Here is a 131,469-nt window from a genome sequence, read left to right on the forward strand (position 1 = left end):
AGAAATGTAGTTTTTTTGTTCTGGTGTAAAACAAAGAAAAAAAAAGAAAAAAAAAAAAAAAAAAAAAAAAAAAAAATATATATATATATATATATATATATATATATATATATATATATATATATATATATATATATATATATATATATATATATACATATATATACATATATACATATATATACATATATATATATATATATATATACATATATATATATATATATATATATATATATATATATATATATATATATATATATATATATATATATAAAATAAATAAATAAAGATTGTAGGTTCTAATTTCCCTAAAAAGCAAATGCAAAAAGCTTACCTTAACACACAATCTTGTCTTTCAGCTTCAAAACAACCAACTCAAACAGGAATCCAAGTACAGAAACATGAATGGATTTAGATAAATGAACATTACACATACAGAAAAACACCAAAGACAGACTTTTTGATATCTACATGTACATATTTTATATTGTTATATATCTAACACAATTATATTGCCTACCGGTTATTCTATTTATATACTTATGGTGTTCATACCACTCTGTTCATACTGTATTATACTGAGATAAATACAACAGAACATGGCAAACATCCCACTTTTGAATCTATGACTGCCATAAAACTTTGTAAAAAGAGTCTCTATCAATCAAACAATCAGTCAATCAATCTATCTATCTATCTATGTATATATATATATACACACACATATATATACACATATAAACATATATATACACACACACATATATATACTTTATCTCATCAAAAATAATACAAAACAAATACACACACAAAAGAAATCACACTGGACTAAACCACACCCATGCAGTATATACTATACAACTTAAACATCTTATTTACATGCACTAATTGTACAGTTAATTCTGTATACTGCTCTAAAGCTATTCCACATTTGACGTTGTACTGCGCTTTTACTGCTTACCTGGCACTATTGGGTAATTCCCAAATTGAATTTCATCATCTTAGTATTTGTACTCTGTGCCATAACAATAATGTTGAAGCTAATCTGATCAAATCAAAGGCAAAATATCTTTGAGACGTTCCAAGTTATACTGCACAATTTGATGAAGTCTCCACTCCTCACTGCACCTTATTAATACCGTCTAGTTCAAGGTTGTACCTTGTGTACCAAGATTTCTGTTCTGAATAATACATTTAAAGCACCATTTAATAAAGTTTTAGTTTTTTTAAAAATTGGATATCTGTGGTTGTTTACAGCATGGACATATTTTAGTCACCGTAAACCAATATTGCTTGTTTTGTTTAGGACATTATTTGCTTGCCCCATCTTAGAATGTCAGATAGACTACCAATTAAAAGTTTGGACACACCTTCTCATTCAATGCTCTTTATTTATTTGTAGTATTTTCTACCTTGTAGATTAATACTGAAGATTAACACTTTTTTTGTTTACAACATGATTCCATATGTGTTCTTTAATAGTTGCGATGTCTTCAGTATTAATCCACAATGTATAAATAATTAAATAAAAACCACTGAATGGGAAGGTGTGTCCAAACTTTTGACTGGTAATGTATGTTACACCATACATGTGAATTAATGCGACAAAATGGCCTTCACATTGTGTTTGAGAAAGGGCAGCTTATGACTCATGCACAGATGAAATAAATTATCTTTACTTGTTGGATGACTCACAACACAGGTTAAATACATGCATATGCATACACACAGAGGTAACTATGTCATAAAATGAAAGATGCAGTGCAGTATAAAAACTATGCTGTTATTACTTCATGTACCCTTTATAGACAGGTGTAAAAATGTAAAATGCATTTACATTTTTGGCATTGATTCTATTTACCAGTAAAAAACTAGTTATACTATTAAAAAGTCCTTTGTAAGTTGTCTTACTATAAATAGATCAAGATGTAAGAAATACTATGTAATAATTATAACGGATTTAAAATAATAAAATGCTGAAAACAGAAAATGAATTTCAGTTCTCCAGCATTTAAGCAGATAATACAACAACGTTTAAAAGCTTGCTCTGCTTCGTAGGTGGCTTTCTTTTCCAGCTAACACAGTCTTTAACTCAGAGGCTCAGACATTGCTGATAACAAATCAAGGACACATTCTATTAAAACTGTAGAAGAGAACATTTGTGTAAAAAATATGCTAGAACTTTAGAGCCACAGTATAGAAGACAGCCATGATAGTTTGCAAGAAATATTCTCCTGTAGGTTCAAGTCTGGGTAAACGTCCTCAACTTTCAAGTAAAGGACATTTACAACTTAAGTAGTGAGATAATTATACAGTGCATGATTCCATGTTACCAGACTAGGAGGTCAGGGGATTGGCAAAATCTATGTAGTTTCAAGTGGATTCTTTGCTGAGTTCATTGTTACTCTGTGGTTATGGAGTTATTATTTTCCTTGCCGATGTTCTGTCGTTGTGCTTGCATGCTGTATGCCCAAGCTCTGTCCACACCTTGTCCTTCAATCCTGCAGGGTTTCCAATCAGGGAGAGGGAAACGACCAGCTACCACTAAAGCATCATCAGGAAGCTCAGCCTGCAACTTCTCCTGCAATAATGAAAGCTAGAAACACAAGAGAAACACAAGAGTACAATAAAGAATGCAGTACCTATCCACAACAAAGCAAATGGCTGCAAATGCATCTAACAGATTCTTCCTCGATTGTGTTTGCAGCTCTATAAAATCTAAAAACTGTAGTTAGTCCATCATTTTCATTTAAAAAAAAAAAACAAAAAAAAAAACGTTCCAGTCACTTGGCATAGAGTATTGCATGAGCCAAACTGATTGATTTTCATACATTCTTTCTTGTTATTAGTATGTTGATGTGAATGGGAGAGAGAAAGTCTGTGTGTCCATGTGTGCCTACGGCAGAATTAATGGCCACAGGTGTGTTTACCTCCACCTATGGGAGACCTGAGAGTCTAACTCCACCTGGCTGAGGAAGTTGGAAGTGGAGCCCAAGGGGGAAGGCTTAAGAACCAGCTGCCAGAGCATCTGGGTGTGGCTGAGGAAGGCAAACAGTTTTTGGCCATGTGGCTGCATCAAGGAACTAGGCCTTCTTAAAGAATCTTTAGTTTAAAGCTTTTTAATTTTTTTCTACTTATCTGTAATTCAACCACAGTAAATGCAATAAATGGTCATTGAAACTGATTGGATCCACTTCTACTCATCTTTTATCTGCCTGTGTCAAGACTAAATCTAACTCGGCCATCAGTAGTAGTCAAGCAGCAGACGAAAGGCGTTTGCTGAAATTGCTACTACAAGTATTAAAAACAATTTGGAAGCAAGCCTGTATTTCTGTTAATAAAAATGCTCTGACTAGAAGAACATTTAGATATCAAATTACTTTTAAAAATAATGTTCACCATCAATGTGATTAAAACTGCTGCATAATAGCAACCTTCTGGTATCCCGACAGAAACAAACTTTCTGTAATACCAGCAAGTGAGCCACCAAACTTCATCTCATAAGGCTTTGAATGAGCTCACTTTATTTTTTCTCTATTTCAGTTCAGTTCAATTCAATTTTATTTATATAGCACCAATTACAGGTCAAATTGTCTCAAGACGCTTTACAGAACCCATATGCCTGAATATTTCTGCATTATTATATGTTAATTAACACTTCATAGTTATATGTCCATTATACTACTCACCACACTGGGAGCCAAAAATACTGTAATATTCTTGCATTTTGTCAAGTCGACCTATGGTGAGATACAAAGCAGGACGTGAATAAGTCTGTAGCTTCTGTTGCAATTCTCTTATAAATAACACAGATAACATTATGTTTTTTGGCATCTCAATGGTTTATGTATTATGCACACACATAAACAAGAATAAAGTGAAGCAAGACCACGAAGAAAAGCATATGTGTATTATTTTTAAGGATGTTTTGTCAGTTAACACCTGTATTTGCTAATAAACTCTTGTCAGCAGTTTAGATGGATAAGTAGCGGTCTGTGTCATTCTTGGTAATTTTTTTTCTTTCCTGAGGGGAGGCGCATTTCCATTCAAACTATAATGATGTTGCAGTGACATAATATTGGCTGTTGCTCTAACTTTTGTGTAGCAGCTGTGGAAATCTGAACAGGAGGGCTACTAATGCCATAACACAAGTGACAAACCTTCCACAGATCTTCTCGACGGTATGACACTTTTTCATGGTGGCCTGCTCTCCATGCATGAAAGCGGGCCAGCTGAACTAGCCAGGGGTTGAGCTCATAACCAACAGCAGGACTGAAACCACGCTGATGGGCCTCCAAGACCTAAAGGGATAAAGTTAGCCACAACCAAAACCTGTTACTAATCAGTGCAAAGAAAAGGAACCCGTATATCTTATGTGCCACAACATTATGACCACTGACAGGTGAAGTGAATAACATTGATCATCTTGTTATAATGCATTGTTCTGCTGGGAAATCTTGAGTCCTGACATTTATGTGGATGTTTGACATACCACCCACCTAAACACTGCAGATCAAGCAAACCCCCAACCTCCCACAGCAACACTAGTCCTTGATGCCAGTTTCCACCCTCACCAGGACAATGCACCCAGACACACCACAAAAACTGCTCAGGAGCTGCCCAGGGAACATGACAGAGCTGAGGCGTTCACCCGGGTTCCACACTCCACAAATCCAAATCTTATTGAGAATCTGTGGGATGTCCCAGGATAAGCCTGATCTAGGTAGGTCCCACCCTACAACCTACAGGACCCACAGAATTCACTGCCACCATCCCCAGAGGTCCTGTGTCCAAGCCCCACTGGGCCAGAGGAGTTTTAGCAGCATAAAGGGGACCAAGACAACATTAGGCAGGTGGTCATAATGTTATGCCCGATCGGTTTATACCTACAATGCGACCATCACCAGATCCCAAATCCACCAGGCCCCCCTTTCGACCTCTCAGCAGCGTCATCACATTTTGTACCTGAGCTTTGCTGGCAGGAATGTAGGGGACCTGAAAGCAATATTAATGAGATAAAGAGTGTTGTTTCCCAAGCCTGAGGACCTAGATTGAAAAGCACTTCTACATAAATATGTATTCAAAATGTTAAGAAGAATATAGACCACACCTGCAGCCTCAAAGGGACTTTTCTGAAGCCTGGCTGGAGGATTCCCACCCACATAGCATATACAGCAAGTCCAGTACCAGCTCCGATCTGAGCAACACCCCAACCTCCAATGGGCCTGGTCTTGAGTTCAGCAAAGACCTCTTCGGGTGCATCATCATCATCCATTTCTGCATGAAATGTGTAGCGTCATGTCTAAGTAAACAGATTTTTTGAGAATATACTAAAACTCACTAAGAAAACATGAAAAATTTCTTTTGTTGTAACTAACAATATATTCTGGGAGAGAGGGATTTGGGATTCCCAGTATGCACACAGTTTAGCAGATTTGCTAAGAGACTAAAGGCTTGAACTAATTTTATTTCTGCCTACTGTATGTCGTCCAATCTCTGCTTTGTTAGATTGGCCTTATTTTTGCTCTGTTTACAATCATTTTGACACTCAAGATAGCCAATGACACAAACATATCTTGGCCGTTCACCATTAATTTTTATTTTCTTAGAAATATGCAAGTTAGTACAATTGATCAACGATTTGATGGGAATCTGCTTAGACACAAACAAATAATAATAATAAACAATACAAAAGCACATCAATGGAGACAACTTTAGATAATGTAAAATGTATATTTCTGTCCCCAGTCTTGAGAAGGTCTCACATGGCTATTCATTTAATGGTGATATTTTACTAACCATAAGACATTTGACCACAAATTAGCAATTTTGTTTTAGAGATTAACACGATAAAATGACAAAGACATACTCTGAAAATGTTTTATTAAGTTATCTTTGATACCGACTCCACATTAAATATATTTTCTTAGTTAAATACCCGTGACAGACGTTTGCTTGCAGCAGGGTCACATTTACGCCGGTTTGACTTTGCATCCGGCTACGATCTCTTGCTGAGAATAAATACCGACAGAGTAATTGAGAAATTTTTTTTTATCCAAACATAACGCTGCAGTAGATGAAAACCCCAGCAGTTGAGGTAATATTTAAGTAATTAACAAGAAATACAATACTGACCTGAACGAATGCGACCGGACTTATTACCCCACCGGACCGGTCCGTCTGCAAAATATTCCGTATACCCAAAATAACGAGCGGTTCCGCATCCGCGGACATGCTTTCCATTTAAAACTTCTTATGTAGAAAAAAAGTGGATTTTTAATGAGGTTATTTTTATGCAAGCGGATCAAAAGTATACAAAGACACATATTTTGAAACGAATATTTATTTCTATTCAAAGGCTGACACTTTAATAGGCTCAAGTTTGCTGCTGTTGTCTGGTCCCTGTAACTGCTGCCCTGTCATTATTTGCCTGTACAGAGCATACAAAATAAACATGGAAAGAAGCTTAACATTACTCTCCATATTTTGTAACCCAAACACCTGCTTTAGTATGCACTCAGTTTATCAAAATATATTTTTTTGTAAGAAAAAAAAAAGGTTTTACACATGTTTAGTATCAAAACAGAAACAATTAAAGAAAAGTATTGTCCATATTCAAGTTGTCTCTGTATACTTGCGAGAGGAACTGTGGCCGTCAGTCGCTGTCGGCATCATCACTGATAATCCCCCGTAGGTTTGCCCATTCTGTTACTTTTCTGTGTGTATTTTGTTCCAGATCACTATCAGAGCCAGAATTCAGAGAGCGCTGATAAACCGAGGATGGAGGGTCTTGGTGTTGTTGCCACGGTTGTCTGCGTTTAGGTCGACCTGAGAGAGAGGTATCCATATTAGAGCTAATTTCAAAAGATAATAAATACTACTGGACAAATTAATTCAATATTATGGACGTAGCTGCAACAATAACATTTACAATAAGTACACTGCCAGGTCATAAAGCTACAAGTAAAGTTGCATTCAGACATTCTTTGTTAAGGATGTTGGACCAGTTTCCCATGTGAGAGCCAGTATATGTCGAAATTCATGCAGTTATTATTAATGATTTAACAGTCTTTAAACTGCAACTAAAACCATGCAAAGGTTACGGATATTCACAATAAACAAGCAAAAAAAAAATAATTTTCAAAGTTATAGTACTTGTAGTACAAGTGAATTTTATGAAATTATTTAAAAATGGTTTCGACTATACATCCTCCATACAAGACTCTCTAATCACAACAAACAATACCACAGTATACACCAATCAGCCACAACATTATGGCCACTGACAGGTGAAGTGAATAAAATTGATCAAATTGATACTTTGGAGTATTCTGCTGGAAAACCTTGGAGTATGGCATCCATGTTGATGAGACTTAGACATCCAAATAAATGTCCCAGAACAAGCACACTCTGTCACTGGCCTAGCCCCGCAGGAAAATGTACCCCACCACATTGCAAAAACGTCAAATAATCAGGAACATGTTGAGGAACATGACAATCGCCCAAGACGTTCATTTGACCTCCAAATTTCCTAGACTCCATTTTGATCAAGCATCAACAGGATGCAGTGGAACAGGTTTGATTCACAGAGGCCCCAATGCACAACCCAGATTACCCAAAGGATCCACTGCCAACATCCTGGTGCCAGACACCCATAGGACACCCTGAGAGGTCCTCTTGTCCAGGCTCAATGGTTCAGAGCATTTTTGACCACCTAAGAGGGACCAACACGGTACTAGGCAGGTGGTCACAATGATATGCCTGATCAGTGTACGTGTTTAAAACATCAATTTCACAAAGATTCTTCGCAAGTCAGATTCATGATTACACAAAATGTCGTTTGTTGTTTTAGGTAATTGTAATTTTTCTAAGATCTTCTCATGTGACATCCCTTTCACACCTATAAACAGTTCAGCAGCGCTTCTCTGAATCTTCTCAAATTTTCTACATATTTTAATTCATGAAGAACACAGTGGCTGTGCAAACTACACAAAACTACAAAAACCCAAGAAAAAAGAAATAGTTACCCTGTGTGGTAATGATGTTGTTGATATCAAGTTCAGCTATTTCTTGAGCTTCCTCTCTGTTCATTCGGACCTTTTTGCATTTCTCAACAGATGGCTGACCTGCGTGAAGAAAGAACGACGTTATTACTTGAACACATGGTCATCAGAGTTCATCAGTTTGTGAGTTGTGAAAAAAAAACTGTAAACACATATTCAAGAGTAAAATGGCAGTTCAATTTTGATATTTTTTGGTAAATTTCGCCTTTTGGAACAGACACTGCCGAGTGGTTTTCTGAACATCACAAATATTCATTCTATTTACCACTTGAATACAATTGAATCGAAAATCGATTTCGAAACACTCAATGATGGACATATGTGAAACTTCAAATAAAAAAAAATAAGGCGAGAATGTGTGGTACAGGAAAAGGTGAATGTATTCCTACTGACCATGGACGCCAAGATCTTCAAGCTCCTTCTTCAAAACAGCCACCATTGAGTGAATGGAACGGCAGCCATCAAGGAGCTTCTTGTAATTCCTCCGCACACCACAGAGAGAAATGTAACGTTTGAGCCTGACAACTGCTCTGTTGTTCGTCTGCAGAATAAAGGCACAGACAGAAAATGTCAGGCAATATTTATTCAATATTTCGCCCCTACAATTACCTAATATACACATACTTTCACATTTCAAAACTTGTTTTTGCTTTTCTACAATTCTTCAACTTTGTCTCTTGAATCAGCTCATTGCATTGAAGGCAATCAAATTAATTCAGCTACATCTTTACTCAGTTTAAAAGTCAGGATAAAGAGCTGGACATGTAAAGATTCCAAATAATGCAGCAACTCCTTCAAATCTTTTAAAGACTATAAACTGAACGAGTCAGTTTCACATCTCTCCAGTGCATCATGTGATGCATAAATGGCTTTTACGGGTGTGACCATATTTAAATTAAAGCTAATTTAAACTTTATTTCAGATTGCATGACCAAAATAAAAACAACAGCACCATTACAAATATCAGATAACTTAATAAAATTTAACACAGCTTGATTATTCTGATTCAGACTCACAGCATCACCCATAAACCAGGCATGGCAACAGCAAATTTTGATTTCAGCTGAAAATGTTCGGTATACAATCTTCAGGGGGGGTCCAGGGGGGCGCAGCCCCCCCTTGAGCCGAGAGGTTTTCAGTAAAATAGAGGTGATTTAGAATGAAAAACATGCATAGAATTACAGAAGACTAGATTGTAATGAATAAGTTAATTTAATGAAAAGTTAACTTACTTTTTCTTCAATATTGTCTCACTGCATTTAGTCCTACAATTTTTACAGTTCTATAGGTCTTTTAACACTATTTACACTGGAGTTCTACACTGGTCACAAAGTCACTTCTAATGTCACAGTTTCCTCTATGGAGTCAGCTGTGTCAGTTTTTTTTTTTTTACATTTCCAGAACACTCTAAACACTATCAGGGATTCAGTTTGCCCTGAGTCATGAGTCAAATACCCAATGTTTTGTTAAACGACTCAAATATTTTACTTATAGTGAGTACTTCTGACTCATGGCTTGAGAAATCAAAATGATTATTTTAAAGCAAACTGACCCACTCTGATAATATTTGACTCAAGGTTTCAAACTGTCATGTTTTCACCTTTACTGTCACTTTTCTCTCAAGCCAATTCCATCGGAACTTGTTTTTGACACTTTTATCTATTTCTAGCACTGATGACTCTTGATCTTTTGATAAAAACCTCATGATTCCACCAAATACGATCCCAATAGCTCAAAATTCCAACACGAACATGCCGCCATGAATTGTAACAAAAGAATGCATCGAGCAATTTGATTGGTCCAATCGTTGGCAGCTAACCAATTTCGACCAATCGCAAGGCCTTTTACAATGCAGCAGGAGCTAGACTGGTTCTCTTCGTCTGTTACGCTGCGGGAGAAACGCCGAGCGCTTCTCAAAAACCGGGAGCAAGAGTAACAAAAACATACCTCACCCCCCCTAAAATTTTCTCTACGGATTTGGACGATTCACAGAAATGATCAATTTGAAAATTAAAACGGCAGATTTCTGCGGAACGGCGGAAAATTGCCATGCCTGATAAACTCACCTTTTGATCTTTGGCGTTCTCATCTTTGTTCACAGTTTTTTTCTTCTTCATCGTCATCTTCTTCTTCTCCTCCTCATCTTGTGCATTTTCTTTCCCACCATCCTGCTCATCATCCAAAGAAGGAAGTGATGATGAATCTGAGTCTGTGTCATTGTTCTTCTTTTCCACTGAGGCTTTTTCCTCTGTTTGACACAACAGTAGGCCATATTAAGTCAGATAAACAATCGTAACAGTTTAAACAAGAAAAGCACTCGGAGAGCGCAGTACTCTGCCAAGGCTGTTCATTCCCCTATATGCCATTGTCAAAAATGCAGTATTTTTTTTTTTTTTTTTTTTTTAAGAAATGCAGCATTTGTTCATTAGTTATTATTAGAAATTACGGCAACATAGAATGTGGTCATTTAACATAGATGTACCCACAAACAAAATGACTGTGCTGAGCACAGGCGAGTGTTATGCATGTGTACGTTATGTAAGTAGTCCCGATAAGTCCGCAGCAGTCGATTTGTAGTACGATCACAATCATGTGGCTGCCAGCAGGTAGCTGACGTAGTGTTCACTTGTAGTCAGAGCTACAGTGACGCAGTGCTGCTATCTTGCAATGATAAGAGAAATCTTTAACAAATCAGTGGATCCAGACAAAAATCTGTGGATCCAGACTAAAAGCCGCATCACTGCCAAAATCTAATCACTTGGTCCTTGTGTTATTTCTGACCTTCCCTGAAAATTTCATCCAAATCCGTTATTCCATGTTTTGAGTAATGTTGCAAACAGTCAGATAAACCAACGCCAATCATCACATAACTCTGAAGTGTTCCTTGGTGGAGTAATAAGATTATGAATTAATAAATACATGTTATATGGAAGTACAAAGTTTGTATGGTCACCTTTGTCATTGTCATCAATTTTGTCACTTCTTTCTGACTTGCTGTCCGAGTCAGTGTCATTCTCTTCATCACTCTGTGGGGTTTTCTTTTCTTCACTTGTCTTGCTGCTTCTTGTCTTTCCATTCTTTGTAGTGTTTTCTTTCTTTTTCATCATTTCCTTTGGGCTGTCACCACCTTTTTTTCCTGACTTAGTATCTTCTTCTTCATCTAAAGAGTCGTCACTGTTTATCTGCCGTTTACGTTTTCCGTTTGTCTTTGGCTGTGATTTCTCCATCTCTTGCTCTGCATCGTCAGACTGACTTTGTTCTTCATCATCACTTTGTTCACTTCCTGTTTTGCAGTCCTCTTTCTCCTCTGATTCTGTCATTAACCACACAGACACAAAAGAGATTAAATTTCATGGTTTCCAAAGGGATTTAGCTCGCATCAAAGGAAAATCACCAGCATCAAAATAGTAAGAATTGAGAATAAAAAATCAATTCCATTTTAAACCAGTTTTGTTAATTGTGATTTGCTCAAAATAATATACATTTTTCTTCATGAAGTATTCAAATAACAGGAAATGCATAGATTTCTGTTAAATAAGGCAAGACATAGTAATTGTCTTTACTGTAATTAGACTGATCATGTGTGCTGTCATGCAGAGCTAAATCCCAAAGGCTCATTCTGATCCAGGAAAAAAAAACTACTTCTTAGTTCCAGCTAGTCAAAAATTATGATTTCTTGAAATTTCTTATGACAATGGATGGAATAATCTGTGGGTTTTTGATGACACCAACCATCAATAGTTCAAAAAGACATTGACACACTGTCTAATTGTCCATTAATTTGCATTTTTAGGTCTGATGAATGTCTAGCACAGAAATGTTGCGCACAAATGTATTTTAAAGAATCAGACAGTGTGGTGGAGTCTTTTTGAAACTGAAAACCTAAAACCATTTTTAAACTGAGCAACAGCAAAGTAGAATATATTATAGATTATTACATATACAGACAACTAAACACATTTCAAACGGTCGTCATAAACTACCTGATGATGAGCTTGAATGACTGACTCGGGATTTTTTTGCTCTTGATTCAACTTCTTTCTCACTTTCCTCTTCATCATTTTCCTTTTCTCTCTTTCTTTTTTTCTGGGTTTTCTTGGTCTCCAACTCACTTCCACTGCCGTCATTGTCCTAGTAGGAAAATTGATGATGATATTAATAACTACAACACCAAAAATGCTTAAACGATATCATGAACTGTACATACAGTATGGTATAAGTTATATGGGAAAAGTCAAATACCTGCATTTTTAGTAGTTCTTCTTGAACCACCTGTTTCATGAAATTCCTTGCTTCTGGACTTAGAGACTCACATCCTACATGTGCCAGGTATCGCTTTTTTAAAATTCCTAAGGTCAGTGTGCTGGAAAAAACCCAATACAAATGTTACATTAATGAGTGTAAATGAGGAGGTAGAGGCATAATCAACCTTTGGATTTTTTAATACACCGACAAACATCTGTACTAACTGACAAATACAATTATACACAGTATAACCCGCAGCGAAATGTAAGCGAGCATCCGTTCCAGACCGAAACAACAACAACAACTATAATAATAATAAAAAGAAGAAGAATGAATAAAAACACACAAGCAAAATAAATAAGTCAATCACAGTGTCAAATAGTGTAATATATATATATATGTGTGTGTGTGTGTGTCTTTATTTTCATGTCATGCACGCAAGCGTGCCCAACCCTCATGTGTTTACAAGACGCCAATATACTAGCATAGCAGCAATACATCCAAAACACACATTATTCTGCTGCTCAGTTCTCAAACTAAATATGTTGCCTTCTATCACAGGCCTGGCAAAGAAATTCTGCCCCAAAAAAGGTTCCCCTTCTAATACATAACTCAAACTTTTTATGGCCATCCAACCAAAGGAAATCAAAATAAACAGAGGACATCTTACTGAAAAGTGCCTCCTTGATATCTTTGTATACAGCACAGTAAAACATGAAACTAACTTCATTCTCAACTTCACCTCAATTACACAGGAGCATGAAAATTAAGTGATTCATTTGCAGTCACTAGATTTAAATCTACTGTCCAACACCATCATCAAAAGACTAATATAATAGGGAATATCCACCTCTCTAGGAGTTTTCCAGAATCAGTGTTGTTCTGGAGGCCTGTAATGCCTGAACACCTTATCAAGACTCTTGTCACCTATCAGTACTATAGAGATCTAAGTATGAAATCCAAGTGCAATAGTTGGTTATTGCGGAAAAATGTCTAACTACAAATAGTATAAGAAACAAGATTAGAACTTTAACTTTTCTCACATCCTCCTTGTTTATTTATGAAACTGTTACACCACATACAGCTGCTGATCTTAAATCAGTCACCTCAAACGCTTCATACTGTTGCACAACAAAACAAATTATGTTGGAATATGAAACTGTCATCTTAAAGGAAGTTAAGCACATTTTTTTTTAATCTAATAAGTCATACACACGACTTCTGCATGCAGGTGTATGAGAAATATTTAGCAAAAAATTATTATTTCAGCACAGTATATTTAAATGTATCTTGAATTACAAATGTTAACATTGATTATCAGCTGTCATTGTGTTTCTTGTAGTCCAACACCTTACTAAGTCACTTTTAATTTGTCACCGGTCTTTAGGTATTTTGGTGTAATTTTTTTTTTCCAACTTCAAGAGGAGGAGGAAAACAAACTTTTAACTGATTAGAAATACTGAAGCAAAAGCTAGCCAGTTAAACTTCTTTAATTCAGCTTCCTAACCAAAATGTTGGCACTCTACAACACAAAGAAACCACTTCTCACCAGCAGTAATCGCTTAAAACTGATTACGTTTTTTTTTTTTTGTTTTTTTTTTTGTTTTTTTTTTTAATGGCGGCGCTTCTTGGCAGCAGTCTCTGGAGTAATGTTTAATTGCTGACAAAGCTTGCCCTTCTAGTTTGACCAGCTAACTTAAACAGCGACACAAACATTGTTAAAGTGAGTTGTAAATGGGACTTTAAAGAAGCAGTGTGACTACTAAATATGCAACATTTACATTATGTGAATATTCAAGTTAGCTATGAATTTTAAAGTTGTATGTCACGGTGAGTTTAGTAGCTAACTGCCTCCAGTCCTGCTGCATATGAAGTTAGCAAAACTCACACAACCAAACACAGACCTCTGTTCTTGTTCTAAACACAAAGAAGATCCGATTAAACACTTTCTGAAAACGGTACCTGAGGTCTGTCTCTTGGCGGAGTTGACTGCACACGAACCTTCGGATGTTTGCTGTCTCCTCTGATACCATCATTATTTCACTGTGCGCTGTTTCTGTTTGACGGCGGATTCCCGTGTCGTGCGTAATGACGCAACACCAGGCCACGCCCCCTAACAATACTGACTACTGAAGCCTTAAAGGGCCAAGACTGCAGACCACATACTGTAGTTGCTGAATAATAATAATGATAATAATTATAAAAAAAAAAATAATAATAATAATAATAATAATAATAATAATAATAATAATAATAATAATAATAATAATAATAATAATTATTATTATTATTATTATTATTATTATTATTATTATTATTATTATTATTACTAGTAGTAGTAGTAGTAGTAGTAGTAGTAGTAGTATTGTTATTATTATTATTATTACTGTTATTGTTACTTGGAATTTTAATATTACTTCCAGATTTGATTCAACAGAATAAACACACATTTTAAACTATATGTTATAGGTCACAAAAACCAAAGATTTTGTTAAGCGCAATAATTTTTACTTGCCAAATCTTTTTTATGCCCCCCAAAAATATCATATACCTTCAAAATAAACATTTAATTTTATTCAATTCAGTTCAATTTTATTTATATAGTGCCAATTACAATCAAATTGTCTCGAGACGCTTTACAGAACCCATATGCCTGACCCCCAGAGCAAGCCAAAAGGCGACAGTGGCAAGGAAAACACCCTTTTAACAAGGAAAAAAACCTCGAGCAGAACCCGGCTCTAATGTGGGGGGACCCATCTGCTGCTGGCCGGGCGGGTTGAGAGGGACAGAAGAGGTAGAAAGGTAGAGATAGAGGGATAGAGGTAGAGGGATAGAGGTAGAGGTAGAAAGGTAGAGATAGAGGTAGAGGGGCAGAGGGATAGAGGTAGAGGGTTACAGGTAGAGGGTTAAAGGTAGAGGTAGAGGGATAGAGATAGAGAGGTAGGGGGGACACAAGGACCATAAAACACACAGTTTGATACATGCATGATAAGACAGATGATACATGCAAAGTGCAACTGACCTGGAAACTAATTATAGTTTACTGCTATGGTGTACGGCTCTGGCATTAAATATACTACAGTACAGTAAGGGCAATGCAGAGTAGATTGGTAGAAATGGGCAGCTGGAAGCAGTGGGCTGGAGGAAGGTCAGCAGCAGCATCCCACAGATGGAGATTAGGCCAGTTGGTGGGAGAACAACCACACATCTGAAGCATCCAGCTCTGGGACCAGGGACACTCGGAGAAAGGACACAGGGAGAAACAGAGTGAGTGTAATGCAATAATGGTATATACAGTAAATACATAGGTTGTTAGAGAAGGGCTCAGTGCATCAAGAGAGGTTCCCCAGCAGCCTAGGCCTATAGCAGCATAACTAGGGGCAGAACTAAGGGACGTCAAGAGGGGAAGTCAGTTGTGCAAATGAAAACACCAGCTCACCCCGTCAGGGTTTCCCAGTCAGCCCTAACTATAAGCTTTGTCAAAAAGGAAGGTTTTAAGCCTGGTCTTAAAAATAGAGAAGATGTCCGCCTCCCGAACACAAACTGGGAGCTGGTTCCACAGGAGAGGCGCCTGATAACTGAAGGCTCTGCCTCCCATTCTACTTTTAGAGATTCTAGGAACAACAAGTAAGCCTGCAGTCTGAGAGTGAAGAGTTCTGCTAGGATAATATGGTACTATCAGGTCTTTAAGATATGATGGAGATTGGTTAAGAGCTTTATATGTCAGAAGAAGGATTTTGAATTCTATTCTAGATTTAACAGGAAGCCAATGAAGAGAAACCAGTATAGGAGAAATATGATCTCTCTTGCTAACTCCTGTTAGTACTCTGGCTGCAGCATTTTGGATCAGCTGTAGATGTTTCAGAGAGCTTTTGGGACAACCTGATAATAAGGAATTACAGTGGTCAAGCCTAGAAGTAACAAATACATGGACTAGTTTTTCTGCATCACTCTGAGACAGGATGTTCCTGATTTTCACAATATTTCTCAGGTGGAAAAAGGAAGTCCTACAGATTTGTTTTATGTGTGAGTTAAAGGACATGTCCTGGTCAAAGATAACGCCGAGGTTCCTCAAAGTAGTACTGGAGGCCAGTGTAATGCCATCCAGAGTAACTATATGCTTTGAAAGCAATTTTCTAAGATGTTTGGGGCCAAATACAATGACTTCAGTCTTGTCTGAATTTAGTTGTAGGAAATTATAGGTCATCCAGGTCTTTATTTCCTTAAGACAATCTTGTAGTCTAGCTAGCTGATTAGTTTCATTTGGCGTCATAGATAAATACAACTGAGTGTCGTCAGCGTAACAATGGAAATTAATACAGTGCTTCCTAATAATACTGCCTAAGGGAAGCATGTATAATGTGAACAGTATTGGTCCTAAGACAGAACCCTGAGGAACTCCATGATTAACCCTAGTATGCTCAGAAGAGTCATTGTTGACATGCACAAACTGGAACCTGTCTGATAAGTAGGATTTAAACCAGTCCAGTGCTGTCCCTTTAATGCCAATACAATGTTCTAGTCGCTGTAATAAAAGTTTGTGGTCGATTGTATCGAATGCTGCACTAAGGTCCAACAGAATAAGTATAGAGACCAGTCCATTATCTGACGCTATGAGAAGGTCATTGGTAACTTTCACCAGAGCTGTTTCTGTGCTATGATGCACTCTGAAGCCTGACTGAAACTCTTCAAACAAGCTATTCCTTTGTAAATGTTACCATAATTGATTTGCAACTGTTCTTTCCAGAATTTTAGAGAGAAATGGGAGGTTGGAAATTGGTCTATAGTTGGCTAAAACATCTGGATCTAGAGTGGGCTTTTTAAGTAAAGGTTTGATTACAGCAACCTTAAAAGCCTGTGGTACATAACCTGTTACTAGAGAGAGATTAATCAGATCTAACATTGAGGAATTATTTAAAGGTAAAGCCTCCTTGAACAGTCTAGTTGGGATAGAATCTAAAAGACATGTTGATGGTTTGGATGTAGAAACTATTGAAATGAGTTCAGAGAGATGTATGGGGGTGAAAAATTCTAAATATCCATCTGGTCTTACAGCCAATTCTAAAGTATCTGTAATCGATGATACATCTGTGACATTTGCAGGAAGGGCCAGATTAATTTTTTCTCTAATCGTAATAATTTTATTTGTAAAGAAGCTCATGAAGTTGTTACTGCTCAAAGCTAAAGGAATACAAGTTTCAACAGAGCTCTGACTCTTTGTCAGCCTGGCTACAGTGCTGAAGAGAAACCTGGGGTTGTTCTTGTTTTCCTCTATTAAAGATGAATAATATGTTGTCCTGGCATTACGAAGAGCTTTTTTATAAATTACTAGACTATTTTTCCAAGCTACATAAACTTCCTCTAAGTTAGTGGAGTACCACTTCCTTTCCAGCTTTCGGGACGCCTGCTTTAAAGTCCGCAGCTGGGAATTATACCAAGGAGCAGGTCCTCTCTGAGATAGAACTTTCTTTTTTACAGGTGCAACACTATCAAGTGTTGTACGCAGTGAGGCTGCAGCATTATTAACAATATAATCCACTTCTGTGGGGGTAGTATTATAATATTTCCCTTCCATTATATCAGTAAGTGGTGCTGGACTAAATAGAGAGGGTATTATTTCCTTAAATTTAGTCACCGAATTGTCAGACAGACATCTACTGTAATGATATTTATTCTTAACTCCTATACAATCTATTGTTGTAAATTGAAATGTTACCATAAAATGGTCAGAAAGAAGAGGGTTCCAGGGAAATACTGTTAACTGTTTGATTTCTATGCCATAAGTCAGAACGAGGTCAAGGGTATGATTAAAACTATGAGTTGGTTTATTTACATGTTGAGAAAACCCAATTGAGTCTAATATTGAATTAAAAGCAGTTGTAAGGCTGTCACTGTCCACGTCAACATGAATGTTAAAGTCACCCACAATAATGACTTTATCTGAGCTGAGCACTAAATCAGATAAAAAGTCTGAGAATTGTGATAAAATGGTATCCAATTTAACATTTACTCACCTTTTAATGCTTCAGCTATGATGAACACTGTTAGATCACTTCTTAAAAAGCATTTTTCTAGGTTTGCTTTTATCTATTCGTATTTATGTTGTCTATTTCTATTTAATTTTTTAATCTATTTTTATAGTCTAATTGTTTTTTAAAAACTTTATTAACTTCATTGTTTTTTTTTCCCCCAATGTATGTATTATACTTATTTACAACTACTACAATTATTATCACTTTTAGCCTTGTGTTAATGATTTTACCATCTGTTTTTCTTTTATTCCATTTTTTCTTTCCTGTATTATTTTGTCCAATATTGTTGTACTACATTATATTGAAAATCTTTTACCATGTTTGGACTGATCAGCCTTCACTGTTCTTCCTTCTTTTATTTTTGGAACTGTCTCTGTTTTTAAAGGGTGCTATATAAATAAAGTTATTACTGTTGTTGTATTGACTCATAGTTTGTTGAATAAATAAATAGAAATATAAAGACAATCTCTTTCATTAATAATGCAGATCTAAATACTGGACTTACTCCATACAGCTTTGGAAATAGTTAGTAGATCACCTGTTGTTTTCTTTAAACTTTACACAGCAGGCCATGAATACTGATATTTTTTTTAGTTTGAATTTCATCATATTGGTTAAAAAATATTCATGTTTAAAGTTATGATGTATTAAACAAAAAATCCCAAAATTCACACTAAATGGTTGAAAACATTTTGTATGCTGTATATGTACAGTCAACAGATAATACAAACTAAATTATCAAACAATGCCCAAAATAAGAGAAATTTAAGATTACTTAAGGACAGCAGACAGCCATTGATAAGCTGCTTGGAAGCAGAAAAACAGCTGTCCATTGCAACCTTAAGAATGAAACGCAGCTCCACAAACTGTAATGGAACATAAAACAATGGCCATAATGATTTAATTATTTCCAACTGGACTATATATATACATATACCCTTACAGTATTAATAAACAGCCCATTATTTAGACCTTGATGTACAGTGGTGAATTTTTTTTTTCGCACACCCTTAAAATTTCACACAATCTCAAATGCTATAATGAAACATTTGTCGAAAAATCTTTTTTGTGTTTCAAAAGGTGTGGCCGTATTAGACAGACACAAACAAATACAAATTACATTTTTATGTTTATAGTTTACAAGAAAAACTAACAAAACTAAATTCTTGACATTTTCAATATGTCAGTTCTCAACATTGTTGGTATCATGGTCAACAAATAACAGAGGATGTGTTCAAAGCTGAACAAAAAATAAATAAACCATCACATCAAATTAATTTTTAGTAGTTCTGTCATTAGCATGCAGTAGAGCTCTAATCCTACACACGTTCCCTACGAGCCTTTCACACTATTGAGGGGTAATATTCCATTCTTTTTGCATTACTGCCTTTAATTCTTCTGAATTCTTGCTTGACAGTAGGTACTGTACATGTTGGAGATGTTGCTGCGCCTGGCCTTCGGCGTCACATTAGCAGGAGGACGATAAAGCTGGAAACTGGACTGATCTGACCACAGAATCTTCTTCCAGTTCCTGGCTGCCAAGTTCTTGTGTGCTTGGGGCCAACAACGCCGGGCTGACCTCTGTCTCACATTGATAAGGGGCTTCTTGACAACTTTGTAGGACCTTAAGCCATGATTTAAAAGTTGGTCACGTACAGTGCAGGTGGAACACTGGACACCAGTTTGGTTTGACCACTGCTGCTGAAGCTCCTGTGATGTCATTCGGTGGTTTTCCCTGCACATGCAGATCAGAATGCGGTCCTTTCTTGCTGAAGAAACCTTTGGACGCCCAGATCTTTATCTTCCAAGCTGTTGATTCGTTTGTATTTCTGCAGAGTGTGTCCAACTGCTGAAGGACTGCAATCTGCACTTCCTGGCTATCTGGCAGCAGCTGTACCCCTCTTGGTTGAGAATCTGTATCTTCAGGTTTTCTGCATTAGGTTCCTTGTTTTACGCATTTTTGTCTCTGAAGAACTTTCAATGTACTGACTTTATATAGACACAAAGTGCGGCAACAAAGATTGTGTCTTATAATAAACAGCACAACCTTCATGAGTGGATCACTTGTACCAAAATTACCCAATACTCAAAATTCTTATGTATTTTTATGGAATCAATCAATTTGAAGTTTTGAATGGCTGTTTTAGGACTTGCTTATTATTTTTGGCTGACTGTACTAATAGAAACTGCACTTGAAGACCTAAGATTGATTCTTAATGCAATATTTCACAAACGCATGGGGTGTCGGAAACTTTTTTTCCACCAATGTACATCTGTAAAGAAAACATTGCTATAATCAGCCCACTTCATCTGAATGAAATGTTTAAGCTTGCAAAGATAACTTGTGTTAAGTAACATATATGTGCCTGAATGAATTCTTTTGTTATGCTTTAGGAACAAAAGGGGAAAATGAGACCAAGAAGCAAAAGCTGGATTTGATTGAAGTCATTTATTCAGAACATTTTCATGACCGCTATTGGACGGAAGTTTTATTAGTGCATATTTCAAAGAATTCCAAGTTTATTTTCTAAAGGGTCCAAAACACATATTGCTCTCATTCAATGTTTTTGCCAGTAATTAGGTGATTAGGTTTACACACGTGAATATTAGAAAGAAAATACTCATCCTCTCCCTGAGTGAAATAAAAAAAAACAACCCAGTATTTATGACATTTATCAGCAGTATGGCCAATTAACTTGTAGTTTGGTACAAGACAAAAGAAGTGACAGATCATGGCTCAGAATAGAACGCAACATCAAAGAAATGGTCATGGTTCCTCTTGAAACATTAAACTGAAATGTAAGTTCACTATTTATTAATTTACAAGAGTAAATTCAGAATCTGATGTGTTGAAAAAGTGCACCGTATCGTTCCAGAAATTAAAACTCGAGCTGAGCACTAGTTAACACAAAGATTGCATTTCAATACAAAAGTTAAATACGCAACAATAAATTAGGTTCATAAATTAATTAAAAAAAAAAAAACATCTCGAAGCAACAGTTGCAATAATTTAAATAAAGAAAATGGAGCTGCTCAACCATCTCATTCATAGACAACCTCACTAAAAATGGCTATTTTGTTTTATTCCAGTGTTAACACAACTAGGCTCAACATCACCGTCCTCCATCGATCACTGAGAAAAGGCAACAGATGTTTCACAACCTGAATAAACTGACAGTGTTACCTACACATCAAACACAGAGGAGGCTGCCAGTGCATATTATTAACACCCACATTAACAGTACGTTGTCTGAACTAAGAAAAAAAATCCACCGATGGGTTTGGAGCTGGGCTTCAGGGCCCATTCAGTAAGTTATGGGAAGTTCATTAACATCTGAAAAGTAATATTTATGCCAGTTTTTCAGTCCCAGGTAATTTTACACATTTCCTATTTATAAAATGTACACAACTTGTTTTCTTGTAAACAGAAGCATTTTCTTTACCTCAAAACAACTCTACGCTCAATTACACATCAGTCATCAACCCCAACATTTCTGCAACGACGTCAAAAGACATTTCGTGAAATAACTAAATATCAAGCTATTGCTCTGATCAAAGACGTCGCTTTCATTCTGGTAGCATTCAACAAAAAAAGAACATACATGAAGCCACTCTTCCAAGTCTCATGATTTCACATTATTAGTCCTTATACACAGTTTGCTGACCGTGGCCTCTTTCATCGTGCATTATATGCCTCCTGACGTGGATCCGTCGTACTCGTCTGTCTCCTCCCACGGCGCCCTCCTCCTCCGACTGACCAGCTCCCAGTGATGAACCTGAGCCTCTGGAGTCTAAAAGGTGTAAGCTTCCTGGACCAGATCCTCTGCCATTCTCATAGATGAGGATATTGAGGGTTTCTTCAAATATTCGAGCTTCAGGAAACTCAACCTGAAAACACAGATGTTTGATAGAGTGACTCACCGTGTATTTGCTGTGGACAAACAATACAGCTAAAAGTTCTTTTTGCTCCTCCTTTGAAAAACAAACCCGTTAAAGCAGGTAGTAAAACAAAAAAAAAATACTTGCAGGTAAATGAAGTGTATTCACGTGCTGTGCCTCCAGGAATTACAACAGAATGGATGTTTACTTCAGTTCAAAAGCATTTGCTTCGTAGCTTGAGTGCCCCACTGCAAGCACAGTGATGATGAAAGAAGAGCCTGGAAGTGTGGCTAAACTTCGATGAAAATTATAATATAAGAAATATGTCCTGAAATTTGTCTCTGAAATAGCATTTTCAAACTTTTTTTATTGTTTGAAAATGCTGAAATTGAAACTGAATTTTAATACGTTCTTTTGTAAACAGCTTGCCACATGCTGGGGTTAATTGGTAACTCTAAATTGTCCATAGGTGTGAATGCGAGTGTGATTGTTTGTCTGTATATGTAGTCCTGTGACAGACTGGTGACCAGTCCAGAGCGTCCCCTGCCTTCACCCCCAGTTCAGCTGGGACAGGCTGCAGTCCCCCCCCCCCGAGATCGTACTGACGATTAAGCGGTGTATAGATAATGGATGGAACTCAAGAAGTTAATAAAATTTAACCCATCCTATATTACTAATACCAGAGCTTCACGGAACTATTAGAATTTTATCAAGACTTTTCCCCCCAACAATATGTACAGTTAGTGACACATTTTTGTTAATTTCACTTTCCATATCAGTGGTAGCATCAACACCCTTTCACCTTTCAGCCAATCACACAGTCCCTGCCACTTAAGGCAGAAAGCTCCACAATTAGGTATGGTGGAAGAATTTTCTTACCTCTACCACAGACCTAGGCTAGCCATTTCCCTTGTTTAAAGTTGTACTAAGCTAAATGAATGGGCTGTACACATAACAAATGCAATTCCCAAAATATTAAACAATTTCTTTGATGTATATTATATGAGGCTTACTTTGGTCTGCTTCTTCTCTGTAGCATAGACAATGGACGTGCAGCATACTTCAGCGATCTTGCGGCCTTCACCATAGAAAGACCAACAGCAGATCTCGTCCCCAAGCACGTCTTTCACAAACAGGACGCGGCCATTAAATCGTAGTACAAGTTTGTCGAACAGTTCGATGTTCTTCAGCAGGTTGTCATCAGAGTTGCTGGTCACATGACAGACAACAAACAAGTAACTATAAACTGTGTGGAATAATTAGCACTTTCCAAAGAATAACACTAAAACACAACATTAAAGTAAGCATGAGTAACACCACTAGCTGCTATGGAAGTTGTGGTAGGCAGTAGCTTGTCAAATAGTTTTTCACACTGTCTATAACACACATGCACAGTCAGCCTTTTTACCTGGTGTAAGAGTATTTGTTGTTACCTCTGTTGTTCTGCAATTTTACTACTGGCTGTAGAGACAAGAAACAGGAATCAATGTCAGTAACTACTGAGTCTAAATTTTCTTTTAAAAAATAGTTTGTACATACAAAGAGAAGTAACTTCAAATTGCTATTAGACAAGGCACAGGACAAGGAGAGGACATGCAGAGGTTTTTCACAACTGCCAAATTCACACACTTTTGTTAATGGTCCATTTGATTAAGATAAAAATTAATTTACCTTTCTACAAGTAGCAATCATCCTCTGTTCTTCTTTGGCTGAAGTGATCATGGGGATGCGACATACACTCTCAAAGACATCCTTTTGTTTCTGGAGGTAAAGGAAGTACCGGTATGTTAAAATACATCCACAACTAACTTTTTTCACAAGTATCAATTTACTATTTTTTTTTTTTTTTTTTTTTTAAAGATCAATTTATAATTTGCTTATTTGTCAAAAAAATTGTTTAACCAAATTTTCTGTCAGTCATTGCATTTGAAGGTCTGAATTCTCAGTGTGTCTGTATATTTGTGATGTCGGCCACTAAAAAATTCCACAGTGGAATTTAAAAACGTGCTTTCCATGGCATGTACAATGCTTTATGACAACAACACCAAAAATCAATGCACTTTACAGAAGCAGATTATATTTTACACCTATCCCGTGAATTAGTTTTTATTTTCCTGGCACATTAAAAGCTATAAAAATGAGGAATGTTATCCTTTTACCTGCATGGCACTGAGGCAGTGCTGAACAAGTCCCTGGACCCGATAGTACTGGGCTTCTTTCAGAACCTCATCTAGTTCTCTGTGATCCTCTGGAAGTGGCACTGAGCCATCTCGCAGGAAGTTCAAAACCAACCCAAAATGTCGGCCACACCTATCCAGAACCACCCAGCCTGGAAGGACAAGAAAATTATTGTCAAGTCATTTGCATTCTTCTACAGTCTTCGTTATTGTTTTGTGATATGCCAGCCATCCCCACAGTGTGCTGTGGATGTTGTGCTTGCCTCCCAGCTTATATCAATATTCATCTCATCTCTTTCATTTAAAAGGCAGAATGGTCATCTAAGGATACGCTCAGGACCCTCACATATACGCGGCGGTTAAAACTCAAAAAGCAGACCCACAAAAATCTGTATTGTGTTTACAACAAAATGTAGGAGGTTTAACATATAACACTTAGAGCTAGTGAAGACCCACCTGTTCTATACACTTTCAAAGCCAATAGTTTGAGTTGGTAATCAGAGTCTAGAAAAAAAATCTAGTAGTGCACATGAGCTTGCCTGCCGACCCCATTACAATATTTAAAAAGTTTAATCTTCTACAGTATAAAACCACCGGACAGACATATTCACTTACCTTCTGAGTCTATGGTGGCATCTGTTCCTCCGTTGCATATGCTTCGCAACAGACTGTCTTCCTTGCTTAATGTCTGGACAGTTGTGTAATGCAGCGACCCCCCGACATTTAACTTGACATACTTGCTGCCCAGCAGACCTTGATTTCTGTGCTCGTCAGTGTTGTGGCAGGCAGGCTGGGAAGCAGCGGACTGGGCCGAGTCGGCAGCATGACTGCCAACTGAAGCCTCAGCAGACATGGAGCTGAAGAGTCACTTTCTGACTGTAATGGAGAAGAATATAATTGCTTGTTTATAGTGCAGGTAGGAGTAGTAAATTAGTATTAATACTAATATATTAGTTTTCTTTTCTTTCTTTCTTTATTTGGTAGGGACAGTGCACATTAATGAACACCTATTTATACAGCAATGGGCGTAAATATGCCGGATTATAGCACAATGCTAATTCATATCCGCAGTCCCTAGATTAAAAAAAAAAAAAGACATAACTGATACATAAAACAATAAGTCACAATAAAAGCACACTGCAAAAAGTACACAAACGTAACAGTGAAACATACAGTAAAACATGGGACAATAGGTCGCAATAAAAAGACAATAGGTCACAATAAAAGGTCAGTAGGTCACAATAAAAGGACATTACAAAGTGTACGCAAAGAAGTTAGAGGTCAATGGTCACAAGATTGGTTCACTTTCAGCCACTGTTTAAGATGAGATTTGAAAGTTGATAACGTGGGACATTCCCTTATGGAGAGTGGAAGACTGTTCCAGATTTTACTGGCCTTCACAGAAAGAGCATTTTTTCCAAAGGCTGTTTTTCTGTGTGGGACCTCACAGTACCCTCTAGAGGAGGCCCTGGTCCTGAGACCACTGTGAGCCTTTCTTTTCAGAAAGTCAGACATGGGGGGTGGGGCGAGTCCATGTAACACCTTGTAGATCTAACAAGCACATTTAAAAATTTTAAAATTCTCAAAGCTCAATAGGTTGTGCTTCTCTAAGATATTACAGACATTGAATACTTGTAACGATTTTTTATAAAGTGATTCTATGATCTTGCATGTATTTACACCCGTCAGCAACCAACATGTTATGCAATATTCAATGTGTGATAATATCATGGAATGTAGAAACATTCTAGCATCAGCAAGTGTTATGAAAGGTCTAATTTGTCTAAAATTGTTCAGGTTGAATTTCACTGTGTTAAATATTCTATTTTAACTGACAATTATGAGGGTTAACCACATGGAATTGCCTTCACTACTAAAACAGGTTATTTCTGAATCCTAACGACTTTCCTATTGTTAGATGTAAAAGCACATGATTATTTGTATCTGTAGATGCTCCACAGAATGAATGATTAAAAATGCAAGACATTAGTGCACAGTACACTGTGAAATGGGACAAGTTATCATGATGGATAGACAAAAGCATATAGTCATTCCCTACTAAATGGTTTCTAATTAGTCCAAATGCTACAGTTGATTTCTGGGGCAATTATACAGTTTGTCAGATTTCCGTTTTTGTATCCAACAATCCCAATTACAACTGACAGCAAACCTCCAAAATAGCTCTGAAAACAACATATCCATTGGCATTGCAAAAGATTTTGGTTTGTTGTACTTTTGGTGAAGACTGGTGGGAAATAAAACTCAGAAACATCTATTATTTTAACTTAGAAATTCAGTGAATCTGAGATGCTCTTTTAGTAGTCATCTACATATATATATATATTTAGATTTATCAACCTATTGAGGAAGTACTTCAGGAATAATAGATTCTTCAGCCACACCCATTCCATTCCGTGATCTCACTCTGCAGTGATATCCCAATCTAAACGGAATGCGTTTTTCTGAACTGCAAAACACTGATTAAGAACAGTCAACATACTTTAATCCAATACAATAAGTTGCCCAAAATTAAAACTCAATTAACTGAGTCTTCACATGGAGCCATGTAAAGCTAACCATAGCTATTATTAAAGTTATGTGAAGTACCGCAAATACCTACAATCATATGAGAAACTATAAATCAGAGGGATGACTGAGATTTAGGTAGTTGGTGATAACACAGATGTTGACAAATCATAATAATAACAATAAAGTAAAATAAAATTAAGCTAGCTTGTGACGAACTGTACTCACCACAGTGAACATCCAAAGGAGCTGCAAGTGTGAACTCAGCTGAGCTAAGATAGCCAAATGTGTACCGTTTGTCAGCCAACAGTGGATAATCAGCTAGCCCGAATAACATAAATGAATTTACAACGCAGCTAAAGACTCATTTTAACCGCAGCCAGCAGAGCTAAATCAAAGAGCCAGTCAGTGCTAACAACAGCTAGGCTAGTTTGCTACGCTTTAAGCTAACAACGCTCATTTGCGTTGTATCGCTTCTTCTTCGGTTACAAATCAGAAAGCAGCCACCAAAACACGCAAACTCCGAGCTACATTACGGACGGTCGATCCCATTGTTGGACGTAAAGATTATTTACTGATGCTAATACGAGAAGCTAAATAGGCCACACGGAAACGAAACTGGAGCATCTTCTTCCGCTGCTGTCTTCTTCTTCTACAGTCAAATTTTGACGTGAGTTGGCGCCACCTGTCGGACTGTCTACAGCACAAATAGTGTCCATGTTCTCCTTTGAAAGATCTACAGTATTAACATTTTCTCCGCCAATGAGTACGTGTTTGTAGAAGACAAAAAAATACGCTGATGTTAATATTTAACGTTTACGTGCAATTATGATTATTAAGTTCATTCACTGCCCCCTGTGGTCACAATCGGGACTGCAACGCAGGGCCATGCAGAGACCTTTGGAGGGGCAGGTGCTCAAAGTTAAAAGGGGGCACATGGAGCACGAATTTGAAACACCATACAGAAACAAACCTTACAATATAACTGGCTGAATTGTAGCAACCCACATTCATAAAGAATGAAACATGGAATATCATTGTTCACACCTCATATCTTTGTTAGGGGGCAGTCTATGTTTGACCTGATGGGGTACATTGAACAGCTTCTGTTGAGGGAGTTGGTGAGGAGGCTGCTGATGATATCGCTGGAGGTGGGCTGTATTGATCTGAGAGTGTAGACACTAAAAGAGCATGGGAGAGATAGTAGCTGATTAAACAAGTGTTATTTGATCATGACAAGATGTAAAGACAATAACTAACACTGAAAATGGCTGACTGTGACCTGCCATCCTGCTGATTGTTTGTAGGAGACTCCAAGGCTGACTGTTTGAACTAAATAGAACTAGCTGCTCATTTGTAAACTGAAAGGGGAACATTAATGGGGGACCAGAATAAAGGAGGGATGGAGGAAAAGTCTATATCCACAAAGCCATAATTCAAGCTGTGCATTAATTTAGGACATAGGAAGATAATGTAATAAGTTAAATTTAGATCATCATTAGACACTGGACTGTTTAACTGTGGCTGCTCTTCCTGGAGTCCTTGCTTTTAAATTTCATACCTTTTCCAGACATGTACTGTATAGGCACAAACTATGTTCTGATTCTACCCTTTATTATTCATAGTGCTAATAATAGGGTTAAAAAATAATTAAATGATATACAAATCATTTATTTAAATATATTTGTTCTGGGGCTGCACAGTGGTGTAGTGGTTAGCACTTTCGCCTTGCAGCGAGAAGATTCCTGGTTCGCGTCCCGGCTTTCCCGGGATCTTTCTGCATGGAGTTTGCATGTTCTCCCTGTGCATGCGTGGGTTTTCTCCGGGTACTCCGGCTTCCTCCCACAGTCCAAAAATATGCTGAGGTTAATTGATTATTCTAAATTGCCCGTAGGTGTGAATGTGAGAGTGATTGTTTGTCTATATATGTAGCCCTGCGACAGACTGGTGACCTGTCTAGGGTGTCCCCTGCCTTCACCTGAGTCAGCTGGGATAGACTCCAGCACCCCCGCGACCCTAGTGAGGATTAAGCGGTGTATAGATAATGGATGGATGGATATTTGTTCTGTATTCAGTTTGACTATCCAATTTGCACAAGACAACAAAGTTATAAAGGTTATATATTTTATATTTATGCATATTATATTTAATTTGTCTCTATATACAAATGTTATGAACAAGTACTGATATGTTTAAATGAGAGGTTGAGAAAATCAAAATTCAAATTCTTCTAAAAGGGCAAAGCAACAGGTGCTCAGCTAATTTAAATCTAAGGCGCATCGTTGAGAAGGATTTTTATACATTACAAGAAATTTGGTTCTAAAATAGTTGTATATTCATATATTCTATAATTAAGTAAAAACAATATTCTTTTAATAAATAATTATAATACAGATAATTCCAATAATTATATTTATGATTCCCAAAAATGCATTCAGGTGGATAATTCCAAAAAATACATAATTTCAAATATAAAGTGGTAAAATTATTTAGACACAAACAGAAATTATCAGCAGTAATTATGAATACTAAATAATAAAAATAACATTGATAAAAAAGAGAAGGCTAAAAATAGATTCTTTCAATTGGGTGAGTTGTATATATTTATTAATAGAGAATGTGTGTTTCTGCAAATGTAGGTATACAGTTATTTGGCAAAATAAAAGCACATTTCTACAGGTTTTACACCATTCAACAGAGACTTTATTTCCAGCTCAGCAAATAATTTACTGCCTTCAAAAGAGTGTATTCATATATGAAGCAAAGAAATGCTACTGATGATAAGAGAATAATTAAGTCTACAAAGCAACAGTCTCCAGGATCCTTCATTTGGAACAGCGAATGAGACGGCATTCACTGTTAAAACAATCATTTGTAAATAAATGTGTACTGCATCACAGCAAGCAGCCAGATTTGTAAGTTTTCATCAACATAGTGCATACAACATCAAATTTGATAACAATGATAACTGTCAGTAACTATAGTGATGATGGAAAGATTGAGCATAAGCAATATAATTTACAATCAGTGCATGCTCTAAGCATAATGACATTCGTGTCCTCGCCTTTTCTTATACAGCATGTAATGTAACATTGGGTGATGATGCACTCCAGAAACAGCAAAGAATAAAATCAACACTACCCTTCTAAACACTATTTCAACAACAGATGAAACACTTAAGGACATTAAATTATTTAACATTATATTTTGGCACTGAATTTTCATTATATGTATATAATGAAAATATATAACCTCCCGCCACCATGTGTAAGAGTATATTTATATATCTGAGGCTTTTATATATATATATATATATATATATATATATATATATATATATATATATATATATATATATATATATATATATATATATATATATATATATCAACCTCAGTCAATATTAAGTCAGATATTTACATTCAGTTTGTGTGTGTTACACACAGAAAGAAAAAATAAGGAAGAAGAAATGACTGTTGATTTCAAAAGTTTTTCTCTTGATTAAAATCAAGATGTTCTTCCCTTTTAGTGTAACACTTCAAAAACGTAATATGAGCCTCTTTAAAAATAAAAGAAAAGCATTCAGCATTTATTATATCTTCATGACTGCAAATTCTGATTCTTACAAATAAAGTATTGACAAGTTCTCTAATGTTTTTGGCCTCATGATGATCAAACTGAATAAATAAATCCATTTCCCTTCACCCCTTGCCTGTCTCCTGTTCTTCTCCCACACTTATGTCTTTCTTTGTTGTCACTTTCTTACCCTTCATAAGGCACCAGTCCTAATGATACAGAAAGTTGGATCATGTGGGGCTCACATTTGGCAGATCACCACATCAGTGCAACAAATCCAAATTAAATCAATTCCACGACTGATAAACCAGATACACACAAAGATATCAAGAAATGAATGATAAAAAAGGGGGAGTGAGGCCTTTTAATACCAAGGAAATTGTCTGCCCAAAGAATTTAATCTTGTCGCAGTTTTGAATTCTCACCAAAACTTTTCCTCCTTTAAATGGATACTTCGTACTCCCGTGTGTCCTGAGGTCAAAGCAAGAAACAGAAGGGGAAGTTTAATGTTTGAGAAGCATCAAAAAAGCAGATGAAACTAAACATCAGCCTCATACCCACCCCTGCTTCATAAAGAGGGTTGTTGAAATCGGATTCGACTGTGATAGGGCTGTAGGAGTGTGTATGAGACAGAGACTTCCAGAAGAGCGGCTTCCATTCTAGTCTGCAAATACTGGGATAGAGGTAGAAAAAAAAGTCATGAGTCTAACAGATGGAAAACCAGTGCTGCCGCCTCCACGCCACAGAGATGGATACATTTAGATTAACTGTTGCTTTGGTTAACCAGAGTACTTACTTTGTATAGTACATGTAAATTCCTCCAATCAGAAGGATTACCAGGATGACTGGCAGAATTATGGAGAGAGCAATATTCTCGCTCAGGATCTGATGGGATGGCTCGAATGACTGGGACACTGTAAAAAAAATCAAAAATCAAGAAGTGTTTTATGTGCTGTGATGTTTTTCTGATCAGAACACACTTCTGATTTGGTTATGAATCTAAACTGTCAAAAACAAAAAAATATAGGAAAATCCACGTCAAGCACACCATTTATAATAATCTGACACTGCCGGATGTTTTTTTGTGACTTTCTCCATGTTAACTGCATATATATGTATATATATATATATATATATATATATATATATATATATATATATATATATATATATATATATATATATATATATATATATATATATATATATATATATATATATATATATATATATATATATATATATATGCAGTTAACATGGAGAAAGTCACAAAAAAACAATATCAGTGCTGGGCAATGATTAAAATGTTTAATCGAGATTAATCACATTTTTTTCTGTGAATAATCGCATTGTTATGTGTACAATTAAATAATGAGTTTAGAAGCAGTGTATTCTGCACTTTCATTTTTAAAGTACTGCTATATAAACAAAAATACAGTAACATTTGGTTTGCAAACACTTCAAACAAATAAAGTGCTTTTTAACAGCAGTATTCCCTTCACATAGCAGCAGTTAAAACATTTCTTGTAAATCTCAACTTAAACATTAATGTAATCAAATCAAGCCAGAGCTATTTGCCACTGCAGTAGCATTAATGTTTTATCTGGTTTGTTATATATAATAGAAAGACAAGTTACCCTCAGAGTCCAGAGCCACGATTGTAACATTATAACAGGAACCTTTCCAGTAACAGCAAGTTAACATTTATACATCTGTATTCTTATTTTTTTCTCTGGTACCAGCAGAAACATTTTTCTTTTATCAGGGAGCAGCAGAAACAGTTTATGTTTAGTAGCAGCTGTCCCTGTTAGTGAGGTGAAAAAGTCCACAGCTGGGACTGACTGCAGAAGGCTTTTTAGTCTGTGAAGTCCATGTTTGTACTTCTTTTTTGGGTCTTTTTAGGCTTTATTATATAGGACAATGGAGAGTGACAGGAATCATGGGAAGAAGCTTAGAAAAATGTGGAGGTGCGCGGAGCTGAAATTTTCCGCACGGAAAGGCCGCTCGAGGGGGCGGGGGTGCGAAAATGACGTAATTTTTCCGCACGGAGCTGCACAGACCTGGCGGACACGGCAAGAACAAAACAAGCTTAACTACGCGGACGGAGTTGCATGGAAAAACATGGCAGAGGGCCAGGACCTATTCGTAGGTGAAGTCTAAAAATACGTGCACTTATACGATTCATCACACAGAGATCACCGTGGTAACCGGGTTATGAAGTATTCATGGCGTGAAATTAAAACTAACTGCTGAAATGCTTTTATTCGGTAAAATGCCATGTTGTAAATGGTGTTAACAATGGCAAACTTCTTCTACTCTAGTTTAGTACTAGAGTAGACTAGGTAGACCTGTGTTTGAGATACACTGCCCCCTGCAGTTTGGGAGCAGATGCCGCACGGAGTATAAATGCACACACATTCTCTTGCGTGGATTTCCATGCGGCTGATTTCCACACGGCTTGTTTGTGCGGAAAACCTTAACACACACTACTGCTGATTCTCAGCCAATCAGAGGTTCACTGACATTAGGCAAATCTGAAACTGAACACCAAACATTGAAACCTCAACATCAACAACAATATCAGTCTGTTCCAACAGTAATTTTTAAAAACTGCGTTAACGCACGATAAAATGATCGTCGGCGTTAATTAATTGATAATTAATCAATTATTAGGGCCCAGGCCTTATATATATATATATATATATATATATATATATATATATATATATATATATATATATATATATATATATATATATATATATATAAAAACAATAAATTAATCAGAAATACAGTGTAGACATTGTTAATGTGGTAAATTACTATTCTAGTTGGAAACAGCTGATTTTTAATGGAATATCTCCATAGGGGTATAGAGGAACATTTCCAGCAACCATCACTCCTGTGTTCTAATGCTACATTGTGTTAGTTAATCGTGTTGAAAGGCTAATCGATGACTCAAAAACCTTTGTGCAATTATGTTAGCACATGAATGAAAGTGTGAGTTATCATGGAAAACATGAAATTGCCCGGTGACTCCAAACTTTTGAGCGGTAGTGTATAAAAATACAAAACACATGTCTATCACAGTGTTGTTACTGGTGAAAATAGTATTACTTCAAATAATATTTCTAAAGGCTACACATCATTAAAAGGAGAAGAGACAAGAAATCACCTTCCAATTTGTGATCATCCAAAAGCTCCTCATATGCCACTTCGTGAAATGGAAATAAGAGAAATAACATAAATTATTATAACCATCAGGGTACAAATAGTATATTTTTCTGACCTTTATTAAATGAGTAAAATAGAGTTTAAAAAAGCTCCAGAGTGGTATATAAATATACTTACCTTTACAAAAAGGCGGCGGGCTGTTCCACTGCGACGGATGTCCGGGAACACAGTTGATAATGACCTCACCGAAGAGTTCGTAGCCCTCATAACAGAAGAAACGCAGAGTTTCTCCGGCCTGGTAGTTGTGCTTGTACAAGGTTTGGTAACCGTTATCTGGTACTCCAGGGTTTGGGCATGGGTCGTATTTTACTGCTCAGAGCACGCAAACACAGAGAGGACAGACACATAGTTGTAGTTAAAATAAAATGTGCAGAAATCAGCACCAGAAACAAACACAGATAAGATAAGATAAGATAAGATAAGATAAGATAAGATAAGATAAGATAAGATAAGATAAGATAAGATAAGATAAGATAAGATAAGATAAGATAAGATAAGATAAGATAAGATAAGATAAGATAAGAACTGAGAAATTTACATGAGGCATGAAAGACGCAATTATAAAAGTACTATAAGGCTCAAAATATATACATAATAAAGGTATAATAAAGACAATGTACAAGGCATGATACAATTATATTTGGACAATACTTATATGACATAATGGATAGTCAGAATCAGAATCAGAAATACTTTATTGATCAGCAAGTGGAAACTGTTTATGTTACAGCTGGTCCCATTCAAAGTCTTAAAAATTTAAGCAGTGCAAAAAATACATAGATAAACGTAAGTAGAAAAATATATCCTAAAAATATAAATATATGTAGAACAGCATAAAAATAAAATGTAAAATGTGCATTGCTCTAAGACAAATAAAAATGTAAGTATACAGTGTAATAAATAGTAATGGTGGTGTATTACGGTTGTTGCACAGAGAAGTAGTTATTATGGTTATTGTTCTTTGTTGCTTATTGTTAGTTATAATGCACCCTGTATTTCTGTGATTGCAATCAAAATGCTATTGAGAGAAAAGACCAACATGATGTTATATGAGGAGCTGTAAGCGTTATTATGTTTTGTTGTGGACTTACAGACACACTTTGGGCTGCGGTCACTCCATTTGGGGGTGCCGGTGTCTCGTCCATGGCAGGAGATCTGGCCAGGACCTTCCAGCTGATAACCCTGGTTACAAGAGAAAGACACGACTGTCCCGACTGCAAAACCGGCCTCAGGGCGCACTGAGCGTGCTCCGTTTACCACCTCGCCTGGATCAGGACATTGCTGGACTGTTGGAGTCAAAGTACAAAACATATGACATATGTGATTCTATTTCCAATTCTAAGGAGAAGTACAGTTAAAATATTAGTCCTTTCTTTGTCTGGCGCCTTTTGTTAAAAAATACATCCATCAATTATCTATACACCGCTTAATCTTCATTACATATACATTGGACAGGTCGCCAGTCTATCACAGGGCTACACAGAGAGACAAACAATCACACTCACATTCACACCTTTGGACAATTCAGAGCTACCAATTAACTTCAGCATGTCTTCGGACTCTAGGAGGAAGCTGGAGTACCTGGAAAAAATCCATGCATGCACAGGCAGACCATGCAAATTCCATGCAGAAAGATCCCAGGCCCATCTCGGGACACAAACCGGGGATCTTCTAGCTGTGAGGCGACAGTGCTAACCATCGAACCAGTGTGCAGCCCTTGTTCAAAAATGTATTGTAATTAGGGCTGGGACTTTAACGCGTTAATTTCGATTAATTAATTACAGCGCAAATAAAGCGTTAAATAAATTAACGCATTTAATCGCACCTTTATACATAAATTTTATGGATTCATTAGACAGAGTAAATCACAGGCATCGAAACTCCTGAACCACAGGACTGAACTTTAAAATCCCAAGTTTGTCAAACCAGTCCTTTAGAAAAACTGGTTAATAGAGCTAAGAGAGGAATGGTGAATATTGAATAGATTTAATGCTTTTGACAAAAGTTTTAAATGTAGATGAAACCTGGATGTGTTTTGTTTTAAAATAAAACAAAAAATCATGTATTTCATTTTTTATTTTACAAATGTTCTGTGCTGTGACTATTAATACTGCTTTCAGTAGTATTGATTTTTATTTTTTAACTTAATTTTACTTTATGTTAATTCCAAAACCTGCAATAACAGGCATTTTGTTTTTAAAAAAATGATAAAAATCACACCATTTATCAGAGACAGAAACAGTAAAATTAAGATTTTCGACTGTGTGATGTGCCATAAGCCACAAGCGGAAAATCACAATATAAGATTAAAATCCCTGTATATTCCATGTCTCATTTAAATTCTAAAAATAAAATATCTGTACCAACCATATTTGGTAAGAAAATTACAAAAAAAAACTATGTTTCTCAGGACAGGGACTCAGCTGTGACCAATAGTCATGTGAGAGAAAATGTAAAACTTTTCAGCTGAACTGCAGGTTATGTTTATACAGAGTAAATGCAAGAGAAGTATGGAACCAAAATTTTAAAAAAAGTATTAAAATATCTATAGAACAAGTTCTCCTTCCCCCCCAACTATTGATGACATCTGTGGGGATCTGGAAACTGTTATACATGTTGATTTCAGGTTTCTTGATTTTTTTTTCTCATTTTGTTTCATTTATGACAATATAATTGTTTCATCCTGCATAAAAGACATGTTTGAGTTTTTTCTATTTGTAGTCATGGTTGTACTTTTCTATATCGAGATGCAGAACTTCATATTGTATTGAAAAATTAGCCAACAGCGAGCAAAAATGTGACAGGAACACAAAAAAAACCCCACAGAATTTAGAGAGTTATTAGTTTCTGTGTCTTTATATCTCTGCATACCTAAGTCCTTAGTTTATCTGTTCAGTTTACATGCAAAATCAAATAAAAATAGCTAAACTATGTAAAAATATAAAACTTGTATCTGTTTACTTAATGTTAACTTTGCATACAATAAAATCTCTTTGCTTTTCTGCTTGAAAAACTAGTCCCACTGTCTGTTTCATCACCTTTAACGCAAGTCGGTGGACTGCTGCTCCAGGACAGGTCCCACTGGCAGGTGATGATGTCAGAGCCACTGATATCATATCCTGGTTGGCACTGATAGGTCAGCACGCTGCCTCTCACAGGGGATGAGTGGGACGAGCTGATCCAGCCAAACTCAATTTGAGGGAGGCTAGGGCAGGTGTCGTTAGGCTCGACCTCTGCAGAACACAGAAGGACGGCAAATTTAGTGAGAGAAATGAAACCGCTTTGAGGGTCATTCCAGAATTGGAGGACATTTAGGCTTCAAAATTTTTGAAAAATAAACCTTCTCTTTTACAATTTTCTTCTACATATTCATCAATAATAGGTAAGAAACTATCAAAGGTTTGATTGGCTCAGCGTACACATCAATGGAACCATTTTTATTCCGTATTTTATTTGTTGTTTGCTAACGCTACTCTAATCACAGTAACAGGGCCTGTGCTAATGTTAGCTTTTTCTCAGGAGTAGAAGGTAGATATTTAATCAGCTGTTCCTGCTGAGAGAGAGAGAGAGAGAAATAACTTACTTATGTAAAACAGTAAAGAAAAAAGTAAAAATAACTTATCCTGATAATATACACAACAGGGTTGCATGAGGTAGAGTGAGAAATTCAATCAAGGCTGACAATGTTATAAAAATATGAAAAATAGAAGAGAGGACATAGCTTTGCTCTACCCATTCTTTTGGAAAACTGTTTGATGATGTCAATTAAAGCATATCATGTGATTCACTGTTTTCTTCCTCTTCTACCAGCTACAAAGGTTATGGTGGGGGGTTATGGGGTTATGTGGGACACACGTTACAAAATAATTATTATTTAAAATAATATGTTGATTAAAAAAAATGTTCTCAGAATTACAAGAGACATCAATGAAAAAAATAATACACAAAAAGAATATTTAAATTTCATTTTAACTGTTTTATTTGAGATTCAATTTGGTCATCATCAGGGTGGGACAAGAGAAAAATGGCATTTTAGGGGGAACTCCAGACTTATTTGGTATTTTAAAAATATTTTCAAACATTCTGTTCTCTTAGTTTTTCTTAGTTTTGGTCTCAGGACAAGTAAATTTATACAACAACTGCATGTTTTAGTATTTTGTACATGGATTATTTGAAATTTGATGGGTAGGACGTAAAATGTCCTCCAATTCTGGAATGACCCTTGAGCTTTTTTTAGATTTTAAATGCAACGAAATGTGCTGGCTCATGATTTTTACATGTTGAGCCACAATTAGTGAGTACACTTACCGCGATAATGAATGAGGAACCCCTGGCTCAGGATGAAACTGGAATCATCTGGATCGCTCTGAAACTGAACGGTGACTTCGGACCCTCCAGACAGAACCTGGAAACGCACCCTGGAGCCCAGGTACTGGCCGATCACGTGGGACATGAGATCACGGCCGTCGAAAACAGTCAGCACATCAGTGTGGCGGATATTTAAGCTGAGGAGGAAAGACAAGGATATTAAAAGAGAAATGAGCTTTCACATCAGAGATATTCTGTTTTTCGAAGACAACCAGTCCATCCATCTGATGCGTTTCATTAGTCAGTGAGAGGAACACAGAACAAGACAGGGGAGGTAGTAGATTATGTAAAGCTGTAAAATGATATTTTCTTTCCCTATCTTTCATTTATTGCTTCATTTTTAATGCAATAAGACACAACTGACGTATGCACAAAACATATTCAGCAGAACTTGCATAGACTCTGTAATGTGCATCACACTGTAAATTTGTGTGAGATTAAAGAAAGATAACTACAGAATAGCAACAGCTGAAATTAGATTATATGCTGTATAGTCATGAACTGAATTCAATGCTGGATGCTAATTAATTTATGTCTACTAAAGCTGGAGTATTGAGGATTGTAGCAAGAATAAACTAGGTTTTTGAAAGCATACAAGTGAATTGCAGATAAATTGCAAACTGTAACTAGAAGTGGTCCACTAAAGCTGATGCACTATCTTGAAATATTAAAGAACGTGATCTGGAACTGCACAAGCTGGATTTGTCAGACAGACAGGCAAACAAAAGGCAAAACATACCTTAGTGATGAATAATTCCCTACATCTTGATTTACGGTTGCAGTGAGAAGACGGGCAATGTTCCCTGTAATTTTTCCTGAGTGTGAGCAAACACACAAACTCCCTGAGCATCCCTTGGACCACTGTGAGCAACATCAGACGTCTGCACTGTGGTCACACCAGCATCACATCCATTCAAGTTACATGGTTCATTAAAAGAATCAAATTACAGCATTTACATTTCTGTTAAAACACTTTGACAACAGGAGCCAGTGGCTGCAGTGATTTTAGTGACACTACAATGTATAAGAGTGAAGTTATTGAATATTTGTCTCTCTTTACTGTTGCAGCGGTTTTGTAATTTGCACTCCACAGACACCAATGTTATTTCTGCAGTTTGAAAGACAGCTACTTTTGATAAAACTGGGCTTGTAGCACATTGTCTGCCTTGCAACAATGGGAAAGAGGCACCGTTTATGTTTTGACAACCTATATCTAATGAGTTATTGATGCTGGAAGTGTGAATCTGTGAATATCTTTCCAACTTTACTGAACTTGGGGCCACTACCACCTAAGGAGTGATATATTTAATTTTGAAAAAAGCATTTAACCATACTTAAAGCTTTAAGTGCTTTATTAACACGGAACTAAAAATTTTGTATTGTTTTATGATCACAGGTTCTGTCTGAAAAGAGGTGGCATCATTTTAAACAGTGAAACCATAGTAATAAAATGTAATGACAACCAGTGTGCAATACTGGATTCTGTAAAAATATAAACAACTGAATGCAGAATACTGTGCAAAGAAATTCTCTACAGACATTTTTCTTTCGTTTAAATGTAAACCTTATCTTAACACAGTTAATGTATTAACTTATGTGTGTATGCATGTATTTATTGATTTATTTAGTACTGTTAACATATCAGAGTTCTGAGTGAGTTTTTCTTTAGACAGGCATACACACATATAGGCTATTAAATAAATGTTTATTAAAAGGGTTAGGGTTAGGGTTATTCAGATATCTCAAAATTAATATCCGCATACCACCATCGGGACCGAATATTTGGATATTCGGGTCCAACCCTAGCAACAGGTTGACATTTCATGGAGAAAAGTAAGCAATGAAATTTTTGTCAAACTTTTCAGAGAATAACTGAAAACATACTTTATTGTGGTATATCGTGATATATATCGCTATAGTGATATAAAATAATCCATATCGTGATATATGATTTTTTCCATATCGCCCAGCACTACCGACAGCCATTCCATCTTAAAAGAATTGCATTTCTTTTTTACTGTGGCTTGGTGAGGGGATGTACCACTGCCCGTTTGTTTTGCCGTTATTATAAAGGGTCAACATAAGCAGCAGTTAGCATCATTAGCATGTCTTCACTCCACATCGGCCACACCGCTCTGCTAGCTATAATAAAAGGTGGCTGCACAGAAGGACGTCTGTCAATGACGTTGATTAGCTGCATAAATACGTATGTGAATCGTATCATTGGCTGGAGCAGCCAGTCACCGGTCACTCACTGACTCACATTAAAAAATAGCACACAATGAATTGTTATGTGTTTATTTTATTTTCAATTTAGGTTGGATTTTTTTTTTTTTGTGCGCAGCGCAGATTTTCTGTGCGTGGAGACCCTGTCAGCAGTGTGCAATTGCGCACGCACACAGCTTAGAGGGAACAGTGAAGACGAGTCATGTTAAATGCAGCTGACAGCACTCGTGGCACTGTTGGTCTTTCTTTTTTATTTTTTTGTTGAGAAAAATGGTTCGATCCGTGACTCAAAAGCCATGATCCAAATCTAGTGTTTCTCCTAGCTGCAGGACTAATCCACAAAAGAAAATGTAATTGTCACTTGCCTTGCCTAGCCCCGCCTCCTTCCGGCCATCCACTCCACTGCCGGTGCGTCTCCGGTCTGTGAGGCTCTCTGCAGCTGCTGATCAACAGATTAAGTGCAGCTACGAGAGCCTCACACCTGCAGCTCATCCCATCACCTGCTATAAAGACCGGCTTCACACGGCAGTGGAACAACGACGGTCCGACACTGAGCCTGGAGCAGCCTGCGTTTCCCCCGGCCGTCCTCCAGAGCAAGGATGTGGACCTTCCCAGATAGTGAGTAGGACTGGGACCTAGCCGTCCTCTGGAGGAGGCGCATGCCGTTGCTCAGCAGCTTGCAGAGCGGGAGGTTGGGAGTCCACACCCTCTCTCTATCTGACTGCCGCCTCCGGAGGAGCCTGCCTTCCCCCCTCCCTCTCAGGTTCTGAGTTCCTGGCCATAGTGGTGTTTATAGTTACTTGTATTAGTTTCGTGAATAAAACCTGGTTAATTTCGACCTGCCTGCCGGCTGCTCTGTGTGCTTCTCACTTTGGGTTCGCCACTCCCCCCACATGTAGGTTTATGTGGTGCTGTAACATGTGGCTCCATTGCCGTGTTAACTCCAGCAGTCTGTGTGGAAGACTCCAGTGATACACAATGAAAGAATTGATTATCATCTTCTGCAGGCTGAATGTAATGATTTTTACGTTTTTTTTTACACTCCCATGACTGCCACAGATTACATATTTTGCTCTTTTCAGAACCAGAACATTTAATTTATTGATTGCAGTCAGGATGTAAAGAGGCTTTCAATACATACAACAAACAAAATGCCTCCTTGATAATTTGCATACTCCAGGTTTAAGGATTTTTTTGTAGTCAGTCACATGAGTGCTGTGACACTTTTACTCTGTGAGGCACATTTATTCATCAACATTTCCATTTTTTAAAAATTATCTTTCACTCCAAACCACTGGCCTGTTAGATGATGAGCTTGGCAGCATGAAGAGATTACTGTACACACTGAATAACGAAGAAGCTAATCTTTAGATTTTATGACGAGAGCAGAGTGACACTGCCACCAACAAGCGAAGCTAAAAACACATTCAAGGCTTTTCAGGATTTTCTTTCTCACTTGTATAAAGCAAATGCATAAAGGTTAAACGTTTTAGACATGAAACATACTCTGAATGATAAAGATAGTCAAACTGCACTTTGGTTTCCAGATGTTTGATTCAGTGTAATATTGAAGGCTTGCATTTAGACACAACATTTATTAAGTAAATGTTACTCTATTTGCAGAGACACCTGATGTATATGTGACTACAGCACAATACCCATTTCCCAAAATCTGAAGATACTCACATCTGGACGTCCAGTTCGATGTGTTTCTCCTCATTGCCATGGATCTGCCACACACAGTCCAGCCCCTTGGAGTAGCTCTGGGGCCAATCAGGAGACAGAATGGTGCCAACGGGCTCAGTCAGCTCCCCTCCACACAGAGCTGACAGAACAGAGTAGAGACACTGGGGTGAGGACACTGAGAATTTTGCTCGAATGATGAGAGAATGATGAAGTTACAAGAGAAATTGGAACAAGGACAGCAACTGGAAAAGGATGGAGCAGAGAGAAAATAAAAAAGAGACAATAGATTAAAGACATTGCATCATGAGTGCACATCCATCCTGCCACGACAAATCAAACAGTGGTTAACCTACTTGCAGAAGAATTACTGAATGTGAAGAATGATCACTTTAACACTATTACCTCATTTCTCGACAACAAATACAGCAGCTTGTAGTGTGACACAACACAGACAGCAAAGAAAGTGTGTCAGTAGGGGAATGACGCTTCTGTTTTAATGTGCAAGTGCAATTTGACTGTGTTTGGAGGCTACAGCTGACTTCACATAAATTGCCAGGATTGAGATAATGGACACTAAACTTTCATAAACAGCTTTGATATAAACAATCTCAGATTGAAGCAATCACCAGTGGATCCATCATCAACGACAGACAAACCCGCTACCACACATGGATGCTCAAGCCAATCAGTCCTCTGACATCCCACCATTCAATTCTCTACATCACCGAGTATGAGAGCTGCTTGTGCTTCCCTGTAAGGAAAAACACAGCGCAGCATATGGCTTCGTGAATGTCTATGTATCACTTTTAACGCTTGGTTGAAATGATAGCACCTGTGTTTTCAGCCAGTCCTTGACCCAGTGCAAAGTCTCTGCCAGCTTTGTATCTATCACAGCCTCTCAGTTTTCACAGCATGCTAGCAGATGAGCAGATGACACAGTCAGCGTGGCCACATCTTGAAGCTGCATGCGCTCGCCTCAACACAGTTCAGTCAGTTTGCATATTAATGAATGAAAGGACGTGCAAAAAAACTAACAAAACGCCATGTGCTATCTAAATATGGATTAGTGACACATTTAGCTTTAGTTAAAATACAGAAATGAAGCCAAGAAATTAACAGGAAGAAGGACAATAAAGTTTGATAAGAGAAACAATTTGATTTCATAAACTGCTGAGAGAACTAAAAAAATTTTTTGTGCAGTATAACTGAATTATATAGCAATAAATCATAACAAGAAAAGAAAAAAGAAGTTGAATTCCTTTAATTGACAATTATAGAATAAGAAAAAAAAGAATCAACATATAGGTACAGCATTTTTGCACCTGATCTCAGGTGTTACCTACACTGGAGAAAAAAACCCAAAGGTGTTTATATAGATCAATATTATACTATCATACTGTACTATATTTTTAATTAGTTACCACACTTTCCTTATCTACTCTCTGTGATCACAGCCTGCAGTTCAACCACGCTCAGCAAAAACTTTTGTGACATGACTGTTTGTCAAAGCTGATCCATTAGAGAGTAATATGGGACACTCCTCATCAAATTTTGACAGGTCCCAATCAGAAGCTGCTATGTCACAAGGGGGCGGGACTTTGCCCTAAGGCGTTCAATCAGAGGCTGCCACATCATAAGGCGGGCTATAGTATGGGGATCCAATGAAAGACTGCCACCCCATCCGCCATATTTGTAGTTTTTAAAATAAAATCAATAAAAGGAAATGGCGTATTTAAAAATGCTGGAAATGATCGATTTAAAAAATGATTTATGAAACAATAATAATAAAATTCCCACGCTGCGGTCATCCAATGAGGTGTGAGGGGAAGGGTGAATGAGAACCAATGAGAAGAGGAGTATGGGGGCTTCTTCATTTATAAAAGGCAGTAGGCCTCTCTGTAGACCACACCGTTGAATAGAACTCACCATGGCTCAGAAAATGTTGGATGTCCAGGGGTATGCGGTTCCCCAAGCGAGCGGCAGAAAAGTTTGGGTCTGATATGACTGGTTACATGTGCTCCTGTTAAGCGCTGAAGACAGAATGTACATGTCCTTCTCTCCACTCCTTCTGTCCACTCCCAGTGGCCTTCTAAGTTAGGGGATGGGAGCTTAAAAGCCTCAGGACAGAGATGAAAAAGGTCTTAGAACAGAGGATTATGAATCCCTAAGTTAATCGTTAGATCTCTTTAAAAAAAAAAAGGAGTTTATTGTTTTATCGCTTTATTGGTATTGCTTGTCCAGACAATGAGGCACCCAAACTCTGAAGACAGAGCATGGTCAAACTCAGGTCAGAGTCACCACCACGATTCCACCTCCATTTGAAAGCTCTCGTTAGGTTGATAAGAAGTCAGAAATCATATAGTTATTTGAGTACAGAGTGTAGTGAGACCATTAAAATTTCCAAGTCCGGAAAAAACTAATCACAAAAAAAAAGCACCACCCTCGTTCTGAGCAATAAATCACTGATCACCTGAACACTTGAATGCCTCTTAACTCATTTTTCTCTAAAACTGAGTTTACGATGGATGGACACGTTTTCACTGAAGCTATAGTTGCTGTACAAGTGCATTCAGCTGCTGAGGACACTGCGATACATGTAGTCTCTGGTGAGTATCTTTAAAGCCATGTCTTCAAATAATTATCGGTTATAAAAAACAAGACAAGATAGTAATATGATTCATATTATGGAATGACTGTGTTTTATTTATTTCTATGCATACATCTTTTCAGTATCGTTAAATTTAACTTTTTGTTTCTTTGTTTTTTACCTTTAAGTGGTCCCTGAGGAATTTTTGGGCATTAACTTTTCCCAGTCAGATTATGGTAATTTTCATTCTTTTTTTTTTTTTTTTTTTTTTAATGAATATTCATTCTTCAAACCCTTCCCAGCAGGGGTATATGTGTATATATGTAGCTGTGTAAGCTTACAGAGATTCAAAGGTGTTGCTGTCATCATATCTGTTTGCAGACTTTTCAGGCCGAATTCGGAGCACATTGAATGCCCACAATCCGGCCGTTTTTTTCGGGGAGTTAGATTCTATCTCCCTGGTTCAGAACTCTTCGACTCGCTCTCCTCAAGCCAAATCTAGACAGCGAGCAGGCCGGTTGTCCATGACCAGACGTCGGCTTCATGTTCCTGAGGAGACCAGTCCAGAAGAGATTTCAACAGTGACTCACAGTGATCCAGAGACCTGTCAACAGCCGGGGTACAGCTCTTTAGACGGATCTGCTCCTGTGGACCGGTTAAACAGCTCCAAAGCAGGGCCCAGTCTACCACCACCGTCATCACCACCGGCAGGCCTCACTGTCCCAGAAGTCACTCAACAGCCTGAGGCCTTACTGGTAGGATCAGAAACAAACAGCTCTGAAGCAGGGACCGGTTTGCCTCCGCCATCCTCCAACAGCCGAGCGATGGAACCACAGACAACGGGGCCTGGAGGTAGTCAGGAGCCGCTGCTCGGAGAGATTGCAGATTGTGATGCCTCTGGTAAGTGATTTTATCATTATTTTCTGTCGTGAAAATTTGTTCATATGGGGAAAACTTGTTCATATGGCCTGCATGTGACCCTACCTGCCTCCAAATTCTAAATAAAATTTTATTTATAAATTTTTTGAAAACATTTCTAATGTTCTGCAAAGATTTGTCTCAGGTCCCTTCTGAAGCTGCAGCTCCTGTGACTCCACCTCCCCCGCAATCATCATCTCTCCCAGAGCAAGCTGCTTCACCCTCTGCACATCGATCAAAGAGGCAGCAAACTGTCAGCATTAGGAGACAGGTCAGACATATGTCTCTTCATTATGACCCGTTTTATCATTTGACTTTTGATTCAAACTGGATGATTATTAAAAACAAAAAACAAACAAACAAACAAAAAACACGCGTTTCAGATTTAAGTAGTTTTCCCTTTTCACAGACTTTGGGAAGGAACCACAGCAGGATCCGCAGAGTGCCACCTCGACAAAGACAACCCCTGCAAAGCAGAGATCGTCGCACACAAAATCAGCTGGCAAGACTAAGACAGAGTGTATAGTCAAGCGATCTCCTCCATTTTAACCATCGGTAATATTTTGTTTAGTAAGGTGTGACACAATATATCATGAATCAAAACCCAATTCCCCCTGAATTACTGAGATTAATAGAAGGCTTAAACCAACTAGCAGATGATGAGTTTCTTCACCGGTCTAACATTTCCCCATCTGAATTACTAAACTTGATCGGAGTCTTAAATGATGATGAGTTTCTTCAGTGGTACGACATAGTCCCGTCTGAGTTTCAAACAGTCATAGAAGGCCTAAACCAACTCGCTGATCAACAATCCATACCAACCTATGATGACAGTTTTCAGCAAAACTGTAACATCCCGCCTGAATTACTTGCTGCAATAAACATTATAAATCAAAAAATAAATTCTCCAAAACACAGTCCATCCGCCGTTGACCAATCTCCTGAGTTGACCCTCACACAGCAACCTGGTCAGAGTGGTATAACTGTTTATGATGTACAGAGAGGTTTTGATGAAATAAACCGAGCTCTTGAAAACTGTAACCGCAGCCCACTCTCAGATTCACAGCAATCAAATGGATCTCCTGTGTTATCCATACAAAATGCTGATCAAATTCAACTAAATGCTGACCCACAAGAGGGGGGTAATTTGAGACAGGAGGCTGAAACCTCCTCAAATCTTTCTCAAAATCCGAGTCCCATCAACACAACCATACGAGATCGTTTTAACAATGTGGAAATGAGACGCATTTTATCCATTCCTCCCCCTGAAAATCCACCTGATCTTGCTCAATTTTAGAGTGTCATGGTCAACCTTCACAATCTAGCTGAAAGAGTTAAATCACAGGCTAGATGCGGAGACGTTGTGCAGCTGGAGATCATTGGGGAGAATGTGCGAGATCATGTGTCTATCACCGCCACTGAGGATGGTGATGGTATCTTACCCGCGTTTGAAGGCTTACTAGACCAGCTGGTACAATCTAATACGGACATTACCGGAGACTCACAGTTAGAATTGGTTGTTCAGGTGGTGCAAAACCCCCGAGGCAGTGGTAAACGCAAGATAGAGAAAACATTAGACTGTGAAATCATCCAAAAGAAAAAACATCAACTGTATGTAGTACAAAACACAAATAATCAGCTCTGCTTTGCCATTAACCTGGCTCATCTGATGGACCCTAAAATCACAGATAGTCAAGTGCTAGAATGAGGCAAAGTGTTGCAACGTCTTGCAGGTCTGAGCGATCAGACTGCCGTCACCCTAAGTGACATTTCTAAATTTGAAGCAATTGTAAAGCATAAAATTGTAGTGTTTAGCAGACATTCTACTGACCAAGCCCTCTACCCTTTCCAAACTACCTCCCCTGATCGCTGTAATCCATCCCTCCATCCATTATCTATACACCGCTTAATCCTCACTAGGGTCGCGGGGGGGGGCTGGAGTCTATCCCAGCTGACTCAGGCGAAGGCAGGGGACACCCTAGACAGGTCGCCAGTCTGTCGCAGGGCTACATATATAGACAAACAATCACTCTCACATTCACACCTACGGGCAATTTAATAATAATAATAATTTAGAGTAATCAATTAACCTCAGCATATTTTTGGACTGTGGGAGGAAGCCGGAGTACCCGGAGAAAACCCACGCATGCACAGGGAGAACATGCAAACTCCATGCAGAAAGATCCCGGGAAAGCCGGGACGCGAACCAGGGATCTTCTCACTGTAAGGCGAAAGTGCTAACCACTACACCACTGTGCAGCCCTCGCCGTAATCCGTTGTTTCTATTTCTGCTTCAAAAGCACTACTACGGCATGAAAAATCTGAAAGCTTTTCTCGGAGTAACGTATGTTTGTGATTATTGTTACATGAGCTATCACCATCCCCACACACACCAGTGCAGGGGTTACTGCTCTGTCTGTAATGATCCAGCCTGTATGCAGCAGCCGTTCAACTTGATGGTCTGTGCACACTGTAACAGAACCTGCCGTACAAGCATCTGTTGTGCTAAACACAAAGAGCCTAAAGACAGACCAAAACTCAATCAGAAACTCAGCAACTGCAATCTGTTACATTAATGTACTACATTCTCTAATGAGGTTCAAATTTGTTCATTTGGTTTTTAAGGAATGTAGAGAAAAGCTTTAATAATCTTATAAGAAAAAATTGTGCATGTTTTGCTGTGACCTGAGTTTGACCTTGCTCTGTCTTCAGAGTTTGGGAGCTGCCGCTGTCAGGTCCATAAAGTATCGGCGTGTCACACACAGTTGTTTTTTTTCTGTCATTCCTCCAATGTACTGTTTAACTCAACCTTGCATATTCAACCATTTATGACCGGTTTAAGGGAATCAAGAGACAAGATACATTCAAGTGCTCAGGTGACCGGTGTGTGTGTGTGTGTGTGTGTGTGTGTGTGTGTGTGTGTGTGTGTGTGTGTGTGTGTGTGTGTGTGTGTGTGTGTGTGTGTGTGCTATCATGTCACTTGACCTCAGAGCATTCTACTTCAAGTAGCCACTCATTTATGACCGTGGTGGTGACCTGTAAGGTCAAGGTGGAATCGTGGTGGTGACTCTGACCTGAGTTTGACCATGCTCTGTCTTCAGAGTTTGGGTGCCTCATTGTCTGGACAAGCAATACCAATAAAGCGATAAAACAATAAACTCCTTTTTTTTTTAAAAGAGATCTAACGATTAACTTAGGGATTCATAATCCTCTGTTCTAAGACCTTTTTCATCTCTGTCCTGAGGCTTTTAAGCTCCCATCCCCTAACTTAGAAGGCCACTGGGATGGACAGAAGGAGTGGAGAGAAGGACATGTACATTCTGTCTTCAGCGCTTAACAGGAGCACATGTAACCAGTCATTTCAGACCCAAACTTTTCTGCCGCTCGCTTGGGGAACCGCATACCCCTGGACATCCAACATTTTCTGAGCCATGGTGAGTTCTATTCAACGGTGTGGTCTACAGAGAGGCCCACTGCCTTTTATAAATGAAGAAGCCCCCATACTCCTCTTCTCATTGGTTCTCATTCACCCTTCCCCTCACACCTCATTGGATGACCGTAACATGGGAATTTTATTATTATTGTTTCATAAATCATTTTTTAAATCGATCATTTCTGGCATTTTTAAATACATCATTTCCTTTTATAAATAAAAAAAAAACTACAAATATGGCAAATGGGGTGGTGCTAAGGGAGGGACTCTATGACGTGGCAGTCTCTCATTGGATCCCCATACTATAGCCCGCCTTATGACGTGGCAGCCTCTGATTGGACGTCTTAGGGCAAAGGCCCGCCCCCCTGTGACATGCAGCTTCTGATTGGGACCTGTCAAAATTTGATGAGAAGTGTCCCATATTACTCTCTTCCATTTATAGCTTTTGAGTTGAGTAAAAGAGCGCAGAATTTTTTGTTGTATACAGAAATTGATTATAGTAAATGGGTTAATTTTTGGTGAATTTCTAAATGAGACATGTAGAATAAAGTGATTTGCGTGAAATGTCCTGATTTTAACCCTCATCAGTACACCTGGGGTCCATGCAGACCCCAGGTGTACATAACTTGTCATATCTTTTTATTTGCAAGTTAGATTTTTCAGTCCCTTTACGTAGTTGTCAACCACCTAGTTGCCATCACATAAGGCAAAGCTTATTTGATTCCAACCAGGTTTGTGGTGTATATATAGAAAAATCATTTGGGGTCCATGTGGACCCCAGTCAGACCCCAGCCAGACTGTGCATCCATCCATTATCTGTACACCACTTAATCATCATTGGGGTCATGGGGGGCTGGAGTCTATCCCAGCTGACTCGGGGCGAAGACAGGGGACACCCTGGACAGGTCACCAGTCTATCACAGGGCTACATACAGAGACACTCATATTCACCCCTACTGGCAATTTAGAATAATCAAATAACCTCAGCATATTTTTGGACTGTGGGAAGAAGCCAGAGAACTTGGAGGAAACCCACGCATGCACAGGGAGAACATGGAGACTCCATGCAAAAAGATCCCAGGAAGGCCGGGACGCAAACCAGGGATCTCCTCGTTGCAAGGCGAAGATGCTAACCACCACGTCACTGTGCAGCCCCCAGCCGGACTGTGCATGTTTTATTTATGTATGTATGTGTTATGTTGCTCTTGTGATGACTGCTTCAGTTGCATTGTGCTTCATTTCAATTCAGGAATTCTTAGACTAATGTAAGCAATACACATCAGTAATCATTAATAGTAATCATCTGAACTATGGCAATCAGTTTATTTGTATAGCCCTTTACAACAGCCCAAAGGGTGACTAAAGTGCTTCACAGTGAAAAACAAGAGAATAACTTAAAAACAATACAGTAACTTAAATCAGGACAAACAATCACACTCGCACTCACACCTGGACCTCAGTTCCAAAGAGAGCAGTTTTAATCAAGAGGATCATATATATGCTATTCTACTACGAACGATTAATGTCTCCTTACTTTATACCATCAGAGGTATAATGGGACATGTTAATACCATTTCCTGCACACGATTCTGCACCAAAAATCACAAAAGTATGAAAATAGTGAAAATGCTGGGTTTTCTCTTGAATAAAAACATCATGTCACCCAAGTTTCATTGTTTCTTTCATATTTGTATCTACAGATGACACAGGTTTTAAGAAAATATATACTGAGAGGATATGGACAGGTACAGAAATGTGAAACTGATGAAATACTACTGGGGTCCAGGTGGACCCCAAGTGTACAGATTAATAGATTTTGCTACGTGTACTGATGAGGGTTAAGCTTAAATTTGTTTGCTCAGCACAATTCAGTTTGCATATTAATGAAGGAAAGGTCTTTCAAATAACTTAAAAACCTCTGCCTGCTATGTAAATATGCATTAGTAACACAATTAGTTTTAGTTAAACTCACCTCTGCACACAGGCTCGCTGTCATTCCAGTGAGGATTGCTGGGGTCGACACACTCAATGGTACCTGAACCTTGTTCCATGACGAAGCCCGGAGAGCAGGTGAAGGTGACGGTGGTGCCCAGCTGATACGAGATGTCACTGCTGCTGAAGTTTCCATGAGGCATGTAGGGCTCCCAGCAGTGCTCATCATCGAAAGCTGAAAAAAGCAAAAAAAAAAATTGACACAAAGCTTGTATGAATATACTAATCAGAGGTAGTAGCTACTCAGTCTGAACACCTAAGCAAATCTTAGTGAAAAATTCTGATCGTTCATCAAAATCACTTTATTACTCTGCCAAGGAACGGTGGAGTTATGTGATGATTGCTGTATGTTTGTCTGTCTGGTTGTCTGGCCATCACTTTGTCTGCTTGTTAGCAATGTTACTCAAAAACGGACAAACAGATTTGGATGAAATTTTCAGGGAGGGTCAGAAATGACACAAGGACCAATTGATTAGATTTTGTCAGTGATGCGGAATTCTGTATATTTGCGAGATAGCGGCACAGTGTCACTATAGTAAATGATCACATTCTATAGTGCAGTGATTTCTGCCATGAATTGTTTCAAGATTTCAGCAAATGGAAACGATACGACTGAGCAGCCTTGGTGGAGTACAGTGCTGAGTGCTTTTCTTGTTCTACATGTCTCGTTTAGAAAGTTACCAAAAATACCAAAAATTAAAATTTGCTTTAAATAGACTGTGTAAGAAATAGAAAAGTCTGTGCTTCTTTGTGCATCTGAGACACCATTTAGTGACTCAGCTGTGACCAACAGTAATATGACAAAAAATCGGATTTTTCAGCTGAACTAGACTGAACTGCATACTGTGTTAACACATAGCATTTCGGACAAAAGTATGGAAACAAATAATGTTTATTCAAGCCGTTTCAATTTTTATCGTTTTAGTCCACTTCTAGCTATGGTCATGCAGTTTCCATAGAGGTGCAAGACTTTATATTGCTGTGAGAAATGAGCCCACAGTGAGTAAAAATAACCAGAAATGATTTCAGCGGGTTAAGCAACCATATTTATATTTAATTGAAGAAAGAGCACTGGAGCTTTTCACTTGGAAGGAGCCAGAATCTCAAATCATCTTGGCAAGAAAAAGCACAGGTATGAGGCGCTAAAAGCTTCAGTTGTGAATCTCTGAAATATATCCCATTGAACGGTGGACAGACAAAGCCTTGGTTTTCTGAAGGGCTGTAACCTCTTGAATGTCTAAATTATCCATAAATTAGAAAGGTCAACCTTTGAAAAAAACAAAAACCTTGCAACAAGTAAAACCTTCAAGATTTTGAATAAATGGTAGTTTCCAGTAATTTAGTAATTAATCAACTTCTTTCAGGCAGAATGCTGACCCAGGTTTTCAGTATTGTACAAGGAGATTAGAAGGATGTGCAGTTGAATGTGCAGAAGACCTCATGCAAGCAAAAGGATATGAAGAGTCTCTCCTCACCCTCGTATCGCAGCGCCAGCAGCAGAGGGATGGAGGAGGAGTCAGCTGTGAGCTCCAGGTACAGAGTGGAGCTCTCACTCAGCAGCCCACGTTCTGGGACGTCATCCAGGTCCGAGTCAAAGAGCGGCAGAGACAGGGAACTGTTTCCACTGCGCACAATTAACCTGAGAGGAATATATCACAAAGACACCTAGTGGTGAGCTCCAAAAGACAGAGATGCTATGATATGTGCCTGAATAAGGAATGTATAACTGTGCATGGACAGCAGGTTGAAGGAAAATCAACATAAACAGGTTAACATGTAGGACACTGGTGTAGAATTAAACCATTTTTCACTCAATAATGTGCAGTAACTACAATAACTAATTCTCTCTGTAATAACACAAACAGTTCAAATATAGCTAAATTACTATTTATTGTATACTTATATTTTGATTTTATTTTTCTAGAAAATATTAAAGCCAAGTCTATATATCTTTTAAATATTTTCCTTAGAAGTAAGCGTATTTTACTTTGTATGTTTATACTTTTCTACTTATGTTTATATTTTTAGTACATTCCTACTTGTTAACTTAAATTTCTAAGGCTTTGAATGGGAGCAACTGTAATGTAAGCAATTTCCCCTCTGGGATCAATAAAGCAATTTCTGATTCTGAAATCAAATTTTCATCAAAGTTTCCAGTAAGTTAGAAATTAATTTTAATGACTTACTTTATATATTTTTAGAGATTGCATAAATAGTTTCTTTTACTTGTTCTCTTTTTTATTTGTGCTAATGGTACTAATGCTAGTGGGCAGTGTGTGTGAGAAATATAAAGAACGAGAATCAGCCCAACAATTCTATTGCAGCCTGTAGGCAACAAAGGGCAAAATACCATAATTTGTTAAGCATTAAAGATAGAAGACAGCCTATTGTGTAAATTTTGAGTGTGAATTTGATCATTTTACCAATGTTTAACTTTAGAATTGTTAATTAAGCTAAACAACTGAACAATAATCTAATATCCGACTGTCCAAAATCTATAAGAACATACTTGTCTGAGATGCCAAAACTAAAAATAGAAGCCTTAATATTTTACAAAAAAGATGTTTTAAACAATGGCCATTCTTTACATTGACTTAGAAAGGTTCAGATAACATATTCTGTCATATGTAAACTAGACAGACAGATTGAAGCCTTGTAGAAACACAAACTTACTTATCATCATCTTCATCCAGTGCAATCCTCTCAAAGTGTAGGTGGAGTCTGTGTCCCTCTTTGGCTTCTATCAACCAGTGGCAGCTCAGATTATTTCCATTACTGTGGTTGCTGACAGATGGAGGAGGTGGAGACAGGATCCGTCCCACAGTAGCATTACGAATCCACCCTCCACAAGACACAGCTGAGCGAATAATAATATCCCACATATTATTTTACAAACTCCGCCACACTAATGAGCAAAAAACCTCTCCAGTTTCGGCACATTTAATAGAAATTCATGTACGAACCAACACATTGAGGCTCAGGGGTGCTCCAGTGTGGCTGTGTTGTGTTCACACATGTTGCCACCTCATGGCCACGAACCTGGAAACCTGGATCACAGTGGAAGTGGGCCTGACCTCCAGGGTGGATGTCCGTCACTGTCACTCCGCCGCCCTCAGGGGACAGAGGGAACGGGCAGGAGAGCAGGAAGGCTGGTGATGGAGGTAGAGGAAAATAAATGGTTTCATTAAAGTTTCAAAGCAGCTTCTCTTGGTGATTTTCTTCTCTCTGATCGTCTTTCTCATTTTCATCTACAATTTCATTTCCCCAGTTTCACAGTTTCGATGTGTCATTATTCCTGAGCATTGAGTTTTCCCTCCACATTCTAGAAGTTATTCAGCTGGGTGTTAATCTTTAAATCTTGAGATGTTTGTGATGTCTTTCTTTAACACTCTGAACCCCAGGCAGATTGTTGATGTTTTTGCAACTTCTCGCTGTGTTTCTTTTCATTTGTATTTTGTTGCCATACTTTGGCCTTTTCTACCTGCGTAAGTACAGCCTGCAGTTCAGTCCAGCTCAGTCAAAAAATCCCAGAATTTTTGTGACTTGACTGTTTGTCAAAGCTGAACCACTTCTAGCACTGAAGTTGAGTGAAATTGTACAGAATTTTTTAAACTGAATTTTATTAAAGCAAACAGGATTACTTGTGGCAAACTTCTAAATGAGACATGTAGAATAAAGTGATTTGCATGAAATGTCCTGATTTTGAGCATAAATTTGGTTGCATTTTCTGATTTGTCACAGATGAGTAGTTCAAAGACCTTTGGAAGGACAATTCTTCTGTTTTTAGAGTTTCATGGTGTAATTTTAATTTTAGCCTCCCCCATCACCAGACAGATATAGACAGATTTGTCCCAGGTGATGTGGCTGAGCAGGTGCCATCTCCCTCCACTTGTCTGTTCACCAGCACCTGCATCGTATATCCTCCTTTTATGAAGATGCTACTGAAGTCTGATTACCTAAACCTTTCTCCCTTGATTGGAGCTGACTTAGGGGGAAGACAGGATTCTAAACACTCTTCAGATCTGGTATCAGTTTAGACAGCACTTTAAATTCTCAGATGCATCTTCCTTAGGTCCATTAACCAACAACCACCTATTTCCTCCATCACTTCTGGACCCAGTGTTTTCAGTATGGTTTGACAAGGGTATTAAACAATTCAAAAATCTATATATAGGCGGTGTCTTTGAGAGCTTCGGTAACCTGTCCTCCAGGTATGACCTCCCTCCTTCTCATTTGTATCGCTATTTCCAAATCCGTGATTTTGTCTCCAAATGTTTCCCGAATTTTCCCTCTGCACCTCCAGGACAACTTTGGGAGAACTTGTTCTCACACAGTCCTCAATAGAAAAGCTTAATTTCCAACATGTACAACTTCATCTTGTCCTTAAGTAATCATTTTAGTACCAAAACTAAGAGTACATGGGAAAAGGAACTGGGAATCCAATTAAATGAAAACCTCTGGCATCATGCTATAGACAGGATACGATCTAGAACTTCTTGTGCTCGTCTGGGATTCATTCAATTTAAGGTCCTGCATAGGGTCCATTTTTCTAAATCCAGACTGGCTGGAATTCATCCAGAAGTGAAGGATGAATGTGATAAATATCATGGCTCTCCTTGTCATCTCAGCCATATGTTTTTTTTTTGCCCAGCGCTAAATGATTTTTGGACCAGGTATTTTAATATTATGTCCACTGTTCTTGGAGTAAATTTGCAGCCTTACCCATTGATTGCTATATTTGGGATTCCTGATGCTTCTCTTGCATTAAATTCTAACCAAAAGGACATTTTAGCTTTCACATCCCTATTGGCGAGATTTTGTTTACTGCTACATTGGAAATCTGTCAAATGTCCTTCCATCTCCCGGTGGCTTAAGGACACCATATTCTTCCTAAAACTTGAGAAGATAAAATATACTTTGAGAGGATCCACTGATAAGTTTTTCTGTAAATGGCAACCGTTCATATCATATTTTACAAGTTTGAAGCTACTCGCCAACTGAATGTGTGCCTGTTACTGTGTTTCATAAATTTTGAATAACCAGTATTATATGTTGGTCATATGTGCTAAGCTGAGGTGGGATGGGGTGGATGGGAGGGGGGTTATGTTCTATATTGTTCTGTTATCTTGTTTTGCTTTTGTGTACATATATGTACGTGTCTTTGTTTAAGTGCTGACATATACCTGTATGTGTATGCATTCATGACTGCGTGCTTATGTGTATACGTGTTTAAAAAAGAAAAAAGTTGATTGTATTCTTTACTGACATTATCTAATCAAATTTTTTAAACTGAATTTTATTAAAGCAAACAGGATTATTTGTGGCAAACTTCTAAATGAGACATGTAGAATAAAGTGATTTGCATGAAATGTCTTGATTTTGAGCATAAATTTGGTTGCATTTTCTGATTTGTCACAGATGAGTAGTTCAAAGACCTTTGGAAGGACAATTCTTCTGTTTTTAGAGTTTCATGGTATAATTTTAATTTTAGCCTCCCTCATCACCACCTTTATAGACAGATTTGTCCCAGGTGACGTGGCTGAGCAGGTGCCATCTCCCTCCACTTGTCTGTTCACCAGCACCTGCATCGTATATCCTCCTTTTATGAAGATGCTACTGACGTCTGATTACCTAAACCTTTCTCCCTTGATCGGAGCTGACTTAGGGAGAAGACAGGGGACATACTGGACAGGTTACCAGTCTATCGCAGGGCTACACAATCACACTCACATTTACACCTACGGACAATTTAGAATGACCAATTAACGCGAGCATGTGGATTGTGGGAGGAAGCCGAAGAACCTGGAGAAAACCCACGTATGCACAGGGAGAACATGCAATCTCCATGCAGAAAGATTCCAGGCTGGGACAAGAACCGGGGATCTTCTAGCTGTAAGGCAACGATGATAACCACCCAGCCTCTGTGCAGCCTCATTTAGAAATTTTTAAAAAAAATTTAAAGAGAAATCCTCTATGCTTCTGTGCTTTCTGTGTCTATGCAGGCTTTTATTCCAACCGCAGAAAACATTCTCTGAGTAAATCTGGTGCTGTATTCAGTTGGAAAGAAAACTTGTATGAAGTCTTCATGGAAATCGTTTATCTCCTATTCATCTTGTGGGTTCATTTACCTTGATAGTGGAGGCTGAACATGCCATGGTTGGTCTGTCGGAGGCTGCGATAGTGAATGTACACCTGGTTGGTTGTACTGCGAATCACCTGGCCCTCTTTCATCAGAGTCTCGTTGGCCAACAGCTCCGGTCCTGAACCTCCGTAGCCCATGATGGTCAGAGACTCGTCCTTAGAGAGGTTGGCCTTCCTCACCTAGAGGCAGAAAGAGAACACATAGATCCTGTTCTGTAAGCCGTCCTGAATAAATAAACATGTCAATCAGGAGTTTGTGAAATAATCCCACTGACATTGATACACATTTGTCATCCAGAAGAAGACAAACTGATCATTGTTGCAGTCTGTTGATGCAAATGTTGCACCACTGAGATGAACACAAACAGCAGTTCTGAATGCAACCATATTTGTGTCTATATTCCTCTTTGTAATACAAATTCAGAAGTCTACGTATTCCATTAAATTTTGGAAGTATTCAACTTTATGGATTCATATTGAACTTCACCTGAATTTCCACACCATAACCCGCATACACAGTAATGCTGTAGGTACATTCCAAAGGAGAAAAAGACGACGAGGATGCAGGATCTGGTGACTCGACAACATCGTCCATTGCAGACAAAGTGGCATTGCATTGTACTGTAAAAAACAAAAAGAGAGAGTGAGCAAGAAAAGAAGAAATAAAAAAGTGTGTCGAGAAATATTTTTACAATTTGCACTACTGTTGAAAAGTTTGGGGTCACCCAGACAATTTTAAGTTTTCCATGAAAACTCAAATTTTTATTCATGTGCAAACATAATTGCACAAGGGGATTCTAATCATCAATTAGCCTTTCAACACGATTAGCTAACACAATGTAGCATTAGAACACAGGAGTGATGGTTGCTGGAAATGTTCCTCTGTACCCCTATGCAGATATTCCATTAAAAATCAGCTGTTTCCAGTTAGAATAGTCATTTACCACATTAACAATGTCAAGACTGTTTCTCTTGAGCACACCAGCTCACCTCTGACTCAAACACTGTAAAACTACTTGATGCTACATAGCAGCAAGTTAGGATACTTGTAGTAATTCGCAATAATGATGCAGAAAGCTCCAACCTGCTCAATGCAAGGTTTGCCTGTTTAGGTTTGTTACATATGAAATCCTGGGAATCTGTGCTTTTGGCTCATCATTGGTGGGAATGCTCAGCCATTTTGAGTTCTCTTCTAGTATTTATGAACGTCTCACATCCATCGATTCATCCATTATATATACACCACTTAATTCTCATTAGAATCGTGGGGACGCTGGAGTCTATCCCAGCCGACCTTTGGACGAAGGCAGGTGACACTCTGGACAGGTCACCAGTCTATTGCAAGGCCACATAGAGACAAACAATCACACTCGCATTCACCTAAGGACAATTTAGAGTTACCAATTAACCTGAGCATGTTTTTGGACTCAACTGATATTTTTCCAGCCAGTCAAAGCATTGTTTGGATTAAAGTACACTGTGAACATGTATGTAGTCAATGTGGTCTCTTGATAATTCACAATTTGTACAGTGTGAAATGAGATGGGATTAGAAGGAATATGTGATCATTAATTGGGTTACGAGTTATCATGTATTTGTTCAGCTTAAACACTCTATCAGACACTAAAACTGCAGATAAAATATGAAAACAAACCTGTAACCCGTTTTTTTGGGTGAGGACTTGAGATCGAATATAAGAGAGATGTTATATTCAGATCTTTTATCAAACTGTGTCTTCACTGTGTCTCTGGATGCCTCCTACACTCCTGATTATCTAAACTGAGTATTTATAAGGATGCCTCATCATCTGCAAAATCTTAAAACATGTAGCTGTGTTTGGTTGTTTTATAAATCAAGTGCAAGATTCTGCATCCACAAAAAATGACATTGAGTTAAAAAGTGAGCACATATTTGCCTTAAATATCGATACATTTGCATTCAGGCAGAAAATAGATAACTTAAATAGGATTACACATTTGTACAAGGCTTATATTTAGTACATTTATTGTAAATATAGTCATCACCAACAGAAAGCACAGACAGTTTCATCTCATGTAAGGGACAAGCAGTGGCAAATTTCTGTTTCATCTTTGGATGTGAAATCTAAAACCAAAAAACCAATTTGACAGTCCATGGTAACTGATAGTATTTGTAAGTAACTTTTCTAGACTGCATAACTTGCAGAAACTGCAAATCATTTAAACAGAATGCAATTATTGACCCCCCTTTATAATATTAGTGGCAGCAACAATTAAAGCAATTTGTGTGAAATATTAAATGTTTTTTCGTTTTTGTCTCCAGTCATTGATTAAACACAAAAAACACATCTCTGTATATAAAAACTGAATATCTGGAAGCTTTTTCCATGAAAATGATCCCTTCCTGCTCTGAAATAGCTTAGCTTTATCTGCATCAGTGTTTCATTTAAAATGTGCAGATCTATGACGTCTCACCTCATGCACCTCTCCTCACTTATTGCAACTTGAGCACACCAGCTCACCTCTGATTCAAACACTATAAAACTAACTACTTGAAGCTCTATAGCAGCAAGTTAGAATACTGTAGTAATTCAAATTAATTATGCAGAAAGCTCCAACCTGCTCAATGCAAAGATTGGCTGTTTAGGTTTGTTACATATGAAATCCTGGGAATCTGTGTTTTTGGCTCATCATTGGTGGGAATGCTCAGCCATTCTGATTTCTCTTCTAGTATTTATGAACTTCTCGTATCCATCCATTCATCCATTATCTGTACGCCACTTAATTCTCATTAGAGTCGCAGGGTGGGGTCACTGGAGTCTATCCCAGCTGACTTTTGGGCGACGGCAGGGGACACTCTGGACAGATCACCAGTGTATCGCAGGGCCACATAGACACAAACAATCACACTCGCATTCACCTAAGGACAATTTAGAGTTAGCAATAAACCACCAAGCGCAACCACTGCGCAGTCTGGGCAAGGTGAAGAACTTTAATATAATAACAAAGTTCGCTAGAATGGCAACTTGTTGTTTCTACACTCTAAAACTATCTGGTAGGTAAACTGAAATACAGTTGTTCTGTTTCACCTGAGCTGTTTCCTGTCCTAATGCTAAGCAACTAAATGCTTTTTGTAGTAATATGAGAGTGATGCTGTTCTTCTCAGCTCTCGGAACGTAATCAAAAAAGCAAATTTTCCATAAGGTGCTTTACAGAAATCACAATTCCCAGAAAGAAACACGATACAACTGCAGAGTGACACTCTTTCTCACACACACACTTCCCAGGTCATTCATCTTGCAGGATATTTCTCTGCCTGCATCTGTTGTAAATCAGCTGACCCTTCAACCCGCTCCATCACATTTCCTTAATTGCCATTTGTAGCTGTTATCGTGCACTTCTCATCTACCTTCAGTAAGAAGCTGCACAGACACTCAAGCCAATGGGAAAAATGCTGTAACAGTAAGTGTATTTCTGCCCATCATTGGGACACAGTGTTAGTCTGCTGCTCATGAAGCTGTGTTGACTGATTTGTTACAGGCAGACAATAACAGTGCTGGTTTTAGTATTTCTGGAAACACCCGTGTGGCCTTTTTTTCAGTTCAGTTGTTGTCATACCCAGCAATATTTTTTTTATTTGTTGTAACAATGACTAAAATGCATAACAAGAATTTGGATACGCAACTTTTCATGTGACAATGTGACCAGAGTCGCAGTGGAATCAACACATCCCATTCACAACATTCTTCCAGAAAAAAGTCCAGTCAGAGTTTCAAGTAATTATAGTCACAAAGTTCTATAGTTTTCAGGACTGATTTGGACTTAAACCAAGGTAATAAATAAGGAATTGGAATATGCACATGTGCTGACATCACTGTAATTCACAAAAAAAGCAATATGATTAGCAATTTTTGTCTTGCCTTCAATAAAATTACATAAATCTTTTATATGTGTATAATGTATATACATAATGTAACACACACACACACACACACACACACACACACACGCACACACACACCCACACACACATACCCACACACACACACACACACACACACACACACACACACACACATATATAATGTAAAATAACATGAAAAAGGGCTAGAAAATGTATTTCATTTATGGAAAATTATATTATTTTCTGTTATTCTTACATGATTTCTTTGGTTGTCTTTTAGCAGTAGCTTTTTTAAAATAGTGTATTGACTGGTCGATTCACTGACTATATCAAATAAAAAACACAAGGTTGAACTGCATCGTTTTCAGTGTATTCCTTCATTTCTTTGTGTCCCTCCAAAGGTTTCAGGCATGAATCCTGAAATGTATAAATAAAGCATCTAATTCCTGCAGAAAAAAGAACTAAAGCACAAACTCGGCATTGCTGCACTGATATCGTTACCAAACAAGACTAAAAATATTCCACCTTTAACAGTGCACTAACAATCTAAAATCAATACTGGATAATGCATATACTACAAAATATGAATTCACATTAGTATCAGGTAATTGACTGACTCCAAAGATAAGATAAACTTTATTGATCCCTCAGTGGGGAAAATTTAAATGTTTCAGTGCGCTAGATAAAGATGAGGCATGAGAGATGCAGAACAAGAATGACAAAAGTGCAATAAGTCTAAAGATGAGCATAAAATAAAGGTTTAATAAAGAACAATGTACAAGGCATGGTAAATTTACATATGAACATATGACATGATGAATTTCCATCAGTATGTACATACAGGTATGACATGTTGAATTTGCATATGAACATATACACATATGGATATTTACACATGACATGAATAATTTACATGTGCATATATACAGATATGACAAGATGAATATGCATATGCATACATATGACATGATGAACTGACATGTGGATATATACACATGACATGATTTACATGTATATATACACACAGGTATGACATGGTGCATTTACATATGGGTATATACAGGTCTGATATGGTGAATTCATGTATTGATATGTCCACATATGACATGATATGTGCGGCGCGCACACACACAGGTATGACATGATGAATGTACCTCATATCTCTCTCTCTCTCTCTCTCTCTCTCTCTCTCTCTCTCTCTCTCTCTCTCTCTCTCTCTATATATATATATATATATATATATATATATATATGTATGTATATACAAATTAGTGGTGGGACGCCATTAAAAAAATGTAATCTAATTAATTACAGGCTTTGTAATTAATAAATCGCAATTAATTGCAGTTTTGACAAATAGCAATATTTGACACAATAAGTGTTTTTCAATTCAAATAAAATTGTGGTTGACAGTTGAATCAATGAATAGACATATACGTGTTTATAATTTAAAATTTATTCAAAAAATGGAAAATGGGACCTATAGAAAAAAGTGATTTTGATGACTTAAAGCCTGAATTTAGTTGTTTTCTTCACTGTATGGCACATAAAATCAGCATAAGTAGTTCAAGGGGCTTCAGAAAGTTGAAAATCCACAGATTCATTCTGTTTTCATCTTATCTGGGTCTGATAAATGGTGTAATTTTGATGGTTCTTTTTATAGGAATATCAGTTTTTATTTATGTAATTTTTTATAAACAAAAAGTTTATAATTAAGAGATATTTTTGTTGTTTAGGTTATTCCTCCTCCAAGGAGGCAGAGTCTCAACGGAGTAAAAACTTAAACCACAAACATGTTTCATTTCTATTTATCTGCAGTTTTCATCTGTCTGCTACATTCACAGATTACTGCAAATCTAAGTGCAATTATAGCGATTTTATTCATCATTTTAAGACTTTCTGTAAACTCAAGCACTGTCTAGAAAAGTGGTTTATTATGGGATGGCTACACCGTTAGCCGTTAGCATGACTCGTAGCTAACGTTAGCTCTGGTGCTAACAGTAAGGTTTTACATTGACGTGATACTGTTGGCTTGAAGTGACGCAGTGATCAGAAAACTCTTTGTTGTACAATTTGCACACAACCAGGCTTTTAGCCAAGCTGCCATCGGGAATTTTTAAAAGGAAACTTTCCGCTCAACCTCATCTTCCTTCACTGTTCACCAGTGCCTGACTTCACTCAGTACTTCCTGTGCTTCTTCTTCATGGCTACAAACAGACTTTAGGTTCATTACCGCCACCTACTGGGCTGGAGTGTTCATCAGAGTTACCGGTGTGCCAGAAATGAGGGAACTGAGGAGGGTGCAACTAATTGCGTTAATATGTTTTAACGCGTTGTTTACGCTGTAATTAATTAATTAATCAAAATTAACGCGTTAAGGCCCCAGCCCTAATATATATATATATATATATATATATATATATATATACACACACACACACACACACACACACACACACACACACACACACAGGTACGACAATGAATTTTCAAATGGATATATACAAGTATGACATGGTGCATTTACATATAGGTATATAGATGTATGACATGGTGAATATATATATCTAAATATAATATCTAAAATGTAGTACTTTACACACACACACACACACACACACACACACATATATATACAGATATGACATGGTGAATTTACATATTTATAGCTTAAACATGTGAATCAAGTCTCTACAGACTAGTTATGTAAAGTACTGTTTTTCTAAAAAAACAAATACAAAGCACATGTCCATCTTTCGCTTTACCATTAACTCACATTGTAACATGTTCCTGCTCTTCAATGTTTCATGAAAGGTTCACCTTACCTTTTCTGTCGTCATCTTCTTGTTTTCCTCTCTTTAAAAGGATGCTGAGAGAGAAGCTTCTTAATTTGTGAACGGACGGAACATGATTTAGTGCGAAAAAAATCTGAGCAACCCTAAAGCAGCAGGTGACATTCTGGATTACATTTTCGAGCATTTCTTTATTGATAAACCACCAAGGCCCGAGAGGAAGCCAGATGATGGCATTCAAGTACCTGGCATGTGCATGGTGGTTATGGTGGTGGTGGTGATCAGAGTGGTGGTGGTCTCCTCCTCCATGGGCAGCGAGGACATGATATTCCTGGATCTGGTCTGGCCTGCAGCGGAAGAGGAGCTTAAAGCTGTGGTGAGGAGCCCCGGAGATATGGCCGTCGCTGTAGACTCGGTCTGGTCAAGTCGAGGTACAGCCTGTGTCGGGTTGGTGGTGGTACCTGCAGAGCCGAAAAGTTCAACTCAACTTGTGTCATCTCCGATAGACAGCCAACCACACCGTACTGCGACACTGTTACCGAATTAGGTACCGTTACCAAGTAGTTGATTATTTGTCAACTATAGTGAATTAATCCTCTGCTATGTTGTTTATTGAATCACCCGTTTGAGCATTTTTTAAAAGAAAAAAAGTTTAAATTCTCTGATTCCAGCTGCTATGTTGATTACTGAATCACCAGTTTGAGCATTTTTAAAAAGAAAAAATGTTTAAATTCTCTGATTCTAGCTTCTTCAATGTTGTTATTTTTAGCTTTCTTCACTGCTCTGTGACAGTAAACTGAATATCTTAGGGTTTATGCACAAAACAAGACATTTGAGGATGTCATCTTGGGTAATAGGACACAATGACTGACATTTTTGACCATTTTCTGATATCTTATAGATGAAAAAACACTGTGATTAATCTAGAAAGTAACTGATAGGTTAATCAACATGAAAAGTAAACATTAGTTGCAGCCATAATATGACGATGGCTTAATTTAGACCTGATATTCTGCACTTTTCTGATTATTAGTGTCTTTCACCATTTTTAGTTGAAATCCAACCACATGAATGCATTTTAAAATGTGCTTTTTTGGCCCTGATGAAGCCAAACCTCTTGACACTCTGGTCCTGCTCACAGAGTGATCTGACTAGTTACACATGATAAGCAACAATCTAACACTTTTAATTAAACATATCTTAAAGATTTTGAAAAAGTTATAGGTTGGAGTATGTGTTATTCTAAATTCTGACACCAACATTTTCATATTTACTAATATATCAGTCCCTTTGACTACTAGTAAAGTGTATTGTAAACCCCATATGGTTGAACCCTATCTAAAGCCATAAAGCTCTGTGTTATGTACCTGTGCCTGCAGAAGCCTGTCCTAAGTATTCTTTACTCTGCAGGGCAGCATGGATCAGGTCTCCCAGTGGGTAAGAATCTGGGGTTGATGTTGGTGGTGTATCAGGCTCAGGAGTCATAAAGCTCATCCCTGAAATAACCAGGACCAGTTACTGCTTTTGTCACGTGCACCAACATAAAAACAAGTCTAGCAGGTGAAGCAAGCACACAGAAACGACCAATTTTACAACATGTGAAATAAGGCGAATACTGCATAATTGTGGCACATCAAACACACGAAACACAAACTGTTACCTGAAACGAGGTGGATCATAGTGACAGACAGCACCACAGCAAGGCGTGTGAACCCCATGGCTTTGGATGGAACTGAATGACCTGAGAAGGTTAAAGTGAGCAGGTCGGTTAGTGAACTGTTATGTAATCATATAAACAGACAATTACTGTCTCTTGCAGGTTACTGTAATGATTATTAATAGCGTATAATTAGTGCTAGAAGCACAGAAATCACCCATGATGGCAGCAGCGGTGAAGGATAACAAATTATTAGACAGTCACTGCAAATTCTCTCTCAGCTATGATCATATGTTTACATCACACGGGCCACAATGACTCGGATTAGGAGATCACAGCGATGGTAGGCTACTGAAGAGCTCAACTCAGTCAATCTGTAAATAATCCATTCATTTATACAGCACAAAAGCACAGGCCTCAGATTATTATAAAATATCTGTGCAGCTCCAGGAGAAAAGAGCATCGCGCACGGTTTAAGGTTAGATATTCAGGCTCCCCCCTCTGCATTTTCTCACCCAAATCTACAACAACATGCCGAAAATGCGCTATTCCAAAATTGAGCAAAGCAGCCCACCTTCCCCGCAGGTACACTGGAAAACCTTCATGAGTGATCGGCCTGCTAGTGGTGAGAAACGAGTCAAAAAGCTCCTCCGCTGTCATTCGAGGCGTTTCCTCGGTGAAAACGGCAGCCGTGCTGTGTGACAGAATGATGGGGCTGTAAGAGGCAGCATCACTCGCACCTCCCCGGGCCCTTTGTGCGGAGGATGATTTTGACATCAGTCCTCACCACTGTCAGACCGACGAGCATCTCTGCAGCGCTGAACGCTTTCCGCCGCTTACCTTCGTCTTCCAGGCCAACGGGATGCGGTCTTTTATCTTGCTGGGTATCCTGTTGCTTTAGGCCGAAAACGCGGCGGGGTTTGTGCTGGTGAGATGCCCCTAGCTGGTTACCGTGTGCTTGACGCATTCGGCTATGATGTGAGGGCATTTGTGTGGAGGCTTCAGGTGCGCCCTAGCGGCGGGACGCGGTCATTGCAGCGACGCACGGCGGCAGCTCTCCACATTTTGAGCGCTGGAAGAGCGTCCACGGACACGGTGTTGGAGACACAGAGCTGCGTGGTGTTATCAAGGTAACCTGACAGGAATGTGACACGCAGCAGGGTGAAATACTGTATGTTTGCTAGTTGAAAAGGTCTGCATGTGCCACACGGTCTGCATGGCGAAAATTTTTGCGCTGCGCTTTCCTGGAATGGGTGGATGTTTGCGCTAAGATGGAACGCGGACCGTAAACACGAGCTGTGGGGGCTGCCGGTGCAGAGCCAATGCAAATTGTATGCTAGAGGGACTCCATTTATGATGCCTAACGGGGCTGCAGCCGGTGGCGTTTCCAGCGACATCATCCACACTGATGCACCCCCGAAACGAATCCGCTCCAATAAACCCACAGGGAGGAAAAGCCCCCCTACCCCCCACGCGTGTACATGCACACACACGCGCACTCGGACGTGCATGTATTCATGTTTTCTGCGTGTGCGTAGCAGTATCTGTACAGCTCACTGCGTTCTCTAAACACACAAAGTGGGTGTAAATCAGTAAATATTATCATTTATTTTGCTAACAGTTTTAACCCTTTGAAACCCAGGCAGTTTCCTTTTCTTATTGCTGCTTCTGCCACATTTTTTTCTCACTGTGGACTAATTTTGCGTTGAAGTGAAAAATAGAGAAAAGAGAAAAATATATTCTGCGCAGCACAACAAAATTAGAAAGCCATAAATCATTTTTAAAAGGAAGAAATAAAAGTTGAATTTCTGTTTTTTTTTTTTTTTACAAAAAGTGAAAAAAAAAATGGAATCGACACGTACAACATTCTTCCCACAGGTGTTGCTGAGAAAAAAGGTGGCTCTACATATTATAGCTACTTTACTACTAATATTTTTCAAACCTCTGCAAACTGTTTTCACAGTACTCTGCACATCAAGTCTAGTAAGATATTTCACCTTGCTGAACATATCTTCCAACAATCTGTTCCTTCGTAGACTGTTTTTGGAGCCATGCTGTATATATTATGACTGACATCCCTCATTTTGCTCTCAGTCTCTCTAATTTGTTTCCATACTTGCTCTGAGTAAACACAGCCTGCAGTTCAGTAAAATAGTTCCTATATTTTGGTGGCATGACTGTTGGTTGCAGCTGAATGTATGGCGGCTTCTCAGTTGCAGTTTTTTTTAAATGAGACGTGCAGAATAAAGCGATTCAACGTAATTTGGTTAATATTCCAGATAAAACCATGTCACATGCGATTTGTTCAAGACCTGTCGAAAATGTTATAAACAAAATATGCATTATAACCAGTCTGAGTTTTGGATTCAAAGGACTAATGCTGTCTCAGTCCTTAAATAATAATTACAAAGTGATTTATTTTTGCTTCTGTTTTGTTTCTTCTTGACTATAAACATGTACACTTTGGTCAACTCTTGCTTTTAAATCAGCTGTATAAATAAACTTGAATAGATTTTAGTAAAGTTCTGCCAAAATGTTTATACTGTGGGTGAAAAATGTTATTTAACTGTGTCAGCAACTACAGCTAAGACTATATGATCAGTTTTCCTTTTCAGCTAACAGAATAAACAGCACTGTGCAATACAGCTCTCAACAGTAACTCTGTATAAATAGAACCATAATTGAAATAATATAATTTATTTTATAGAGAAAAATATTGAAGCAGAGAAGACTTTGTAGACCTATCTGTGGCTAAGAAAAAAAAACTAGTGGGTGCTTTAAAAAGAATAAACTGATAGTTAAATAGTGCAGCTATAAAGCCTTGATATGACTTCACATCACTGCCTGCAGTGAATCTTCAGCTGCATCCACAGCTAGTTTGCTCATAGGACAAATGGTCCAAGATCAGCACTTACATAACAACACGCCAGTTTTAAAGACAACTAAACCAAAGGGTCAGCGACTCTGATTGACAAGTGACCTGAATGTTTCACTAATTTCTTACAAGTGCATGCTGGGACACGCCTAGGTCCTCCGTGACCTGAAAGGGGATTAAAGTGAAGAAAGTAAATTAATGAGTTGTGTGTTTGAAACCGGGACAGTTCATCATTTCCTTTAGACCGTGTGTGTTAAACAAACCACTCTTGCCTTTGCTAAGATCTCCAAGACTTGGAGAAGTCAAAAAATGTCTTTGGACTCAAGACAAGACCTCTTTCTTTTTTTTGTTATGTAAATTCTGAAAAAATATCACAAATTATAAACTTGTATAAAAGTATGGCTTGTACAAACTGCAGATTCATAGTAATATTTATTTTAGTTCAGTAAAAACATACACTACTGTTCAAAAGTTTGGGGTCACCTAGACAATTTCAAGTTTTCCATGAAATCTCACACTTTTAATCATGTGCTAACATAATTGCACAAAGGTTTCCTAATCATCAATTAGCCTTTCAACACTGTTAGCCTCTGTATCCCTATGTAGATATTCCATTAAAAATCGGCCGTTTCCAGCTAGAATAGTCATTTACCACACTGACAATGTCCAGACTGTATTTCTGATTAATTCAATGTCATCTTCATTGAAAAAAATGCTTTTCTTTCAAAAGTAAGGGAATTTCTAAGTGACCCCAAACTTCTGAATGTTAGTGTAATTTATTTATTTTTTTTACAGTGCTTTGCCATATTGCACACATTTTTGCATCACTATAATCTCTCATTCTGTTTCAGTGTTTTTAGTGTCTCCCAAATCCAAAGGATGCACTGGTCAATGAACACACTGCCGCTGCCTCCGTATGTTGAGCTCGGCGTCCATTCACTGAGCAGCCTCCTGTGGCCTGTCCTGCTCTTGTTTCTGTGGCACTGCTACCGGATGGGTTCCGATCTGCCGATCCCGGGCCATACGCATGCTGGAAAGCTCAAGTCAAGTTCCAGACGCTCCATGTTGTCCCGTAGTGGGAGCTGCATTGGAACAAAGTGCAGTGCACGATCCAAGCTGTCGAGGAGCGATCAGATTACTCCCTTTATTTCCATGGAAACAGTGGAGGATGAGGAGCAGGGACGGAGCTACCTCACCCCAGTGCTGAGTCATGCCTTGTTCCCTGCCCAGGCATCTGCAGAAGCCAAGAAGCTGTACACAGCACTGCAGGAATATGCCAAACGCTACAGTTGGGTGGGCATGGGACGCATTCATAAGGGCCTCCGAGAGCAGGTGAGTCTGTTCCTGGCACTTGTTACTGACAGTGAATCTTGGATCTATGAGTTGTTTCATCCTAGTTCAAGATGTGCCTTCATAGCATGTACAGCTGCATAATATTGTGTAAAAGCAATCATAATTACTCCTCATTTGGATCCATTTTTTAAACATTATCAAGACATAATCATTGATTTCTCATTGTTCTCCTCTCAGGTCAGACTGAATGATCTCTCTGCTATACAGAAGCCTCATCTCTTCTTCCTGCCAGATGTCCCAAGTGTTCCTTTCTTCCCACGCGATGCGCATCGACATGACATTGAGGTCTTGGAAGCAAACTATCCTGCAATTTTGGCTGAATTCAAGGGTGTTTACCAGCGTGGCATCGACTCGAAATCAGGCTGGACCAGTTTAGGACCAAAGGTACATGGAAAGGTCTTTTAGGCCCACTGTGAGAACAGGGCAGTGCACCTTATATCTGAAACTAGATAGATCCTTAGTAGCTCCATGTAGCACAAAACTTATTTAAGTTTAGACCTCAGAGGTACTATACTACAGTAAATGTTCATACAATGTGGTTAGTAGAAATTTGTGACATCAAACTTATGTGATTTGAGAAAATATTAATGGAAAATTAATGGCATAAAAACCTGTATGTAAGGTGCCACATACACAAAAGTAGAATATTACAAAATAAGATAAGATGAAAGAGTTTTGACTATTTTTAACCTCTTAAAGACACTTAACATAACAGCAGAACATTATGCAGCAGTTAGCATTTTCTCAAAACCAGGTGTTTTTTGTTTTTTTTTACACTGGTGTTCAGAGAAAGTGCCTGAATAATCCGTCATGAACAAAACAAGCTTGTGGGAGTTTTCTCTCAGATTGCATCAAATAAAACTGACCTGCTGAGATGAGATGGTGTAATATTTCATCAGCTGAAACTGAAGCATCTTGAAGGCTTCTGATAACATTTCAGTCATAAATGTCACACAAGCTTCCTTACTGACCACATGCAGACCTTTTGTGTAGAGAGGTGGACATGAAGCACACATTTTGTTTTTATGTTCAGTTTTATAACTCTGTGTCTCCAGAGAGAGTTGAGCTTCTTAAAGTTACTTGTCTGATTAAAGCGTGCAGGCTTTTGAAAACACATTAAGTTTAAAAAAGCCATCACCTGTCAGAGGTTCTTATATGCAGAGGCCATCTTGTCCTGGAGGTCAGACAGGGGGCATGCCTTTAGAGCAGCTCTTTTATTGGATTACTGAATAATCTCAAATATTATTGGCTGATAGATGCATTCTGATTGGAGAGTTTAAACTGGAAAGGTTCCCTATGTATGAGTGTACTGGGAGATGGAATGGTTTGTTCAGAAGGCAGCAATGCTAGTTGTTGGATGCAAGTTTTCTTACTTTCCCTTTTTTTTTTAACCTTTTCAAGATTTGCTATTTATTTGAGAACTGCAAATAACAAACTTCTTATTTTCAGGACCTTTTTTTTGGACACATGCCTCTCAAGACTACGTACACTTCTCCTTGTGCTCATTTTGGCATATTTTGAGTGCAAATGTCAAATATTGTATAGCTTTTCCCCTACCTATTGATAAATACATTTTGTATACATTTCAATTTATGATCCTAGTCAATACTATAACATACTGGCAGTGCAACTAACCATTAATCTGTTTCTGTAAACTTTCCTCTGAAGTTTTTTTTTTCATCTGCAGCATCAAAAATTTGGGTAATTTTAACTGGCTGACATCGCAAATTGTAGAAACATTTAAGTAAAGCACAGACCCACCTCAGATTTCTGATGTTATTAATCAAATGAAAAGGTAGATGTTAATATTCTGTTTAACTCTGATGTTCCTATTCCATCTGAGTCTGATGTTAAATGCACATATTTGTGTGTTTCAGGGGCAGGCAGTGTTTTCTTTGTACAGTGCAGGAGTCTGTGTGGCAGGAAACTGTCGCTCGTGTCCCTGCACGTACCGGACGCTTCTTTCTCTACGTACGTTTATAAGCAGCAACTCATTGGGATCTGCTGGATTTTGGCTGTTGGGACCCGGAGCGACGCTGGGGAGCTCGTACGGACCCACCAACACTCGCCTCCGGTGTCATCTTGGTACATAAACGAACTACACTCCCTGAGGTTTATCTGCATTTATGTAATTCATACTAATCTGAAAGATCCTTCATACAGTAAAGTCAAATCCCCTGCAACGCACTCAATTGCAGAGATTGGTCCTCTAAATCATGTTATGACATATGTTTCCATGAAATTCACATGCACTTTGTGAAAATACCTTTCAGACATATTAAGGTGTAACATATGTCTTCTCAGTCACCCAGGTCATGCTAATCCTCAGAGCTTCAGCAGAAGCTCTGAGGAATAGCATGCAGCTGGAAGCAGCTGGGCTTCTCTTTTTTAATTCTTGATGTTTCACCTCGCAACCAAAAAACGAATTCAGTTCTAACAGATAAGGAGCCTCAGAAATATATCTTCACTTCCAACTCACATGGCTAAAGTGAGTGGTTGTGAAGCTACAAGGTCAGGGCTGACTTTAGATGTTACTGGTGGTGAATCTTCCTCAAGACTGCATTGTAAGTATCTCGTAACTGATGTTGTAAATGTTCCAGTTTAACATAGATAGCTTCCTCAACTCCTCTCTCAAATCATTTGTCTTCATTTACCCCATCAGTCAGTGAAACGTGTTCAGTACCAAACAAGACCAGTTGAGTTGCTTTCCACTGAAGCTCTTAGGAAGATATAAGGGTCATTCCAGAATTGGAGGACATTTGGGCTTCAATTTTTTTTGAAAAATAAACCTTTCTCTTTTACAATTTTTCTGCTGCATATTTATCAATAATAGGTAATAAACTGTCAAATGCTTGAATGGCTCAGCTTACATGGTACAATTTTTTTTCATGTTTTATTTGGTTTTTGCTAATCTTACTCTAGTCACAGTAACAGGGTTACAGGGGCTAATCCATGCTAATGGTAGCTTTTTCTCAGGAGAAGAAGCTAGACATTTAGCTAGCTGCTACTGCTGACCAAGAGGACAAACTTACTTATTTAAAAAATGTAAAGAAAAAAGTAAAAAGTTAGTCTTGTCCTTATATATGAAGTAGAGTGAGACATTCAATCAAGACTGACAATGTTATGAAAATCTGAAAAATAGAATTGAGGACATAGCTTTGCTCTACCCCTTCTTTCGGAAAACTGTTTGATGGTGTCACTTCCAGCATTTCATGTGATTCACTGATTTCTTCTTCTTCTACTAGCTAAAAAAGTTTATGGTAACAGGGTTGTGTGCATGTTGTGGGACACACGTTTCATGCATGATTATTATTTAAAATATGATGCTGATTAAAAAAAATGTTCCCACAGTTACAAGAGACGTCAATGGAAAAAATTAAACCAAAACAAAAGGAGATAAAAATTTCATTTCAACTGTTTTATTTGAGATTGAATTTGGTCATCAGAGAGGTGGGACAAGAGAAAATGGCATTTTAGGGGTACTCCAGACTTATGTGGTATTTTAAAGAATATTATCAAACATTCTTTTCTCCTAGTTTTTTTTTTTTTTTGATTTTGTCTCAGGACAAGTAAATGTACACAACTGCATGTTTTAGTACTTTGGACATAGATTATTTAAAATTTGATGAGTGGCACATAAAATGTCCTCTAATTCTGGAATGACTCATAACATGTTGTAAAACCGTGAGGATTCATACACAACTAATGACTGTAGGATCACTGACAGAAATACTCTAAATTATGTGAATTAGCAATACAAATTTAATGAAGTTTAGTGGCGGAGAGCATAGAAATACTGTAGGATTCACACTGGTTTAAGAGCACCCATTTAACTGTTGTCAGACTTTAGCAGACCAAAAAGAAATAGAAAAATAGCCTGATAAAACCCTAAACCACTGCTTAATGCGAAGCTTTTTGGGTCAGGAGTGGAGTGCATGTCCCTCCGGTCCACTTTGTACTGCGATCCGTCTGACTTTAATCCTCTCAGTTTTAAGCACAAGCAGGCTTGGATTGGGAGGGGAAATAATACTACTTTGCAACCAAAGTTGGAAAAACAGACATTTCACTCTGACTTTTGTAGGTCTGCAGACTCCACCGCTGTGTGAGCTGGTGGTGGGAGGAGAGCCTCAGTGCTGGTCAGAGGGTCACTGCCTCCTGGTCGATGACTCCTTCCTTCATACCGTCTCTCACAAGGGTCAGTGAATCACATATATGGAACATTTTATTGTAATCTATCATCCTACGTCATATTTCTGGATTAATGGCAGTTTATTGCACATATTCATTTCTAAAAACGGAAGTTGTCTGAAACAAAGCCTAACATTGCACTCTTATTTTTGCTCCTATTTGCATTCTTATGATAAAAAATGATTTTTTAAAAAATTTTCTTTTTATTGAACATTATAAAATACATTCCACATACAGCTGGCATATAATGGCTGAGTTTTTTTTCTTTTTTCTCCCCTTCTCTCCTCCAAATGCAATATCTTTAAATTAAACATGACATTCAAAAAACAGGAGAAAATATAAATAAATAAAAAACAAAAGAAAGGTAAAGACCTCTTCATTCTTTTACTTTAAATCGAATTAAAGAATGACCGTTCCTTTCCAAGTACACAAATGAAATTATGCCCAAGACTTCGTGGTTCTTTGCATTCCACCATACATTTTACCTGGTTAAACAAACAGAGTGTTACTCTGTTACCAATGCAGGGAATATAGTAAAATAAAGTAAATAAACAAATAAAATAGACAGGAACAAACATTCCAACTTTTGTAGCTATAAACTAGGGTTTTTTTTCCCCACAATGTACATCTCAGATAAAATCAGATGTAATTGGTTTTATGTACTCCCTCCAGTTTTCCCAAATTCTTTTAAATCTATCCACCTCCAGTCTCAGAGAAAAAGTTAGCTTTTCCATCACATATATATTGTGTATTACCTCAATCCAGTCCTCAACCTTAGGTACCTCATTCTTCATCCATTTTCTGATTATTTCTTTTTTTGCTTGCAATCAGCATTATTCTATAAATGTGTTTGTCCCCAAATCTAGTAAAGTTTATGTCCAATTTCCCCAGATATAGTACCTCAAATGTACATGGAAGGTCTACCGTCAGTAATTTATCCATACAATTCTTAAGCTCCTGCCAGTAGCTACTAATGGAGGCACAACCCTAGAATATGTGGAAATGGTCAGCTTTAACAGCTCCACATAATCTCCAACACTTTGTTTCATGATACTTTGTGCTGGTGTTCTAAAGAGTCTTATGATGTTCCCATGTTCTCTCCATGATAAGGAGCAAGTTGTTCTCCACTGCTGTTCATTTATCTCTTCCCATTCATCCACTGATATGACAATATTTGCCTCCCTCTCCCACCTCTTTTTTTATATACACCGTGTCATTTCCCTTTAAGTCTTCCACTCGGTTATATAATTTTGAAATCAATTTATTTCCCAGTTTTGATTCATATGCTGAAGTAAACATCTTAATGAGTTCTAACCCCTTCCCCCCAATGGTTTCCCTTTTTTTACGGGACTGCTACAGAGACTCAGTTGGAGGCAAGAAGACATGGCAGAATGAGCTTACAGTTAAACGTATTTATTTACGAGCTATCAGTCACAATAATCTTATGCTGAGAGTGCAGAATCACGATACTAGATCTAATAACAACAAAGCTACACTGGCTCAGACAGAGGCTGGAAACTTAGCTGTCCGTGGACTGGGAAAGAGCAGACGGAGGGGCTGAAGAGGTGGCGTGAGACAGGTGAAGCAGTCTGGAGCGGACAGGTGCTACAGCGATGGTGTCTTGGCTGTACTGTGAGACTGATGGTGAACCGGGGATTCCAGAGGAAACAGAGCTGGGAGGCAAGCAGGCAGGAGTCCGAACTAGAACACACAAGAGAGCATGGTAAGCAAGAGCATGAGAATTGAGAGCTGGAACAAACTGGGCCAATACTAACGATGGTAGCTGACAATCTGGCGAAGTGGAGAGGCAGCGTCTGGCTTTTATGGAAGAAAGGAGTAGATTGAGAGACACGCCCACCTGCTAGGCGAAACTGCTGATTTTGATTGACAGCACCTGTCCGCATACCACACGTCACCTGATAGAGAGAAAGAAAAGAATCTGCCCCTACTGGGCAGCTGATGTTGAGGGTGTGACAGTACTCTCCCCCTTAAGTGCCCCTCCTGGGGCACGCACTGGACGTCCAGGATGCCTTCTGTGGAACTCCTGAATAAGAGAAGGGTCGAGAATCTGTCGGCGGGGAACCCAACTGCGTTCTTCAGGCCCATAACCCTCCCAGTCCCCCAGATACTGTAGTCCTCTTCTCCTACGTCGGACATCCAATAGTCGTCTGACCGTATAAGCAGGAGCATCGTCCACCATCCTGGGTGGTGGAGGGGGACAGACTGGGGGGGCCAGAGGACTGTCTTTGACGGGCTTCAATTGGGACACATGGAAGGTCGGGTGAATTTTCATTAATGCTGGGAGCCTAAGACGAACTGCAAAGGGATTAATTATGCGTTCCACTGTGAATGGACCCACAAACCTTGGAGCCAATTTCCTGGACTCAACTCTGAGTGGCAGGTCCTTAGCACGGAGCCAAACTCTCTGGCCCGGGGCATATACTGGGGCTGGCATACGGTGATGGTTGGCCTGCCGCTCCATCTTCTGAGAGGCTCTGACTAGCGCCACCCGTGCCCTCCTCCAGGTCTTTTGACAACTCCTCATGAAGGCCTCGACAGAAGGAATGGCTATCTCCTGTTCCTGGGATGGAAATAAGGGAGGCTGGTATCCCAAGGAACACTGGAAAGGGAAGAGACCAGAAGAAGCGTTAGAGAGGGAATTGTGTGCGTACTCTACCCAGGGTAGTCGGCTGCTCCAGGCAGCAGGGTTCTCAGACACCACACAATGAAGAAAGGTCTCCATGGACTGGTTGGTCCTCTCAGTCTGGCCGTTGGACTGCGGGTGAAAACCAGAAGTTAAACTAACAGTGGCTCCCAGGGCAGTACAAAAAGTGCGCCATACCTCAGAGGTAAACTGGGGGCCACAGTCCGAAACAATGTCGGAGGGAATCCCGTGGAGCCGAAACACATGCTGGATGAGGGCTTCAGCGGTTTCTTTGGCCGTGGGTAACTTTGGCAGGGCTATGAAGTGGGCTGCTTTAGAAAACCTGTCAACTACTGTGAGAATGGTGGTGTGGCCTTGGGAGGCTGGAAGACCAGTTACAAAATCTACTGCTTTATGTGACCAGAGGCAGTTAGGAATGGGTAGGGGCTGTAGTAGGCCAGCGCTATGCAGGTTAGATGTCTTGTTGCGTGCACATACCGGACACGCGGCGACAAATTCTCTGGTGTCAGCCTCCGTGGATGGCCACCAAAACTTCCCACGGATGATCTCTAGGGTCCGGCTAACTCCAGGATGGCAGGCAACCCGGGAGGTATGGCCCCACCGGAGGACAGAAGAACGGACAGGGTTAGGTACAAATAGCAGATGAAGTGGGCCTGAACCTGGATCAGAGTGTCTCTCCAATGCTCTCCGAACCTGCCCCTCAATTTCCCAAGTGAGGGTGGCGATGACAACTTCCTTGGAAGGATAGGCTCAGGATCACCGGGAGCCTCTGAGATGGAGAACTGTTGGGACAGGGCATCTGGTTTGATGTTTTGGGACCCAGGACAGTAGGTGAGGACGAAGTTGAACCTGCTGAAGAATAGCGTCCACCGGGCCTGCCGAGAATTCATACGTTTAGCTGTTCTGATATATTTCAAGTTCTTATGGTCGGTCCAGACGATAAATGGTTGCTCAGAACCCTCCAACCAGTGTCTCCATTCCTCTAGAGCCATCTTTACTGCCAGCAGTTCATGATTCCCGATGTCATAGTTACGCTCTGCAGCAGACAGTTGACGGGAGAAGAAAGCACATGGGTGTAACTTCTGGTCTGATGGAGAGCGCTGGGAAAGCACCGCTCCCACTCCTGTGTCGGAAGCATCCACTTCTACAATAAACTGGAGGTCAGGGTCGGGCTGAATCAAGATGGGGGCCGAAACAAAGCACCGTTTAAGGTCCTTGAATGCTCCTTCTGCTTCTGGGGTCCATAGATAAGGTTTGGAGGTGGACGTGAGTGAAGTAAGAGGGGCTGCCACCTTGCTGTAGTCTCTGATGAAGTGGCGGTAGAAGTTAGCAAACCCCAAAAAGCGTTGAAGCTGCTTCCTCCCCTCTGGCCACGGCCACTCCCTCACTGCCTTCAGTTTTTCCAGGTTCATTTTAACCTCCCAAGGTGAGATAGCATACCCCAGAAACGTCACCGTAGACGCATGAAATTCACATTTCTCAGCCTTGACATATAGCTAGTTCTTCAGGAGACGTTCAAGGACTTGGCGAACATGCGGGACGTGCTCAGTGGGGTTTCTGGAGTAGATTAGGATATCATTCGGATACACAAATACAAAACGGTTGATCATGTCTCTTAGGACATAATTGATGAGGTGTTGGAAGACTGTGGGGGCATTCGTAAGGCCAAAGGGCATGAGTAAGTATTCAAAATGCCCTAGTGGTGTATTAAAGGCTGTCTTCCACTCATCTCCCTTACAGATTTGAATGAGGTGGTATGCGTTCCGCAAGTCCAACTTTGTGAAAATTGTGGCCCCATGCAGTGGTGTGAAGGTAAAATTGAGAGACGCAGCGGGTAGGTATTTTTGACAGTGATGTCATTTGAACTCCGTAAGTCTATGCAGAGCCATAGTGTCTTTCTTATCTACGGAGAAAAATCCGACTCCAAGAGGGGATGAGGAGGGATGAATAATACCAGCGGCTAACGAGTCTCTGATGTACACTTCCATGGCTTGATGTTCGGGCTTTGAAAGAATATACAGTCGACTGTTGGGAAGTGTGGAACCAGGAATAAGCTCAATGGCACAGTCGTAGGGAGTGGAGGAAGTGAGAGTGCCCACTCTTTACTGAAGACTGGAGCTAAGTCGTGGTATTCCGGAGGCACCACGTCCAGGCAAATGGGCTTAGCAGCTGGGGTCGGAACCGGGGTGGCGGGAGTCAGGGCGGATTGAAGGCAGTTCTGAGAACACAGGGGGCTCCAGGAAACTACTAGTTCACGTTGCCAATCTGTGGATTGTGTTTGTGTAGCCAGGGGTGACCAAGAACCAGTGGAGGGCAGGAGTGGTCTAACAAACAGAAGGAGATCTCCTCCCAAGGGTTGCCAGCTGTAATCAGGGAGATAGGCACAGTCTTACAGAAAACCCAGGCTAGATGTAGACCGTTAAAGGCCCGGGCCTCCAGGGGCTGGTCCAAGGGTTTGGTGGGAATGTTGAGTTGTTGGGCGATCTGGCTGTCCAAAAAGCTCTCTTCAGCTCCAGAATCAATAAGGGCCTGAAGCGGCAGGGTATGGGACTACCAGCAGAGGGTCACCGCCAGCTGCAAGCGATGTGGGGAAGCGGTTGACGTTTGGCTCACCTGGAGTTCCCCTGTGCCGGGTGAGCCGAGCCTTTTGCTGGTCTAAGAGGGCATGTGGCAATGTAGTGGCCCTGCTTTCCACAGTAGAGACACAGGTTAGAATCCCTGCGATGCTGTTTCTCCTGCAGGGTGAGTTGTGCCTGTCCCAGCTGCATGGGCTCCAGTTCCATACTGGATGTGGGGGCAGAGAACTTCCTTGTAGCTCCAATGGGCCTGGGTGGTCTGGCATAGGTCCGTTGTGCCCGTCCCAGCTGCATGAGCTCTAGTTCCATACTGGATGTCAGGGCAGAGAACTCCCTTGTAGGTCCAACGGGCCTAGGTGGTCCGGCGTAGGTCTGTAGGCTCCTCTCTTGTCTTCGCTCCCTCATCCGGTTATCCAATCTTATGGTGACACTGATTAACTGATTTAGACTTGGCGTTTCCTCCCGGACTGCCAGCTCATCCTTAAGTCCCTCCTGTAGACCTCTGTAAAAGGCACACTGGAGGGCCTCATCATTCCAGCTGCTCTCAGTAGCCAAGGTCTGGAACTCAACTGCACACTCTGCTACACTGCGGGAGCCTTGCTGGATGGAAAACAGCCGGTGGGTGGCACCTCTACCCCGAACAGGGTGATCAAAGAGCCTCTTCATCTCTGATGAAAGCCACATAGGAGTTACAGACATTGTCTTTCCTTTCCCACACTGCTGTTCCTCACTCTCTCGCTGAGCCAGACAATAAACTAATTAAATATGCTATTTGTGCCTTATCTGAGGAATAGGAGTGTGGCTGAAGGCTAAACACAAGGGAGACCTGGGTGAGAAAGGCCTGACAGAACCCGAAATCCCCACTATAGCGTTCCGGAACCGGAACCTGTGGTTCACGTAATGGCGCGGCCACAATGGCGCTAGTACTAGCATTAGCTTTAGGTGACATGCTACCACCGGAAGCGGTGTTAAAACTCACACTGGGCAATTGTGCCCCGGTGGCTGTGAGTAGGTTTATTTTACTAGTGAGCTGTGAAACCTGATCCAATACAACACGGTTACTTTCAACCAAACTATGTAACAATTCTTCATGCTGCGTGAGTACCACACCTTGGTTAGCAAACGCCTGCTGGAACGTATCTCCAGCCACCGAAGCCTCGGCGCCGGTCTCGTTGCCTGCTGAGTTCATTTTGGCCAGATTGTACTGTTACAGGATCGCTACAGAGACTCAGTTGCAGGCAAAAAGACATGGCAGAACGAGCTTAGAGTTAAACGTATTTATTTACGAGCTATGAGTCACAATAATCTTATGCTGAGTGCAGAATCACGATACTAGATCTAACAACAACAATGCTACACTGGCTCAGAGAGAAGCTGGAAACTTAGCTGTCCGTGGACTGGGAAAGAGCAGACGGAGGGGCTGAAGAGGTGGCGTGAGACAGGTGAAGCAGTCTGGAGCGGACAGGTGCTACAGCGATGGTGTCCTGGCTGTACTGTGAGATTGACGGTGAACCGGGGATCCCAGAGGAAACAGAGCTGGGAGGCAAGCAGGCAGGAGTCCGAACTAGAACACACAAGAGAGCATGGTAAGCAAGAGCATGAGAATTGAGAGCTGGAACAAACTGGGCCAATACTAACGATGGTAGCTGACGATCTGGCAAAGTGGAGAGGCAGCGTCTGGCTTTTATGGAAGAAAGGAGTAGATTGAGAGACACGCCCACCTGCTAGGCGAAACTGCTGATTGTGATTGACAGCACCTGTCTGCACACCACACGCCACCTGATAGAGAGAGAAAGAGAAAGAAAAGAATCTGCCCCTACTGGGCAGCTGATGTTGAGGGTGTGACACCCTTATTGTTTCCTCTAGATAATGCCTTAATTGCACGCATCTGCATTGATCCGGATTCGTTAGACTATATTGGTCTTTTATCTCTTGAAATCTTTTAATCTCCTTCTTTCTTAAGAGCTCCCAGAGTATCGTAGGACCACTGTCCCAATTTTTAAAACTCTTCTCTGTTCTATTTGGTATGAATTTGGAATCAAACCCAATCCATCTTAATAGTCTACTTTGTATTCTCAAGTCATTTTTCACAATTAATTCAAACCATATCTTCAATGATACATCCAACCATGGGCTTGTCCCTTCTCTAATATGTTTTCTCAAGTCGTTGTCCCCTATTATAGCCTGTGTAGGAACTCCATCTGTTGTGCTGGCCTCAATTTCTTTACATCTTGCTGAGTAGGAAGGGTTGTATATATTCAACAATATTCTTATTTGTGCGGCTTGATAATAGCTCTTCAGGCAAGGAAGTGCTAGCCCTCCTTTGTTTTTAGGTAACTGCAGTGTTCTGTACCTGATCCTCGGTCTCCGCCCCTGCCAGATATATCTAGAGATCATTTTATCCCATTCTCTGAATTCATTTTCTGTTACCTCCACTGGTAGACTCTGGAACAGGTACAGAAGCCTTGGCAGCATATTTATTTTCATCACCTCCACTCTTTGCATAATGCTCATATAAGGTATCAGATTCCATCTGCTAATGTCAGATTTAATTCTGTTGAGCAACGAATCGTAGTTGATGGAGTTTAATTGTCCTAAATCTTGAGGTAGATTAACTCCCAAATATTTTATTAATTTTAAATCCCAGTTGATCTTGTACTTGTCCCTAATTGCTTGGTTTGGTCTGTAGTTGAAAGCAATAACCTGAGTTTTCTGTATATTTATTTTGTAGCCCGATAGATGACCATATTCTGTAAGGGTTGTCATAAGTGCAGGGATTGACGTATTCGGCCTCGACAAATATATTAATATGTCATATGCAAATAATGCTATTTTTTGCATCCCGCCCCCCATGTCTATCCCTGTTATATTTTCATTTTGTTTTATCCAAGTGCTCAGGGGTTCCAGATAAATGGCAAAGAGAAGAGGACTCGCTGAGCAGTCCTGATGGCAGCCTCGTTCTAATGTGATAGATTTTGAAAGACTCCCATTGATCCGGATCCTAGCTGTCGGTTTATTATACAGGGCCTGTATGACCTTAATAAATGTCTCATGGAAATGAAACCGCTCCAACACTGTATATAGGAAACCCCACCTGACGGAATCAAAGGCTTTTCCGCATCTATTCCCACCACTACAGTCTCGATCTGATTTTTGATTACATGTTGCATTACGTGTAGGGTGCGCCTGATATTGTCTTATGTCTATCTTCGTTTTATAGATCCCGTCTGGTCTAAGTGAATTATCTCTGGCAGAATTATTTCTAAACGTCTTGCTAAAATAGCTGTAAACAGTCTATAGTCTTGATTAAGGACACTAATAGGTCTATAACTGGAGCATTCCTGCTCATCCTTTCCCTCCTTCGGTATTACAGAGATAATGGCTTCTCTCCATGAATGGGGAATTCCTCCCTCCTTCAACACCCAGTTAAATGCCTCCCACAGAAGTGGGATTAATAATATCTTTAGCGATCTGTACCATTCAGCGGTATACCCATCAGCACCCGGCAACTTGTTGGCCTTAAGATTTGAGACTGCTTTATTTATTTCCTCATCTGTAATTTTGGCAGTCAGAGCCTCATTCTGATCTTCTGTTACTCGTGGTAAATTTAAATTGTCTAAAAAAATTTTCCATGCGGGATTTATTACAAGCCTTAGGTTGAGCATATAGATTTTTATAGTAAGCTTCAAAGCACTTTTGAATTTCCTCTGTTTTGTCCACTGTTGTTTTTGTATGAGGGTCCCTTATTTTGTAAATATTGTTTTTTGCCTGCTGTTTTTTCAGTTTATATGCCAACAATTTAGTTGATTTACCCCCCACTTCATAATATCTTTGTCTTGTGAACAGTAGATTTTTTGGATCTCCTGTGCATAGATCTCATTTATCTCTGCTCTCTTTTTTTTTAAATTTCCTGATTTATGCGCCCTTTCAATCTGTCCTTATGCTTACTTTCTAGTTTTTTTAGATCTGATTTTACTGTGTCAAGTTTTAACTGTTTTACCTTTTTTAAATATGCTGTTTTGGCTATTATCTTCCCTCTCATCACGGCCTTACATGCATCCCACAGCACAGATGGGGACACCTCACTATTATCGTTGTCTTCTATATATGTCTGAAGTTCCTTCACTATTTCTTCTTTCATGTGTCCTTTTAATATATTTGAATTTAATCTCCAGATTGTTGTTTTTTTCTCGCTCACCAGATGTAATGTTAAATGAAGGGGGCAGTGGTCTGATAAGTCCATTACTCTTATATCACATTTTTCTACCCTATGCATATCTTTATTATGCATCAAGAAACAATCAGTCCTCGAGTTTTTGTTATGTGGTGACGAGTAATAGGTATAATTCTTACTCATGGGATTCAGATCCCTCCATACATCTACAATTCCCAGTTCAGACATCAGATCTTTAATTTTTTTATATATTGCACTTTCTTGTATTCCACCTGCTGAGGAGTCTAGCTGTGAGTTAAGTCTTTGGTTCACATCACCTCCAGTAATCAACACTCCTTCTGCTTCTGATGTCGTCAGGTCAAACATCTGTCTATAAAATCTCCAATCCGAACCTGGTGAAGCATAGATATTAAGAAAAGTTACCACCTCTCCCTCTAATTTCCCCTTAACCATGATAAACCTTCCCTCTTTTTCCCCTGTAACAGATATTTTTTCAAATGAAATCCTCCCCGAAGTTAAAATAGCCACCCCTCTCCGGTGTCCTGATTTGTAGGAGGCAGAGAATATTTGGTTATAACCATTCCTCTTAAGCTTTGCATGTTCCTTTTCCATCAGGTGGGTCTCTTGTAACAATATCACAACAACTCCTTCTTTTTTCATCGTACTTATTATCTTACTCCTTTTGGTTGAGTTGAGTACATCATTTACATTATATGAGGCTACTTTAATGCAGTTTTTGGGTGTTGTCATTTTTCTCTGTTTTCCTGCCTTGTGTCTTTCTCCTCTCCTCCCATTCATGTTTAACCCTTTTGCTGCAGAAACAACAATGAAAATTAAACAACGTATAACAGAAGTTTAACAAAGAACAAGATACTAAATGAACTTAGTTAAGTGAGGTCTGATTATTGACCTTCTCTGAGCTCTGATGTTCAGTCCGCTTTGAGGGATGTCCTCTGCTCCCGATGAGCAGGAGGCCCTCACTAATAAAGTCAGTATTGTTCATAAGTCCACAACAGCTTTAAGTGCTGCCCCGACTTCCATAATTTATGGAGGAAAAGCTTTTCAACCAAAACCCGGATAAATCACCACAATCTTGAAAAGATAAAGTCCCATGTTTCTCACCTCAGTTATCCTAATAGACTTGGGATATTTCTTGGAAACAGTCTAATCTTTACCTTAGAATGTTGTATTTTGTCAGTTATCCCGGTCTGTCCTGAAGGCTTGCAATTTCTGTTTGTACCTCTGCTGTGTCTCCGTTGTCCCGTTACCATTCTTCGCACCGCTCGTTGTCCACATTAGCCACTTGATGCGCTCTACCCAGTTCTCCACCTGTTTCACGACCTTCACCTGGAGCCCTCGGGCCACCGTGTCCTTCGTCGTCTCCTCCACTGTATTGTAGAGGTGTGTCTCTCCCTCGTAAAAGAGCCGGAGTTTTGCTGGAAATGGTGTCTGAAAGCGTATATTAGTACCTTCTTCACCTCCTTGTATTCTTTGCATTTTCTCAAAATCTCCAGCGCATAATCGTGGTCTAGAAACACCTTTCTCCCCTCGTACATAAAGCCCTTTTTCTGCCACGTTATCTTGATACGTTCTTCTTTACTCTGATAACTTTGTAGCTTCATAACAATGGATCTGGATGGGGACTCTTTGGGAGGTTGCAAGACTAGAGCCCGGTGGGCTCTTTCAATCTTCATCTCAAATGATGGGGGTAAATCCAACTTCTCCCTGAAGAGGTTTTCGACAAAAGTGGTAGTCGATTGAGCGTTTCCCTCCGCTCCTTCCTTCACCCCATGTATCCGGACATTCTCCCTCCTCGCACGGCCCTCCAAGTCTGTCATTCTGGTCTCGACCTGCTTCTGCAGCTCCACGAGCTCCAAAATGGCTTCCTCTAGATTCTGAGTACGCTGCTCTGTTTCCACGAGCCGCTTTTCGGCGTCATCTATCCTGTAGTTTGTCTTCTTGATATCGTGTTTGATTTTTTTCAGGTTTTCAGGTTTTCATGTAAGATTCCAAATCTGCCATGTTTTTAACCTGTTGTTGTTGTGTTCCTTCTCCTTCTTGGCTCGGTTGCGTTGCTAGCTTGGCTTTCACTCTATCACCTGTTGACTCTGTTAACTGTTCTGCCTCTTCAGCTGCCTCGCCTATTAGCTTAGCTGGCTCGTTATCTTGCTCGAGATCCAAAACCACGTTTTTAATCGACTTTCGATTTTTTCGATTAATCATTGCCCTTACTTTCACACTCTCATCATTATACTCACTTTCTCAAACTGATAGGTTTATAGGGCATTTTTAATCTCAGTGTTGGGGAGCTCCCATTTTATGCTGCCGCCAAGATGGGGTCTGGCCGGAAGTCCAAAAATGAAATTTAATGGACAATCTCTGTGCCCAAAACAGTCAGTAACATTTTCAAATGATATTTTACTGGGTCAAAAACAACAGTTTAATTACAATGATAATGGAAAGATCCCCTATATTAGTACTTATCTTGTAAAAAATAGATATTCACAACATACACTGCAGTGATCCATATCAACAGATTAATTCAAATGGACACAGAGTACATAAAAATAATGGTGGCTGATAACAAATCCTTACTTTTCACTTTTGTTTTTGCTCTTAATTTCATTTTAATGATTAAAAATAGAATTCAATGCATAATCTTTGAGAATTACAGTTTTTTTGTGGTATATTTGCGGTTTTTGCACCATTTCAAAACTTCTAACCATCAGATGAATCAGAATGTCTGTGAAAATAATAGTGTATCTGTGTCTACTTTTAAAGGCCCTCCAGATTCCGGCCCCAGAGTCATTCTGAGTGTCGATCTCTGGCATCCAAACGTGGCTGCAGCTGAGAGGCAAGCGCTGGACTTCATGTTCAGCCCCGACCAGTGAATTTTGCTCCTGCACTCCCAATACACTACATTGCAAAGGATGCCTTACCTTAACCCTGCTTGTTCTGGGTCCTGCATTTCATTCCAGTCAGTGAATCACTGTGTGAATCTGCCCTAAGAATTACACAAGCCATCAGCCATGCTTTCAAGTGGTGTTGAATTTACCGTCCACACCAGGGGTTGACACGAGGGAAAAATGCTGTAATTATGCTCGACAATTTGCCTGCAAACCACAAACTGTCTCTAATGAAAGCACAAAGAGCAGACCTGGTGTTACCTATTGTACATATTTGCATCTTGACATCTTATACTAGGCCTGTGAATGCATGAGAAACTTGCCTGTCATGATTACTGGACTGACGATGCATGTGCTCATATGGCTTCAGGTAAAGGTGCTCGGGCAGTTTTATTTTGGAATTTAGGTAGATTACCGATGGCTCAACCAAAAAACTGTGACAGCATGAAAAATCTATAAATGTAATTCTATATATTTTTGTTTCTACACTTATATTGACTTACTGTGGTCATTTGTTCTCTCTTTTCTGTCCTATGTATTGCTTGTATGTTGAAATCTATGAATATTTTTTTCTTTGTTCATAATTTATTTGTAATTATTGGATCGGTTCTGGTTTATATATGGACAGTTTTTGCCACTTATGTTGTTGTTTTGTTTGCTTTTTGACTCAAAATACCAAGTAAATAATGAAACCAATTTTGACTTGTGATTAGATCATTTTTTTACTATACAGACTAAAAAGAATTGTAAGACAAAAGAAAAATTAGAAGCAGACATAAGAAAATAGAAGAATCTTGGATTAACTATGTCAAAAGAGTAAAACACTTGACACAGTATGGCTAATTGTATTGTGGAGCTCTTAACATACATAATAAAATAGTATGGGAAACATTTTCTGACAATATTTACTTATTTATTTAATGAATAATAATATTAAACTATAAATGTGCTTATTTTAATGGAAGTTCAAAATGGCCAAAGTCAGTGTTATGGGAAAAACAAATTGTTTGAAGCCAATTTATTTCTCTTTAAAACACTATGATGAAAATTCTCATTCATTGATTAAGTTCCTGCAGTTTTTTTTTTTTTTTTTTTGGTAGATGTGAATTAGTGCAGTGATTCTGTCTTATCTGCCATCTGTTCATCTGAGGGTCCCATGATGAGGATTACAGAGCCTGAACTAATCCACCCTAGAGAGACAGATTATTTCCGAGATTGTTTAAATGTAGTTGCATGTATGTTGTCTCATGATGCATGATTCATAGAGCAACAGACATCGACTCTGTGAGATGTAATGGGAAGCAAAAATATGCAGTTGTCACATAATATAACAACAAAAAGTGAGTATTACAGTTGGCATTAAGGAATTTTCAAGAAAAAAAATAATGTCTTAAATTTGCTGTTCAGGACATAATCAGATTTAAGACACATTTTCAAGCCAAAAATACCATCTGTAACATAAATGTTAATTGTAATTATATTTTCCTTGGACAACACATTAAGGATAGAACACTAATTTTCAATGGTGCCAAAGCACATACAATAAATGCATTCAGACTTAAAATCAAACAGAAATACTGGTCACCAAGTACATTAAATAAATAGAGTTTTGTTGCATCACAGCGATTGTATCGTTTCACTGATTCTTTAACACACAGCATTGTTTTTCACTTGGTGTTAGGCTGAAGCCTTTAAAATATAAACAGCTTATTTCTTTGAAAAAATAGCTTTTGTGACACCTGGCAAGTTCCGTGCTGTTCTATTGTTATCCAACAGCATTAGCAACTAGAAAGGGATTTTTTTTCAAATAAAAGATCCCAAATGAACAACGTGGTTGGAAAATAAATCTGCTTTTGCTGTTGCTGGCAGTTTGCCATTCAGAAATAATATCAGTCACACTTGAATTGAGATTAATCTACTCAATATATGAAATATTTTATCATTTAGACTGAGTTAAGCTGTATTTAGTTAAATATGTGATGCAGAGAACTACGTATGTATTTGTATATGTATATAATCTGCTTAAGTGCAGGTTAGCACTCAACAATCACTCTTTCACATTAAATAGTGACTGTATAGTTCATTTTTTAATGTGTGTTTTTCGGACATGCAGAATTTCCCATAGAAAAGAAATTAAAATGCATAAATACGGTGCTGTGAGGTTTTGGATTTATTTTTAAATAATTCAGTTTGATGTAGCTGTGCAGCATCTCACTGGGAGGAGTTAGGATGCAAGGAAGAGATGTGAATTAGAGAATGGAGGGGAAATGTTAGCAAACTGAAAAGTACCCACAGTGTCCATGCAAATCTATATATATCCTTGTATGAGTAAGTGACTATCAAATCCATCATCTATACAAATTAAATCATCTTCTTTCTGGGTCAAAAACAACAATTTATTTACAATAATAATGAAAAGGTCACCTATATTAGTACTTATGTAGGGAAAAAAAAGATATTCACAACATACACTACGTCACACGTGTTACACCATGTTTAATATGGCAGTGACCCATATCTAACAAACAAACAACACAGTAAAAGTAATTTTGACAGCATTTGGTTTGGTTGGTAAGGCCAGTATAGCAACAGCACTTCCACATTGAGGTCGTTCCATCTCAAATCATCAGTGTTTTAGAATAATTTCTGCTCGACTATCTCTGATTCACCTGAAATATTTCTAACATAAAAATAAATATATAAATTGCCTGTCAACCCACTTTCAGTACATTGCTTTTTGCACTTTGAAAACATGGTGATGTTTAAATGACAATATAACTATAACTACTATATAACTATACTACTTTAACTATTAGGAATTAAAGCCTGAAATGTTCACAATTTCTCATCTCATCATTGATTCAAAATCTGCAAAACTGAACAAGTAAATGTAAAATTAATTTCTGCTTATAGGTGATTTCAAGCAGAAAAAACACAGAATGAAGTCTCATTTTTGAGCACACTAACAAAATAATTGATAATGCAGAATCCAAATAGTGATATTTTCTGAACTGTATGCAGTTGAATGTTACATTAAAACATCAAAAAACATGCTGAATACTTTTTAAAATGACATACCTGATCACACAAATATGAATCAATAGCATGATGAGAAACGAAATGAAAAAAACTGCTTTTATCTTTAATAGTTCCTGAGATATTGTTGTTCAAACAATCTCAAATTTCAATGTGCAATGAAATGTGCTAAAAGTGGGTCAACAGGCATACAAAATATTATGTTTTTGATATATCAGTCTAAACTTTCACAGGTACAATATTAAATATCAGTTGTTTATGATTTAAAAAGTTTCAAGTAATTCAGAGATGGATAAGCAGAAATTCACTCGTAGTTTGAGATAGAATAATCCAGATCAGATTAATTCTCTCTGTCAACATCTAATTTCACCTCTGACAGCTATTTTATCAGCACTGAACCCATATTAATGTGTTCTTCCTTTAAAAACAGCTAACAATGACATTTACACTCACTGCTCACAGGGGCAGATCTGAGGGATTCAGGGCAAACCGGATGACAAATTATTTAAAGCTGCTGTGCTGAAATACTGAAAAAAAAAAAACTCTCCATGGAATTCACATCCATTAGCTTTAACAAAGCAAACAAACAAACAAAGAACCCATCTTTGTTGACTTAAAACTAATGAATGACTTAAATAACAAGAAAGTAAAGTGATTCATAATATGTAAACTGTCATCAGCATACAATTTAATAAAAAAAAAACATCCTCTCCATTCACAGTCATCCATTCATCATGTTCTTCTTATGTCCTTGACATCATTTTCACAAACTCTGTGAAAATAAGCAAAAAGCACAAGCGAAACCAACATTATTCAAGACTGTGACGCTTTAAGATGACATAAAATTAAAGCTGTTTGACATGACAACACATTTTTTAACTTCTTTGCCTCACTAAAGAAATCCTAACAGACTATAAAGGACTGTAAGATTAAATCCGTTATGTTTTGTGCTTGTGTCTCACCCTCAAAGTCAACTGTTCCATCTCCGTTGTTGTCAGCTTCCTTGACAATTGCCTCGATTTCCGTTCTGCTGGCATGTTCCCCCAGTAGTTTTATCATAGCATGTCTCAGCTCATCAGATGTGATGGCGCCATCTCCATCTATATCAAACTGCATTAAAAGGGAAAAAAGCCAGAATATCGCAAAGATGTAGGACTTTCTGGTGACATACTTTAATGGTAGCGCAGTGTTTTGCCAGATTTGAAGTTTCAACTTTTAAAAAATAAGTTTATTCATGTCCACTGTGAGGTGCGAAAGACAACAAAGAGAGGGAAAAAAGAGGACACTGATCTCACCTCCCTGAAAGCATCTTTGAGTTCCTTCAAGCCAATCATCCCTGCAGTTTCATCCAGCAGCTTGGGGGTCATTAGTTCCACAAAATCTTCAAAATCTACCCGTCCTCCTGCTGTGATAAGACAGATGATCTAACTAATGTAACCGAAAGCTGGCTGTAACAAGGAAATAGAGCTCTCTCGGGGAAGTTATTCTCCTTGTTCTGAGTGAAGAACTGATCTGTGAAATTAAGTACTTGCAGCACGTGATGTTGTGTCAGGTTTCATAAATGCGTACAAGGTCACATAAAATAACATACAGTAAACGAAAAGTCGTGTTACTGTTATGCACATTTAGTCAAACACATAGGAAGCTTCTGTTGAACTGGAAAGATGTAGATGACAAGACACACGTCCCTCCAGACAAATTATCTTAAACTTTACAAAAAATAAATAGTCATGTTAATTGAAAATATAAATATAGTAAGAAATTTTGGTATTTTACTTTACTTACATTGCTATTGTGAAAGTTTTTCTTTAAAGAAATGTCTCTGTTGTATTTGTCTCACAGTACATTCTATGAAGTAAAACATGCTGGTAAGAAATAGGGAAATGCACTTTAATTCAATGCATTTCAACACGTATTTTGCTTTCACTTTATTCTTTGACTCACAGTTCATGTTGATGTTTTGGCCCAGCTCTATCAGCTCCATCTCAGTTGGCATGTATCCCATGGTCCTCATCAGATTCCCCAAATCTTTACAGCTTATCAAACCGTCCTTATCCTTGTCAAACTCCACAAAAGCCTCACGTAACTCTAGACAGCAAACAGATTCAGGGAAAGTGAGAACTGCAGGTGGCTTAACTATGAAAAGATTTTTTAAAAAGCATTTATTATTCAAGACATTAAAGGTCCCATGTTGTGTATTTTTCAGTAAATTAATGACAGTCTCAAATGCCTCAGAAGTGGAGTTTTTCAACTCAAAATACTGCAAATATGGTTCATTTCACCGTGGCTGTATAACTTCTGGTTTTAGCGCTGTCTTAAATATGATGTTTTGCTCTGAAAACTAATGAGCTGCTGCTCTTTTCAGCGTGAACATGCTGCCAACCACAGTTTTTGCTGGGTGACTATAGGTTATTTCGGTGTTACACAGCTCCTGGGTTGAATTCTTACTCACTAATTGTAGGGGGGTTGGAGGAATAGCAAAATGTCTTCATATCTTGATAGATTTTTTTTTTTATGCTTCCAAGTTTAGAAAAACCACAAAACACACAATAAATAGCAGATTTTTACCACATGGGACCTTTAACAAATGCTCATGAAAGTGTGAAAAATAAAATTACCTTCTATCTCATCCTGTGTCAGAGTTCTTGACTTTAATGGTAAGATGGCATGAAAACAAATATGGTTTGAGGTTAAGTAGTTTATCACAAAATTGAATGGTTCAGTGAACATTTCCTTAAATACAACCAAGCTAATATTCATCTGTAGTCTGTGGACAGCTGTCACCCTAAAAGCCATCATCGTTTTACCTAGAACACTGTGTTCTTGTGTAAGACTCCTTAGGCATCACATATAAATATATAAATAAGTATTACAATTTGCATAACTTTCAACTGTCCAATTTACTTATTTTTAAAAAATGATTGCAGAAAGTAAATCATTTTGAAGCAAAGATATAAATTAGTGCATACGTTTGAAAAGTGTTGGAACATTTTTCTTTACTTTTACAACTTTTTAAACAAGTTATATAACATTACACACTCAAAATACGTGTTCATGTCTTTGAAAAACATATGGCAGAACTTTATTTTTTTATCTTTACTAATGTACTCAAGTGTATTACTGTATGTTTTAGCATGACTATTTAACTGAGTCTGTGTCATTTATTCAATAGTTGTTTGAAACACTTTTTCACAACTTGTGATTACAAGTTTACATTTTCAATACGTTTCAATTACTGGAAAATAAGTGATTAGTGTAGAATGCAGTCTATGTAAATGTGTTTCAGTTGTCTATAAAGCACGATAAAATACAATATCATATATATGAAATTAAGTACAAAGTACCTTCCCGAGTACCATAATTTATCAGGTAAAAACATTTCCAACATTTGCCATTTGCCAGATTTATTTTATTTTCCCATTAAACAAACAAACAACACAAATATACCTAATTAATTTCAGATTAATCAAGAAAAATATTATAAATAATTCATAAATCTATTACATCAAACTGTACTGCCAAATCACAAAAGCACTTTGACTTACTTGTCTTCTTGTTCCTCCTCTGAGAAAGATGCAGGCTTGTTTAACACTCATGATCACAGTCAAGTTGTATTTGTGAATTGCTTTGTTTTTAAAAAGATAAATTCACTGTGTTATCTGCCACTATATCATTTGCTTTGTTTTTGCAGTGCGAGCATGTGTGCATAAACCGCGATCAGCAGTGATGTGCGTTTGCCAGGGATGAGGGATGAGGTCTCGTGTGGATTATCTCTGCAGCTTTGGTCTGGAAAAGAAAGAAAGAAAGAAAGACGGGCTTAATGCTGTGCATATACACAATTTCTCACACATAGTCAAACATCAGAGCTGTTTCCAAAAAGCTTTAGTGCATAACGGGTACCATCAGTTTTTAATTTCTGTAATAAATACAAAACAAATGTAATACAAAACAAGAGTGTTATTCTGCAGCTGTAAGGTTTCTTAATAAATTAATATTAACCTCAGTGGATGCAAAGGATTTATCACAATGGTCTGTCTCAGCAAGTTAGCACAAAAAAATAATGAATGACTGCTGCTCTCACAAAGCCTGTTCACTCTATAGGGGAATATACATCACCAGACTATTATAGAACCATAGAAAAAGGACTTTGGCATAATTAAAGGCTCTGTGCAACTTAAGAAGATAGTCCTGCATCTGCACGCCATCGTCGCATGTGCAGTCAAACTGTCTGTTGCGCTGCATAGATGAAATGAACATCGATTTGCTCACTACAAATCAACATCAGATCATCATGTAATGCCATGAGATCATGTTATTTATTTATTTTCATATCTTTTTACATAACAAATCTCATCCTGTTCATATACATTCCATACAGGCAGATTAACTCCACTCACCACATGAAATAGAATCACATTTCTCTTTCAATGGAATCAGGTGTAAAAACTGGTAATGAAAATAGCATTTATCATGGGAATATCATCCCAATGTACTGTATATTCAAATAGTGAGGTGCTAAATAGGCTGTTCAGAGCTATGGTGTCTAACAAGAAGTGGAGATGTAACTTATACACTGCCCATCCAAAAAAAGTTGCACTCTAATATTTTGTTGGAGTTTGAGTAATGCACACATTCACCATGGCATTGTTTCGATAAGCCTCTGCAGGCTCACAGCATTTATTTCTGTCCAGAGTTGCATTCATTTTCTGCCAAGATCTTGTATTGATGATAGGAGAGTCGGACAGCTGTGCAAAGTCTTCTCCAGCACATCCCCAAGATTCTCAATGGGGCTCAGTTCTGGACTCTGTGGAGGGAAATCCAAGTGTGAAAATGACGTCTCATGCTCCCTGATCCACTCACAATGTGAGCCCCATGAATCCTGGCATCTTGGAATATTCCTGTGCCATCAGGGAAGAAAAACTCCATTGATGGAAAGACCTGGTCCTTCAGTATATTCAGGTAGTCAGCTGACCTCATTCTTTGGGAACATAACGTTGCCGAACCTGACCAAGCCCAGATCATAACCCAAACCCGCACAGGCTGGTAGGAACTAGCCATGATTAGTGCATCACTTCATCTGCCGCTCTTCTTCCCCTGATGCACCCATCACTTTGGAATGCAGTAAATCTGGACTCAGACCACATGACCTTCTTTCATTGCTCTAGCGTTCAACCTTTATGCTACCTATAGCAAACTGAAGTCTTTTTTTCTGATTAGTCTCTCTGATCAGTGGTTTCTTAGGGCTACACAGCTGTTTAGTCCCAATCCCTTGAGATCCCTTCGCATTGTGAGTGTGGAAATACTCTTACTTTCACTATTAAACATAGCCGTGAGTTCTACTATTGATTTCACCAGACATTTAAGTAATCTCCGATAATGATCATCCAAGAGTTTTTTACAACCACATTTGTCCCTCAAAGATGATGGTTCACCACTATCCTCCCAGGTTTTAACAATGCGTTGGACGGTTCTTAACCTGATTTTAGTATTTCAAAAATCTCCTTAGTGGTTTTCTTTGGTTGATGCAGGCCAAGACCCTTCTGAGACAGATTAACATCCTTTCCATGACCACAAGATATGTCTTCTGACATCGTTGTTCAAGAAATGAGAAGCTCCTCACTGCATCAGCTAGGATTAAATAAGTTGTTGCAGCTGAAACATATTCATCCCTGCAGTAATTATCCAATGGAAGGCTTTTACCTATTTGCTTAGTTAAATCCAGGTGGCAACTTTTTTCTGGACAGGCAGTGTATACTGAGTTATTGTACATAAAAAGAAAAGAATCAGAAAAATATTTTCATGTGTTTTCGTTGTGTTTTTCTTGATGTAAATTATTTTTCAGACACATCTGACAAGCTTGAAACAGGAGCAACAGAGCAGGCACTGTAAAAAGGTCTAACAACTAAAGCAACTAAATAGACAAATTGCCTGGAAATGAGTTTTCAAGACTTTAAAATGATAATTTAACTAATTTAGCAGTTGATACCAGAAGGAATAAAGCACAATGCAGCAAAAATGTTCAAAAGTGGCAGAAACAAGCATGAAATTCCATGTAACTTTTGTTTATTTTAAATCTTAGAAATGCATTTGAATGATATGATGAGTGAAACATATCACCTTCTTGGTAAATCCCACTGTAAATCCAGATGTTAAACCGGATACAGCTGTGTTTTTTTTTTTTTTTTTTTTTAAGCAATAGTTTCAAGATGATGGTCAGACTGTTCTGCTGACAGTATTCTGTAAGTTGCTTCAGGGTGTAATACACTGCTCAAAAGTATATTTTTAATGTTGCAAAAACAGGTTTCTGCAAGCATCTAGCAGCAAAATGCAGCTGCAGACACATTCATCACATCTGATGATCTGATGGATATATAGCAGAAAAATGTTATTCTGTTTGCACATTTATTGTTTATGTTTTTGTTACTTTTTACTGTTTCTTAATCTCTCCTGTTTAAAACCTGGATTTCATCTAAATTGGTGCTGAATTCACTGATTCAGACAGCCTATGTTTCAATAGAATGCACGAGGCTTATTTACTACGATGCAAGTAAAGCGATGAATAGGAATCACCAGAGATAATAAGAATAGCTTGATATATTTGAGACTGTCAGCCAGATGCTGTGTTTTACAATTTTTCTTGATTGATAAGACACAAAATTCCATTCACTGCACACAGCCACCAACTGACTGCACACATTTCTCAAAAACAGGACTCTGGTGTCAAAACCTTGAACACAATTCAAGGTTTGCATACATTTTACAAAACTCTTGCACTCTTTCTGCAAAAGACTCAACACGTTTTTTGCTCATTTGAGACACGGCGTAAATATCTTCATACTGTACTGTGTACAATACAGTGCTGTATTTTTTGTCTAACATTATTTTTATTTTATAATGTACAGTCAAGCACTGCAATGGCCCCGTCTGATTTATAGGATGCATTTGTGTTTCAGTTGTCATTTCTGAGGACTGTATCATTTTTTTATACTTCATGTGAAAACAGTGAAAAAAGAGTGTTTGTATTTAGCAGTGCAGTGTCCTACTTTTGCTTTGTGTGTCTTAATTTTAAAAACAACGTTAAAATTTTGACAATAAAGTGCGCTTTTGACCCAAGTGTGCAGTGCTTTGTGAATTGTGTCTTAATAAAGAAAATAGGGTGCAGTGTTTTGGGTAATGTGTGCTATTTTTCAGAAACAGCGTCTTGTAAGACACAACAGGTCAAAACTGAAAACACTTTTGCCAATGAACTGCACACTATAAAAACTGCTGGGAAACAGTATTAGCTGTTCAGAATGGATGTCAAAGAAGCAAGAGGTCATGTTGGAAGAAGTGGACGCAGACGACCCAGACCACGGCCAGAACCAGAAACTGGACCTGCCCATGCACCTGGTCCTGGACCACGACCTAGACAAAGACCAAGGCCAAGGCCTAGATGGAGACAAAGACCCACACAAAGAAATACAATTCCAGATGAAATTCGTGCCACTGTCATTGATAATGTGTTGATTCATGGAATGACAGTGAAAGAAGCAGGACAAAGAGTGACGCCCAACCTGAGCAGATACACAGTGGGATCAATTATTCTGGACCCATAGAACACCCAGCATTTGTTGACTTTCCTAGATGGACTTAGAGGGTCTACTGACATGAGTGCAGCAGGACGTTTGGCAAGAAGACACAGTTTTTGTTGTTGTTTGGGACAATGTTAGTTTTCATAGAGGACTATTGATTCAGGAATATTTCAATATGAACCCTCAAGTTATTGTGGTTTTTCTGCCACCATATCCTCCCTTTCTGAATCCTATAGAAGAATTCTTCTCTACATGGAGGTGGAAGGTATATGAGCAGCAGCCATACTTTGGGAAAATCTATTGCAATCAGCAGTCTTGGCATGTGGTGATGTTTCTGTTGATGCATGTCAGGGCTGGATCAGACACATTAGGTCTTTCTTTCCAGAGAAAACATAGCTTGTGATGTTGATGAGGTCCTGAGGTCTGACCAGTCTGAAAGAATTGATGCAGACATGGTGTAAATATTTGCATACTGTACTGTCTACAATACAGTGCTGGATTTATTGTCTAACATTATTTTTATTTTATAATGTACAGTCAGGCACTGCAATGGCCCCTCTGATTCATTTATAGGATGCATTTGTGTTTCAGTTGTCATTTTTGAGAATGGTATCATTTTTTTACACTTCATGTGAAAACAGTGAGAGAGGAGTGTTTTGTTTTTAGCAGTGCAGTGTCCTACTTTTGCTTTGTGTGTCTTAATTTTGAAAACAAATTTCAAAAAGAACTTAGTTTAGTTTCTTAAAGAACTTAGTTTTACTGTCACCATGTGGAACCAGCAGAAGGTCTGAAATCTATAATATTAAAACACAGATATAAACCCAATGACTTGTGACTTTTTCATAGCTGTCTTCTGATTACAAGTGAATATTATTCATTTTTTTTGTCTTGAAGCTTTGAATGAATGAGAATTTAACAGAAATTAAAGTCAGAATTAATTGTAACATATATAAAATGAGAAATTATCCAGGCGGCTCCATGAGGTTTTAGGTTTAGGCAAAATTAAGGAGGGCCATTTCTTCTTTTATCCTTCAAAACACTTTTGTTGAGATAGTTTGCTGAGAGAATAATTTCAGTTTATATATTTATGTGAATTTAAATATTTGATCTTTTCCTTTCAGTAAAAAAACCTAAAAAAAAAAATAGAATGCTGGTTTAACTTTTTTGCACCATCACCTGGTCTTTAGTCTGTTTGCAAATTCTGTCACTCAGGTCAAAGAACTTGCACAGAAGAATCTATAAAATGAACCCAAATCAGATTGAGTTTTGAAGGATACTTACTGCAGACTGCACTGCAAGACCATCAAGGCGAAGTGAACGGAAACTGATTTTTAATTTTTTTTCACCTCTGTCTGGTTAGATTCAGGTGAATAAACATGCAGGTTACAAATCGTGAAAGAACTGAATTTGGATTATGATTATTATAAATGAATATACAGTTAGAGTCAAATTTAAGTGCTGTGGTCTCTAGAGGGCGCTGTCACATTACAACTTTGGGGTATAGGGTTGACTTTTTTTTAGGAGGACAGCCTCCTCTTGCACTTAAATCATGAAGAGACCTGAAAAAGAGGCCTGAAATGATGATTTCAAGACATGTTGAGGAAAACATTCTTTAAATATATAGTATAAATCCCAAAATGTTCTGTTTTCCAAGCTACATATTGCATCTTGTAAAATACAAATTTATAATTTAAGCTGCAGGCCTTTACATACTACTACTTTCTTTTGAACAAAATTCAAACAAATGCTGATCAACAATGTGCAAAAGTTACATGAACTACAGCATATGGCATACATAGTAACATTCATTTGCACCATTTAATGTAAAACACTAATTAAAGGAAGTGAAATCTCTCACACGTCATACGGCATTCAAATCTGTATAAGCATGAAAAATGTAATATTCAGTTTGTTGAGAATATTTCAGGGCTTACGGACTCCCTCCCTGGATGAAATTGGACAAAACAAAAACATAAAGGGAAAAACAACTGGCCGAGGCTGAATGTGCACTTAAAAAGATAACACCAGCTAAATGCCAGGCCCTGATGGAAAACATGAGCGGTCGATGCTGCTGTGTAAAATGTTTGACGAGGCTTTCGCGGTAAAATCCCTCCAGGCAGCGATGAAACATGGCTCAAGAAAAACAATGATCCACGGAAATGTGTTTCTGTCCCGATTAGAAAATTCTGATAAGAGCAAACAGCAATGAGACTGAACAGGGGTCACGTGAACCATTCGGTAATCCCTGCTGATCATTCAGTGTGATTTATCATTTGTGAGGTGAAGAGGTCACCGTGTTTTCAGGCAAAATGCAAAAATGTGCTTTCTGCTTTGACTGAACTTTATGTCATTCACTCTGCTGCTTTTTTTCATGTTTTTTAAGGAAGGTGGCAAAACAAGAATAGCCCTGTTTCATCTGCTTTTCATATATCACCACTGTTGTAGATGGCATATTTAATATAATTATATGGTGTGTGTGTGTGTGTGTGTGTGTGTGTGTGTGTGTGTGTGTGTGTGTGTGTGTGTGTGTGTGTGTGTGTGTGTGTGTGTGTGTGTGTGAGTGTGTGTGTGTGTGTGTGAGTGTGTGAGCGCGTTTGTAAGTCTGAAAGCAAGCAAATCATCAATCACAGTGTTGATGAATCAATAATAAAAGTAATACAATATTTTATAATAATGTGTTTGTCTTTCATGTATTAACAGGAACTACCAGGAAAATCTTAATTTTTTGAAATCCTACCAGCCTCGAAACGCAGAAGTCAAACATCTGAGAATCCTGCTCATTGGACCAGTTGGTGTCGGCAAGTCCAGTTTCATCGACTCTGTCGACAGTGTTTTACAAGACAGAATCACTGGTCGAGCTCCGACAGATGCAGTCACCGGAAGCAGCAGCTTTACCAAAAACGTAGGAATAGCTGTTTTTGATTTTAGTGATTCCAAGTGAAAATCAGCCACAAATCTATAAAAACTTTCATCCATCCATCCATCCATCCATTATCTATACACCGCTTAATCCTCACTAGGGTCATGGGGGGGTGCTGGAGCCTATCCCAGCTGACTCAGGTGAAGGCAGGGGACACCCTAGACAGGTCGCCAGTCTGTCACAGGGCTACATACAGAGACAAACAAGCACTCTCACATTCACACCTACGGGCAATTTAGAATGATCAATTAACCTCAGCATATTTTTGGACTGTGGGAGGAAGCCGGAGTACCCGGAGAAAACCCACACATGCACAGGGAGAACATGCAAACTCCATGCAGAAAGATCCCGGGAAAGCCGGGACGCGAACCAGGGACCTTCTTGCTGCAAGGCGAAAGTGCTAACCACTACGCCACTGTGCAGCCCTCTATAAAAACTTCAAAACCTTAATTCCGCAGTTATTTACCCTGCAAATAAACTTGTATCACGTTGGAGAAACTGTACAGTTTGTTTCCTCATGCTGTCTCTGAGCACAATCGATTAGTAAGACAGTCTAAAATGATCCACAAAATGTGACACACTGTAAAGCCAGTCCAGATGGATAAGGAGGCGTCCATGCTGCAGAGAAACACTGCAGGAGGTTTAAAGTTGTAGATTAGCTTTAAATAACCAGACGGTATAAAAGAATACCTGTGACACAGTGTTTGTTAGCAAATCTAATATAATGTGCCAGTTTTAAACAGTAATAGCATCAACAATGAGCTTTTGCTGAAGAATTTATTTCAGTGTATGTATGAGAACGGTAAAGTGAAGAAATAAGACAATAAAATAAAAAACTAAGACACCTGAATACAATTCTTCAATTTCATTTAGCAGATGCTTTTATTTAAAGCGACGTACATCTGAGAGGAGATGCAACACAAGCAAGGATCAAGTCAGGAGAACACAACCTGGATAAGAGCCAAATTCCAGCGTTTGAAATTAACATCATCAACATTAACTACTACAGACACTTTAAACGTTACATGACTATATTAAAAATTATAAATACAATAAAGCTAATATACAATACATTATGTGTTTGCAGAGGAAATATTTGTAGTGAGCAAAGAAGTAACATCAAATGAATTCATTGCAGTCAATCAGATACACAGTAGATAAATACTCAGGACAAATATTCTTCATGGTGCAGAGTCACTATATCGTGCTTGTTTTACTAAACTTTGCTCATATTTGTCCACTCTTCCTCAGATCCCCTCTGCTTTTGTTGTTCTTTTCTCACCTTAATCTATTTTAATTTCATCCAACTGAATTTTAGGAGCTGTGCAGAGATGAAATACAAGCTCACAATATCATCCAAAGCTTTCCCACAGTTTCCTCGGAAGCCGTGATGTCTTTTGAGTTTTTGGACTGCAAATTTATCAGTTTTGTACTAAACCAATACAGACAACTTGCAATTTCTGCTTCACAGTTCACAACTTACAAAATCAGCAAAAGACCCAGAGGGATTTCACTCTTTCATGTTCAATGACCTAATGGGCTTTGAGAGACCAGCTGAAAGTGGAGTTCATGTGGAAGACATCAAACTGGCCCTGAAGGGACATGTGAAGGAGGGTTACAAGGTAGAGTCCTTTCAAATCTGATATTATTTCAGTTGTCACTTATTGTTTTAGTGTCTGCTGAGTAACTGTCTAATTTAAATGCATTGCATTGTTCAGAGAATATTATTTAAATGCCTTTAATAGTGAATAATTTAAATTTATTTCTAGTTCAAGCCTGAAGAACCACTAACAGAAGGTGATTTCTACAACCCAAATCCCACTCTGAGTGATAGAGTTCATGTTCTGGTTTCTGTTGTTCCTGCTGAATCACTGTCTATAATGAATATAGAAGTTGTGGAAAAGCTGAGAGAGGTTAGATTGGCAGCCAGTGAAATGGGTAAGAACAGACACTACAGTACAACAGTTAATGCTTTATGTAGATTATTGGTGTGAAGTCAACTTTTATGATTGAAAACAATCAAAAAACAAAGAGTGGGTAATCTAGGGACTAGATTTGTGCATCGACAGGGATTCCCCAATTTGCTATTTCACCAGAATTGATGAAGCCTGTCCAGAAGTCAAGGGAAATATCAACAAGGCTTAAAAGAGCAAATTCCTCAAGGAACAGGTGAGTTTTTGTTGTAGTTTTAATTTAATTTTTGAAATCTTGAAATATAATCTAGAATTTCAGGACAAACTTCTTCTTTGGTCACCATTGTGCAGTTACTGTTAACAGAAATGATGTTTCTTTCAAACTTAGGTTGAAAAATGCAGCTCTCTGCTGGGCATTCCACCAAACTGCATGTTTCTTGTGAAGAACTACCATTCAGAGATCACAACAAGCAACGCCATTAATGCTCTGATATTGTTCGCACTGAGAGCGATGGTGTCAGTTGGTGAAGACTTCCTCAACGACCTGCAGGGCTGATGTACGAAGAAGTTTTCTTTTCACCAAAGCACAGGTGTTTAATAAACACCGTAAGTGCATATATGGTCCCTTCTTTCTTGAGTCTGTTTGCTCATGCAAAATGAAATGCGATTAATATAGATAAAAAATGAATATTTACTTGTTATTAATCAAAATTAATCCACAGCAACAATGTGATTAATCTGATTAAATATCTTTATCACTTGACAGCACTTGTTCTTTTGAGTAGAGACTTTCTTTTGTCTTGAAGAAAAATCTTGACATTTGCATTCACATTTAAGAAAACAGGATGTCACATAAAGGTTCCATGGCAAAGCATTTTAGCGTGAAACCTGCATGTCTTGATGTCACACTGAGACTCTTTGTGTTTGTGTTCAGTTTTGCACTCCGATTTGCTACAGTCTGCGATATCTACAAGTAAAAATAAAAATGCTGAAACTAGTAATTGTGACACAGAATGCATTCAATCGACAAAGACTGGATTCAGGAACAAAGGGGAAACATGAAATGGAATCCAGAATGCAGTTGTAGATGATTTTGTGAAGTTTGAAAATAATTAAATCAGCATTTAAGTTTGCATGTTTTGGAGTTATTTGTCAAATAAAGTTCTTGTGCATGCAGTGTCTGCATAACATTCTGACCACTGACAGGTGAAAAGAATAACACTGATTATCTCTTCGTCATGGTTCCTGTAATGGGTTGGATATATAAAGCAGCAAGTAAACATTTTATCCTCAAAGCTGATGTTAGAAGCAGGAAAAATGGGCAAGTGTAAGGATTTGAGCGAGTTTGACAAAAGCCAGATTGTGATGGCTAGACGACTAAGTCAGAGCATCTCCAAAACTGAACCTCTTGTTGGGTGTTCCTGGTCTGCAGTGGTTGGTATCTATCAACGGTGGTCCAAGGAAGGAACAGTGGTGAACCGGTGACAGGGCCATGGGCAGTCAAGGCTCATTGATGCACGTGGGGAGGAAGGTTGGGCCGTGTGATCCAATCCAACAGACGAGCTACTGTTGCTCAGACTGCTGAAGAAGTTAAAGCTGGTTCTGGTAGAAAGGTGTCAGAATACACAGTGAATCACAGTTTGTTGTGTATGGGCCTGCATAGATAGACCAGTCAGGGTGTCCATGCTGACTCCTGTGCATTGCTAAAAGACCAACACTGGACATCAGAACTGGACCATGGAGCAATGGAAGAAGGTGGTCTGGTCTGGTGAATCACGTTTTCTTTTCCATCACATGGCTGGGTGTATTGCTTACTTGGAGAACACATGGCACCAGGATGCACTATGGGAAGAAGATAAGCTGACTGAGGCAGTGTGATGCTTTGGCTAATATTCTGCTGGAAGACCTTGGGTCCTGCTGTCCATGTGGATGTCACTTTGATACGTACCACCTACGATATTCCCTGATGATTGTGAACTCTTTTAGCAGGAAAATGCTCCGTGCAACGAAACACAAATGGTTCAGGAATGGTTTGAGGAGCACAACAACCAGTTTGAGGTGTTGACTTGGCCTCCAAATTCCCCAGATCTCAATCCAATCGAATATCTATAGGATGTGCTGGACAAATCAGATCCATGCATGCCCCACCTCACAACTGCCAGGACTTGAAGGATCTGCTGCTAACATCTTGGTGCCAGAAACCCCAGCACACCTTCAGGGGTCTAGTGGAGTCCATGCCTCGATGGGTCAGGGCTGTTTTGGCAGCAAAAGAAGGACCAAGACAATATTATGCAGGTGTTCATAATGTAATGCCTGATCGGTGTATCAGCCTGCTTTTTGCACAACAAGGTTTAAATTCAAGCAACATTCAGCACAGCCTGTTTTTATAAACTTATAGCAAATACATTCCTGACAAAAGAAACCAAAAAGCAATGTAGCACGGCATGTATCATTGTCATTCACATTCCTGTGCAAATGTGTGTCCACTGTTCTCTCTTGCTTTCAGTATGGTCAGAAAAGAAGAGGTGGAAGGAAAACCGGGAAGTCTATGAGTCAGTCCACTGCTTTGGACATTTTTTTTCCTTTATGAAATTAAATTTCAAACACCACAATACATGCTCAGTTTTCACACAACAACCATCTTCATTTCAGTGAAAGTAAATATCCAGACATCTGACACAAGAATGAATAAGATTTGTTCAACTATAGAACCTGTTTCTCATGAGTCACTTTCAGCATAACTGGCAGAGCATTTATAATATAATAAATAATTTACAGTATTATTGAGTTCAGCCATGATGTCTCAGACGTCTCTCTGCTGTCTGACATCTGTGGAGGTTTTTGTGCAGCTGCTTCACTGACTTCAGTCACTGTGGTTGTTGAGCACAATAATAAACAGCAGAATCTTCTGCTGTCAGACTCTTGATCTGGAGGTACTGAGTGCTGCTGGACACATCTTCAGTCATCAGGAAATGATTCTGGAAGGCGCTGGCATAGCTGGCAGCGTTGTTGCCTGTATTCATCCAACCAATCCACTCCAGAGCTTGTCCTGGTTTCTGTCGTATCCAGTGAATATTGTAGCTCGTCATGCTATAACCAGATATCATACAAGACATCTTCACTGTCTCTCCAGGTCTTTTCACCTCAGATGGAGACTGGTCCAGTCTGATCTCACTCCAGACTCCTGGAAGCAAAGAAACTCTGATCATCATCATCAATCACATTTCTGTTAACCACATAAAAAGTCTCCAGTGTTTTAAAGCAGAAACGATTTTCTCACCATGAACACTAATTAGAAAGAATAAAGTCCAGGGAATCATATCTTCTTTTCTCAAACAACAACTCTATGAGTGTTTGTGGGTCCCAATTGTTCCGTCACAAATGACATGAGAATTGCAGATGGTTTGTTTATAAAGGAGCAAATCTTTGCATAGACCTCCCTCTGCAGGTTTAAAAGGGGAACTTTCTGTTATTCAGACTTCTGTTGGACATTAGTTCCCATAAGCACGTTGAGGAACAGATGAGAAAAACTAAACATATAAATATTCTGCTCTTACTCGGATCCACAACAATCTACTGAGCTAAATAATCTATAATCATACACAAACATTGCAAAGTGCTATTTAAATATATATATATATATATATATATATATATATATATATATTATTTCTACTGTTTAGCTGACAAATACATCCTAACTTCAGGTACATTTTTCTACAATTATTTCCTCAAGTCACTTTGACCATCTTGGGCAGAGCAGCGTAAATGTTTTGTGTAACTCTGATATTATCTGGTACATTTACTTTCTATACCTGCTAAGTTGGGTTATTATCAGTCTTCTGAATAGCAAACTCAAACTAGATATTATACAAACTATTTAACAGCACAAGTTGTGTTTAGAGTTTATTAGTCACATTCAAGGAAGGAGTTTCAATAAGTCCTCAAACACATTTACTAAGAACCACTGTTACACATGATAATGTACAAGACAGACATCACAGAGGATCTACAGGTCCTCATGTATAATATCTCTACATGTCTTATAGATCAGAATTTGTGTAAATATCTACAGTTTATCAAGGCATTTGCACAATTGCACATTTCTTCTTCTTCATGCTTTGTGCTGCTGGTTTTGGAAAATCAATTACTGATAGATTTTAGTATTTTTTGGGACTTTCATTATTACTGTCTTCCTGCATGACCACCTTTATATGCCTCTTATTAACAGACAAATCTGTGTCTATATAAAGGAAACTCTCAACTCTGAGCCATGTTTCAGCTCTTTGGTACATGAACTAATGCTGATACAAAAGACACAAAGCTTTACTTTGAGTCTCTGTATTTTGAGCATGAGTTGATAAAAAAAGATCTGTATCTCACAAATAGTTCTTTCTATTCTCATGTAAACTCATTCAAACTAAAGCAGAGACTTGTCACTTTAATGCAGTGTCTGTTATCTGCATGCAGCCTTTTACTGCAGGTAAAGATCAGTATCACACCTGAAACTGCCTGTCAGATGGTCAGGAATTCAAATAGTGGCTTTAAAACCCAACTAAAAAGTCACTGGTGCCAAAAACGATGTTTGTCATTCATTTATAAGGTTTTTCATGTGGGGAAGGTCTGATAGGCACTGGAGGAAGTTTAGCTCCTTACTTCAAAACCGTCACTTTTTATTAAGTGCCTGTGAGACATTTAGGGGGCAAAAGCAGGCTGAAAAAAAGTAAAAATATGTAAGGAGTGTTTGGAAAGTTAGGTTCAATATTATTTTTATTGCATCATGATAATTCACTCAATATCAATATTTCCTTCCAGAAACTCCTGGGCAGGTAGATACGGAAATAAAATAAAATAAAATAAAATAAAATAAAATAAAATAAAATAAAATAAAATAAATAAAATAAAATAAAATAAAATAAAATAAAATAAAATAAAATAAAATAAAATAAAATAAAATAAAATAAAATAAAATAAAATAAAATAAAATAAAATAAATAAAATAAAATAAAATAAAATAAAATAAAATAAATCAGGACACAATTATACTGTCAACTGTTTTTTTTTCTTTCTTTCTTTTTTTTTTTTTTTTTACAAGCACATAACCAGCAACCAGACATGTTTCAGTGACAAGATATTAAGATATTATGTAGAATATGTCCTTAAGATCTATGTTGAGAAACAATTATTTCTTCGACATGCCTTTAAAAAACAACTGAATTGTCACTGGTTACATAAAAAGATGTTTAGGTGTGAGAGAATGATCTAAACTGAGGATGTTTTTCATGTCTGATGAGGACTGTAGGTTTTTGTACAGCTGTTCAACCAACTTCAGTCACTGTGTGTCTCGAGCACAATAATAAACAGCAGAATCTTCAGTCTTCAGGCTGTTCATCTGCAGATACAGCTGCTCTTTGCTGTTGTCTCTGGAGATGATGAACCTGCCTTGGACTGACTGAGAGTAATAGATGGTATCACTGTTATATCTGATAATAGCGATCCATTCCAGTCCTTTTTCAGGAGTCTGTCTGATCCAGTTCATCCAGTTGCTACTAAATGATATTCCAGATGTTGTACAGGTGAGTGTGTGGGACTCTCCAGGTCTTTTCACTGCTGGTTCAGACTCTGTTATGCTCCAACCTTCAGCATCACTCCAAACAAACACAGCAACCACCAACAGTGTGAGCTGTCTGTCAGCCATGTTCACAATGTGACTAATATGTCTTCAAGTCTGGAAATTTCCTTTAAATACACTGAATCCACATGAAAATGCTTCCATGAGGCTCCTCCTGCATCAGTCAAATCAGAGGGCAGGTCTATAAACAGCACAAGAAGAGATTCAGCATCATTTCAACAAATGTGCAGTTAAAAAAACATCTGTTTCCTCCATGACATTAGAGTAGTGTAAATTTTCATTGTTTAATTTTTAATTTTTGATGTCTCATCCAGCAGATTCTGTTAAATATTTATTGATTTAGGTGAGTTACACTTTAACCTGTTGTTGATTTTTGTCACGAATACAAAACTTTATTAAATAATCGAGACATTTTAGTCCTGAAAAATATAATAATGTGAAAAAAACAAACCTATCAATTTCTTGATTGATTTCACTGATTTCATAGTCAATGAACTGACAGCATGAAAATCTAAATGAAATCTTGAGTTGGCTTCAGCTGGTTGAAGGACTGGATTCTTTAAGACCTTCAAAGGTTTCATCCATCCATCCATCCATTATCTATACACCGCTTAATCCTCACTAGGGTCATGGGGGGGGCTGGAGTCTATCCCAGCTGACTCAGGTGAAGGCAGGGGACACCCTAGACAGGTCACCAGTCTGTCACAGGGCTACATACAGAGACAAACAAGCACTCTCACATTCACACCTACGGGCAATTTAGAATGATCAATTAACCTCAGCATATTTTTGGACTGTGGGAGGAAGCCGGAGTACCCGGAGAGAACCCATGCATGCACAGGGAGAACATGCAAACTCCATGCAGAAAGATCCCGGGAAAGCCGGGACACGAACCAGGGATCTTCTCGCTGCAAGGCGAAAGTGCTAACCACTGCGCCACTGTGCAGCCCCTCAAAGGTTTCAAATATTTAAATTATGTTTTAAGCCACAGACTTTTTGAGAAATTTCAAGCATCAAGAGGAAATTCAACACTCAGGAACTGAAACTGGTTTGACTATATACAAAATGCTGATGCTGTAGTGGACAGGAAAATATCTGCTTTCTTCTGTTTTCTGTCAAATAATCTCCAGAAAACAGATCTTTGTGTCACATTTAAGGAGATTACAACAAGTGATTTTATAGCAGATGTTTCGAAGCACCAGGCAAAAAAAAAAAAAAAAAAAAAAAAAGAAACAAAACATTTAAAAACGTGTGAGGAGTGTTTGGAATGTTAATTTTAATATTATTTTATTTCACCATGATAATTCACTCAGTGTCAGTATTGCTATCCAGAAACTCTTGGGCAAACAGAGTCAAAAAAACAAAAAACAAAAACAAAGCAAAAAATAAATAAATAAATGAGGACACCATTAAACTGGAGACTGCTTTTCTACCAATCTAATCCTGCTAACCTGGTGTTAAATTCATGATGGTGGGTGAAGATGAACTAAATAGTCGTGACTTTTGCAAACACCACATTTCTGCAAACTGTTTTACCAAAATATCACGTTTTGAAACCAAATTGTTGATTCATTTTTTTTTAGAAATACAAACAATTAGAATTGTTATTACTGTTAATCTGTTAATAAGTTAATACTTCATTTATAAATGTTTATCACAAATACAGAAAATTATCTAAATTAAAATTGGAATAATTATGATCAAAGGGGTCCAAGCAGACTAGTAGGATCACTGCTTTATTTAGGACATATTAACAGTGTATTTATCATGCTTTTCAAACTTTTGACATATGTGCTGTTCAACAGATTCAAAAATATGAGTGAAGTCTTTTTATCTTTTTATTTTTTAACTGCAGCGTTTATGTATTCATGTAGTTATTTCCATATTTTCTGTGCTAAACCTACTGCTGCACATTGAAGTTAGTGTTCATGATTATCTGAGTAGTATAGAATTTAAGTTTGCTATAACTGTTTACAGTTTGCAGGTTCATATGAAATACTTTACATGGTTTGATTTGGAAACTCTAAAATAATGCACCTGCAAGATCATGTAAATAAAATGGAACCTTGAAGGATGAAAAATAGGAAATAAAATGAAAAACAGTTGCTTAAAAAAGCAAACATATGAAAATAAAATAAAAAAGAACATGACAAAATAAAAAACTATTGTTTTTCTAAGACAGAAACTAGGGCATGTCATGCTTTCATATGTATGTTTGCAATATTCAACATATTTTCACTGAGTATATGTGGTTGTCAGAGATAAAAATAAAATAGAACATCATCCAGTGTGTTTTATAATTATTGTTATTTATATTAGCATTTTTTACTGATTGTATTCTTTTGTCATTCTGAGGAAATATCAGAAAAAAATGACAAAAACCAGCACATCAATAAATTCACTGAGCTTTTCTTTAAGTGCAGATAGAAATTTATTTACTGTGCTTTCTACTGCATCAACATGTCAATTATTCTGTCCACATGTGTTTAGGACTTTGATTATTATTTGATTATAATTTCTTCAAAGATTAAAATCTTCTGTAAATTCACAGAGTCTCTCATTGACAGACACTATAAAAGGCAACTTGTTTCTCTCATGCTGTTGTCACTAAACCTTACTCTGCCGTCTCCATCATGGTGATTAAAAGAGGAAGTAGTTTTTGTACGACTCTATTTCTGTCTCTCACTGTGTCTCTCTGGCACAGTAATACACTGCTGTGTCCTCAGTCTTCAGGCTGTTCATCTGTAGATAGACTTTACTGCTGGAATCATCTCTGGAGATGGTGAATCTACCCTGGACTGACTGGGAGTAATAGATAGGAGAACTAGATGTGCCGATGTAAGTGATCCACTCCAGTCCTTTACCAGGAGTCTGTCTGATCCAGTTCATCCTATAGCTGCTGAATGTGAATCCAGATCCTGTACAGGTCAGTCTGTGGGATTCTCCAGGTCTTTTAACCACTGATTCAGATTCAGTCAGAGTCTGACCATCAACACCTGCCAAGAGAGTCAAAAATAACACCATTTTAACTCCCCTGATGATAAAAATGAAAGCTATGTGATATTAGGATCTGTGAATATTTTCACCTGTCCAGCAGAGTTAAAACCAGCAGTCCTGTCCTACAGTCCATCATGTTAAACTGTTTGTCCTCTGCTCTCTGTCTTCCTCACTGCAGTCACATTAAAAGAGGTTATGTTTAAAGTTTTGCATTGACTCCTCGTCACAGGAAGTATTGAACCGGATTGGAATTGGATCAAGGCAGCACAGTGGTGTAGTGGTTAGCGCTTTCACCTTGCAGTGAGAAGATCCCTGGTTCGCGTCCTGGCTTTCCCAGGATCTTTCTGCATGTTCTCCCTGTGCATGAATGGGTTTTCTCAGGGTTCTCTGGCTTCCTCCCACAGTCCAAAAATATGCTGAGGTTGATGGATTATTCTAACTTGCCCGTAGGTGTAAGTGTGATTGTTCATCTGTATATGTAGCCCTGTGACAGACTGGTGACCTGTCCAGGTGTCCCCTGCCTTTGCCCCAAGTCAGCTGGGATAGACTCCAGCCCCCTGCGACCCTAATGAGCACTGAATGGTGTATAGATGATGAATGGATGGAACTGGATCACTTATGAAAATTTGTGAATGAAGAACGACTCTAATCAGAATCAAGTAGGAGAGACATTTAATATGTAAATCCATTTTTACACAGATTAATTATCAGCAGAAGATGGAGGAACTCAAGCTCCATGGTCTAAACAACATGAAGATGAAATGTTGTTCAGCTCTGAGAAAGACAAGGTGCAGCTTGATCACTGACAAACACACCTGAAAGCTGTTTTCACTGTAAACACATGGAGTTGGGTTGAAGTCATGATAATGTGAGAGCATTTAAATGAATGGAAATAGTTTGTATTGAGTCAAACTCTAAAGACAGTTTCTCAAACACATGAAGACATGGATGAATTTTATTTTGTACTGATTCCTCGAATTCACAGAAAAAAAACCATCACATCTCACCCATCTGTAGAAAAATATACCTTGAGTTTTTGCTCTGATTCTTTTTATAGTATGTTCTTTTTGTTTCAATCTTTATGTCTAAATTGGATTTTTTTTCTTGAACTCAGCAAACCTTAGTTTACAGTTCATGTACTTCATGCATAAATATCAGTATTTTCATGATTTCACACCTGTTATTATCTTCTGCTGAAAGTTGTTGTTTTCATAGTTTTCATGTCACACACTGCATCTATTTCATATCCTCCACTGCCACCCTGAGGTCTTTGGAGGAATATTTTCTGTGGAATTTTTGTACAGCCTCTTCATTAACACAGAGCACTGTGTGTACTTTGCACAGTAATAAACTGCAGAGTCCTCTGGCTGTAAGTTGGACAGTCTCAGATACACCATGCTGTTGCTGTCATCTCTGCTGATTTCAATACGTCCTTGAACACTGCTGGAATAAGTGTTACTACTGGGATTAGAGTAGCCTCTTCCAAGCCATTCCAGTGTTTTTCCTGCAGGTTGTCTGATCCAATGCATGCTACAGCAGGTAAACGTGAATCCAGATCCTCTGCAGGACAGACTGAGAGTCTCTCCAGGACGTTTCACCACTGAACTGGAAGGAATAGACTCCAGACTCTGACCTGTACAACCTGATGAGATGAAAGTAGAGAGGAACCACACAAGAAAGTCACACAGTTATCACACAAGTTTTCTGGAATCACTGATGGCTTGATGTTTTCTAATGTGACGTTATCAGGAGAACTCACAGGACAGAGAGAGAACAACCAGCAGCAGCAGCAGCAGCAGCAGCAGCAGCAGCAGCAGCAGCAGCAGCAGCAGCAGCAGCAGCAGCAGCAGCAGCAGCAGCAGCAGCAGCAGCAGCAGCAGCAGCAGCAGCAGCAGCAGCAGCAGCAGCAGCAGCAGCAGCAGCAGCAGCAGCAGCAGCAGCAGCAGCAGCAGCAGCAGCAGCAGCAGCAGCAGCAGCAGCAGCAGCAGCAGCAGCAGCAGCAGCAGCAGCAGCAGCAGAGTGAGTGTGTTGATCATCCTGAGTGTGGAGATGTGACCTCTGATGCTCCACACAAAGAACAAGTATTTGAGGTTGTATTTTCTTGTAATGGTGAATTTCCTTGATGAGTTACAAACTATCCTCTGAAGTTAAACCCATTTTTGTGTGTTTCTTTGGTGTGCTTTAGCCTGTAAATCGACTGCTGTAAGTTATAGTTTGCCTCCAGTGTCAGTGAGCAGTGTCTGGTCGCTCACGGCTGGAGCAAACAACTTCTATTAGGCTTTACAGGCTGGAAGTTAATGTCATGATCTGACGCATGCAGGAAGCTTTGACAAGAGAAAAACAAAACAGGAGTTTAATGTGAATCAGAAAAGTCACTTCAGAACATTTAGACAGGAGGAGATTTGGATGATTGAACAGTAACATGTGGACATCAAGCTTCAGCACAGTTGTTCTACTTGTTAATAACCAGCTAGTAGGATTGCAATCATGTGATCGTCAGCAGGCAGCTGATGTGGCGTTCACTTGTTGTCATAGTTACAGTGACACCGTGCCGCTATCTGGCAATGATATAGAAATCTTTAACAAATCTGTGGATCCAGACTATAAGCCGTATTACTGCCAAAATCTAATCACTTGGTCCTTGTGTCATTTCTGACCTTCCCTGAAAATTTCATCCAAATCCGTTAATCCGTTTTTGAGTAACGTTGCTAACAGACAGACAGACAGACAAACAAACCAACACCGACTCCATAACTCTATTCCTTGGCCGAGTAATTAAGATACGATGTGATGGAACTTTATGAATCCTGAGAGACTTTCTAGTGCATTACATTCATACCAAATATTCAAATGAAGACGAGGAAAAAACTTTTACTTCAGTATATTTTGTAATCTTTGCAAAGATGCGTGGGGTCTGTGTCACAAAACTGAGTTACAAGAACTATTTTTAAGTTTCCTGTTGCACGAATGATAAATTGGCAAGTTCTACAGTCTTATGTGTGAGCTGGAATTGTGGTGTTGACCTTGTGTGACCAATGTATGACTGGTGGTAGTCCAGCTTTAACATAGGAGTTCCTGAGGTGAGAGCCCTCAGGTGGCATTATTAGCCCTCTCCCCTTCACTCCCATTCATTACCCCCCACATATGTCTTTAAGCTAAAAAAAACAAAAAACACTATACAGACCTATTAACCTATTAAAAATTTTGACATGAGGATGTCTTTAATGTTGCCAGTTTTCTGTTTTCTTTATGTCTAAAATAAAGATGAAGGACATGGTCTTATTGTGTTTGTGGATGCAACCCAATCATAGCGATAAATCCCAGGAACCTGAAGGAACCAAGCAAGGGCGAAGCACAAAGCCACAGACATTCTCTTGCAATGACTCAAATTTAAAAAAAAAAAAAAAAAAAAATCTTCTTCCAAAACATAAAGTACACCTATATAAATATATATCAATATATAAATTCTTGATAAAGTGACATTAAATTAAAATGAAGTGAAAGTTTGGGAAAATGCCAAAATGCCATGTAAACAACTACAAAGTGAAGTGAAATTAGTGTGAAGTGAAATTGTGAAAATAAGAGGAAATTAAACTAGAATTTGACTTTAATGGCAATAAAACACTATCAGTAAATCATTTCTGACTGAGGCAAACATTTTTTTAATACACCATCTGTTAGCTGGTCCATCTATATTTCATTCTTTTTCTTACATCTCATGTTATGAAAATGCCCCAAAATGTTCTTTATTAAAATGGTTTATCTATCTTTATTCTATTTATTGTTCATTTTTAATGCATGGACCAGTGATCTGCTACATCACAGTGTAAATGCAGAATCAAAGGTTCATCAGATGAAACTAGAACAGACTGTCAGTATATTTGCTGCTCCCTCCCTCATGATGTCCTGATGCAAATCTCCAGTCTGTCCAGTGTACTTCTGTCCTGCTGACTGATCTTGTTCTTTGTGTGGAGCATCAGAGGTCACATCTCCACACTCAGGATGATCAACACACTCACTCTGCTGCTGCTGCTGCTGGTTGTTCTCTCTCTGTCCTGTGAGTTCTCCTGATTACTTCACATTAGAAAACATCAAGCCATCACTGATTCCAGAAAACTTGTGTGATAACTGTGTGACTTTCTTGTGTGGTTCCTCTCTACTTTCATCTCATCAGGTTGTACAGGTCAGAGCATGGAGTCTATTCCTTCCAGTTCAGTGGTGAAACGTCCTGGAGAGACTCTCAGTCTGTCCTGCAGAGGATCTGGATTCACGTTTACCTGCTGTAGCATGCATTGGATCAGACAACCTGCAGGAAAAGGACTGGAAGTAATTGGAAATGGCTACTCTAATCCCAGTAGTAACACTTATTCCAGCAGTGTTCAAGGACGTATTGAAATCAGCAGAGATGACAGCAACAGCATGGTGTATCTGAGACTGTCCAACTTACAGCCAGAGGACTCTGCAGTTTATTACTGTGCAAAGGACACACAGTGGTTCAAGTCATCAGAGAGGCTGTACAAAAACATCCAACAATACAATATCAGGAGAACAGACAGGGGGCAGTAGAACATAAGATTGTGGATCACACACACACACACACACACACACACACACACGCACACACACGCACACACACGCACACACACACACACACACACACACACACACACACACACACACACACACACACACACACACACACACACACACACACACACACACGCACACACCTACACACACCTGTGTGTGTGTGTGTGTGTCTTATTGCTTTTCTACTTTTTCAGCCATGCATTTCATTTGCCTTTTGGATTTTTCTGAGCAATATGTTGCACAAGATTTTCATTTCAATATTAATACAGTTTTATCTGATCTTTTCAATTGCTAAGCAGCCACATGTTACTGGTTTTCAACTTGCTAAGTCAACTTAGAGTTTCTGAACTTAGTTGTGAGCTCAAATAAAGAGGCGGTGTTGGCACGGTCGCAAATATTTACAGGTGCAGAGCACACAAAAAAGAAATGTTCTAATATAATACAGGCCGGAAGCAACACAGGTGCTGCAGCTGGAGCCAGGAAGAAACGCTGGCAAAGAATGCAGACTGTGTAAATGCAAAGGTTTATCAGGCTTATCGATAAAATGCATCTGATTGTGATCGCATCTGTACAATTGTCCATTTAATGTATTGCTTAGATGTAGCTGATGTTCATGGAGTGAAAGATAATTTTACCGTTAGTCTTTCAACTGCAACCCTGTTGACAGAATAAAGGTGAATAAAGAACAAATATAAAAATTGTAAACCAGGATGCAGCCTTACTTGCAAACCTTATAAGGCCAACAAATATAAGTCTTTAGTGCTTTAATCGGTCTCTTTATTATCATATTATATCACTACACAATGGCCTAGTGTAGAAAAATGAACAGCTTTAAAGTTACTTACAGTCAACAGGACAAAAAATAAATCAACCATGGAAGGTGGAAGTTCTCTACAGCTGGTTTACATGCACTTGTATAGAAAATGCACATCATAGCAGTGTATTTATTCCTATAACTCTCAGTTTTCTGAGATGGAATTATTGAAACGTGCACCACACCCAAAAGTAAAAGAAACAAATCATGCATTTTGGTTCCTTCATAGATTTATAAAAGGTCTTCTGGAAATATGACAAAATCTGCTGGGTCAAAAATACACATACAGTAGCATCATTTGACCATTTTTACTTCAACTAGGTGCTTTTGGTTTCTGTCCAAAAGCTTTCTGGTTTATCTTTGACTCCTCTGGACAAAATTGGTCCAATTCAACTAAGTTTGTTTTACTTGTGTCTTCATCACAGAACACAGGATCTTGGTCTCTTCAGTCCGACTTTCCAAATTCACATGTGTTGTTGTTGCCTAGCAACAGAGGCCCCATCCACTGTACTGCATTGGGCAGAGAACATGGAGGATTCTAGAAGTCTCTGTTACTGATCTCCCTCAGAAACCAATACAATACAATAACTTTATTAATCTCCAAAGGGAAATTCAATCATCTGGGGTCTCATCTGTTTACTTTAGAATTATACAGTGTAACTGCTGTTGATATGACAGATTTTCTGAATCTTTCTGTCCTGCAGCAGGGATAGCAGCAGTCCACCACTGATGTTTCGTTGCTCATTGAGGCAGATATGAAGTGGATGATCCATGTTTGTCAGAATGGCCTCCATCTTGCTCAGTGTCCGTCTCTCCACCTCATCCTCCAATGAGTTCCGTCTGATTCCAACCACAGATCCAGCTTTTTTAATCAGTTTGTTCAGACGCCTTGCATCCTTGTGTTTTATACTGCCTCCCCAGCAGACTGCAGCATAAAACAGGACACTTGGTACCACAGACTGATAAAACATCTGCAGCATCTTACTGCAGATGTCTAATGATCGGAGCCTTCTGAGGCAAAAGAGGCTCTGCCCCTATTTGTAGATGAGGTCAGTGTTTTTAGACCAATCCAACTTATTATCCAGGTGTCTCTATCAAGTCTCTATATGTGTGTTGTCTTCATGTATCTTGACAACTTTGTGTCCAGTCCACTTCAAACTCAACAGGTTTGTCGCTGAGCATTAGAGGAAGTGCAGCATCGAGTTTGAGGTCAATTGAAATGTTTTTGGGCTCGTTTTGGGGCCCATAGCTTTGCCTTTGGTTGCCAGTAGGTGGTGCCGTATTTGGTAGGCAAAAACATGAAAATTCCGTTGGTGTATGATGTCATAATTTGATGCCATTACATGTTTGATGACATCATACATATGATGACATCACAATGATGTCCAACCCTTTCCAAAAGTATAAAAAGGTTGAACAAATCGGAGATTGGTCATTCTCGGATTCCCATCTAGCGATTTACTTAGGATTTACTGAGTATTCAACCACAGGATTCGCGAGACCGAATGACCAACTGTAGACAAAGAACCTTGTTTGAGACAGAAAATCAACCTGCTGAGTAATATTTTTGTGGAATTTATTTTATTGGCATCACCTTTGCTTTGACGATACAATGCCAGGAAAGAAGAAGAAAAACACCTCTCGTCGTGGACAAAACGACAAAGGTTGCGGCTCTGACCAGGACAAAAGTAGCAAGCTAGAAGATCTTCTGGAGAACCCAATAGGAGATTTGCTGGAGGCCAACGAACAGCCCGACCAGCCGTTGGACGAGGCCCCAGAACCAGCAAACCAAAACACTCCCAAGATGGGAGAAGTGAAAAACCTACATGAACTGGAGCAGAGGTGAATAAACCTCCAGGAAGAGAAAGTCCTTCTGACAAAGGGCATGAAACAACTGGAGGAGAAAGTCAGAGATCTCCAGCTTGAAAATCAAGAGCTGGAGCTGAAAAAGGAATTGGCTGAAGAGGAATTTTGGGCTCTGCAGGAACAAGAAAGAACTCGCAAGGACGAGACGAAAGAGACGCAGAAAATGAAAAAATGAAAATCTACAGACAGAAAAACTGGATCTGGAAGCTAAAAATGATGATCTCCAGTTGGTAAGTAACGCTAAGAAACGGCAGAAGAAGAGATTCTCCTGCTGTTTCAAGAGCGAGAGAAGAGGAGAAAATGGTAAAAAAAAAAGTAAAGAAAGAGAAGAGGAAGAAGGTGGGTTGCTGGAGCTGGATGTTCTAAACTTCCTTTCTCCAACTTCTTCCCAAATGGAAGCTAAAAATGATGATCTCCAGTTGGTAAGTAACGCTAAGAAACAGCAGAAGAAGAGATTCTTCTGCTGTTTCAAGAATGAGAGAGGAGGAGAAAATGGTAAAAAAAAAGTAAAGAAAGAGAAGAGGAAGAAGGTGGGTTGCTGGAGCTGGATGTTCTAAACTTCCTTTCTCCAACTTCTTCCCAAATGGAAGCTAAAAATGATGATCTCCAGTTGGTAAGTAACGCTAAGAAACAGCAGAAGAAGAGATTCTCCTGCTGTTTCAAGAGCAAGAGAGGAGGAGAAAATGGTAAAAAAAGTAAAGAAAGAGAAGAGGAAGAAGGTGGGTTGCTGGAGCTGGATGTTCTAAACTTCCTTTCTCCAACTTCTTCCCAAATGGAAGCTAAAAATTATGATCTCCAGTTGGTAAGTAACGCTAAGAAACAGCAGAAGAAGAGATTCTTCTGCTGTTTCAAGAGCGAGAGAGGAGGAGAAAATGGTAAAAAAAAGTAAAGAAAGAGAAGAGGAAGAAGGTGGGTTGCTGGAGCTGGATGTTCTAAACTTCCTTTCTCCAACTTCTTCCCAAATGGAAGCTAAAAATTATGATCTCCAGTTGGTAAGTAACGCTAAGAAACAGCAGAAGAAGAGATTCTTCTGCTGTTTCAAGAGCGAGAGAGGAGGAGAAAATGGTAAAAAAAAGTAAAGAAAGAGAAGAGGAAGAAGGTGGGTTGCAGGAACTGGATGTTCTAAACTTCATTTCTCCAACTTCTTCCCAAATGGAAGCTAAAAATGATGATCTCCAGTTGGTAAGTAACGCTAAGAAACAGCAGAAGAAGAGAATCTTCTGCTGTTTCAAGAATGAGAGAGAAGGAGAAAATGGTAAAAAAAAAAGTAAAGACAGAGAAGAGGAAGAAGGTGGGTTGCTGGAGCTGGATGTTCTAAACTTCCTTTCTCCAACTTCTTCCCAAATGGAAGCTAAAAATGATGATCTCCAGTTGGTAAGTAACGCTAAGAAACAGCAGAAGAAGAGTTTCTCCTGCTGTTTCAAGAGCGAGAGAGGAGGAGAAAATGGTAAAAAAAAAGTAAAGAAAGAGAAGAGGAAGAAGGTGGGTTGCTGGAGCTGGATGTTCTAAACTTCCTTTCTCCAACTTCTTCCCAAATGGAAGCTAAAAATGATGATCTCCAGTTGGTAAGTAACGCTAAGAAACAGCAGAAGAAGAGATTCTTCTGCTGTTTCAAGAGCGAGAGAGGAGGAGAAAATGGTAAAAAAAAGTAAAGAAAGAGAAGAGGAAGAAGGTGGGTTGCTGGAGCTGGATGTTCTAAACTTCCTTTCTCCAACTTCTTCCCAAATGGAAGCTAAAAATGATGATCTCCAGTTGGTAAGTAACGCCTAGAAACAGCAGAAGAAGAGATTCTCCTGCTGTTTCAAGAGCGAGAGAGGAGGAGAAAATGGTAAAAAAAAAGTAAAGAAAGAGAAGAGGAAGAAGGTGGGTTGCTGGAGCTGGATGTTCTAAACTTCCTTTCTCCAACTTCTTCCCAAATGGAAGCTAAAAATGATGATCTCCAGTTGGTAAGTAACGCTAAGAAACAGCAGAAGAAGAGATTCTTCTGCTGTTTCAAGAACGAAAGAGGAAGAGAAAATGGTAAAAAAAAAAGTAAAGAAAGAGAAGAGGAAGAAGGTGGGTTGCTGGAGCTGGATGTTCTAAACTTCCTTTCTCCAACTTCTTCCCAAATGGAAGCTAAAAATGATGATCTCCAGTTGGTAAGTAACGCTAAGAAACAGCAGAAGAAGAGATTCTTCTGCTGTTTCAAGAGCGAGAGAGGAGGAGAAAATGGTAAAAAAAAAGTAAAGAAAGAGAAGAGGAAGAAGGTGGGTTGCTGGAGCTGGATGTTCTAAACTTCCTTTCTCCAACTTCTTCCCAAATGGAAGCTAAAAATGATGATCTCCAGTTGGTAAGTAACGCTAAGAAACAGCAGAAGAAGAGATTCTTCCTGCTGTTTCAAGAGCGAGAGAGGAGGAGAAAATGGTAAAAAAAAAGTAAAGAAAGAGAAGAGGAAGAAGGTGGGTTGCTGGAGCTGGATGTTCTAAACTTCCTTTCTCCAACTTCTTCCCAAATGGAAGCTAAAAATGATGATCTCCAGTTGGTAAGTAACGCTAAGAAACAGCAGAAGAAGAGATTCTTCTGCTGTTTCAAGAGCGAGAGAGGAGGAGAAAATGGTAAAAAAAAAGTAAAGAAAGAGAATAGGAAGAAGGTGGGTTGCTGGAGCTGGATGTTCTAAACTTCCTTTCTCCAACTTCTTACCAAATGGAAGCTAAAAATGATGATCTCCAGTTGGTAAGTAACGCTAAGAAACAGCAGAAGAAGAGATTCTCTGCTGTTTCAAGAGCGAAGAGGAGGAGAAAATGGTAAAAAAAAGTAAAGAAAGAGAAGAGGAAGAAGGTGGGTTGCTGGAGCTGGATGTTCTAAACTTCCTTTCTCCAACTTCTTCCCAAATGGAAGCTAAAAATGATGATCTCCAGTTGGTAAGTAACGCTAAGAAACAGCAGAAGAAGAGATTCTTCTGCTGTTTCAAGAGCGAGAGAGGAGAGAAAATGGTAAAAAAAAAGTAAAGAAAGAGAAGAGGAAGAAGGTGGGTTGCTGGAGCTGGATGTTCTAAACTTCCTTTCTCCAACTTCTTCCCAAATGGAAGCTAAAAATGATGATCTCCAGTTGGTAAGTAACGCTAAGAAACAGCAGAAGAAGAGATTCTTCTGCTGTTTCAAGAACGAAAGAGGAAGAGAAAATGGTAAAAAAAAAGTAAAGAAAGAGAAGAGGAAGAAGGTGGGTTGCTGGAGCTGGATGTTCTAAACTTCCTTTCTCCAACTTCTTCCCAAATGGAAGCTAAAAATGATGATCTCCAGTTGGTAAGTAACGCTAAGAAACAGCAGAAGAAGAGATTCTTCTGCTGTTTCAAGAGCGAAAGAGGAGAGAAAATGGTAAAAAAAAGTAAAGAAAGAGAAGAGGAAGAAGGTGGGTTGCTGGAGCTGGATGTTCTAAACTTCCTTTCTCCAACTTCTTCCCAAATGGAAGCTAAAAATGATGATCTCCAGTTGGTAAGTAACGCTAAGAAACAGCAGAAGAAGAGATTCTTCTGCTGTTTCAAGAGCGAGAGAGGAGGAGAAAATGGTAAAAAAAAGTAAAGAAAGAGAAGAGGAAGAAGGTGGGTTGCTGGAGCTGGATGTTCTAAACTTCCTTTCTCCAACTTCTTCCCAAAGAAGCTAAAAATGATGATCTCCAGTTGGTAAGTAACGCTAAGAAACAGCAGAAGAAGAGATTCTCCTGCTGTTTCAAGAGCGAGAGAGGAGGAGAAAATGGTAAAAAAAAAGTAAAGAAAGAGAAGAGGAAGAAGGTGGGTTGCTGGAGCTGGATGTTCTAAACTTCCTTTCTCCAACTTCTTCCCAAATGGAAGCTAAAAATGATGATCTCCAGTTGGTAAGTAACGCTAAGAAACAGCAGAAGAAGAGATTCTCCTGCTGTTTCAAGAGCGAAAGAGGAGGAGAAAATGGTAAAAAAAAAAGTAAAGAAAGAGAAGAGGAAGAAGGTGGGTTGCTGGAGCTGGATGTTCTAAACTTCCTTTCTCCAACTTCTTCCCAAATGGAAAGCTAAAAATGATGATCTCCAGTTGGTAAGTAACGCTAAGAAACAGCAGAAGAAGAGATTCTTCTGCTGTTTCAAGAGCGAGAGAGGAGTTGAAATGGTTAAAAAAAGTAAAGAAAGAGAAGAGGAAGAAGTGGGTTTCTGGAGCTGGATGTTCTAAAATTCCTTTCTCCAACTTCTTCCCAAATGGAAGCTAAAAATGAATGATCTCCAGTTGTAAGTGACGCTAAGAAACAGCAGAAGAAGAGATTCTTCTGCTGTTTCAAGACCGAGAGAGGAGGAGAAAATGGTAAAAAAAAGTAATAGAAAGAGAAGAGGGAAGAAGGTGGGTTGCTGGAGCTGGATGTTCCTAAACTTCCTTTCTCCAACTTCTTCCCAAATGGAAGCTAAAAATGATGATCTCCAGTTGGTAAGTAACGCTAAGAAACAGCAGAAGAAGAGATTCTCCTGCTGTTTCAAGAGTGAGAGAGGAGGAGAAAATGGTAAAAAAAAAAGTAAAGAAAGAGAAGAGGAAGAAGGTGGGTTGCTGGAGCTGGATGTTCTAAACTTCCTTTCTCCAACTTCTTACCAAAAAATGAAAAAAAAAAGAAAATCTCCAGAAAGAAAAACTGTTGTTGACTATTATTAGTCATTAGTGTCAATAAAAGTTACATTGACATTATTTTCACTTTATATATATATATATATATATATGTACACACACACACACACACACACACACACACACACACTTAAAGGTGGTTTAAGGAGAGGACAGATGTGTTATATTTATCAGCTCATCACTACTACACAGAGGAGGTGTTAGATTATGAACTGAAGAGGTGAAACCCAAACTTCAAGAACTACATTTTAGCGAATAGCTGTCCAGTCTGTGTGAAGCATCATGATGGTGGAGACAGGTGCAAAAAGGCTGTTCACTTTTTGTACTATGGTACTGCATCGTTACTCAGAAATGTGTTTTCTTACCACCAGAAATAAGAGAAATCAATAGGTGGAAATGAAAATTCTGTTATAATAAATGTATTTTTAGCTGTAAAGTCAGATTTTAACTTGATTTGCAAACCTACAATACATAACCAATCCTAACATGCTAACATGGGAGCACTTGGCAGCAAATTGAAAGGTAAAATCGTAAAAAAAACAAGCAACCACATTAATACACACAAATAACACAAACATAGATTAGTAGTCGCTTTCTTGCAATATCTTTGTAATGAAAAGTTTTTATTATTTCACATTCCAGCTGTTCCTCAAAAAACATGTTTTTGAGATCATTCCATTTCAATTTTTTAGTTACCTTTTATACTTGTAAAGAAATTGTAATATTTGTATTACTACCCCAAGCTCTTCATCACTAACACTATCGTGTAAGAGGTGATGCAGTGCACAAACTTTGATGGACAGAGAGTAGCAACAGATAGAGGAAAAGAGTGGATAAATGCCAACAAAATGGATGTTGACATTCTTCTGTTGGTGTTCTGCGTAATGTTCTTCTTTTTCAATTATCAAAATGTTCAAAATCTGTTATAAAGTTAAAAATAAACATATTTCAAACATGAAATCATTCTTGTGTGGACCAAAATATAATACAAACACTAATACAAATGATTATTCTTATCAAAATGACAAAAGTTGCATAAAAACACACTGATTCTTGTACAGGTAATTTTTGACCCACTTATGAAAGTGTGTAGGGTCCAATCACTAATGCATCTAAGGGTTAAAGGGAGCCTCTGGCTACATTATTTACTCAAGGGCCTGGATGATAATTGGTATCACACAGAGCATACCGTTTTTATCTGTGAACAAAAAGACTCAGGGTCAAATGATATTGTGCAAATGATACAGCTTCTGTTGTTCTTCTTGAGGCTGTACAGGAATCCATACAACATTTCTGAATTCATTTGTTTAAGGCGATGCATTCAGTACACACCAGGTTTAGCTACTGTGAATGCAGTTTGTTCTTAACAGGCCTAATCAAAACAGTGGTGTCATGTTCACGAATGATTTGTTCATGCGGAGCGATTTGCTCGCTGAAGCTACTCACTTCCCTGCACAATTAAGCTCTTTTCATTCTTCAGCTTGTCTCGTCAGGCAAATGGCAGCCAGAGAGGCATGTAAGGGCAAGCTGTAATCAGACCATATGATTGGCTGGAAACTAAACTCAGAACTGAATGTAGAACCTACAACAGAGCAGGACGGGGAGCAGAGTGAAGGACTGACAAAGCTGTTGAGTAAATGGGTGTACTCAGTGGGACTCTGATAGGCTACCTCTTGGTCTGACTGAATGAAAAACCCATAGTTCCGTTGTGAATGAAATACACCATCTGGTGTACTATAGCCCATATGTGTAGAAAGTGCCACTGGATGAGTTGGTGAATGAATCAGAATGAATATTTTACGTGACCTGAACCAAAGAAAGTGTCTCATGAAAAAGTCATTGTGATTGTCATTAAATCAAAATGACTACAATTTACTTAGCAGGAATATGAAAATGTCTTCTTCTGTAAAATTGCACCTTTAAGGTTCAATATGCAACAATCACAATCACTGGATGTCGCTAGAGCACCAGACCAAAACAAATAGGCACAGTGGCCAGCTCCTCCTTCCCTTTCAGTTTCATTTGCAACCAGAAAGTTTGGGTACATGTGATAGATGGATTTTGATCGAGAAGCTGGTGGTTTCATAAATAAGCAATGGAAACACCAGAAATTCATCTATAAATAAAATGTCATGTTTCAAAAAAAATAAATAAAAAGCAGTATAAAAATATGATCTTGTAAAAGAGGCTAAAATGCTTATTTAAAAAGGTCTGAAAAGACTTTAAAAACTGTTTTATAAAAATGCATCAGTAAGTTGAGAAGTTATAAAGATCTTTGATCCACTTATTCAGGCTTGAGGATTAATGATCACGATTGATTGCTCATGCCTGCGGAGGCCAGAAGGGAGAGCTCAGAGGAAGCGTTGCGTGTCCTGAGCATTCTTTCTCGTATCCCCTTCTGCCCTTATGAATTCTACGAAATGTGATTGTGAAAATGTTTATGTATTTTGTTAATGTGCTGAGTGGATTGTGAGTGTTTTGGAGAGTTATAAATAAGAGTTAAAATGTTTCAATGAGTTGTTTGCTAAACAGCTAGCCCAAAGCGCATCCTCGGCGTGACCAACATGTGTGCACTGCGTGGACAGCAGCAGTTTGTTTCTAATATTGATAAATGAGACAAAGATGCAATTTGAGGTTGTGTTTGTATGTGTTTTGGAAATTCATGAGCTATTGTGTTTATTTCAGAAACAGGGCTATGCTATATACAGTGCTGATTACTTTCAAGTCCTTGTTTATTGTCAGTTGTTTTATTGTTACTAATACCAGTAGAATATATTTTGTTATAACTACCTAGTTACTAGACAGAAAATCTATATTTGTTGTTTAAACACTTATGTGAGAAAAATTGTTTGTACATATGTTTGTTATTACTCGGCGGATTAATGCGGTGGAGTTATGTGATGATTGGTGTTGGTTTGTCTGTTTGTTCGCAACATTACTGAAAAACAAACTAACGGATTCTGATGAAATTTTAAGGGAAGGTCAGAAATGACACAAGGACAAAGTGATTAGATTTTGGCAGTGATGGGGCTTATAGTCTGGATCCACGGATTTGTTAATGATTTCTGTATCATTGTGAGATAGCAGCATGGCATCACTGTAACTGTGACTACAAGTGAACACTACATCCGCTGCATTCTGATGATCACATGGTTGCGACCCTACAACAAATCGACCACTGCAAACCACAAATTTTTTAAAGATTTCATCCATTGGAAATCACACAGCGACTGAGAGTCTTAGCGGAGTACTGCACTCTCTGAGTGCCTTTCTTGTTTGTAAAAAAATTTGGACTGAAGCTGCCAGAGGAAGTGTTGTGTGTCCTAAACATTCTTCCTTGCATTCCCTTCCTCAGGCCCTAACATACACAGGATCCAATTTAGCTGCAACCATTAGCCAACACAAAGCAATGTAGAATACACTGAATGGACATAACAATTTGTTGGAAACTCAAGCATCAACTCAAAGACCCTCAAAACAGAAGCAGACTCTCACACTGAGCTGAAATGGACCATTATTACTGCACTAACATGTAGAATGGTGGGAGTGTGAGTTTATTCTCTGTTAAGAATGCCATTATTTCACCATTTCCTTGCACAGCAGATAGTTGTTTGGTGCTTTATTTATGTTCAGAATCCTGCATATCCTTCTGGCATTTCAAGGTAATATTCTTGCAACAACAAAATCACAGGAGAGTTATTGGTCAGATAGTCTCCCTAAACCTTCTGTGTCTGTAACGGATAATTGTCACTTTGTTTTTCCTGATAACATCCCCTTAGTTATAAAGAGGACTGATGTAGGTTTGCTCAAATCAATAGCATATTGACTCTTCAGATAGTTTGGAACTTCTAACTTTTGAAATTGACCACATACAAATTTTTGGAATGTTTTCTCTTCTGTCATCTGTTGTATTCAAAGTTGACAAGATGAAAGTGATGTTAACTTTCACATTCATGATCCCTCTAATTCCCTCTCTACAGATTTTCTAAATTTGTACAAAATGATATGACCGAGTGCAATATGTTTCTGGCCCCACACATCACTGTGGACACACCCTACATGCTGTTGTTACACTTGGCCTGACTTTAACCTCATACACATGACAGTCTTAGTCTCTGATCATAAATGTATAATTTTTGACATGGTTCAACAGTCAGGGTGTACTTCTTAAACACTAGCTACACAGGCTTGCATCTTTAATAAACACTTAGCAAACAGGTTTTTACAGCGATCTTTCAGCTATCTCTGTGATGTCCAAGATAATTCCTACAATTTTCAAAATCAATGACTATAAATTGGTTTAATGGGTTCTTCTCTTTGCTTTCATGCTGTGACTCCAAGTAATCCAGCTCTACACCTGTAGCCAGCCCATCTCCTTAGATAGATGATTCCACAGAGGGGAATATAGAAAGATTGAGTGGAGAAGGGAAAACAAACCTCCGTGTTCACCGTTTTACATGAAGAAGCTTTTAAACATACTCAGTGAGCTCATCAAAGACGTGACAGCGGCATACACCGAGCACAACTGCCTAACATCGTGTTGGTTCTCTTGCCACCAAAACAACTCTGAGCCATCGGGACATGAACACTTGACCTCTAAGGGAGTCCTGTGGTGTTTGGCACTGTAATGTTCGCAGTGGATCCTTCCTCCCTCTGCTCTTCTAGTATTATTTCTTATCATTGCCATGCCAATGATCGGACAATGCAGCTGTCCGACAGTGCAGCTTTACTTATTGGTTCAACCCAATAACCTCAATAACCTTAATACCCTTCGTGGCTGTCTAGCATCTGATACAAACTGGATGTCTCAGATTTTCTTCCATCTCAATCCTGACAGACATGAACTCCTTGTTATCAGCCCTAATAGTCATACTCACGAGGTCAGTCACTAGAGTATATTGACCTCCTCACTAGCAACATTAAGAAAATCTTAAGAATCTTGGTATTCTTTTTAGCTGACATTTCAACTTTGAACCTCATTTTGGTGAGCTCATTCAGTCTTCTTTCTTTCAGTTGAGAACTACTGCAAAAAGCAGCTTACATTTCACAGCAGCTGCCATTAATACTTCTAAGAATTAAAAGAGACCCCAATATGGACCCTTTGAGCACCGCATCCACCTAGGGCTGTGACTCAAAGACTTGACATCTCAATGTGACATAAGAGGTAAACCATTTTGCAACAATATCACCAAAGCCCGTATGCCAGGGCTATTCAATTAAAAATTGACTCGGGCCGGATTTTCAGACTAAGAACATGAGCTGGGCCGGACGTTTTTAGCAGACAGTGAGCAAAGTTAACCATTTAAAATAAACACAAACAGATAAGATAACAAACACACTGGATGTTTATTAACGTATTGCCACATCCAAAAGGACATAAACACAATAGAAGAGCAGTACTTAAACTAAACCTGTGCTGAAATACTGCTTCTTTAAATTTTACATTTCAAACACACAACTTCAACACATTTTGATAGGTAAATATAAGCACAGGTTAAGGTGCATATGAACATAAAAACTAAGTGCGATTAGAAACACCATCTTTTGTTTTGGTCACATCTCAAAGTGCATTAAAAAGTAACTTGCTTAACAGTAACTTTTCAGAACTTGAGACATTTTCTTCTTTTGAAATAACAAAAAACAAGTTTGTCCCTGTCCATATTTGGTCTCATCTGAGACAGTCACATCTTCAGTGCATATAATCAAAAAAATAAACAGTAGGCACAGTGATAGTTACTATCCCTTTGAAACGAAATAAAGCTGACATCAAAGTGCATAATAAAGTGCAACTAAGTGAAATAACTGTCAAAACAAAATGTCTTTCTTAAATATTAAACTTATAATAAGTGACAGAAAATAGTCACATAAATACATAAAACTACCTTTAGTGTCTGCTACAGCACGCTGCTTTGTTGCACTTACCATGTCTCGAAGACATCTGTGGCGAGAATGTTTGACGTGTCAGACCTGTTTGATAGCAGATGTCACACTCGTCTTAACTTTATCGTCCGTTAAAACTTCATCCACGACAGCCAACATGCAGTCCTTCACAGTTTCTGAGTCTGTGAACGGCCTCTTTTTCGTGGCCCTTTCCTGAGCTGTGCAGGTCCGCTTCATTGTAGTACAGCTCCGGTTGTAAGATGCAGTCAAACTCTGAATTATAGCCGCTCTCTCATGACATCCCTCGGGAAAGTTTGTCCGAAACGCGGCATGTTTTTCAATGTGGTGTCTTCGGACATTATAATCTTTCAGCGCTGCAAAGCACTCGTTGCAGAGTAAACGCATTGGTTTGGCGTTCGGACTTGGTGGTAAATAAATAAATACTTGTCAGTCCACGCAGGATTAAACCGACGGTTTTCCTCGCCGATTTGTCGTTTCAGGATAGAAAAAGACATGCTGCTATTTTCGCCTGTATAGAACTGCTAATGTTAACTTTTCAAACGCGTCTCCTCAACACAATGCATTGTGGGTTAGTTGCTAGGTTACGGTAAGTGTTGCATTCAATGTTTGCAATAATGTTGGAATTTTTGTAAGAACTTGTCAGTGTTACTGAAAGATGTTTTTCTGTTTTTCTCGGACCCAAGTCCCAATCACTCGGCAGTTGCTTTAGGGCCACTCGAGGGTTGCTTTCGGGCCGCATGTGGCCCGCGGGCCGCTAATTGAATGGGGCTGCTTTACAGTATAGCAGAATGGTCATTTGTATGATAATGCTTGTTGGCACAAGACATTATTGTCTTGACGTTTTAGCCAAAATTGTGTTCTGACTGCAAGAAACTAAACTAAATTAACATTTAGGCCTAAAGATTTTTATGCAAACTAAGCCAATATTTGTTCTACTAATGGCTGTTTCTTTCTTGTTTTTGCTTTAGTGCATACATTTAGCATTTAGCTCTAATAGTTTTTGTTAGCAAATACAGAGTCATTCATTCCCAAACTGAATACCTACCTAGGTTGAAGGGTTCACAGGAAACTAAGCTTGAATGTAACCCAATAGTGATTTCACTGCTGACCTTCTAACACCATACCAGAACTGTATGAAAGCATTTTTTCAGTTTTGCAAGGAAGTAAAGTCCAGTTCATGACTTCTGTGTTAATACCCACAGACTTCAACTGCGAACCTCAAACTTTCATACACTGCTGTACATATTACTACCAGGTGTTTTTCCTACATAGACATGTTCCACAAAGGTGCACTGAAAAACATGATGGAAACTTTATCAAGAAGAAGAGTTAATTGTGACATGACAGAAACTAAAGAGCAAGTAGTAAGTACAACCAGTGAAAATGGCAAAGGTTGTGGAATGCAGTACAAACATCTTGACTTACATACAGTACATGGGCCCAGCTTACTTTTTGGCATGTGCAAAAATTGGCAAACAAATACACACAGTACTGCATATGTGTTGCATCTCTGACAGAGCAGCTGCTCAGTCAGTGTCGGATTTAGTTTTAAACCACATTTGCAGCATTAATCATGGGTGCGGGTAAATCGACTAGGACTGAAATCTTAAAAACAAATAGAACCACAATTATAACTGAAGTAACAAATGTGCAGTGAGGCCATGCAAATATATTTTAATTTATACATGTTCCATCTTTGCCATTTGAGTTGAAAGAGGGCAAGAAGTTCTTTTAAAGCCTCATGGACTCATATTCAGTAAAACTGTGGAAGAATGTGCAGTGTGTTGCATAACCCTGACCTTCTGGAATGCTCTTCACTGTGGAAACATTGTAGATGAATTTGTGCATGATTTATAAATAGTGTAACGACACTGGAAAAAACTGGATCATAATAACCTTCTTGAAAAAGTAGAGGTTCGCGTGCCATCCAGCCATTTATCTAAACCCCTTTATGGGATGAGTTCAAACATCTTCAGTGGTCCCAGTGGAGCGTAAACAGCTTAAACTAGAAGAGGCAATGGCATTTTTCTTCCCATTGAAGTAGCTCTGTGTGACATTATCAGTATTTCACTTAAAATATGCATATTCTCATCTTCAGACCAGATTCTCTCCACTTCTTCATTAACTTTCTTTTCAAGTCATTTTCCACCAAGGTTGGGGTTAATACTTAATCTATTCAATTAATTCAAATTGTGGGCCAAAATCTGAGTTTGTAATTATACGGCATTAATTATCTCGTATTCATTAATAGATTGAATAGTACAGCTCCCCGATGCCAAAAAGCCTTTCCGATATTAACATTTTGGAGAAAATCTGCTTCACGGCCCTCCTCTAATTGAGAACATCAAAAGATCTGAAGTACTTTCAGTCAAGGTGATCTTTGATGGGAACATTCAAGAAAAAAAGAAGTAAAAATTATCCCTAAAAGAAATTGCTCTTGTATTAATTACATCATGGATTTTTTTAAAAGCATGCAAATGTGAAAAGCACTTTGGGCATATTGTCTGATGAAAAAAAGCACAACAAATGGCCTTATTTGTGTTCAACAGGCAGATACCCTTTGTGCTTTAAAGATTATGCTTAAAACTTTCCTTTTTGATAAAGCTTATAGTTGGTGCTGGCTCAGGTAACCCTGAAGCATCCCTTAGTTATGTTGCCATAGGCCGATAACTGAATTGAAGTCCCAGATTTTTTTAGAATTCTTGCCAAGTGCTTCCAAACACCTGGGTAAGAAACAGACACCATCACAGGTTGTGTAAGTGATTGTTACAAAGTCCAGCCACCTGTGTCCTGTCTCATGAAGCTGATCCAGGCCATCTGGGTAACTCTGAAAAGCATTTTACAGCTTTTAATTTGGTAAAGTTATTCAGATCACTCCACTATTGTTCGACAAATGCTGAATGGTTAAATTAGAGCAAATGAAATGTAGCTGTAGTTTTTGTTCAATCTGAGTGGTTGAACATTTAATCTTGCAGCAGTGATGTGCAAATGTACTCCAGGTGTGTGCCAGTACATGCCGACATCACTGCTGGGTTCGGGTGCAACAAGAGGAGAATAAAACATTGCTTCTCAGCCTGGGGTTGCTCTTCAAAATATCGGTATCAACAAAGTTTAAATGTTTTTCTTTAATATGGTAGGATTCAGTAATAATTTTAGCCAGCTATTCAAGTGCCATGCCAGATGGTCAAGTCACCACCTCGTTCCAGATTGAAATAAAAACAGTTGAATGGATTTCTATGGAATTCTGTACTGACATTCTTGATGAATTTTAGAGAATTTGAAGATTACCCTACTTTTACTCTAGCAGCACAATGAGGATGGAACTTGTGGCTTCAACAGCTAATGGATGGATTGCCATAAAACCAGGAAAAAAGCAGTTATGCCATCCTCAGGATAAGTTGTAATAACTTTAGCGATCAGCGCCTCCAAATCTGAGGCCATGGCTCTCTTCATGTTACTA

General features: G+C 38.5%; 6 protein-coding genes and 2 pseudogenes across 13 annotated transcripts; 2 read left to right on the plus strand and 6 right to left on the minus strand.

The window, feature by feature from the left end:
- Nucleotides 1-1,663: 1,663 nt before the first annotated feature.
- Nucleotides 1,664-6,186, minus strand: antkmt (adenine nucleotide translocase lysine methyltransferase). 4 transcript variants are annotated; one of them, XM_023286470.3, is made up of 7 exons: nt 6,139-6,186; nt 5,942-6,014; nt 5,114-5,280; nt 4,894-4,998; nt 4,164-4,304; nt 3,693-3,743; nt 1,664-2,599 (listed from the first exon to the last, which is right to left on the minus strand). In XM_023286470.3, exons 3-7 carry the CDS (start codon nt 5,276-5,278, stop codon nt 2,405-2,407), a joined length of 657 nt encoding a protein of 218 aa, XP_023142238.2. In that variant the 5' UTR covers nt 5,279-5,280; nt 5,942-6,014; nt 6,139-6,186; the 3' UTR covers nt 1,664-2,404. The 4 variants fall into 4 exon arrangements, with proteins under 4 accessions (XP_023142238.2, XP_023142237.2, XP_054861134.1 ...); XM_023286469.3 differs by lacking the exon at nt 5,942-6,014 and having other exon boundaries at nt 6,139-6,185; XM_055005159.1 differs by having other exon boundaries at nt 5,114-5,305; nt 5,942-6,178.
- Nucleotides 5,580-14,382, minus strand: hirip3 (HIRA interacting protein 3). Its single transcript, XM_023286467.3, has 8 exons — nt 14,274-14,382; nt 12,309-12,429; nt 12,050-12,197; nt 11,020-11,379; nt 10,133-10,314; nt 8,460-8,607; nt 8,031-8,129; nt 5,580-6,831 (listed from the first exon to the last, which is right to left on the minus strand). Exons 1-8 carry the CDS (start codon nt 14,345-14,347, stop codon nt 6,659-6,661), a joined length of 1,305 nt encoding a protein of 434 aa, XP_023142235.2. The 5' UTR covers nt 14,348-14,382; the 3' UTR covers nt 5,580-6,658.
- A 6,391-nt stretch (nt 14,383-20,773) lies between these two features.
- kctd13 (potassium channel tetramerization domain containing 13) lies at nt 20,774-27,588 on the minus strand. The gene is made up of 7 exons (XM_023286464.3): nt 27,154-27,588; nt 25,015-25,275; nt 24,382-24,551; nt 23,894-23,983; nt 23,631-23,683; nt 23,236-23,431; nt 20,774-22,231 (listed from the first exon to the last, which is right to left on the minus strand). Exons 2-7 carry the CDS (start codon nt 25,250-25,252, stop codon nt 21,983-21,985), a joined length of 996 nt encoding a protein of 331 aa, XP_023142232.1. The 5' UTR covers nt 25,253-25,275; nt 27,154-27,588; the 3' UTR covers nt 20,774-21,982.
- A 145-nt stretch (nt 27,589-27,733) lies between these two features.
- sez6l2 (seizure related 6 homolog (mouse)-like 2) lies at nt 27,734-66,587 on the minus strand. 5 transcript variants are annotated; one of them, XM_055005150.1, is made up of 20 exons: nt 66,258-66,586; nt 65,421-65,501; nt 65,128-65,256; nt 64,006-64,221; nt 57,574-57,707; nt 57,074-57,266; nt 53,909-54,094; nt 53,619-53,802; nt 52,421-52,584; nt 50,926-51,120; nt 42,016-42,154; nt 38,044-38,240; nt 36,774-36,968; nt 34,827-35,021; nt 33,853-34,044; nt 33,677-33,718; nt 31,298-31,415; nt 31,063-31,174; nt 30,927-30,972; nt 27,734-28,106 (listed from the first exon to the last, which is right to left on the minus strand). In XM_055005150.1, exons 1-19 carry the CDS (start codon nt 66,403-66,405, stop codon nt 30,943-30,945), a joined length of 2,850 nt encoding a protein of 949 aa, XP_054861125.1. In that variant the 5' UTR covers nt 66,406-66,586; the 3' UTR covers nt 27,734-28,106; nt 30,927-30,942. The 5 variants fall into 5 exon arrangements, with proteins under 5 accessions (XP_054861125.1, XP_035811432.2, XP_054861126.1 ...); XM_035955539.2 differs by lacking the exon at nt 27,734-28,106 and having other exon boundaries at nt 30,297-30,972; nt 33,677-33,715; nt 66,258-66,574; XM_055005151.1 differs by lacking the exons at nt 27,734-28,106; nt 66,258-66,586 and adding an exon at nt 65,992-66,210 and having other exon boundaries at nt 30,297-30,972.
- A 2,584-nt stretch (nt 66,588-69,171) lies between these two features.
- asphd1 (aspartate beta-hydroxylase domain containing 1) lies at nt 69,172-73,848 on the plus strand. The gene is made up of 4 exons (XM_055005320.1): nt 69,172-69,624; nt 69,823-70,029; nt 71,523-71,730; nt 73,727-73,848. The coding sequence occupies exons 1-4, from the start codon at nt 69,172-69,174 to the stop codon at nt 73,846-73,848; spliced, it is 990 nt and encodes a 329-aa protein (XP_054861295.1).
- Nucleotides 73,849-88,301: 14,453 nt separating this feature from the next.
- Nucleotides 88,302-92,959, minus strand: cabp5b (calcium binding protein 5b). The gene is made up of 6 exons (XM_055005161.1): nt 92,736-92,959; nt 91,809-91,839; nt 91,135-91,278; nt 90,486-90,595; nt 90,153-90,300; nt 88,302-89,962 (listed from the first exon to the last, which is right to left on the minus strand). Exons 1-6 carry the CDS (start codon nt 92,784-92,786, stop codon nt 89,934-89,936), a joined length of 513 nt encoding a protein of 170 aa, XP_054861136.1. The 5' UTR covers nt 92,787-92,959; the 3' UTR covers nt 88,302-89,933.
- Nucleotides 92,960-96,507: 3,548 nt separating this feature from the next.
- LOC111579250 (interferon-induced protein 44-like) lies at nt 96,508-102,150 on the plus strand (annotated as a pseudogene).
- A 7,727-nt stretch (nt 102,151-109,877) lies between these two features.
- On the minus strand, nt 109,878-110,359 carry LOC111580543 (immunoglobulin heavy variable 3-48-like; annotated as a pseudogene).
- Nucleotides 110,360-131,469: the final 21,110 nt, after the last annotated feature.

This window comes from Amphiprion ocellaris, chromosome 19 (genome assembly GCF_022539595.1).
Source record: "Amphiprion ocellaris isolate individual 3 ecotype Okinawa chromosome 19, ASM2253959v1, whole genome shotgun sequence".
NCBI classification, from domain to species: domain Eukaryota; kingdom Metazoa; phylum Chordata; class Actinopteri; family Pomacentridae; genus Amphiprion; species Amphiprion ocellaris.

Coding starts and splice junctions, on each gene's coding strand:
- antkmt (XM_023286470.3), bottom strand. CDS start 5,278: ATGGATGATGATGATGCACCCGAAGAGGTCTTTGCTGAACTCAAGACC. Junction 4,305..4,893: donor GATCTGGTGATGGTCGCATT/GTAGGTATAAAC, acceptor TTATCCCTTTAG/GTCTTGGAGGCCCATCAGCG. Junction 2,600..3,692: donor TATTTTTGGCTCCCAGTGTG/GTGAGTAGTATA, acceptor TTGTGTTTCTAG/CTTTCATTATTGCAGGAGAA.
- hirip3 (XM_023286467.3), bottom strand. CDS start 14,347: ATGATGGTATCAGAGGAGACAGCAAACATCCGAAGGTTCGTGTGCAGT. Junction 11,380..12,049: donor TCATTCAAGCTCATCATCAG/GTAGTTTATGAC, acceptor GGTTAATGACAG/AATCAGAGGAGAAAGAGGAC. Junction 6,832..8,030: donor CAACATCATTACCACACAGG/GTAACTATTTCT, acceptor CCTCTCTCTCAG/GTCGACCTAAACGCAGACAA.
- kctd13 (XM_023286464.3), bottom strand. CDS start 25,252: ATGTCTGCTGAGGCTTCAGTTGGCAGTCATGCTGCCGACTCGGCCCAG. Junction 24,552..25,014: donor TGCCACCATAGACTCAGAAG/GTAAGTGAATAT, acceptor TTGTCCTTCCAG/GCTGGGTGGTTCTGGATAGG. Junction 23,684..23,893: donor TGATTGCTACTTGTAGAAAG/GTAAATTAATTT, acceptor TTGTCTCTACAG/CCAGTAGTAAAATTGCAGAA.
- sez6l2 (XM_055005150.1), bottom strand. CDS start 66,405: ATGCCCTCACATCATAGCCGAATGCGTCAAGCACACGGTAACCAGCTA. Junction 52,585..53,618: donor CTGGATGAAGATGATGATAA/GTAAGTTTGTGT, acceptor TATTCCTCTCAG/GTTAATTGTGCGCAGTGGAA. Junction 30,973..31,062: donor ACCCTCTTTATGAAGCAGGG/GTGGGTATGAGG, acceptor CTTTGACCTCAG/GACACACGGGAGTACGAAGT.
- asphd1 (XM_055005320.1), top strand. CDS start 69,172: ATGCACTGGTCAATGAACACACTGCCGCTGCCTCCGTATGTTGAGCTC. Junction 69,625..69,822: donor ATAAGGGCCTCCGAGAGCAG/GTGAGTCTGTTC, acceptor TTCTCCTCTCAG/GTCAGACTGAATGATCTCTC. Junction 71,731..73,726: donor TCGCCTCCGGTGTCATCTTG/GTACATAAACGA, acceptor TGACTTTTGTAG/GTCTGCAGACTCCACCGCTG.
- cabp5b (XM_055005161.1), bottom strand. CDS start 92,786: ATGAGTGTTAAACAAGCCTGCATCTTTCTCAGAGGAGGAACAAGAAGA. Junction 91,279..91,808: donor GACACAGGATGAGATAGAAG/GTAATTTTATTT, acceptor TTTGCTGTCTAG/AGTTACGTGAGGCTTTTGTG. Junction 89,963..90,152: donor TGGAACAGTTGACTTTGAGG/GTGAGACACAAG, acceptor TTATTTTCACAG/AGTTTGTGAAAATGATGTCA.